The 128,489-nt window shown below is 41.1% G+C and overlaps 5 protein-coding genes and 1 long non-coding RNA gene across 12 annotated transcripts in view; 3 read left to right on the plus strand and 3 right to left on the minus strand.

Moving 5' to 3' along the window:
• ACOT9 (acyl-CoA thioesterase 9) overlaps nt 1-13,604 on the minus strand; it is a 23,396-nt gene extending 9,792 nt beyond the window's left edge. The window contains exons 1-7 of one of the 5 annotated variants that reach the window (XM_066545431.1): nt 13,218-13,604; nt 11,729-11,820; nt 7,132-7,177; nt 3,442-3,612; nt 3,316-3,353; nt 1,346-1,429; nt 664-767 (exon numbers count right to left, since the gene is read on the minus strand). In XM_066545431.1, the coding sequence (XP_066401528.1) occupies nt 664-767; nt 1,346-1,429; nt 3,316-3,353; nt 3,442-3,612; nt 7,132-7,177; nt 11,729-11,820; nt 13,218-13,231 (549 nt within the window). In that variant the 5' untranslated portion in view covers nt 13,232-13,604. Of the gene's footprint in view, nt 1-663; nt 768-1,345; nt 1,430-3,315; nt 3,354-3,441; nt 3,613-7,131; nt 7,178-11,728; nt 11,821-12,000; nt 12,070-12,489; nt 12,645-12,824; nt 12,898-13,217 lie in introns of those variants that run through there. The other 4 variants (XM_066545432.1, XM_066545433.1, XM_066545434.1 and 1 more) reach the window with 4 other exon arrangements.
• Nucleotides 13,605-18,862: 5,258 nt separating this feature from the next.
• SAT1 (spermidine/spermine N1-acetyltransferase 1) lies at nt 18,863-21,559 on the plus strand. Its single transcript, XM_066571654.1, has 6 exons — nt 18,863-19,107; nt 19,229-19,280; nt 19,369-19,452; nt 20,601-20,702; nt 20,790-20,830; nt 21,047-21,559. The coding sequence occupies exons 1-6, from the start codon at nt 19,042-19,044 to the stop codon at nt 21,215-21,217; spliced, it is 516 nt and encodes a 171-aa protein (XP_066427751.1). The 5' UTR covers nt 18,863-19,041; the 3' UTR covers nt 21,218-21,559.
• A 17,421-nt stretch (nt 21,560-38,980) lies between these two features.
• APOO (apolipoprotein O) lies at nt 38,981-67,827 on the minus strand. The gene is made up of 9 exons (XM_066545440.1): nt 67,753-67,827; nt 63,788-63,895; nt 61,397-61,516; nt 58,732-58,786; nt 57,553-57,648; nt 55,508-55,599; nt 50,433-50,540; nt 42,597-42,692; nt 38,981-39,810 (listed from the first exon to the last, which is right to left on the minus strand). The coding sequence occupies exons 1-8, from the start codon at nt 67,759-67,761 to the stop codon at nt 42,624-42,626; spliced, it is 657 nt and encodes a 218-aa protein (XP_066401537.1). The 5' UTR covers nt 67,762-67,827; the 3' UTR covers nt 38,981-39,810; nt 42,597-42,623.
• Nucleotides 67,828-83,038: 15,211 nt separating this feature from the next.
• Nucleotides 83,039-103,464, minus strand: KLHL15 (kelch like family member 15). Of its 3 annotated transcripts, none has more exons than XM_066545438.1 (3): nt 103,257-103,464; nt 92,886-93,597; nt 83,039-84,396 (listed from the first exon to the last, which is right to left on the minus strand). In XM_066545438.1, the coding sequence occupies exons 2-3, from the start codon at nt 93,588-93,590 to the stop codon at nt 83,287-83,289; spliced, it is 1,815 nt and encodes a 604-aa protein (XP_066401535.1). In that variant the 5' UTR covers nt 93,591-93,597; nt 103,257-103,464; the 3' UTR covers nt 83,039-83,286. The 3 variants fall into 3 exon arrangements, with proteins under 3 accessions (XP_066401535.1, XP_066401536.1, XP_066401534.1); XM_066545439.1 differs by lacking the exon at nt 103,257-103,464 and adding an exon at nt 101,827-101,875; XM_066545437.1 differs by lacking the exon at nt 103,257-103,464 and adding an exon at nt 101,514-101,767.
• Nucleotides 102,118-103,526, plus strand: LOC136553714 (uncharacterized). The gene is made up of 2 exons (XR_010783208.1): nt 102,118-102,382; nt 102,986-103,526. It is a non-coding gene; the product is annotated as an uncharacterized lncRNA (long non-coding RNA).
• A 2,723-nt stretch (nt 103,527-106,249) lies between these two features.
• On the plus strand, nt 106,250-120,250 carry EIF2S3 (eukaryotic translation initiation factor 2 subunit gamma). Its single transcript, XM_066545441.1, has 12 exons — nt 106,250-106,376; nt 108,643-108,706; nt 109,162-109,289; nt 109,408-109,529; nt 110,845-110,939; nt 112,153-112,311; nt 113,515-113,649; nt 114,536-114,630; nt 115,528-115,672; nt 116,096-116,265; nt 117,229-117,401; nt 119,505-120,250. Exons 1-12 carry the CDS (start codon nt 106,308-106,310, stop codon nt 119,566-119,568), a joined length of 1,419 nt encoding a protein of 472 aa, XP_066401538.1. The 5' UTR covers nt 106,250-106,307; the 3' UTR covers nt 119,569-120,250.
• Nucleotides 120,251-128,489: the final 8,239 nt, after the last annotated feature.

Consider the following 128,489-nt stretch of genomic DNA (forward strand, 5'->3'; position numbering starts at 1 on the left):
ACACCTCTCACAATCAGTCAAACATAAGGAAATAATAAAAACTTTCATTTCAGGAATTCTGCAATGTAAACATTTACCAGGGAATGCTTATTAAAAACTTTGAGCAGGGAGGAGAGGAAATCAACACTGTCATTGTATAAGGACCCACTTAACCTTTACTCTGAGAAATGCCATAGTTTTTTTTTTATATATACCACTAATTGCCACTAATGCCAGCACTGTAAGGAGTTCAGAACAAAAAGGTGTAACATTAGCTTCTACATCAGAGACTTTACTTAAGGAGAACAACTGAATTTAAAAAATGTACCTGTTTACCTGAATTATCATAGAATCACAGAATGATTTGGGTTTGAAGGAACCTTAAAGACATCCTGTTCCAATCCCCCTGCCATGGGCAGGGACACCTTCCAAGATCAGATGGCTCAAAGCCCCATCCAACCCAGCCTTGAACACTTCCAGGTATGGGGCATCTCTACTTCTCTGGGCAACCTGTTCCAGTACCTCACTGTCCTCACAGTAAATAATTTCTTCCCACTCTCTCATCTAAATCCATTCTCTCAGTCTGAAGCCATCCCCCCTTGTGCTGTCACTATATGCTCCTGCAAATTTCCCCTGAGGCACCTCATACCCGTCATAAGATGGAGAGAAGTCCCAGGAACCAACCTGCAGCATGTGCATCCTCACTTCCATGGAGGTCTTCCCAACCCAAGAAACATTGCCTGTGAATTTGATGTCACAGTCTGGATGTATAATCTTCTGGCACAAATCTACAAGACAAACATTAGGGGTTACTGGAGACAGATCACTCACAGCTAATACTAGACAGGTCAGATTTCCTAAGACCTTTATGTGATCAGAAAGTGGCAACACACACAAAGACAACCCAGAAAAGACAGTTGTTGCAAGGGACCACACTGCTTGTCTGCAGTTTCTGCCTCTGCAGACTTTTGAAACCAGGAGTAGGAAGGAGACACAGAGGTGGACAGCAGATCCAAGGGAGTGTTCAGCAGACCAGGCAACATAAGCAAGGTCCAACTCACCAGAACAAACTCTGTTCAAAAATGAAGCTAAGAATCTGCACACCAAAATTAAACTAAACACAAAAGCGCAGGAACCATTAAGTTGCATTTTGAAGGGAAATGACATGAAATGCTGAAAAGCATCTACAGAAGCCTCTTCCCACCTCTTGTCAACAAAAGCCAGAAAACTTCAAAGCTAAAACAAGATGAAGTGAACTAAACAGGAGTGAAAAAGGTATCCTCAATAACAACCATGAGAAGGCAGTAGCTGATGAAAGAGCAAGACAAGCAGATGAAACTATTGTATTTACTAAATTGCCACTTACTGATTTTATCCACCAGAGCTGTAACTATGGACAAAGGAGACCTTTGCTGCATTTCCTGCTTGGTGTGAGTGTAGCAGATAAGAACTGTGAAGAGATCAAAAATGGAGCCAGCTCTTTAGCAAAAACTTAAGTGGAGCAGATCAAAGTCATCTTTGCAAAGCATAAGAAAACACAAACTAAAGTATCCTACTATAGGAGAGCAGAGCTTCCACATCTTCATGTATGTAACACATGGGATTGCTATAAAGAAAACAGCAGCAGCTACCTCAGTTCTCTGCATATTTACTTACTACAAAGATAAATTTAACTAAGCATTTTAAACCAGCTCATCACTTGACTTCCAATCCCACACAATCTCTTCGCTCTACCTCAGCAGCTCCCTGTCTCAGACTCTCCTAGCTTCTGTTTTGATTTCATGAAGGCTGTCCAAGGATATATGCTATCTGAGGACTTTTTAAATACTGATTCCTTTTAAGAGGTGGAGATTAAATAAACTGTGCCTTACAGGCACAAAACCATAGTCAGAGGTATTTATCACACTGCAATTACTACTAGGCAAACCACTACTTAAACTAATTAGCTTTGTTCATAAGAGGACACCCAAGTAAACAGACTCCTTGGAGTAATTCAAGGCTGCAAAGATATGTTTTTTTCCTAGTGTTCATGTAATTTTCACTCAATACAGATCTTCATTATCAAAAGTATCTGTCTTGTACTTACTGAGATAAGAGAGAAGGAATCCCCATATGGACCATACACTTCAGAGTTGGACTTAATGATCCTTGTGGGGCCCTTCCAACCAGAATATTCTGTGATCTGTGATCTGGAAGATCTCCATCGTTCCCAGTAATCTAAGATTGTTTTTCCCTATGTTTACTGAAGTCACAATTCTAAAACCTGTTAAGCCTATCAACTTATTGTATCAATATGACCACCCTGAATATTGTTTAACTGGGACAGAATCTTGATGAACCCAAAACAATACATCCCCAGTGGGACTGACTGAAGCCCAGTATGACTGTAAACAAAGTAAAGGCATTCTGTGCTGTCACAGGAAAAAAATTAGATCTTCACAGATTTCTGAGGAAATTAAACAAGGCACAGAATGAAAAACAGGCTCATCTCATCTGACAATGTACATGCATTTGTTCACTCATTCATTTCTTTCTCTGCCTTCCTCAATTTCGTCCATCTGAACTCTCAGAAGGAACAGAAAAAAGATGTCCTATTCACAACTTCCCCTTATTAAGTACTTAATTCTTTGTCAAAAAACTCCATCAAAAAGTTCCCAACCAGTTATGGAACTAGGATGAAGGAGGAAGTCACGTGGTAATGTTTTAAGAAAAAAATATCTCCCAGTTCTATTAACAACCTCACACTTATTACACAAAAGAAAAAGATGGTAAACCTTTCAAGACCACAAATAAGTACTCATTAAATAACTGAGTTGGTTTTACCCTTAACAACAATTTGCAGAACCCAAGAACTTACCTCAATTGTTTTTAATTTGTTCCAATGGATACATGACATGCTTTCCAGATTATACTCTCTTATATATAATATAAAGATATTTGCATCTCATTAACTGTTGGTATTTGTGGCAATTTTGGTTGAGATTTTTTTTACAATTTAAAAAAATCATAAGTTTTCATTTTTAATATGCACTCTGCAAATTTTCTCTGAGTTCACACTGAAAATGCAAATTCATAATTTGGGATCCCCTTTCAGTAAATTATTTTTGTAGCTGGTCCTTTAAAAATCTGACAGAGGCAGGAAGCCAAACAATTTTGCATCCATCTATTCTTTATCATCCTTCCTTCTCTTTCAGTACCAGTGTCTTCTTTTTTTCCTTCCTTCTGAGATGGCAGAATTATGGGTTTCCTTCCAAGGCCCTACTGTGTCATACCAACCAGTGCTCAGCAGTAATCAAACTCACTTTGTGCAGCCTTTACAAAGACATAGGTACATACCTCCTAAACTGTCAAGATCTTCAAGTATCCTTCCAAACCTGCAATATAGGAGATTGACAATGAAATAATTACATATATGGCAAACAGAAGTTAACAGTTTCCTGTAGGTGTAACATGGTTTGTTACCTTACACTGTTGTATACATTCAGGTATTTTTCTCTTATTTCAGGCTGACTTCCTAGAGGCAGAATAACTTCCAAGTAGCTATCCTTCATTCTCCTAGGAGGGAGATCTTCCTGCTGTTTTGCCAGTAAAGTATGGAGAGCTTTTCTTTCTTGCATTGCTTGCACATGATCCCTGGTAAGAAAAAAACTTTTACTCCGAAGTACAGCAAGAGAACTGAAACCCTAACTAAAAGATGTCACATCAATGATGATCAAAGTTAAAACCAAATCGTAGATATAGCAAGGCACAGTGAGCGTGCCTTGAAAAGAAAGTGAAATGCACAAAATGAGAGATCTTAAGCAAGACTACTACAGAAATCTTTTAAATAGTTTGTGTACAAGTGGCAAGCACATACTCCACACTAATGAGATGAACAAATTCTGAATGCTACCAAAATCATTCCCCTTGAAAAGAACAGATCACACATAATTTAACCTATGAGATTCTGTGCATGTCTTCCAGAGCTACAGTACCACACATCTTCCACACTGCCAATTTTAAAGGACTGACCACCAATTTACAATCTCTCTCAAGAAGTAAAGTAGATGCACAGTGCTGGCTAGCACTAATGACAAGTGAACTAATCTGCTAGGACTTGCCATCATCCACAGGTGAATTCAGTTCTAAAAACTGATCCTTTGCAGCATCAGTTCTAAGAGTAAGCTAAAAGACAAAGAAAACTAACCTACTTTTGCTTCTCTCTTTCTACACAGACATCTTAAAATTATAGAAAATTACAGAAAGAAACAACACAGAAAAGGGAGAACAATTCCTTCAGAGTTGCTTTTCCACTTCTTTCCAATCCACCACATTGGCTCCTTGCACAGGTATCTATCTACAAGATGTAACAGTCTTGCCCAACATGCTCTCTTAACTGTTCCAAAGTTTCCTCCCCTTAGAAGTGCAACCTGACTGAATAAAGCAAGTATTTCATAACATCCCTAGAATCTATACCCATCTATTAAAAACCTAAGGGTTAAACATGCAACAGTTCTGGTTGCATAAAGCCAAGCAGTAAGCAAAAATATGGATCCATTTCATAGAGCAAGAGAATGCATAAAACACGAAGCAACCAAACTTAATGTAAATTTCTGGATGCGTGCCATTCCTTCAAGTTGTGCTTGCTGCATTGCTGAGATTTCAGTGACATTGTGTTTAACAAAACCAATTAAAAAAAGAAGAAGAAGAAATAAAGAAAACAACAGAAAAACCTTTTCACCAAAAAGAAATTTTGTCTTATGTTTTGACTTTGGATGAATTCTGGGTATTAGCCACTTAATATGAAGGTTTGCTTGGCTGAGTATTACTTCAGAAAGTCAAGCTTCAACATATGTATATTACCTCTTTTCTGTTTAATAAGCTTTGGGAAAATGCAAATAATCCATGATCAAAGAGAGTGAAAGTGAAGCAGAAAACTTCAGTTAGTTTCATTTGTTTGTTTGTTTTAAACATTAGATGTGGTTTACCTCATCTGGGAAATATGATTACCATGCAGTTTACAGGAAACAGAAAGATAACGGCCTCTGCAGAGGGTTAATGTTAAAAGTTATGCCACTAAACAGAAATGGAATATTACTGGATGACTAAAGAAAGATGCAAGGTTCAAGATGATGCATCTTAATGCTCTTTAAGAAAGTTTTTTCCAAGTTCTTTCAGTGAAAGGCTTAGAAGAAATTAATCAGAAAGTAAATCAGAAATTTGTCTACAAACATAAAGAAACCTAACAATAAAAATTTAACTATATTCTGTTTTCACCAGCTCCATCCTGGCTCCTCTGAGATCAGCAGCAGAATTCTTGACTTCCACTTCAGAATGTGTTCTTCAATATGCAGAAGTATCAGGCTCAAAGCAGTAACATTTTTCAACAGACAAATACTGTTACACACTGCAGTACTACTCATACAGTAACAATAATTCATCTAAATATTAACTAGCACCTCCCCTAAACATCCTGATAAATGTTTATATATTTCCAAAATAGCCACAACCCCATCTAGATTATATTTAACAATGAAGAGATTAATAGTTTTAACTAGAAGCACAAAAACAGAATAAACACGTAAGCAAGATACTTCTTTTTCATAACAAATACAAAATGCCACTGGCCATTACAAGAGAAATCACAAACCAAAGTCTCCTTTTAGCAAAATCAATGGTTAAAGATGTTCCTCCAACACACATTCCTTCTCTCTCCCAGCATTCCAGACATGTACATCAGTCCTTCCCCAGCTCCCTTTTCAGGACCCCTATCAAGCTGTTCCTCACTCTTGTCCTCTTTAGTCTTTCTGTGGCCTAACTCAGTTAAATCCCCAGCTGTTCAGTCTCCACATGTATCAACTCTTTGTCACTCTATTTTTAAAGTGGACTCTCTCAAGCTACACAATCCATGTCCACCAAACCTCTCTGTATTTAACCTGTCATTCTCAAGCATTCCCATCTGTGGTCTCCCTGGCTTTACTTCTTTGTTAGCGAAAGGATCCATTAATCTGCAAACCATTTCTGCTGTATTTTGTACAGCATGAGAGAAGTACCTGTCTAAGAAAAACACTGCTGTGGTGATCTGGCCTGTCTGCTCTCCCTCCAGGATGGGAAAAGTGGGGGAAACAAAATAGATGGAAGATCAAACTTGACCAGAGCCCTCTAAAATCTCGATTTTCGAATGGCATATGGCATCATTCCTCCTCAGCCATTCAGGGATGTGGGAAAGGCTTTTTCATAAACAATTTCTAGGGCCCTTTCTAGCTGACTTGATGAAAAGTTCAAGCCCCCTCATGCTTAGATACTACTCTTACTAATCAAAAATCAGGTTCCCAGATTCAGGCATTTTTGTTAGAATGACTGAAGCTGTGTTTAGATAAACTGAGTCAGAAGGCCTGGACACATCAGACACTTCATCCAGGCATACCTCTCTTCGTTTCTCTTTCACTGCACAAAGTGGGAAAAAAGAGCTCAGCAAACACAGTCAAAATTAACAAAACACATGGGACCAACCAAACTGCAATGTGTAATTCCTCCAGACTGCTAAATTGATTTTTCCAGACTGTAACAGCAGAGGGTTACAGTCAACTCTGGCTTATTCAATGTAATAGAGGAGGAGGAAAGTAACTTGAATAAAGCCAAACCAGCAATTATTTAAAGTATATGTAAATTAATCAAAAATTAAATTAGAGCAGACGAAGGAAATGCTCAAGATGCTCCTGATTAAGGACACCCAGATCCCAAGCTGACAATTTTCCAAAGAGACACAGGTGCCATTTAGAACCAGCCTGGTACACAGTGAACAAGCTCAGCTACCTCTGAATCCAGTGCAGGAGAAATCCACCAGGCAGGCAACCCACCTAGAGATAACTCAGGAGGTAACAGCAACACAGCATTGACAGCCAGACTCTACAGCTCCTAACTCCCACTGGACTCAAAGCTAGTAGGACAATCTGGTAAGCACCAGTATCAGATATTTTGTTTCTACCAGAGAAATCTTAGAAATTTGTGATCCACAAAGTATCAATGCAGAAGCTTTGTTTCAATTACCTTTTAGTGGGATCTTTTATTTCCCCTGACAACAAGCTAACTATTGTTAACTTTCACTACCACAACCCTGAACTCCACCTTGGTTTCACAAATGAAGTAAAATAGATGTAATGCACACTGTACCTCCAGTTGGTAGATGCTCCCACTATATCCCTCAATTTGCTCCGCACTGGAAAAAAAAGAAATCAAAGCAAATCAAGCTTAGTTCTGCAAGTGATAAACATGAGGTTGCCTGGTGTTAAAGGCAAAATCCTCATCCCAGAACAGGAAAATTAAGCAAATTCATGCAAATAGCAGCCCAGAAATGAAAGTGTGGCCAAATTGACTGCTGCTGTTAGTAGGCATATCACAGGAATGGGCTGAGTAACATGATGCCATAGCTTATTGCATATAGTCAACAAAGAGTGTTTGTTAGGGCAATCAGTCACCTCCAGTGCTAATTAACAGCTGAAAGACAGCATGCATCAAGATTAGATTGGGGAATTTTGATGTGAAAATATTAAGCCTAAACACAAACTGTGGAGATAACATAAATCAGAAAGTCATAGAAGAACATAAAAGGGAACAGTGCAGCTGGGAAATGGAATGAGGAGAATACCAATTAAATAATCCCACCCACGAAGGCAGGCAGTATCAGCAGACTGGTTCTTGCCAGCGAGGTTTCATAGCCCAAATTTTTAGCAGTCTGAAAGAATACAGTGTTAAGACACTGAAGACAGGCCTGTACAATTTATTCTGGCCCTGTTTGCACTCTCAGAGTTAACAGTAGTTCTGCACAAGTTTTTCCTAAACAATAATGTACATAAGCATCTTCTCTACTCTTTCTCAAATGAGATTATTAGGTGTGCTAAGGTCCCATCAAATTTACCAAACTACTTCATGGCTGGTGAATGTTGGCTATTTGGAAACATCTGAAAACAAGCAGCAACAATTCCCAAGCTCAGAAGAAAAGCTGAGAATTGTATAGAAGAGATCCCTTGCTTATATACAAAGATCTTTTATACCAGGAGGTTCAACTGTTGGGGACACATCAAGGAAGAGCAACCAAAAAATATCCAGAATTTCACTGATGGAATTTCATTGGTGAAATTGAAAGAGGCTGCTGGTGAGTCACAAGCTGATTCTTTATCAGGCTTGGCATTTTTCAAACTAAATGCCTGATCAGAGTATTCACAGTGATCAGCAAGCTGGCCTATAAACCCTGGAGGAGCCTAGCTGAATTCCTAGGATTTAAATCACATTCCACTCTCTCAGTCAGATCCACTCAGCTCTGCTGCCCTCCTCCTCAGTCACTTCAGCTTCTGCCCAAGTGCCCCCACACCACCACTAGTGCTGTACCCCAAAGCTCCCCTTCCCTGCTCCTTCCCTGCAGCACCCTCAACCCCTGTCCCTGCACTCCCAGCCTGTTTCTGCTCTGCCTGCCTGCCAGAGAAGCACCAGCCTGAGCCAGAGGCAGGCAAGGGAATGACTGCAGCCAGCACATGGATCCAGTGACTCACCAACAGCCAGCAAACACCAGTGTCCACGCCTGACTCCAGCACCAGCTCTGGCACCCTAACAAATCTCTCATTTGGAAGCCAATTCTCACAAAATTTGTGGAAATATGTTTCTCTTTGAGACTGGTGGCTCATCTATTTTGGTTGACATCAACAAAAGGTTCTGGAAGATGAGGAAGACAAGAAGATAGGCAGACAAAGACAAAGAAACAGATTGCTTAGACCTCATTTCTTTAGAAAATTAGGCTAAAAACATGTTTTGAAATTAGAAGACTTCTACTACTAATTCTAAGAACAAAAAAAATTTCAAGGAGAGAACCTGACTGAAAATCTTGAGAGTTGACTTCTTTTGAAAACAGGGAAGGTCTGATTCCTTTTTCCTTAAGCAGCAGCAGGCTTACAGAATAGGTATTACTGTCTTGTTACTCATACTCCACCTGTGAAGCTGCCATAGCATGCATTTGATCAACACAGTGTTAGCAGAAACACTGTTACAGCTTCTAGAACACAAAACATCAAGTTTTCAACAGTGTGCAGACTGTGCTGGGATGGACAGGGAATAAACAGCACTTTCTCTTTGTTTAAACTAAACTCATCTTCCTTTTCATCTCTAAAGAGGTAAAAAGCTCTGAAAAAAAAATCTCGGGTCCAAACCTGCAAGAATATCTACAAGCTGTTAGTCCCATTTAATACATCTGATTTCAGTTTTAGGCATAAAAATAAATATTTTCCAGGCTAAGAAAACATTAAAATGTTTATCTTGACAATAAAAGGGACAAAATGTAAAGTGTTTCTAAATGTTGTTTAGAAGATTACTAATACTAGATTTGGCTTAACAACAAAACTGTCCATTTTACAGTTCATAAGTACATGGCTTTTAACTTTTTCCTTTTTTTCCTTCTGGGAAGACTATCCTGCTCTTCTAGATATTAGAAATTTAAGTAAGTAACAACAGAAATTTAAGTAAGAAAATTAAGAACAAAAATCTATAAGCTTTTTTTTTCTTATCTGGAAAATGTCTCAAGTGTGTAAAACAGTTATAGCAAATGGGACCTCTCCATAGTGCTCACATAGCATATTGCACAGTATCTCCTAAACTGGCATCAGTGGATCACCAGTGCCACAGCAGCAGGGTCTGAGTTTATTTGCACTGTGCTGTGGAAAAGGACACAAGGAGAGCAGCTGGACAAGACACTGCATTCACCTCTACCAGTGAGATCCATGCCCCTCGTGCTGATGCCTCCCCAGCTGCATCCAGGTTCAGGAAGAACACCAGATTTGGTACAGAGCTTGCTCTGACTGAGGTGAAGGACACAGATTCAAATGTCTAAAATGAAGCCAAGTACTGCAGGAGCAGCTGCAGTGAGAGATTTTGTAACCCACAAGCCTCTTAGAAATGTTTTATCCAGCACCATAGACAGAGTGTGCTGACAGAGATTTAGTGCAACACTGCCACAATTAAGACCAGGACCATTCACCAAAGGCAAAGAGGCTTTAAGCAAGGCAACAGAGAAGAATAACAGCACCTCATTTTTCATCAATGCTAAAGTAAGGAAAAAAAGTAGCTGAGTAAGTTTAGTGTTATAGCAAATATTTTAATATGTACAAATTACCACAACACACCATTATTCACATGAATGGGTGACTGTCCTGTGGAGTACAAAACACAGGTTAGATTAACAGTGAAAAGAAACAATGCAATTTACACCTACTAAGGAGTTATCTGATTATTCTACCTGCTTCTGTTCTGCTTAGGCAGATGTTCCTTAATTTTAGTAACTGCAGGCAATCTATCCTTGCCTGATTTACAGTCAGTGTCCTTTTGTTTTCAACTCAGTTTGTGCTTTCCTTTCAAGCCAGCTTTCCAGTTCTCTGTCTGAGTCTGTGTGGCATCTGCTTGCAGTGTAACCCCAAACAGTTCTTCAAACTCAGGGCTACCATGTACTGTTGACAAACAGTGTTAACTTTGGAAAGACCACCTGTAGCATTTCTCAGGAAGTGGGATGAGAGTTTTTTCAGAGGAAAATTCCAAAGTCCTGCTTTGTGTAGCCTTTGGGAGAGCCATGGAAGAAGTGAGGGCATTCACAATGGGAACCCAAAATTGTGAGAAGGAAGCATGTGAAAAACAAGTAAGAAAAAGTATTTGGTGTTTTGTGAAAGCATGGATATCAAATTGAAGGTATAGTTTACACAACACTAGAATAGTTTACATATCAGCAAAACTTTGAATTTGAACAATTTTGAAACAGAATCTCAAATATTTACAGTTATTGTAGTCCACAAAATATTAGTACCCCTTGGATGTACCAGGATGACCTCACTGTTTCACTGTTTTTACTGGCCTTCTAGATGTCATCATTTCCAAATCTTCAAATAAACACTCAGGGCAAGCTGCAAGTATGCAACATCATGTATCTTTGCTTCACTCCTTTAACCTCCTAAATTGCCATTTATTAACAACAATGAAAATAAGTTCTCTAACAACAAATAACCCTCATTTTCTCTTTTATTGGATAACCAGTAACTGTTGGTGTCTTCTGTTTAGAAAACAAAGGAAAAAAGAAGATCTCAGAAATAAGCAGAACTCCATGAAGGAATTACTTGTAAGTGGCTCCAGCCTTTTTCCTCCTGCCCTTTTCAAAGTACAAGGGATTGGAATGCAAGAAATTTTTTTTAAAAGCTTCTGAAACAGGAGCATTATGGTTTATTACTATTGGAGCACTGAAACAACCTTTCAATACAAAGCTCTATTGACAAGAGCAATTTCATGAGGCAATGCTGCTGATCCGATTTAAGGATTTCTACAAGTTTGTGAAATTGACAGGATTGACGGATTAAAAGTTCTGTACAGCATTATTTCCTCTCAGTTCCCTATTTCTTGGTCATTCTCTCCAGTCTCATTGTAACTATCTGCACTACATGGGCTTTCTATCAAGACCCAAGCTGAGCAGCAGTTATGCTGCCAGAAAAGAACCAAGCTCTGCCAAGGCTGAAGAACCAGAGGAGCCTCTAAATCTGCAGTTTCAATGATTATGGATATTTGTGCCATCCACCTCCAAACATCCAGTGATTGTCTGCTGCTTCCTGAACACTACTACTATGAGCTAACAGACAAGGGCACATTCATTATCCAAACCATACTAATACATGGAGGGACATCACCTGGAAAAATAAACTCCTCAGTAACATCATGAAATCTTCCAGAGCACAGCCATCTACCTTACCTTCAGACATGTCAGGAAGCCCTGGGGAGGCACTGGTCCCAAAAGTGAGTGTCCTAGCCAGAACAGAAGGAAGCTTCCTCATGATGCACAACCTATAGGCAGAGCAGAAGAATTTTGTGTCATTAAAAATAATCCCACAAAAAGAATTTAGGATTTAATTTTGGAATTATTCTGGTGGTTTCAGAAACACCAGTCCTTATTTTCAGCTTGATTTTTAGAACTAGATACTATCAGTGCAACAGTTCCAAGACAGTTGAAATTCCAACTGATACCTTTTGTTATCTATAAACGAGAAAGAAGAATGCTTCACTGTCAGTAATTGCTTTCTTCACTGACTACTCAGATGCCCCAAGACAACCAACTTAGACTCAACAGCAGCTTCTACCCTGTAGCATCTTAACACAGATGGGGTCCATGTGCCTCCAGGAAATCATCCATGACCCTAAACATACACTTCTCCTGCACTTGGCTGGTATGCATAGCAGTGGAAGGAGGAATATACTAAAAAAGATTTCACAAGGTATCACAAGCAGTTCCATTCAGCTAAGCCTGGTTTTCTCCTCCATGGCTTAGTGCTGCAGCAATTCAAAAAAGCCTAAAGTGCAGGATATAAACCTCTTAGCCATTAAGCAAGAAGGAACAACCGTGAAACCCTTCAGAGAATGTAATCCACCCACAATTCACTAAGTGTTCTTTCTACAAGGTAACTAGCCAGCACTACTCCTCTAGGCAAGCATAACTGTGCTAACACAAAAACACACAGAGGGTGTGTAAATCCCCTTGTGACAGTTCACAGCATCATCCTGACAAGGAATATGGATTGCTGGTCCTTTAACTTTCTTCCTTTGGGACTAAGGTTCCACCTCAAAAAAGGAAAGGTGGCAGGTCCAACAGAAAAGCAAGGCCATTTACACATCTCTCTCTCTCCCCCCTTCATGCAAATCTACACTATCTACACATATGTATCATGTACACACAAGCCCTCACTGTCTGCAGATGTTAAGTCCTCATGGAGGACTTAAAAGAGTAAACGGGAACACAGACACACACACACACAAAAAAAAAAAAAAAAAAAAAAAAACAAAAAACAAAACACCTCCGAAGGCAGCGGAGTCCCGTATGCACAGGAATGACGTGGATGGCGATGTGAAACGCCTCTGTGAGTGCTGCAGCCCTTGGGCTCGGCGTGTCACGGCAGGGCCAGCAAACGCCCTCCCGGCACAGCCGCAGCCCGCAGGGCCCCTTCACGCCCGCCCGCTGCCCCAGCCCGGCCCAGGCGCCGCGCCCGAGGCCGCGCTGCCTGCGGCGCTGCTCAAGTTTCGGGGTGCCCCGCCCTGGCCGCGCCCCGAGCCCCTCATGGCGGAGCGTGTCTCGGCCGCGGAGCAAGGGTCGGGGCACGGCCTCCTTGCCCAGCCCCGGGCCTGGGTCCGCCGGGAGCACCATCTCCCCCGGCCGCCATTCCCCACCCGCGCCGGAGGACGCGCCTTACCGGGTGGGCAGCATGGTGCTCGCCGGGGCTGTCACCGCGGGGCCGCGCCTGCCGCAGCCACACGGTCCTCCCGCACCGGCCACTCCCGGCTCGCCGCGCACAGAAAGGGCTCAGGGCCGGCCGCAGCTGGAAGCGCTCGCTCCGCCGGGATCCCCGGGTGGCACCGCCGGCCCCGGCCTGCCCCGTGTCCCCGTGGCAGCGCGGCCGCTCCCCGGGGCGGAGGTTGGGGCAGGACACCGTTAGTCGTCGGGCGGGCCCGGCAGAGCGGGCGGGCCCTGCCGGGACTCGCTCTTAATAAACATCGTTATTTTTTCTTTTTAATGCTCCGTTTTTTCACTGTGCCGTGAGGAAGGCGGGCTGGCGGCGCTCAGCTGGGCGCGGTGCCCGGAGCCTGAGGCGCGCCCCAAGCCGTCACACGGCCGTGGGGAACACGGCCTCCTGCCCCGGCCCGTCACTTGGTGGCACTGCTAGGGAAGGTAACTGAGAGGCTCGGAATTTCCTAAGGAGAAGAGGTTTAAAATCTTGAAGAGTGACGTTATTAACTCTGTGCAATTCCCTGAAAGGAGGGTGTAGCCAGGTGGGGGTCAGCCTCTTCTCCCAGGCAACCAGCGACAGGGCGAGAGGACATAGTCTTATCCTGCACCAGGGGAGATTTAGGTTGGACATTAGGCAGAGCAATTTCTTCACGGAAAGGGTGTTTAGACTTTGGAATGAACTGCCCAGGGAGGTTGCTGGAGTCACCGTCCCTAGAAGTGTTTAAGAAAAAGACTGGGTGTGGCACTCAGTGCCGTGATCTGGTTGACACGTTCGTGTGCGGTCACAGGTTGGACTCGATAATCTCAGGTCTTTTCCAACATAATTGATTTTGTGAAACTAGAGCTGTGTTAAATAAACTGTGTGCTTTGCACTGGCAAATAATCAACAAATTCAATTAATCAGATTTATTTTTTTTTAAATTCCTGGGAGCTGGAGAAACTCAGAGCAGCGATGACACAGGGCCTGCACTGGGGTGTGTGAGAGGGGCAGCCCTGGCTCTGGGCCATGACACCCCAGAGCCCATAAGGACCAGAGCAGTTCCATAATCCTGGCTGCACCTCCCCAGGACTGGGATCTATACACGTGTCCGTGCAGCCCGTGGCTTCCACACCAGCCACAATGTTTGTGGTTCTCACTGGCCATTTCAGCTTGCCAGCAGAACAGTGTATGCAGCAATGAAGGTGCTAAGCACACCTTGCTGAAGACTTAGCAAATGACCAGCGAGATTGGAGGAGGATATGAGAAAACATGTTCTGGCAAACACAAAGGACATTAACCAGAGTATTCATTACATGTAAGGGTAACACCTGAAAACTAGATGGTCTTTAAAGTCCCTTCCGACGGAAACCATTCTGTGATTCCGTGAAAAAAGCTGAGGGCGCTGTTGCAAAGCTTCTCACTCATCTGGTCGTGGGAAAAAAAAATGTGGAAGCCTGGTATGCATGCATGCTGAAAGGTCAAAAATCAAGCTGCCATGAAAGAATCACCTCTAGGCAGTGCAGAAAACTGTGCCAAAGACAAAACTGTGACTGTGATACATAATAAAAACACCTTCTCATTGTGCAACCCCCCCCCTTAGTTATAAGGAAAAAAATAGATTTCATAGGTTTCTTTTTAAAGCCTAAGATATTTCCCCCTAATTTAAGTACACTGCAGAATCAGAGCCAAAGGGACTTCTACTGTATCCAGATACAATACTTCTACCCTCTCCAAAACTGAGGCCTGGCTGGATTCTTTCCCAACATTTATTTCTATAACTTTTATACCCCAAATCATTTGTACATGGCATAGATGATTTTTGGATTCAGGCAGATAATTAGTTATGTCTAAATCCCAAATTCATTAAATTCCATAATTACAAATGGCAGATAAGATGAATTAACTTACAGGAATAGGGTTCTAATGATCTAAGATATGTTTTCAAAGATAATGAAGAAAAATTATGGTACTTTTATTGCCAGCATATGAAAATTCATGTAGCTTTATCACATGAAACTGTTAATTTTGCATTTGCCCTGAATTCTGAGCATTGCTCATGCAGTATTTATTTAGTATCTGTACTATTCTGAAAGATTTTTTTTCCATGTACAGCTTAGTGCTGATAAACTTTAATTTTAAATGGCTTGAATAAAACATCAGAAGTAATTGTGAACTCATAAATATCAACACAAGGTCTAAGGATTAGGAAAAAAACGACCAGTGGAAAATGATGAGAGAATCCCAAATGTCCAAACTCATGAAAAATTATAGGTCAATACTGAATATTAATTGCACTTTCTATATGTTGCTCCAGAGATTTGACAGGACATACAACTTGGATTGAAATACTTGGAAAAAATTTATTAGCACAATCAAAAATCGTTAATTCACTACATTTTAATGTGGAACAAGGAGTTTTTCTCCTTCTCCTCTTATTTATTACAGAGAACCTCTGAGGCATGAGAGAGGCATCCATACAGGAATGCAGGGAATCTTCCTACCAAAGGAGGAAATCAAAAATTAGAACAGGGGAAGAGAGTTTGATTAGTTGAACAGTAAAGAAAGAAAGCTGGTGCCTACTTTGAGCTTTTCTGTCCCTCCTCCAAGGAAAGAGAACATTAGAAAATTTAGATGCAAATAAAAACATGCTTTTGATACAAGTGCAGATGGCGTCCCATAACTCTCTGAATAAAGTGTTCAGTTGCATTGCTGTGAAAGGATCTGGGGGGACTGGCTTGGCTGTTTCCTGTATCTTCAGACTAGAAAAGCCCTCCATCTCCAGGCAGGATGTGGGGAGAACTTGCCTCAGTCACCACATAACACTCCCCGTACTTTTATTAACAGCTGTTTATAAAAGTTCCTGTTGCATGCTAAAAAAGAAAGTGCCGCTTGCTATTTTGCGCACATTTTTCTGTTCCTCTTATGAGTAATATTTAGGGAAAAGACACAGTAAGAATAATAGGAATTATGCACATTTCAGATAGTTCTATTTTATCATCTCAAACACCAAAGTCCAACCCTCTTGGAAATGCAGATGGATTCACAGTCAGCAGGTTCTGCATGGAAGCAGCTGCTGGCTGGTACAGAAGAGCTAACCCAGACTTCAATGCATATTTCATTATAACAGATTATTTCAACATTGGTTTACCTTAAACACATTTGCTAGCCACCTGCCAGTACACATATTTGAACAATTTAAAAAAAATGTTGATCCTTTTCAGGAGACTTGCCACTACTCATTCCTTGGAGAGAAGGGCAGATAGCAGGCTGTGATCACTGAAGGATAAAATCCAAGCCCTGTGCAGGTCATTAAAGATTTCATCATTGGCCTCAGCTATGTCAAGATGACATGAAACCTGCTCAAAGATAAACAGACCAGAGACAAAAGGAAGAAGCTGTAAAACACATGCCCAATCAGTCTGATTAATTCACAAACTGAGTTCTTTGGGAACCTTTTTGTAAAATATTCTTACCATTCTTATTAAACTTACTTATTCTGGGAAAATTCCCCTAATAATAAATAACTAAGTAATTGTACTATAGTCTCTGAGATCTAGATACCTTAATTAGCTATTTTTATTTTTTTTTCACTAAATTCTATGCATTTCCTATTGTTTAATGAAACTTTTTGACACATCATGAATTTTTTTTAATATTTTTTCCTTCTGCCTTGTGAATTTGAAAGCTAAATCAAATTAACTGTATTATCTTGAGCAACACAATATCAGCATATTTCCGAGCACATTAAAGCAGGACTTTCAAAAACAGTCAAGGGAGAAAATGTTTGGGTCTTTTTTTGCTGAGACTTCAACTTCTAAATCATGTGACTTTTCTGACTTGAGAAGAAAGAAACCAGGCACTTTGTGTTCTTACACAGCAGTAGGTTTCCTGATAGTGTGACTTCCTCATTGTGAAATGCAAAACAAAGAGAGTTGAGACAACACAAAGGCTGTTGTCTCTCACAGAAACAGTATTTCCGATTTCTGATTCCAGTCTAATCATTTCTAGGGAATGAAAATATCTGTATTCGTTAAAGGTATGTTGTTAAGCTGAGTCTGTTCTTTGGTAGTTTATTCAGATTGAGTCTCCCTACTAAACACCCTGTCCTGAGGGATTTCCAGACTCACTCATGAAATAAATTTTAACTAGCCACTGGTGATTGCTTAGTGATATGGAAACACTTCTGTTCTTTGGGCATCTCTGTTCTTGCTCCAGTAGAGGGTAAAGCAAGCCAGTTAGGGTGTTTGCATAAATGCTAAATTACTCTCCCAGGCCTTCAGGCACTTTCCACTGTGTGCTAGCACCAGCCCCACGAATACACACTTTATACACACTTCTTTATACAATCCTCTTGCAGTATCGTGTTCCATGCTGGTCCCTCTGTCTAAGTGAGGGCCAACCTTGTAGCTTGTTGGATACATGAAAAAATGGGGGGGTGTTGTGAGAGTCACAGCATGATTTAACTTAATGTCTTCCCATATCCCAAACCACTCTTAAAACAAGTCAAATTAAGCTAAATTAAAGATAAAGAGCTCCTTTACAATATCTAAGAATAGCTAATAGTGGCACAGCTAATAGAAGAGGGTGAAAAGAAAACCACACATATTGCAAAGAGTTGCACTTCTCTGCATGGCCCAGCTGGAGGTCCGCGGACCCCACGGTCATTGATATCATGATCCAGCTCATTCCTCAGCATCCAGCAGTATCTCTAGGTAATATCCAGAGGTAGCACAGGGCTCAGGATAATTCCTCCATCCTCTCATACTCCAAAGTCATGTTGTTGAGTCTACTCAGATGGAATTTTCCTCATCACGCCCACCTTTCTCCTCAGTGACATCCATACCTCCATTGGGATGGCGTCGGAGCCTCCCTTACGGCAGACTCCTGGCAGATCCCCCTGCTTTGCGCTTCTCCTAGCCCAGCCCCTTCCCCTCCAGTCAGGCGGGTTACGGTGGGACGGTTTCCAGCCTGGGAAACATCCCAGTCCCAAGGTTAAACTTCAGTGGTTGGAACCTTTCTCCGTAAGGCCGCTCCTGCCCGGGGGCGTACCTGGGTGCTAGACACGCTCCCCCGCGCCCCGGCTTGGATGCGGATCGCTGCTCCGCGTCTCCCGCAAACACCGAGGCTCTTTTCCCTCTCTGCCCATAGCGGTGCACGAACTGCCCCAAACCCGCCCCGCGCTCTGCGGCCAGGGCGGCGCCACGGCCCTTAGACAGCGCCCGCGCAGGGAGAGCCCTGAGCTGAGGGCACTGTCGGGCTCAGTTCTCGGGGTCCCGCGGCAGCCGGTGCCGGGAGAAGCAGGGCCGGCGGTGCCGGGAGAAGCAGGGCCGGCGGTGCCGGGGGGCCCGAGGACCGGTCCCGCCGCCCACGGAGAGCCGCCGGGGTCTCGCCTGCGGCGCCGCCCAGCTTCGCCAGGGGGCGCCGCGCACGGAGCAGGGAGGGGGGGAGGGCGAGTCACAAGACGGCCGCAGCTGTTGCTGGCAGGCCCGGGCAGCATTCCGGGGAGGGGCGCGGCCATTGGCTGAGGGCGAGCACCGCGGGCGCTCCTATTGGCTGGTGGTGGGGAAGGCGGGGCGAGGACGTCTTTAAATGCGGCGGCCGAAACTCGAGCTTGCACTCTCCGAGCCGGGGAAGCAGCGGTAGCGAGCCGGGACCGCCAGCAGCCGAACGCCGCCGGGACATGCTCGCAGCCTGACTGACCGCAGGTGGCCGCCGCGCCCGGGACACGAATGAAGAAACAGCTGCTCCTCCTGTTCACACACCGGGGACTCGTCAGCCGAGGGGGCCGCAGGGGGAAGCGTCGCCGAAAATGGCCTCGTTCAGCATCCGCGCCGCGCGTCCCGAGGACTGTCCCGAGCTGCTGCGACTGATCAAGGTGCGGGCGGAATGCGCGGCGGGGGGGGCAGCGCTGCCCGGTGCCGGAACAAAACAAAACGAGCTGTTGCGGAAGGGACGGGGGGTGGGGAGAGGCCGCTCACATCCTCCTTCTCTTCCAGGAACTGGCGAAATACGAGGACATGGAGGACCAGGTGGTGCTAACTGAGAAAGGTAGGGAGGGTGCAGGAGTGAGGCCACCCGGCTGGCGGCCGAATGATAGCGCCTGTGGCTCAGGTGCCTGTGTATTCTGCTTTTCTAGAGCTGCTTGAGGATGGTTTTGGCGAGCACCCTTTCTACCACTGTCTGGTTGCAGAAGTGCCTAAAGACCAGTGGTCGTCTGAAGGTGAGGCTTCCTGATACTTACTTTTGGACGCTAAATACACAAGCATCATTTGCTTAATATTAATGATTGTAGATGATGTTCCACCAATGGACTGGGGTAGGAGGACTAGGTTAACTGCTAAAATTCAATAATGTATAGTGATACTCTGCTGAAGTGGTTGCTAATCCTGGAAGCATGGGAGATCAGGTATAACATAATGTGCTTGACTCCGATTATTAAATGGCTTTTCTTGTTTGACCCTGACTTACCTTTATGTAATTCTGTTGAATCACATTTTTTTCTTTAATTTGTCCCCAATCTTCAGGTTACAGTCTCTAGCTTCGCCATGTACATGGCCCTTCTGTGTACATGGATGGGCGGGGAGGTAACTAAAAGATCCGTTACACAATAAAGTAGATGATCATAATATGAGGTAAGGCCTACAGGGACAAGTGCTATTCCCAAACCTTTACCAAAGACACAGTAGATGGCAGAAACCTGTTTGCACGCTTCTCTTAGAGTATGTGCAGAGTGTTATGGCAGATGTAGTTAAAATACTCAGGGTTTATGTCCAAGTGGGCGCTTGTTGGAAGAGTTGGTTTCTCTTCTCTCTTGAGCCCACAGAGTTAAAATTGAAGCTGCAACTTTACTTATCTTGACTTCCTGGTGCTGAAGGTAAAGAAAACAGTGTGATGCTCAGTGGAAGCGCTTGAAATGCTGCTGTAAAGGTGGCCTGTAAATAGGCCTTCTGGAACAGTAGTTACTGAGGAATATACATGGAAGGATCAGGGTTTGACAAATGATTCCTAAGGGAGAAGAGCTGGGGCAATTATCTAGATTGTGAGGTGCTGTGTAAAATATTTACTTGTCTTCCAGACTGGAAATGAATCAGTAGAGTGTGCATTATTTTGTAGAAAAAGGCCATGTTTGCACTTACTATGACAGTGCTTTTGAGGATTTTGAGTAATCTTTTTTTTTATTAGGCTGATCCAAATTTGTCAGAACTTGTGTTTTCAATTGTGTGCTTATTTGCAAACTTTATTTTTAATTGTAACCTAGTATCAAATGTCTGCATGTCTCAGAGAATCTGTATGTTTAAACATGCATGTAAAACTTAGTATTTTTACCTTGTAAATTCTCTCTGGCTGAAGTTACACCCTTTGTTTCAGAAACATGCGTTGTGGGCTTTGCCATGTATTACTTCACTTATGATCCATGGATTGGAAAACTGCTGTACCTAGAAGATTTTTATGTGATGGCTGAGTACAGAGGTACCTATTGCAGAATTAGATGAGTTACTACCCATAGGGCTTCTGTAGATTTAAAACTTAAGCTTCTTGTTTTTTGGTTTTTTTTAGGACTTGGTATTGGGTCAGAAATTCTGAAGAACTTGAGTCAGGTATGTCTAAGTGCTAAGTCTAGACAAGAACTAAAGGAGGTGGCAGGACTCTAGACAGCTTAACACATTGCCTAGAGTCTGGTAAACTGTGAGAAATGCTGCAGTGGCTGCTGGCATGAACTCAGTGACTTGTGGTGGTGTGCAGTTGTGAGTAATGTGGCTGGTTGTCACTGGGGCTGTCCCTGGGCACTGTGACCGTGTGGCATTGGTTTGCAGGTGGCTGTGAAGTGCCGCTGCAGCAGCATGCACTTCCTCGTGGCCGAGTGGAATGAACCCTCCATCAGGTTCTACAAGAGAAGGGGCGCCTCGGATCTGTCCACCGAGGAGGGCTGGAGGCTCTTCAAGATTGACAAGAAGTATCTCTTGAAGATGGCAGCAGAAGAGTGAGAGATTATTCCAGCAAATAAATGTTTTCTGTGAATATATGTGCTCTCTGAATAAACTCCTTGCTTTCTGTCTATGTACAGTTTGTAGTGGAATAAAGTAGTGTGGATGCTAATAATGACAGTGCAGGTGTGATTATAGAGTAATGGTACTGTGTTCTGGAGCTGAGGCATCTGTGAAGTTCAGTATGTGCTTGTGTTGCATCCTTTACCAGTGTGGGCTTGTAATCCCTGTATATGGAGACTTCATTCTTGTAAGTGTCATTCAAATGTGTACAATGTACACACTGGTAGGGTTTGTTTTAATTATTGCCTTTTATAAAAATAAAATAGTGTTTTCACTTCATGGCAGTAGTTTTGACTTCAATTCTCATATAAAGTTTTCCATCAAAAAACACACAGATTAACAAAAGACTGGCTTGGTGTCAGCCTTCTCACAAGTTAAATGATTTACCATGGTCCCAGTGGGATAATAAAAGGGCACTTGTGTGCCTGTGGCAGCTGGTGGTGCAGGGCATCCTGCCTTGTGATCTATATTTTTAGGTACAATTGATTGGAGTCCCTAAATGAGGTTGCTGCTGTCTGGACAGCTGACCCAGAAAGTCCAGAGCTTGGGACTTCCACTTACCTGCAGAGCACCTCAGCTGGAAGGGCACAGCCTTGAAGGGAAAGATCCATCCGGGTGTGGTTTCAAGGCCTGAGTAACAAAAAATTGGTTCTGACTGGTCATGTGAAATGAAAGTATATCTACAGCTCAATTATATGATTCAGGTGCAATGTGTTTCTGATCATGATTTTAGATCAGGTTCAGCATTTCCTTTGAGCCTCAGTGCTGTGCTGAGCTCTAAGTGCTGTGTTAAGCAGTAGGAAACCAGCCCTCTTTTTTCAGCCTTTATACAGTAGAAAGTGAAAACAATGCTGCTCATCAATTTTTTAGTTGTCTTTGAAACAAATTAACAACTTTGCAGTACTGTGTTTGCACATCTCATAAGCTGATGACAAAAGTGGATGCTTGCAAACTTTGTGCTGCCCTCCTTTTGCTCTCTGGTAACCCTGCAATAAAAGGCTTTTTTTGGCCAGCATTGCTTTCACTTCAAAGAAGGGAAGAGACTTAGCTGCCTTGTAACATAAACTGGTTTAAATAAAACAAGGTTTTAAACCTGTTGCTCACTGCATAAATCATGTGTCACATGGAAGATGTTTCCTCATCCTGGAGAGTAGTGGGCAGTGGCTGCTTCAGCCGTGGGAAATGCTGCACTAATTTTAAGAATAAGGTATTGCTCTGCCCAGGCCCAACAGAGAGCTGTGCATGAAACTGTTCTTATTTTCTGTTTTGTTTTTGGTTTTAGCTGATGTGTAGCCAGCAGTGTGCCAGCTCTGCCTAGGTGTGAGGTTTGGCTGTCAGCTGTTGCTTCAAGAGTGAGAACACTAATAAAAAATAGAGGCGCTCTTGGAGGAGAGCAGAAGGTAGCTCTTCCTTGGGGGCATTGGTGGACAAGAAGCTCAACATTGTCTTGGCAATGTGCACTTGCAGCCCAGAAAACAATCCATGTCCTGGGCTTCATCCAAAGCCCTGTGGGCAGCTGGTCAGGGGAAGGGGCTCTGCTCCTCTGCTCCCCTCTGGTGAGACCCACCCAGAGTGCAGCATCCAGCCCTGGGGTCCCCAACGTCAGAAGGATGTGGACCTGCTGGAGTGAATCCAGAGGAGGCCATGAAGATGATCAGAGAGCTGGAGCACCTCTCCCATGAACACAGACTGAAAGAGCTGGAGCTGCTCAGCCTGGAAAAGAGAAGGCTCCAGGGAGACCCAGCAGCTTTCCAGTACCTAAAGGGGAAAGCTCGAGAGGGACCTTTCACAGGGGCAAGAGGGCTTTAAGCTGTAGGAGGGCAGGTTTAGGCTAGCTAGTAAGAAGAAATGTTTACTGTGAGGGTGGTGAGGCACTGGAATGGGTTGCTCAGAGTTATGGATGTCTCAGTCCTGGAAGCATTCAAGGCCAAGCTGGATTTGAGCAATGTGGTCTAGTGGGTGACATCCCTGACCATGGAGAAGCTTGGAAGGACATGCCCTGTGAGGTCCCTTCTAACCCAAACCATTCTATGGTCCTGTGATATGGTTCCAGGGCTTATCTGGACTAACTCCAGCTGGACTGAAAATGGAATCTGTCACAAAAATTACCTTGATTGAGCAGGTCAGGTTCTGCATAAGAAACATCCCTTTCCAGGACTACCCCAGTGTGCAGCACCTCAGCTGCTGTGGCAGCCTTCACACCACACACAGCAGCCCGAGGCTCAATCCCTCTCCTACCCAAAGGGAGTGGAAATCTGTTTCTCGCTTGGCCGAAGATTAAATGCCAGGTTACAAACCTCCCTACCCTTGCTGCTACTCTGTTCTCTACTGGAATTCAGTAGGTCAAAAGAAGGGAGAACAAGCATAGCCAAGGAACCAGCCCAAGAGCTGGTGATGGAGGCAGAATGGGAAAGAGGAGAGGGTCTCAAGCAGTTCTCACTGAGCATCAGGGTGTTGTGTCTTCTCCTTGGTGAAGAGGTAGTAACTTCACTGGTTACTCTGTGAGCTACATTAACCTCATCTCATCTCCTGCATCTCAGTCCTAGTGGAATCTGTTTTGAAGTTATTTTAAGCTTGTGCTTCTGGCTCCATTTATCAGACCAGAAGGTGATTGCTAGTAGAGTAGTTTAAGAGTGGTTTTATTTTGAAATTAACAGTTCATTAGATATCTAGGACAGGCCAGCTTAAATCTCAGGCCCCAGACTTCTGGAGCACAATAAAGCTATCAAAGCTGCATGACTGAATGGAACAAGCTAACTAATTAGGCATCATAATTAGAAAAGTAAGCAGCTTAGTCAAATTTTCAATCAATTTAAAATTGTTTATCATATCTTGTTCATCTTCTGCCAATGTGGCTTACTATTGCATTTTCTAAATGAATTCTGATGGAATGGAGTCTCAGGCAGTCACAGAAAACAAGTGCTAAATGAGAAGACGTTTTCTAGCCAGTGGGGATAATTTTAAACATTCACACCTGAAAGGAAATGCAAGGACCAACCTTTCAGATACGACTTTTGCTGAGATCCTAGTCAGAGGCAGGGTTTTTAAAACCAGCAGAAGAATTCTCACAGTTTTGGTAAGAGTCTCCAACAGTGATGTGGTAATGCCGTGGGTCAAGAACAGACCAATTTTAAATTCCCTCAGTAACTTTTCCTCAAGCTACAGGAGGACCAAATTGCCTCTGGAACTACAACTGAGACATGCAGCAGAGTGTTTTCTGTGGCTTTAGGTGCTGGAGAAACCTCACCTGCTGTGACTTTCCTCGGTTCCAGGACCACAAAGCCACACGGCGAAGCTGAGAGCCAGCCTGTGGTGGGGGCTGAGCCACACCAGCTGGTGTCCCACCTGTGGGAGCCATGGCAGCAGAGGCCCAGGGCTGGAGCGTGCTCTGCCAGCGCTGCGCCGTGCCCGGCTGCAGCGAGCCTGCCTCCGGGCAAGAGTCAGGCAGCGAGTGTTACAGCGCTGATAACATCTCCAGGCAGCCGAGGCACAAAGCTCCTCCTCGCTCTCCCTCTCAAACCCGTGCCCCGGGAAGATCTCCTCAGGCTGAGCCAGCCAGCGGGACGTTTCGCAATGGCAGAGTTTCCTCATTCCCATGGGGTGGGGACAGAAGGGTGGCCTTGGACAGACTGGCGGCCGGAGGATGCGTCAGGACCGTGCAGAGGAGCGCCGGGCTCGCCGCCCCCTCTCCGCTTGGCCTTTTCCTGTTCACAGGCTCCTGCACAATGATCCGAGCCGTAGCCATAGCGACGACATAGTGGAAGGAGGCTTTTTTTGACTACATAAGTTAAAACAAATTATATGTGAGAAAAACAACCCCTCCCCCTCCCCTCTTCTTGTCCAGAGCCTTCGATGTCGATGTAATTCAAAAAGCCAATGCAAACTTTTCTTGTGAAAAAGCACATGGGGGCTTTACTGCATTCCTGCTCGGTGTTTTGCCTTGGGAGAGTCGCCGTCCTGGAGCCCGGCCCGGGGAGCCGAGGTGTCAGCTCAGGGCAGACACCAGCTCCGTACGGAGCGGGACTCGGGAAAGCTCGGCCTGAATCCCCGCCAGGCAGCGCTGCCTCGGGCTGGAGGGCAGCCCAAGGGTGTGTGTCGTGCCTCCTTTCTTTGAGCTGACCAGGAGCTTTATTTCCTTCGGCTTGCTCAAGCTTCCTCTCCACAGCGCTCGCTCCCTGAGCTCTCCCTCCGCGGCCCTCACACGGGGAGCGGAAGCTGAGCTGAGCTCCGGGCCCTCACACGGACGGACGGGCCGAGGGACCAAACCTGCGCATTTAAATAATACACCTCACGCAACACACTCGGCTGTGCCCGGTTGTTTTGCTTGCCTGGGCAGGATTGCTTAATTTTATTTTATTTTTTTAACCTCAGGTGTCAGAGAAGTGGGTGCAATTTAAAGGAAGGTCTCAGCTGTTGTCTGAAACCAAGCAGCAAAGCAGCACCGAGCCTGCTGCTAATGTTTAATCTTGCTGGAAACTCAAAGCAGGCTCTAACTTCACCATCTTTCTCTCACCAAGACCTGGCTAACTTTTTTTGCTGTCCAGACGTTTTTGGGGAAATACAGCCTTGATGGAGGGCTTCAGTACCCATCAGGAGCTCAGGCTTGTCCCCACAGGGAGCTTGTGAGGAGAGGGTGTGAGGCTGAGGATGGTGGATGTGGCTCTGGGGCAGGAGCACAGCCCAACACAGTGCAGCCGTGGGAAATGCACCTCTCTCCACCCTCAGGCCTTGCCCTGCCGAGCTCTGACTTTTTCTGTGATCAGAAACTCTGTGTATGATAACAGAATAAAGCACAGGTACACACCTCAATTGAAAATAGTGACTGAGGGGGAAGAAATTCCATCTTCAAACCAGTTTCGGTTTCATTTCAGAGATTTGCTTCAGGCCAAAGCAAGAAACAAAACGCCCCAGGGGATAATTTGCTTGTGAGGATGGAAAACAAACACCCTGTTCAGAAACTGCTCTCAGGTAAATAGTTCTCTTTATTTTGTTCCAAACTTTGCGTATTTCAATTGTTGATATAGCAGGTGTCAGATGGTCACACCTACTCAAAGGAAAAAGGAACCTCCGTTTTCTTGAACTATTTCCTTTCACCACTAAAACAGACTAAAAATAACATGCTTTGGTAAGACAAAACCAGGCACCATCCTCTACTGAAAGTTTGCTGTACAGTATGATGAGGTGGGTTTACATCTTCACAATCACCTCCCAGGAACCCACTGTGCAGGGATAAGACATGAATCCCTGGAATTCCTACTAGAAACTTTCCTCCACACAGGGAAAAACGTGAGAGACACGGTAGCTTTCCACATGAAAGCCCATCAGTGTTTCCAAGTAACTGGATATTTGCAGTGTTATTTTCAAAACACACTGATAAAACTTCAGGGTGAGACTTTGGAAAGCTGGCTACTATAATTGGACACCCAGATACCACTGTGGAGGTACCTTTGAACAGAGTTTCTTTATTGCTCTCATGATGAGCAAACTCCAGTCTGGGCTCTCTGTGATCTCCCTGAACTTCCAGATTTGGCCCACTTGAGTCACCAACACAAAAACAGTACCACACACCTTGTGCAGGAGGAAACAAGACTCGTAGTTTTGGTCTGTAGTCTCGTGCCTTTTGCAATCAGTTCACATGACAGCATTTGGGTTTCTCCCCCAGCCAGCTTCCTGCCACGGCCTAGCACAATGTACCAGAACATTTCCAACCCCTGCCTCAGTGTGTTTCAGCTACAGTTGCAGGTACACAGATGGGTCTTTTTGAAAGTTAACAGAGAGAGATGGGTCTAACTCTGCCCTCACCACTCCTAGAGGTCATAACCTCCATACAGAGGTGTAGCTTTGCCACTGGGGCAGAAAATGTAAATTAAAAAGGAGGCAAGAGAAGAGATCTGCAACACTGAAGGAGGCCAGGTGCAGGGGCTGACCACAGCCTGCCACAGGAAGTCACACACTCAGCAGAGGAAGCAGCATCAAGGGAGACAGTTTCAGCTTTTTTCTTTACAGATAATGTAATCAGAACAAACTGTAAGACTTATTTCACAAAATCAGAAGCCTGAGAGGCATATTCTTGGGATACATTGATAATTTCTGGATTATTTTTACCTCCCATTGATGTCATTAGCCATGACTTAATGGATTAGCAAGTACTAATTTTGGATTTGGTGGTGTAGGAACAGGAATTATTTGTTGCTGAAGAGCAACAGCAGAACTGGCAGATGAAGGCAGAAACAAGTGCTGGGATCAAAGAAATAGCACCTTATTAATCCAGTTTTAAACAGAACCAAAACTAGCTGAAATTTTGAGGGACAGTGGCTATGCTTTAGCTAGGCAAGAAAGCACAGCCATTTTATGTAACTACATTTCTCTGAAAGCTGTAAAACTGCCAGACTGTAAAACATGGTGATAAACCAAAGTTCACTGCATTACAAAGTACAGCTGGTCCAAATGACAGTGAAGTCAGGACAAGGCTAAAGAATCCCAAAGGAAAACAAAAATAAATTACGTAAGCAAATACTCAGGATTTATAGGCATGAGTTGATGACCTTCTCAGCACAAAGTAATAAAATTATTCTGTATTTGCATGCTGGGTTTGCCATGACCACAATTTGAAATTTGATTACAGGAGTTCTGCAGGGACTCAGAACCCCAGAGCTCCTTTACTTGCCATTTGGGCTTGGTGTCAACAAGCTATTTTCTGCTGTTAAAAGCCAAAGCACTTTTCACCTCCACAGCTCAACATACTCAGACATCCCTCCTTCACTCCAAGGCAGGGCCAGGTTTGCTTCTAGGCACCCATAGCCATGTGCCTCTCCAGCAGTTTGGGCAGCTGGGGCTTCCCTTACACAGGCCTACATCTGGTTTCTCAGTTGGGGTATTTTCTGCAATAAGCACAGGATTGCAAAAATGAAAGGTCCTTTTACACAGGTCTAAAAGCAAGTAGAGGTGTAGAGAAGGATGTGACATTATCTCCTGTTTGTTCTTAAGGAAACTGTTGAGCCTTTTGGATCCAAGCAGTGGCAGTCCTTTCCTTTAAGTTATAAAGCATCAGGTGCCCCTGTTTACAGAAGTAAAGAATATAAATCAAATATAAATGCACCTCAGGCTCTTGCAGCTTGCAATAAAAGGTTTAGAAGCACCAGCATGCTGTGGGCTGTGCTGGGTCAGGCTTCACCCCTTGCCAGAGTGCAGACACAGCCCCTCATCTGGCTGGGCTGCCCTGCATGTGCAAAGCCCCAACACTATGGGGACAGGGGCACTTGCAGCTGGTCCTTCTCTTTCATTATCTTTTCCAGGCTCAACCATGGTGCCTTACACAGCTCTAAATAGCACTCATCACAGGTGCTGCAGGATGTTTCAGAGGAGTTTCTGTGGGAGCTGGCACAGAACAGAGGGGCACAGAGGTGTCCCTGAGCTGTTCCCAAACCCTTGGTACCCAAGCATTTGCTCTACACTGAAGGTCACACTGAGTGCTCCACAGGAGATGCCTGGGAAAACAACCACAGACAGCTCCAAGTGTCAAATCCTCCTAGTGCTGTTTCTGGTGAGACTGCAGCCAGCAAAACCTGCCTGGCTGCAGCATGGGGGACACCTGCAGGCTCAGCACCTGCCAACACACACACACACACACAGGCACACACCACGCCAGCCAATGCCAAGACTGCGCCCTTTTCCAGGAAGGCTGAGCCCCAGCAGTCTCATGACACGGCAAACAGTGTTTGAGGAGAGCCTGGCTTTGTCTGAGCCTGCTTCTCTGCGGCGAGGCTGAGCTGGGCAGTCAGGATTCAGTGCCTGCTGGGACACCACAGCCAGAGTCACAGCTGTGGCCTCACTGGCCACATGGTGGGAGCATGATGGAGGAGAAACCTGCTGAGGCAAACACTGGCAGCCATGGGGGCAAGCGTGGGTTCATCCTTCCCCAGGCCTTTGGGCATGCCAAGGGCAGAGCAGGGCTGGCAATGGCTCTGCTCTCTGCTGGCCCCCTCAGCAGCTACTCTGCATCACAGGGAAAGGAAGTTCAAACTTCTTCTTCAGACAGGGAAGTGCCTTGTCTGAAGAGACTTTCAGACTGGAGCATGAGGGCCAAGGGTGTGCTACAGCGCCGTGGACAGCAGCACACTTGGCTCCCTGTCTCACATGGGTAAAACATACACTGGGTTTTGTAAGTGAAGAAATACAGCACCCTGCAGTGAAGCAGCAAGTCTTCCCAAAACCAGCTTTCTGCAATGCAGCTGGCATGAAACATCAGTATTTTTTCCAGAGAGTCTCTTTTACCAAAACACTTCAAACTCAGCCACCACCCCAGGCCAGACATGTACAGCCAGGATGTCCAGGGCTGACTTCAAATCAGCCTTCCCTGTGACACCTGAGAACAACTTCCACGGGCATCCAGCAGAGCTGACACCATTAAGTAAATCCCCTTTTTTTCATAGTTTATTTAATCACATAGTCTCAGAGTTATGTGTGACTCACATCCGTGTGAGTGAGCGCATGTATGTGAGTTCCTCTTGTTCTGCCCCGTTAATGCCATAGTTAAAAGACTTTTCCCACAGACATTGAGTGGAGCTTGACTTCATTCACAGCAATTACAGTTAGTACCTGAGTGATAATGTGCATGAACAGTACATGAGTTGCACCTGATCATGATAAGTTTTTTGAGTAGTATCCATTAAAGGTGTAGCAGTGAATTTATAATGCTCATGTCCAGCTGTGGGATGAGTGGGATTACAGTGGGCTGGGTGAAATCTGGCTGAAGGGCAGGGCTCAGAGGGTTGTAGTGAATGGGTCTACATGTGTTTGGTCACCAGTGGTGCTCTTCAGGGCTCAGTTCTAGGGCCAGTTCTGTTCAATATTTGGATAAAAGGAGGCTGAAGGGCAATCTCGTTGCTCTCTACAGCTTCCTGGAGAGGGGAGTGATGATCCCTTCTCCCTGGGATCCAGTGATGGGATGTGTGGGAATGGTTCAAAGCTGCATCATCAGGGGAGGTTTAGACTGGACATTAGGAGCCTCTTTGGCAGGAGTGTGATCAAACCCTGGAACTGGCTTCCTAGAGAGGTGGCCAATGGCCCAAGACTGTCAGTGTTTAAGAGGCATTTGGACAATGCCCTTAGCAATCTGCTTTGGCTTTTGATCACCCTGAAGTGGTCAGGCTGTTGGACTAGATCACAAGGATGTGTTGTTGTATCACAAAGAACAGAGCAGAATAGAACAGTTTCACAGTTTCAGCAGAAAGTGTGTTGAAGACACTAAAAACTGCATTTTTATATAAAATAATTTATTGTAAGTGTCTTATTCTTGAGACAACTGTATGACTAGAGAATTAAATAGGAGACTGTTACAACCACCAATAAGAAGTATGTATTACACCCTCTGTTTTGGAAATTGCTGCCCATTGCAGTCAAGTGCCATGTTTCGTGTCCTTTGGCCAGCCAAAAAGGACATATTCCACCAGGAACCCCAGTGTGTCCCTGGGTGTGTCCCAGCAGGGTGAGGACCTGGTCCCCACAGCAAGGACTGGCTGGTACCTGCCTCCCTGGAGGTGTTACAGGGGTTTGGCATGGCAGGAGAGCCCACATCCCACAGAGTCCTGTGGTGGGGCTGACTAATGGCTGAGCCACAGCTCCAGTGCAATGAGCCCATCTCCTCTCTTTTCCTGGAGGGCAGTGCCTGGGTGCCATTTGGGCTTTTTCCTGTGCCTTTTATTTTGTGAAAAAGGCAGGAGGTCCTGTGGTGCTCTAGGCTGCCCATGTCACCTGATGTGTGGGTGGGGGGCTCAGCATCATCTTGAGACCCTTCCTTGGGCCATCTCCTTCCAAGACAGCTCAGTTCAGCCCAGCCTGACCCTGTGAGCTCACACCAGCACTGCTGCCAACGCCTCCTGCAAACGAGCCCTGAAAATTCTTTTCAGGCACCCAGCACCTGCCAGTTTCTTTTTAGTCACAGGCTCTGCAACACTCGATTTTGTCTGTCCTTCCCTGCCCTGTGACAACCCCTCATCCCATGTCTCATCTGAAGGTAAATAGTGCCCAGGGAACTTGGCACTTGGCAGGAAACCCTCACCTCTGCTGAGCCTGATCAAAAGGAACCTTCAAGAATGCCCCAGGAGAAACATTTGGTGCACTTCTCCAGCAAAGTGTTTAATGACATTTATCAATCCAAAAGCATCACTGCACTGGGATTATCATATGACATATTTGTTGTGTCTAGTTATGTTTTCAGTAAGATAACAATGGCTCAGGCCTGTTAATCTTAAAGAGAATTAGGACACTGTAATGGCACAGGCATGCTTGAAAAGGCCCAGATAACTTCTTTCTTATAAACACAATTTTGCTTGTCTCTTTCCTTCCTTTTTTTAGGACAAATGAAGTAGATCAAGTGAATAAATCAGTGCCTAAATCTCCATCCCAGAAGCAAGGACCCCTTTTGATTTCCTTGCTACAAGTAAGTTGGTCTCTATGAAATTTATTTAAAATCTCAAATTATTTTCCTTTTCCTGAAGTTTAAATGTTTAAACAATAAAATGTTTAAAGAATATATCACCTATAGCAGTCAAAATACAACTCATTATGAAATACAATAACAAGACTTTGGTGTTACTGTAGCAGCTTGAGTGAAATCGGGGTTTGGAGGGCTGTGCTACTGGGTGCCTTCCCATCTCCAGCTTTGTGCATCCTGGAGGAACAGGTTTTCCTCTCACACAGCTGCAAATCCCCCACAGAAATGTCCCTTAAGCTTTAACCTGGGGAGAAGTGAGTTGCCCCCTCCAACTGTACTGCTGAGCTGGGAGTAAGAAAGGGGAAAAAGGAGGAAGGGATTGGTAAGAAACCAATCCTTACTAGTGTGGGGAGAAAATCAACAATGGAGAGCAAGCATAAAAAAATCCACTGCAGGTTTTCACTGTGGCCTTTTGAAACCATAGTGCACATGTTTGCTCGCTCTTGTTTTGATGTTTCTTTTCCTTTTTTTTCTTGTCCCCATCCTGCACTCACTGTGGAGGGAAGGTCAGGTTTGAGGAGCTCACCTGGCCAAGGGCACCACAGTGTTCCCCCTGTCAGCACAGCTGTCTCCTGTAGCTGCCTTCACGTGAGCAGGAAACTGAATGTTAGAAAAACAAACACCATGCCAACCTCTTCATAAATAAACACTCATAACCTTGATTAAGTCCCTGTTATGCAAGGCACAACAACACCCTTTCAGGGTGCAGGGCACCAGAAGTGCTGCAAAGTTGCTGTTTCCAGGATTTTAGGGACAGCCACCCAGATCTGCTGCTGTTCCAGAGTGGGGAGGCAACCTGCAGGCACCTGTGCCAGCAGTGGCTGATGTGGGACATCACCCATGGCCCCACACACCATATGTGCAGGAATAAGGGCTCCAGGAGTGCTCCAGACATGCTGCTGCAGAGCTGTGGTCCCCTGCACTGGGTCAGATGAGGCCATGGGGTCAGCACAGCCATCATCACTAAGAATTGACCTGGCTCACAACCTTGATGTTTAAAATAAATTACATTTTTTAAAAGACTGAGCCTATTGTTTTCCAGCTCTCAAAATATTAATTGGCCAGGTTTTAAGGAAACATTGTTCCAAAATTCCAAAGTGATAAAAGCTGAAAGTGATAATCATATATGAGGAGCTTGAGCATCTGTATATGACAAACCTTGAAAGCAGGGATGATGAGGTGCCAGAATTCCTCAAGAAAATGACTGAGGTGAGAGAGGAAATGTAAAGAAGACCTCGGCAGGACCCCCAGGCCAGGGAGGTGCTTTGGGCAAAGCCAGGAAAGTCTACCGGAGAGAGGGATCACAAACACAGCAAGACAAAAAAGCTGAGACAAAACAAGTTGTTGCAGGGAATTAAGGCAACAATCAAGTACAAAAACATTACAGAATCTTCTGCCCAGGAATCCTGCCACTGAGACCCTGCACGGATCAAAAAGAGTCCCACTTTTCCAGTCAGGAAGGATGTTGCAGAATTCTCCTTTTTTTCCAGGAGCATCCCTCTGGAGCTGTCAGGTGAACCAGATGGGTCTCACAATGCTCCTCAGCCTTCCTGCAGGCAGAGCAGTCTTTCAGCTGCAGGCAGAGAGTGGAGAATTCTTGTGCAAATAAAACTGCTCCTCTTGTGCATTTCACTCCCCAAGGAAAATACAAACGTACAGGAAGTCCCACAGGACTACCAATTAAAATTAGCGCCTCACACCTCCTTTGTGGTTGTGATTTTATTTGTTGCAGTTTACTTACAAGTGGTGGCTATGGATTTACTCATGGTAGTAGCCTTCCAGGACAAAAATCAGGCTTTGATCACAGCACATCACAATCTTAGTTCAGAGCCTTGTGGCCTGAGGTATGTAGAGTTCTACCTGCACATCCATGTTGCACTTTACCTCACCCACTGGGAGCCTAAAATCATTTGGGTTTTTTGCTCCCATAGTTCTGTTACTTTTGGGTGTGAGTCACCCCGGGCTGACTAGCCCAGGGCAGAGTGCTTTTACACCACTGCTCCTCTAACATTCCTCAAACAAGAGACTCTCCATAGCAGGCTAACCTCATCTGGAAATAGGACAGTAGTGCAAAAGCAATAATGGTTAAAAGCAACTGGTGAATATCTGGCCTTTTTAAGAGTTCAAGAAGGGTTGTGGTAGTAAAAGAGGATGGACTCGCATTTATGTTACCTTTTTTTTACCACAAGCTAAGCCTCCTTCCCCTTTACTGTTTTCTTCTTGGTCAAAACACAGTTGCTGATTTTAGCATCTGTGTATTTTGCTCTCTTGAACAGGGAGAGATCATACTGATCTTACTTCATCAAGGCAGAAGTACAGCCAAAGTTTGTTTGACCCCAGGGACGTGTCCTTGTACAGTTGGATGCTGTGCAAAAGCTGCTAAATGGCAGAAGACTCCAATGTTATGTATGAATTGGCTGGCGCTCCCTCTTGGCAGGGATAGAGAGAGGCGAGTAGCGCACATTTCTTTCTTCTTTCAGCCAGAAACAGCTCATCCCTTTCATTGTCAGATGAACCCGGAGGCGAGTACAGGAGAGATAAACACAACAGACCGTGCCTCGCTGACCTGCCAGTGAACCTCAGGCAGGAGAGTGAGTCCTTCGCTCGTGGCAGAGCTGAGTTTTCCCCAGCCCCATCACCGAGCTCGGTGAGAGGCGCCGTGCTGAGCCCAGCCGGGGCCCGGCCTGACTCAGCGGCAGCTCCTGATGCCATTCCTCGTCTCTGGCAGGATATGAAAAATGTGTCAAGCCTGGCACACGACAGTAAACATAATCCTTTGGGCTGGCTTTGGTGCTTTCACCAGCCCGTTTTAGTGCAGCCAGTTTGTAAACGATGCCTTTTAGACAGAAGAGCAAAACCCCCCTGGCGCCGCTCCTCAGTAAATGCAAAGATGACTTCAACGCGCGCTGCGCTGAATTACAAAACTCTTTTTTTTTTCTCTCTCTCTCTCTTTTTTTTTTTCTTTTGGTCCCACGCCGAAGTATCAGCGCAGTGCTTTGAACTGAGGTTACCTTTATGATTCACGGCATGAATGAGCACTTAGTGTGCGCATACAAGAGCCCTGTACGAATCAGGAAATGGCTCTTTCAGGTCTCCTGACAAAAGGAAGTGAGTCTGAAGCTTGCTAAATTTACAAAGAGGACGTTGGTGAACTTAATCTGGGGCAGGGGGTGGGGGGAAGGGATGAATCTCTTTTCACTGAGGATTGATACACAAACTCCCCGTGTTTGTGTGTACCGTTTTTAACAATAACAAAAATAAATTAAATGGGCCAAAACTGTGGTGGTGAGAGCCGTCTCCAGCTGGCTGCCTGTGATCGCTAGCTGGTACGTGCATACAGCCACGGAGACATTTCTGGCTTCGTGCTTCAGCATTCCCCCCTTCCCTGGGGCAGTGAGAGCTCTCCTCCATCTCTGGGGTGAAGATGTGAGCTGGCAGGGAGAGAGCATCGCCCTGCTCGGGGCTCCTTCCCTCCTCTGCCCGCGGAGCGGGGGCACGGCAGGCTCCGGGGCTCCTCCAGGGCTCCTCAGCGCTCCCAGCCAAGCGTGTGGCTCACTTTCAGTTCAAAGAAACCGACTGAACTTCCCCAAAGGCACGGGTGCTGCGCCCTGGAGTTGAACGAAGGTACTCCAGATAAAGACATGGAAGGTTCAGATGCAGTGGGACACAGAACAGCGGATTTTGGAAGATTTTGGTACGGGACGTGGTGGGTCCTGTGGTTCCACTCTGTAGCGGCCGAAGCAGAGAGAATTAAGTTCTCCTTGTGAGGTTATTCTTTTATCCGGGCATGCAGGGGCTGAACTCACTACTCCCTTACAATGCACGTTGCACAAGCCCCTGGAAAAAGATGAGGTGCTCTCTGACAGCCCTCCAGTACTTGTCTACACAGCCCCCGTGGGTAAAGGACTGCACCAACAGCCTTCTGTCCCCCCAGCCAAAAAGGGTGGAGCAAATGACCCATGCTGCCACTTCTTTGCTGAGAAAGAGCTGGACACTCACTAAAGTGCACCCTTTAGCTTTACTCTCAATCAAATTTTTGAGTCTTGTGAATGTTTACAATCACACTATAAACAAAAAGAGAAGTTCCCTGACCAGGCTGTCCAATTGTCCCCACTGCTCCTTTCACAGTTGGGCACAAAGGCTCTGGGATCACGAGCACAGCTCAGGCTGTGCCATGACTATCTGCCAGGCACACTGCAAGCAAGTCAGCTGGGATCCTCCTCCCTTCAGAAGATCCAGCAAAGCTCATCCACTACAGGATCATGCCCCAGAAACTGAGGCTGGTGATGGAGCACTGCATCCAGCTCACCTGCCACAGCAGGACACAGCACACGTGACTGACTGGCGCTGTGGGCTGCTTGGTAGATTTAGACCTTTAAATGCACACACACACACACACACAAAGGGTAAGGAGGAGTCAAGGAGCTTAGTCTACTGCAGGCATTGTGGGCCCATTTCCAATGGAACAATGGGAGGGAGGAATCCTTTAGAGGGAGCAGACTTGTAACCAGCTGTGAGACATCCTCAGCCCACCTTTGATTTTGCCAGCTTTCAACATCAGTGCAATGGCTACCAGAACACCAGCTTGAAAATGTGGCTGTGAGAGCGGCACTGGGGGAATCCATGAACTTCAAGTCCACCTTAGAGTTTCATCTTTAGGCAGAGATAGCCAGTGATGTATTCACTGTCCTGAAATAGGAGAAAATACTCCAATTGCATCAATACACCAACATTTTCTCCAGAGGGACACTAAGGAAGCTGCCAGCTCCAGTCAACTTAAGAACCATATCCAGTCAAAAAATACCAGAATCAGCTAATGGTACCGACTTACGAGGACAGAGGGTTGTTGCACAATTAGAAACATACTTTTTTCTACTGAAACAACTTCTGCTTTGTAGTTTAGATATTGTTATCAAATGTCTTCCTTGTAAACAAGAAGCTTTTGTACCTGTCAAAACCTCTCTGGAAGGGGGTTAACCTAGGCAGCTGCCAGGCCACCCAGGTGCAACAGCCAACACTGCTGTGAAAGGCTGCATCCAGGAAGGTCCAGTGGGAAGCCAAAATGCTCTTTGTCAATAGCAGTTTGTTGTGATAAAACTTGGCTTTAGAAGTAGCTCAGAATTCATAGGAAGGTACAGAAATAATAATAACAAAACAAAACAAAAAAGGGGAAAAGAACCAAATGCAGCAGTTTCTATTTGTCCGGAAGCAAATGTGCTCACCCTGAGGTTTTTCTGCCAATAAACAGCAGTAACAAGTCCCTTCAACTCCCAGGGCACTGTTTTCTCACAGGGTAAAATGCAATTCCCTCCACATCAATCTTGGTCTTTACTGCTCTCCTTGAAGGTGACAGATGCAATGACAAAAGCTCCAAAACATTTTCAATATGGCTGCTGTGAAGCCTGTGTCAGGGGCCTCCTGCAATCAGAGGACTGAGTCTAAACCAGAGTTTTGCAATGAACATTTGTGGCAAAATCCTGTGTGTTTACTGAAGGCTGCAAGATTGTGCACATTTACCTGGGCTAACTGGATTATTCCAGGATGGTGATGCTCCTTCTAGCAGAGATGCTTCACTGTCACTTTTGACACGAGACATGCTGCCTACAAGAATCCTCATCCCAATGTAGGGCCATCCTGATGACCTCCAGTTCTACAACCTTCACATGCTGCAGTTCAAATACGGTGTTTTTAAGAGACAGGACTGCCCCACCTCTGCTGCAGCCAGTGTAGCCAAGGATGCTGAGATCAGAACACTGTTTCAGCTGCATGCAGTCCAGTTACCAAGCCAAAATGCTTCAAGTGGAAGGATGACCCAACATGACACTTGGGTGGGGAATATACCATTTTTAGCCTACACTGTAATACCCACAGGCACAGTCTGGCAGAAGATAACACATGCATGCACCATTTAGTTCCATGTGTGCACACACACACATATATAGATATCTATAGACACCAGCAGTGGTCAGCTCCTCTCCTGCTCCTCATTAGGAACGTCTGGGCCAAGAGAGTTGAATGTTTACAAACTCTTGGGCTCTTACCAGCATGACACTTTTTTATTTCCTGCAGTTATAAAAACCAGAAGACATAAGGAAAGGATTCCAGCTAAGGCTGTCTCTTGCTCACATTTTGGAACCATCTCCTTGTCATGTGTGTATGCAGGTGCTTGAAGGCAGTCATTTCCTGCTAGATAAAAGCATTCCTGTTTGATGTCAATCACTTGGGACATTTTTAAGCAGCAGTGTAAATATGCTGAATTAAGACCTGATCAAGTGAAAAGCATTTAAGTGATATTTATTTAACCCAGGCTATTAAACATGCACATGTGTATATGTAAACAAAGAACTGAATTACCAAGTAATCACGTCCTTAAATGCCAATGTGGCATATGCCAAATATTGAAATAATATTAAACTGAAAAAAAACAGGCATCTAAAGCTGTATTCCCAATTCTATGGGAGATATTCTCTATGTGATATGAGAACGCATAAGTGAAGAACTATCTTAAGGGCAGAAACAAATCTATGCTTGTACCACAGGAGTGGTGTAACAGAGCATTTACTGCTCTATTTCCCAAGTTTCCTTTCCACTACTGACAAAAACACTACTTTGATCCTCCCAAGCCTGCTTAAACTATCTTGGCAAGTTTCAAGTAAAAACAAAACCACACACACACACACCTCCCAAACCCCATGCAAGAACTCTGCTCCCTGTATCAACATACATCTTTACCAGCCTAAAACAATCATAAAAACATGCACTGAACATGTTGGGAGATACTGGTTTTCTGCCTAAGGCAACCACATGCCTTACTGCCCGTACTAAAAAAGAGCTGGCCTGTTTTACAATGCCCACACAGACTGGCATTCACACTGACAAGGTCTGTTTGTTTTTCTCTAGAAGCCTGTGGAATATGCTCAGCTGGAATACCTAACCATGCAATAACAGGAATACCTAATCATGGAATAACAAAGATGTTTACAAGCATTTTGAATCTGATTTACTTTGCATTTTCTTCCCTGCTCTTTTTAGAAAGTTAATGTATCACACAAACACGTATTTCATGTTATCCTTCCCCCATTCCTCATATTCACTGATTAATTAAGGAGTGTTTAAGGCTCACCCACACAGCTTTAAATGCTCTGAGCCACTTGGATTACAGTAACTTGTAATGCATCAAGCCCCAAAAGAGAGACTCATGGAAATGACAGCAAATGATGAAAGGGTTTTATTGTGCAAAGATTTCAAAATGCTGGAAATCCTTTTGTATTTCCCTCCACATTACTTTTTCCTCCCCTCCCCTGGCTGGGAATAAGGAAACAGCCAACTTATTCTATAGCTTGTTCCCACCATGGTAACATTCTGGCTCCCATTGTGCTGCTCATTCAAGCAAAAACAAGAACAAGCATTAACAGCTCCATTCCCATCCATCCACCAGACAGGAACTCACAGATGCTTCATTACACACCTCCTGCTGGCACTGATGAGGCAGAGGACGTGTATAGAAAGGAGGGGGGGACTCAGACAAAACACAAGAGTCATTGTAATTGTTCCCATTCCCAATTCTGTGAGCTCATGTTAGCCAAAACATCCTACAACTTCCAGCTTTCCTCGCTGGTAAAATGTACAGGCACTGTCAACAGCACCTAGAGAACATCTCAGATTATGCAAACATCACATCTGTGAGTTAAAAGAAGACAGGAGGAGGGGAAAAAATGGACCATTTTCTGTAACTGGAATTTTATTTTATATATAAATAATAAAGAGACCGAGGGATTTTGAGACTTGCTACTTGCAATGTTGATCCTGCAATGGGACAAGCATGGGCAGCCTTGAGTGCCACTGCAGAACAGAGGACAGAGTCTCAGCACTGACCCAAGCACGTGGTGCCCTTTCACAGCAGCCATCCCAGCAGCCTGAGCAGATCATCAGACTGTCCTGAGGCAGAAGGCAGATTAGTCACATTCAAAATGGATTCAGGTGGTTTTCATCTTTTTCTTGGGAAATTGTTGCTCATATCTATATTTTTGTTCACCTATAACCAAAGAAAGGGGACAGAGGTTAAGGGGGAGAGGAATGGAGGGAGAAAGCAGAATTAAATTTATCACAGGCCATTTCATTTTTACAGTGTAATCAAAACGTTTTTCTTTGCTGTGGCAAGTTGATCAAAATCTGTTTGAGGAACATTCTCAACACCAATTTGCTTGCAGTAGAGATATTTAACTCTTCATATTACTGACATTAGAGCACTAATCATCATGTCTGTTCTAGAGAACTCAATTCCCATAGTTGAACTAAATGGAAAGAGAAAAGAGAACACTTCAAACCAAACACCAACTGGAATCTTGTATAATCAACCAACTTTCTCAAAAATAATTCTTTTAAATTCCCATCAAATGCATGTTTTCTTAATCTTACTTACTCTGGAGTAAGACTAGGGCAATTTAACTAGAAGAAATGGAATTACATAAATATAGATCTGGAACAGAGTGAAAATGAGATATGCCATCTTCATGGAAAATCACAAAACCCTGTCACTTCTGTGCAACTCCCAGATACAACAGCTGGATAAAATTAAAGATTTTTTTCTTCCACAGTGAGATGTGGTTTGAACTGAAGTTTGCATATCATTTTTGATGGCAAACTATAATAAGGGAGGTGCAGTGCTGCTGGTTTTTGGAATAGAGAAATATGTTGTTGTTTTCAACCCAATAGGATTTTGTCCTTGGCTGACCATTGCACAGTTCAGAGACCCATGCTGTGGCAAATCATAGAGGAAATAAGATGGTCTTTATTTTAGTAACCACATTCTACTAGGAGTATTCCCAGCAGTTGAAAATGCAGTGAGACTTTCAGGACTGATCTCATCTAGAATAAAAAAATGTGTCTTTTTAAAGATCACAGCAATGTTCTCCAACCTTTGGGATCACCCAAATCCAACAAAACATCTGGACTTGGGTATGCAGTTAAATGACAGGATTCGATTTCAAGCACAAGTAACAAACTGCCACCCCCGCAGAGCAGCTGAACTTGATACTGAATTGAACTTTCACCATCTGGTTGCCCTAGGTCAAAAATCCAGCAGTTCCCTTCATGTGCCTCCTCCAGAAACAACATGAGGTGAAGCATGTAGGTTTCAAATCCAGGAGCACTCAGGTTCTTCAAGCTCCTGGGCAATTTATTTTCACTCTTTAAAACCTTCCCCAAAGAAAGAATATGTGCCTGAAGCAAAAGGCTGACATTTCAAAAAGTGAATAAAAAAATTCTATTCATAGCAAGAAATTCTAAAAGAAAATAAAACCTATTTATGGATTTCTGTTTGAACCTTGATATTTGTGCAGTGTCACAAACAAAAGTTCAGTTTTCTTGGGTTTTTATCATTTACTAGCTCTGTCCTAGTTGACAAGAAGCACAACAATATTTCAGTGAATTTTAGAGAGGCTTTTCTTCCTCTCAGTTCTCTTGGGATTCTTTACACAATAATATTCAAAAATCCTTCTATTATTTTTTTAGTTTTTATTTTAAATTACTATCTTACAAACTATTTGGAAAACATGTATTCTTAAAGACTTTATATTCATAGCTCTAAAGGGAAAGCTAAGGTACTCAGTACATCAGCCAGTCAACAAGCTCACATTGCTGTTGTGAGAATTAGCAATAGCAATTAAAACACTTTAACATTAAAAACCAGGTTTTCTTTTAGAGCTGCCCATGAAGCAGTGGAATGCTGCTGCTCAGCAGATGGGTGACTCCACCACATCTGCAAACATGTGTGACTGATGCTGGGGCATGGAAAAAATTGATGCAGTTTGCCAGATCTGGACTCAAGTTGGCAGCAAGGAAAAAAAATAAGATTTTTCTGGTAAATGCAATACTGCATACAAAAATGATGAGGAGTACCTATAATGGCAGGATCACTTTCTGATGAAAAGGAAGTTTTTAACATGATGCAAAAATAATACAGGGCAAAGAGAAGCAAGTAGAAAACATGTTCAGAAGAGACATTCTTTATCAACTGATAACAGAGCAGACATCTGACATTTTGTGCTAAATTACATCCAATTATGTTATAATTATTTGTAATAAGCCTCAAATACAGAGCAATTTTTATCCTGTGAAACCAAACCATCACAAAAAATCAAGAGGATGTTTCTGTTTTGCTTTTCTAGAAACTGTAACCATAGGACTTGCTTGAGTTCAGAACACAGCCCCGAGGCCAAGTCAGAACTGGTATCTCAACTTGAGTTTCTGCCTTGGAGAGCCTGGAAAATGCTGCCTTCATTTCCTCCATCTTTTGTCCCCAACAGGACTCATTTGGGAGCTGCTTTAACGTGAAAGGTCAGGCACATCATGAACTTTTACAGGCTGTAAGGCAGTGCTGTACCCTGGCACTCACAAATCTTTAGAGAAAACTTATCAGCAGGGAGGAGGTTTCTTTCCCAACCCTAATACTTGTGCAAGCATGACAAAAAAGGCAAAGAGATTTTTGGTAAGGAAGGCAGAAATGGGAAGACAAAAAGGAAAATAAAAGGCCAAAACCAACCAACACCACAATCACAAGGCTTTCCTCAATTAATTCAGAACTCTTCAAACAGACATGTATTTACTTGTTATGCTCTAAAGATGAATAATTTCGATTTCTTAATTTGAATAGTGTTAGGGAGCGCATATATTCTTGATAAATTTTCGGACAAATAAAATTATCTGTCTGCACTCTCCTAATCATTATGAAGAAAACTACAAGTCAAACTTGAAAATGTTCAGCTTTTCCCAGTTACTCTGCTGCTTAGCCACAAACTATTAGCAGTCTTTATCCTTTACCTGTCTGATGCCAGGTGATGTAGCATTCTACTTCTGGGTCTGCTCTTTATTTGAAGCAGCATGGACTTCCAGGGGCTTCTCACCCACTGCATCACCCTTGAGGAAGAAAAAAAATATGCACAACATCTCAATTGAGGCAATCCATAATTAATGTTTTTACCAGAACAGAAACCCTCTTCAAAAGCTGAAACAAAAATATCTCACAAAATCAAGTGCTTCATGAGACTAATTCAGTATAATACACTCAAATATGATCTTCTACCAAACACTTTCTAGACTTTAGTCTTCCTGTAGCTAGCCAAGCAATTAAAGGGTTTGAAAGAACAAGTATTTTCAACAGAAGTGCTTTAATTGAATCATTTTGCCTGTATTAATAACAGAGGATGAATACCCATAGAGTAGATGCTATTTTGCATTCTCTGAATTCTGTGTGGATTTATACAATAGATCTCTTTTAGCACATACCCTTTTAGAGGGTGTTCTCACACTTTCCCCAACATTAATGACAGAAATCAAAGAATGAAGAGAAGCTTGTTACAGGGTCTGGTCTATCTATTTGCCAAGATGCTATAACAAACATGCATTTGATTACAGCTTTAAATAGATATCCATTTAAAAATACTTAAAGGGCCACATACATGCCTTGGGGACTGAAGCACATGGAAGGACAAGCTGAGATGAGGATCTGTTCAGACTGGCGAGGACCAGACAAAGGGGAAACCTAATTCCTATCCACAAATTCTTAATGGGCATTTACATATTTGGAAGAGCCACATCCTTCTCAGAGGTCAACATCTAAAGGACAGGGAGAAAAGGACAGAGGAGCATGGCAGATTTCTCTTAGATCAAAGGGCAAAAAATTATAAATGTATCACACCACTGATCACTGGAGCAGGTTTTCCTGACAACTTTCTAAATGTCCACCCCAGGAAATATTCAGCACATGATTATATAAGGCCTGAACCACCCAATCTAATTTTGAAACTGTCTCTGCTTTGAACAGGGGTTTGGGTGAAATAATCAGAGGTGGCACCCACCCTCAATTGTTATTAAATTCTACACATGGAAATTAAATGGCATTTCCTCTTCATTCTAGAAGGCTATTTTTACCAACATGACTTAATTAAAGAGATGATTGGTGACAGCCAACATGGCTTCTCTAATGGCAAAGTGTGCCTGACAAATTTGGTGGCCTTTTATAACAGGGTTACAACAGCGAGGAAGAGTGACTGATGTCATTTGTGACTTGTGCAAAGTGCTTGACACTGTCCTGCAGGATATGCTTGTCTCTGAGCTGCAGAGACATGGACTTGATGGATGGAGCACTTGGCAGATAAGGAATTGGCTGGATGGTCACACTCAGAGCTGCAGACATCACTGTCTCCTTATTGCAAAAGTTTCACACCTTCTTGATATTTTCTCATGGGCAGCTCCTCACAGCACTGACTCTTTCTTCTTCACAAAGCAGCCACTGACTCCAGTTCCCTTCTCAGCCAGCCACCCCACTCTTTTATAGCTCTCTTCTTCTCATTGGTTACAGATGTGGCCTGTTAAAGTCAGGCCTGTTCCTAATCTTTGATAATTGGCCCAGCTGCAATAATTGACCCCTCCTTAGGGGTAAGATTACTTTCTACACTATCTTTATTTTCTTATATTCTGTCACCTTATAAGTGGTGCTCCTCAGGGGTCAGTGCTGGGACTGGCACTGACACCTCTGCCAGCAGCAAGGACCCTGGGATTGGGGGCACCCTCAGCAAGTCTGCCAACAATCCCCAGCTGTGGTGCTCAAGGTGCTGCAGGGAAGGGATGTCATCCAGAGGCATTTACAGGCTTTAAAGATGGGCCCCTGTGAACCTCAGGAAGTTCAGCAAGGCCAAGTGCAAGGTCCTGCACCTGGGTCAGGACAATCCCAAGCACAAACACAGGCAGGGCAGAGAATGGATTGAGAACAGCCCTGGGGAGGAGGATTTAGGGATGCTGATTGATGAAAAGCTCACCATGACCCAGCAATGTGCCCTTGCAGCCCAGAAACCAACCACATCCTGCTTCCAAAGTAGTGTGGGCAGCAGGTCTGCTTTGCTCCTGGAAGCAAACCACGAGTGCTGTGTCCAGCTCTGGGGCCTGGGACATAAGAAGGATGAGGACTTGTTGGAGCAAGTCCAGAGGAGGCCAAGGGATCATCAGAGAGTTGGAGCACCTCTTCTACAGAGACAGGCTGAGAGAGTTGGGGTTGTTCAGCCTGGAAAAGAGCAGCTTTGGGAAAACTTCTAGCAGCTCTCCAGTGCCTGAAGAGAGCTGGAGAGGGACTCTTCAGAACGGCCTCTAGTGACAGACAAGGGGGAATGGCTTCAAATTGGAAGAGGGCAGGTTTAGATTTGACATCAGGAAGAAATTCTTTGCTGTAGGGTGGTGAGGCCCTGGAACAGGTTGTCCAGAGAAGCTGTTGATGCCCCATCCCTGGAAGTGTTCAAGACCAGGATGGATGGGGCTCTGAGAAACCTGATCTAGTGGAAGCTGCTCCTGCAGGGGGTTGGAACTAGATTATCTTTAAGATCCCTTCCATCCCAAACTATTCTGTGATTCTATAATACTAAATGTGATGGAAAATGTAGCAAAGGAAGCTAGAAGAGACTGGGAAATATTTCAAAGAATGGGTCAAATTTATATATTACCAGTTAAACATGATAAGGGCACCAAGTCTGTGCAATCCTGCATATGCTGTGCTGGAGATATGGACTCAATATATCAAGATTCAATTATGAAGATATTTCTTAAATGTCTTACTCAAAAAATGCCTAGCAAGACCTTTAAAAGGTAATTCTTTCTTTGAAAAATCCATTTTGTTTTGATTACTACCCTGGATATTTCATAGTAGGGGAAATCACATCCACAAACCACACCCATTTCAAAATAATAATCTACTCTGTAATTTGCCTGTACAGGAACTTTTAAGTTATGACATTTTATTAAAATTTACAAAGAATAATCTGACTAACGATGCCTCATCTCAGAGTTTACTCAATCCTGAACAAATGAACTAAAAATAAGCTCCTCACAGAGAAGGCTGTGTTTTTCCAGTTTCTTGTTTTAACTTGTAAAAAGTAATTATTGTCTAGGTAAGCTTTTTTTTTTTAATGTCCTGAAAGAGGAAAACAATCTAAAGCAACACACACATGCACAAGGGAAGAGTTGTCTTGCTAAATCCTTTGTTTCTATGAGCTCAGGAGATCTCATCACAGGGCTTGCCTTCAGTATAACTGTTAAACCTGAGTTATTTAATTCAAGCCAATCCACTGATGACTGTCATTCCTCACACAAAGCCCTTTGCTGAATTACCAGTTAAGAAGTTTTTACCTCCAACCACTGTATATGCCCACAGTGTAAATAGTGAGCCTAAGTGAGACAGCTCGAGCAGTAATGTGAGTTAGCCAGAAAAGGACTCTGTGGCACAGGCACATCATTTTAGAAAAAGGTGCCAAAGTCTTCTAGCACACTCAAAACCAGGTCAGAAGCAAAAGATGTGTTTAGATCAATGACTCAGAAGACAGACTTCCTCTGTGCCACGGTATCCTCTCATAATCAGAAACAGGCACATATTCAAGACAGTCTTTCTGCTTTCTGGCTCAACACAACCACTCCATAACAAATCTGGGTGGCCAGAGGAGGTCACACATCAGAGCTCTATTCCACAGCAGAAGAGGAAATATTTTACATTCTTGTGTTTCTGACTGTTTCAAGTGAAAGGTGACTGGTAAGAAATCTCCATAATACATTTATTATCAAATGTTCAATAAATAGAGATTCCTTGGGATAAAAAAAAGAAAAAAAGAAATAATTTGAAACTAAAAATAACTCTGGCACTAAGGAGACTGTACGGTTTCAGTACATGAGTGATTCAAAACCACCTCAACTTAGCTCACACAGCATCTAACAGAGATACACTGAGACCTAAACTTAAACAACAAACTTGGCAAAAAACCCACCATGATTACTCTGAAAAGTTTCCTTCCATACAAAGAAAAAGCCCCCAAAGCAAACCAGCTAAATGTCAAACCCCCAAACATGAGGTGCCTCCTTCCCTTGCATTACAGTTGAACCAGGTGCAGAAGTTTCTGTTGCTACCTCAGAAGTCTTGCAGATGGTCAGACCCTGTTCACTAATCTTAGAAATTACAACTTCAAAAGCATGATGTAAGATAGGTCTGTATCTTTTGTGCTTATGGAAACTCTTGAAAGGGAAAGTCTGGCCACTAGAAAAAAAAACCAAAAAACAAAAACCAACACAGCTGCAAGCTGCAAAACAAAAACAAAGGCTCACCTGGGCTCACAGATTAATAATTTACCTTCTGTCCTCTTTGGTTTGCAATGTATTGCTTGGAATAAAGAGAACATCACTGCCTTACCTTATTCATTCTCCCCCAGTAAATCAGTAACTTCTTCTTTTACTTAAGTTGACCTTGAACTTAATTATCACAAAAATATGAAGTACATTCAAAAATGTTGCTCTAAGCTGCCCTTAGAGAGATTAACTTTTTGCAGAGTACATTCTTTCTGTCCATCCACTTCTAGCACATCTAAATTCCCCACTGCCCAGACTAAGAATCCACTCCAAAAGAAGTCTGTTTGTATTTCTTACAAGTTTCATATTGTTTTTATTCCTACTACCAAACAATAAAAGGAGGGCATGTGACAGGAAACAGCATTTTCTGCCAGAAGTATAAGTTTACCTTTTAATTGAGATGACCAAACTTTTGCCTGCCTATTCAGAACCCACCAAAGCCAAGCCTAACAAGCATTTTTTGTAGAAGAAGCTTCCTCAGCTGCTTATGTTATGTTTTAAAAGATGACCAAAATACACGTGACTTCAAAACTCTCTTAAAACACAATTTAAGGTTTGTTATGATCAAACTCTGTGATACTGATGGTGAGGCTCCCCAGTCAAAACACTGACACCGCAATTTTCAACAGAGCTTTCAAGTGAGGAAGGTTCTGGTCCACAATTTCCTTGACACTTGTTTTAAGCAAGTACAGGAAATCAGCCAAAGCTGAGCCCTCTTTGCACCTGGAGACATTTTGTAACCAGCCAGTGCTTAATAAAATACCCAGAGACTGCCATAGAGATACATTTTAAATATATGTATATATAAATATAAAATACATGTATATAGTTTACATGTGTAATAAAAACATATGGGTTTAAAAACTGTATGTATCATGTATTGCTAAGTCACTGGTGGTGTCCATCAGCACACCAGACAGGAATGCAAACCAAGTAATATGTCATAAAAGTTTCTCAGTCTCTGAAGCTGAGAGGGAAATTAGTTTTCTGTGAGATTACATTACTAGTTGGGCCAAGTGGGAAAGAGCAAACACAAGAAGAAAGGAACAAGGGCTGAAAGAAGGGTGTACTTAGAGCTGTAGTGCTCTTCTGCTTTTACACAATTTGGCCTCTTCACTAAAACAAGGGGTGCCCAATTCAGTGCTGCTGGAAGAGAGAGAATCCAAATTTGTTAAAAATACAGCAAAAGTCTTTGAATGGTATAGAGACAAGATAAAGTGAGAACTAAGAAAAGAAAATTATTTTTCTATGTGCTTCAGTTTTAGCAGAGAGATTTTATCCTGACATCCTGAAGAGCTCCATCATTCAACAGCATATTAAAAACATTTATCTGCCTGACTTGCTCTGTGGAGGGGCTGCAGCCACAATGTTTTGAAATGGAGGCACAGAAGGTCCCAGAATTCATCTTTCTTGGCAGAACTCAGAATTCAGTTGATATGACCTCAATTTGGCACAGGATTTTGTTTCATAAAACCTTCAGAAAATTAACATACCACATTTATTTTAATGACATATTGCTGCACAAACATGAAGTTATGCACAGCTGTGGTACCTATGACTATCAAACAAATTATGAGCAACATAATAAATTAACAGAAGCCAAGAAGAGCCACCCATATACTGCTTGACTATTTGCAAGAATCCTTTGTGTAGCAACAGGAAAATGCTGGAGTAAATGTCACAAAAACAAAAATAACATCTTTTGCTCTGGCATAGTTTCATTAAATGGGTTACATCTGCTGCAACAACAACTCAAGAGTCACATTTAAACCTGTCTTCACTAGTTCAGGAATCTAGCTGCCTAGAGTGACAGTAAGAAATACATATACAAAAGCAACCAAATTCTTCCACAAGGTTGTCAAATTAAAACAGAAGACACAGAATCTATCCTACAATGCTTTGCCAATTTTTTGTATATGATAGTTAAAAGCATTTTCTTCCATGATGCTTCTGTACGAGTAAAAGCCTCCAATAAAAAAATGGAATTTAAACAGAAATTCTTCTGCTTGAAAAATTGATACTGATTTGGTGGTGCTAATAATCTGTATGATTATTTCCATCTGGAACAAACCTAAACCAAACCCATCTCTACCCACCCAGATTCTCAACTGTGTGTTTTGTATGGTTTCCCTGGCCAAAGGAAGCTTCAGGGCAAACTTCTTCCATTAGAATCACTTCTCAGTCCCCATTCTAGACAAGAGCATGTGACTTCTTACAGCTGCTGCTCAGCCTCTCTGCAGAGCAGGGAGACAGGAGCCTCTCCTGAGGAACTCTGAGGACACAGCCCCAGTAGGGCTGTTTGCCTCAGTGGTAATGGGAAATGCAAGCAGTTTCATCAAGTGACCAAGTACTTCTTCTTCATTTGAGTCACAGGGGTTTTGGACCTTGTCTAATCCATCACAGCAGCAGCAGCTCACACAGACAGCACCTGAACAATGAGATGAACTTTTGCAGAACACCCATCCATGAGCACTTTGCTCCTTTGTGCAAGTAACATGTTTTGGCAACTAAAGGGTGTGATTTAAAGATTTTGCAAGGAGGAAGAGAAGGAAGTGTGTTTACTTAGTGGTCTCTGAAATGCTGCAGGCTGTTTGTTTTTCTGCTGAGGTAGCAAGTGCTTGAATAAGCCTTATAGCAAAATGAAAGTGCCAAAAGTTTTTGCTTTCCAATAACAACCACGTGTTCCCTTTTGAAAGCCTGGGACACAATAAAAGAAAAACTTCAGCTTTTTCTACTAATGCTGTCAGTTTGTCTTTCTGAAATATTTTAACATTGCCTCTTTTTTGAGGTTTTTTTTGAGAGCCTAGGTTTTAGGAAAGCTACAGGACAATTAACAAACCTTTGTTTATTCAAGTTCATTTACTGAAGTGCCTTGGGCCAATACAGGGTAAGTATCCACTGATGAAAGTCTTCACTCTCAGAAGACTCAGCAACTGCCAGGACCTGTGAACATTTCCCCAGCCCAGCTTGTTTTCAGTCCTACACCCAGCCTCAGCAAGGGAACTTGGTCCCATCCCCGTGGTCTATCCAAGTGCAATTTTGTCTCCAAAACACCTCTCTCCCAGTCACACTGAGTTTAGAAGTGAATTTAAAACAACAGAAGCTTTATATAACACACATTAACTTTTCTTTCTTTAAGCAGCAGCTAAAAAAAAATACACCTTAAAACCTTACAGGCTTTCTTAGGCATACATTTAATAAACTTGTTCAGTTCTCCAGTCTCTCACACTATGCTTCACTAAGCCATGTACATATATTTCCTAGAATTCTGTTTGCTTATCTGTATCAGATTATACTAAAGGAAGCTTCCAAACAGGATTTCCAAAAGTTTAGCTTGAAGTAAGCCTAATGTTTTTCTATAGCTTAGAAAGAGAGAATGAAAAATTTCTCTTCAGAAATAAAGGCCAAGTCACAGTGGAACAAAACCACTGTTGTTCCTAATTTCTTTTCTGAAAAGACAGTGGTAAGTTCAGAAATCAAGTTCCTCAAACTTCTTACCTTATCACCTTTTTCCCCTGATTTCTTCTTCTTAGGAGTATCCTTCCAAAGAGCTTCTACAGCAATATATCCTTGAAGACTCCAGTCATACAGCTGTGTGCCAGCAACCTTTGAAACAAAAGTTTTTAGAAAGCATGAACTTAATAATCTGGGGAATATTGCCTTGCTTCTTATTTAAGTGGAAAAAGTCTCATAACACAAGATGTTTAACTCCTCCCACCCAAGCTCACAATGTACAGAATTAATAAACATCTTGGAAAATAATGTCCCATGAGGAATAAGAAAAAATAATGTGCTAAAAACCTGTCTGAGGACTACCTGAATGTGCATCTGTACAAACAGGAGTGGAATGATTCGGTGTGGAAACAATCCCTGTTTTCTTAGTATTTGACATTCAACATAATTAACATATGCAAAGTATTTCTTATTTTGACCATACCCATTTCAAAGACCCTACTGAGGGTTGTCAGTAATTGCTTGCAATTTTAGATTTTCTTCTTATTTGTTTTTCAGAACTTGCTGATAGATGAATGTTATGAATAACCAGCTGTCAACTCCCAAAACAGTACACAGCTAGGAAAGACTGTGTTTGCTATATTACACCAACAAGTATTTTATGACAGGGAAAGGCCCAAAGTCTAATAAAACAGTATCCCTTGCCCCTTTTGTGACATGGAATTGTAACATTTATAGTACCCTTTAAAAGTAAAGAGTGTTAGCTTTTTATAGCCAGGCTCAGGTCTATACTGACTCTCATATCAATATCTGTTTCTGTAAGAGGAATAGCAAAAAGGACAATTTGTCCAACTAAACTGCTATTAAACTAAAAAAAGCTTATGAAATCAAGAACTAAGAAGGTATTTCCCTATCTCCTACAGCAGGCAAAGCCACAAAAAGCAAACTGAGAACAGGGCAAGTGTAAATATTTCTAAAACAATTTTCTGATATTTCTGAAAAAGTTTCTGAACTACATTTTTCAGTTTCTTCCAGTCTCCATCAATTCACTGTTCAGAGACTTCCTGAGCCAGAGGTGATTTTTATGCGTGTAAAGAGGCCCAAGGAATTTCCCTTCTCTGAACTTTTTGCATGGAGTTCAAGGGGAAGTGCAGATTTTTAGCATCCCTGTGCCAAGTGGTTCCACTGCTGGGTACACGTGGTGTGAGGAGCCACTTCCCCTTGTTTGTCTGATCTGTTATCAGCAAGGCTGGTTACAGCAGTCACTACACAATGGCACAAGGATGTGCTTCTGGGCAGACACCATGTGCTTGCTACCTTACAAAGGAGGCTATTGAATAACTAGAATTAAAAGAAAACAAACCCAAATCAGCAACTACACTTTCAAATCACAACTAAATCCAAAATGTAGGCTGTCTTAAATACAAAGTATCCTTTTTGTCACCATATCTGACCAATGATTTTGGTTTAAACAAGTCCATTGGATGCACTCAGTTTTCTCTACAGCTGAAAGTGATAAGAGTCATCAGAAAAAAGCACATCAAGTGAACCAGTTAAATCTCCAAAACTGCTCAATTTAAGTATTTCAGGTACAGAGAGCTATTTTATTTTTCAGTATCATAAGTGTTCATTCTCCAGCATCTAGCACTTCAACAAACTAGCTGGCTCATCTGGAAAGATGGTAGTCCCTAGTGCAAACAGTACAAACCTACCACTGAAAAAATCTGAAAAATAATCACAATAAACAAAGTGCTGGTTTTGTCTGCAATATCACTGAAGACACAGCTACCAACATAAAATGAGAAAAAACAACTGTCCTTAAGCTATATTTTTGTTTCTGCTTAAAAATACTCCATTGAAATATTTAAAACCACACAAAATGCCCAACAGTACAAACTTTAAAATATTCTTATAGTCATATAATGAGTCATATGACCAAGTGATTTATGAATTGCATTAGATGAGAAACTGGTCATTCATGTTGCTGGATTAAGTAGCTACATCACAAGGTACAGCAACCCAGACAGTTTAGTCTGCCAAAACCAACCAATGTTTCACCATGGCAAAAACCTTCCAAGAGCCAGGACCCACAAACACTTCCACAGCTGAAAAATGCAGTTCCAGGCAGACTGGAAGTGCAAGCTGCAACGTCAACATGCTAAAATACCATTGCTGCTGAATGCAGCACCGTAAGTGGGTTTGTATGCTAAAGTTTGAACAAACAAGTTCAAAAGTCAGATTGAGTGGCTCTCAACAGGGATTCTGAAAGTTTGAGGTGGCCATGGGCCACCAACACCCACACTGGGCACTCCGGGGGTGGCACCAGTGCTCTCCAAGGCCTAAGGTGGCACACAGCACCCTGAGCATGCATTACTGACCACACTGGATGTCACACAGAATCACACATGCAGAGCCTGGATTAGCAGTTCTTCATCTATATACTGAAACTACAAACTGAGAATGCACTGGTTTTCCTACACTTACAAAGTGCCATTTCAGGAACATTCAGCAGCAACCATGGATGAAGTGACCCCAGCTCACAGCTCCTGGAGCTGTGTCCTGCTCTCAGCTGTGCCAGCACAGCTGTTCATGCCTTATAGATGAACCCAGCAAGGGACAAGGTACAGGTTCAAAAGACACAGAAATAATGTGGTTTGCTGTCAAAAAACAAAGCTATACTGGGAAGCTTTTCTTTCTTTCAAGAAGAATGAAAGCATAACACACAATACTTTAGTAAATTTGAAAGGTTCTAATAACAAAGGACAAAGTTTAATTCCAATTATAGAGTTATTTAAATAACTGCATAATGGAAAGTTCTTTCCAGCTGGAATATAAGCCACAGTAAATACAAAGTATTTTGAGTATATTATGATTAGCTGGAAAGCAATACCATTTCAAAACAGGAAGGAAGGTTCCACCAGAATAAAATAAGCTTTAGTATTAAATTCAGTTCCCTACCACATATACAGTCTGACCTTTTGTTCAAAGTTATTAAAAGTATAGTAATACCAGGAGTGAGGAAATAAATCCCTTACAAATTTGTGATCTATTATTTATTAGATTATTTCCTAAAGCAGAGGAAAAATAATAGTCTATTAATTTCTTCCATCTTCAGTTAGATGATTAGTGTCTGAAAACTCCCTGCTACCAATGATGAACTCTGTTGTTGCTACAACTTCAATTAGGAATTCATACATCTTAATTAAAGAAAAATTTTTACCTTAGATGAATTAAGTGTTGAACCTCAATTACAAATACATTTTGCTGTGTTTATTTCCAACTCTCCACTAGAAAGTCTTAAATAAAAGCGGGACAGAAACAAAACCCCCACAAATTAAAAAAACCAAAAACAACACAATACCCAGTGAAGGGAATTATACAAGTGTAAAAGAAAAAGCAGTGATGAAGTACTGCTTGGAAGAAAAATAAAAAGAACATAACATAAAAAATAATTTAAATTTATGTTAAAGAATATTTTCTATATTGTTTCATTAACTTGGCAAGTGAGCTTTGTACTGCAGGCATTCCTTTCTAGGTTTACAGACATTTTTTGAAAAGCGTATGAAACATTTAAAAATAATTAATAGAGAGGAAAGTGTTTCCAATTTCAGATTAAAGCCTAAAAATTATGGATGGTAAGATATGATATGCTTAAAACTTTGCTTTTTTAAGAAAAGAAAGCAGAAGATAGATTAGAGGAACCAAAACAGTATCTAGGATATTACTCTCCCCATAGAAGTTTCCAAATTCAGGTCTACTGTCCTGACCAAGTCAACAAAGCTAAACCCATTCCAATCTCCTATCAGATTTTTCATTACAGTCCAACTAAGAACTGTGAATTAATCAAAGAGCAACCATGCACTTCAAAGTTCTCATAAAATAAACTAAGTATTGTGAAGCTGTTAGCACCAAATCCATAGTTAAGCCTGAACTGAGCTTCTTTAAAAACAGTAACATCAGTTTGAACAGCGTTCAATCACTTCCCACTTCACTGTTCAGAAGGCAAGCAGAATTTTAATACACAGTTTCCAACAGAAATGTCTAAGCTTCTTAAATTTTGATAGGTCTTTTTCCTGCCACTTGCATAATTTTCACTCTTTGAGAATAAGCCAAGAGAATTATCTGTATTTAGAGCATCTGAATCCTGGAAGCAGTAAAAAAAGATTCCATCAAAGATCAGAGTACCACCATGCTGGTGGAGCTCAAACTCAGCAGTTTTGATCTCCCTAAGTCAATGACCTTTCAGCTTTTAAAGAACATGCTATGTTCTTGAGAATATCATATACCATTCTGACATCTCAGGGTTATTCACAAGTGGCCAGTAACTAGATAGCAAATTTACCAAAGGCTGAAATATAAAGAATTTCTGAAGGATGCAAGTATGTGCACTGTGAGTGGTTAAAAGCTGGATATGAAACACAATGTGGTGGAGAACTGAGGAATGTGCCAGTACTAAGTGTGGACAGCAAGGCACGTGATCTAACATCAGTAAGGGCTGTGGAATTCTGTGGTCTCCTCAGTTCTTTCTCTCACAGGAAACTCATTTCAGCAACTGCAAGTTAACATGTTTCTTGTGTGCCTGAAACAACAAATCCATAAATAGGGAAGGCATCCAGTAAGTTAGCAGCAGAACTCTTACCCTCTTCCAGAATGTGCATGCTATCTTTCTTAAAGCCCCAACAAAAAAAAAGCAGAAAATGTCAATAACATTTCTCTCAAAATGTTATGATGACTTGTCTATAGAAACTCTTTTTCTTTCTTTCAAACACTGTTTTCATTTGCTCACAAGATACTTCACATTTCCTTGGTATTGTAAGTAAACACACAAACTGTACTCAGCATAATTATGTTAATTTAGTATTACATGAGGTTAGAGATTTTGAAAGGAAATAACATTCCTCTAACTGAAGACACTACTGCAGAGGTTAGAAAAAAAATTACTAAAAGGAACATGTCTGATTATCTTTCAGCCCAGACTGCATCTGCTTTGACAAAATAACAGTAATTTTGTTAATTGCCACTGACATGGCTTTTTAAACATGGATGACCAGTTAATCTGAAGCTAGGAGGCAACAATCAAAGTAAGAGACACTTCTGCAAAGAAAGGAATTATCACTGACCTTTGCAATAGCCACCGCTTGCTGAGGGTAATACATGGAGGTACCCATACCCATGAGAGCTGCAGGATACACCAACTTCTTTATTTTTGAGCCTGTTTTGTAACAACAAATCAAAACCCACAAACCATTGTTAGAGTATATGTTAGCCAAGTCAGCTGAATGCCCCTATTTTATTTATAAACAATTTTCTTAAATACATTTTAGTGTATTTTCTTTTCCATCCTACCAGTTCCTTAAGAAACATAATCACTCTGATCAGTAGGAGACTCCCTAATAGTTTACTAAACTTTGAAAGCTTCACTAAGATCATATCTTAGATTGGTTGTGCACATAAAATCCTTTGGACAGAAACTGCTGACCAGGTCTGGGACTAGGACTGGATATATCCAGTCTCCTCTGAGTAGAAGTCTATAAGGAAAGTCTCTAAATCCTGTGACCCAAGAGGAGGATCCCCCCCAGACAGGTCTGTCTGACCCTGTCCTCTATGCACAAACGGATCAAGTCACCATCAAATGCTTTCAAACCATTGCTTTATTTCAATAAACACATTGCTGCTGCTCTCTTACAAGTGAAGTGCATCACTCCATCTGCAACGTGAGTTAAAACTAATTATCTCTAATGGCATTTTAAACCAAGCTGGATGACTGCACAGTATTCACATGATTAAACTTTGAATACCATATTTTCTACTTAGTGAGCAGCTGTGCATATTCAAGTGTTATGATTAGATCTGGAGGATTTTATCTGTACCTTCCAAGAGGGCAATTTCTTCACAAAGACCAAGGGAAGGAAGAATATGAAGAAGAATATGAGGAAGAATATGAAGAATGCTACTTTCAGTAGCATCAAAATTAAGGGGCACTTCCTTCTATGGTTTGAATATGTATTTTTTTGGAAATAACAGTCATATTTTAAACTATTACCAGAAAAAAAGTTTTAAAATTATGGCTCTCATCCTAAAAGATTCACAAATTTAACATTTTTAGTATGAGGTATTTTCATTTTCATTAAACTTAGGATCCTCTAATCTTCCAATTCCAGTCCCAAGACTGCAGTCCGTCCTCTCCCCTCACTTTGCTACAGTCATAAATGATAGAAGCTGATCTCATTCATGATCACACTACTTGAGAAGCAGGAATACAAAGAAAAAGAACTTCAAACAGGGAAGTTACCTTGATTTCATTAGAAAAAATACACAAGAAAAAAAAGTGAAGTACTGCTTTCACCAGCTTCACTGGAAAATTAAATAGTTGGAGGTGCACTTCTAATTTCTACACAGCCAAGCACACACTTCCAGTGCAACACATTCAGGCCCCACAAAGATTTATTTTTGTCCAAACCATGTCCTCACTGGTATTTAAATTCTACAGTTTTAAAGTTCTGTTACCTACATTTCACTGCATTAAGAATATCTTAATGTAAGCACAAAATACTTCTTCATACTTAAGATTTCTTAGATTAATGCTTCTATTTATGAAGGCATGAGCATTTCTTCAGTAAGTGTGATGAAATTAACTGTATCATTTTTCTGTAGTGCAGGTATTTACAGCACACTCACAGTTCACCAATCTATTTGCTGAATCACCATCTGCAGCATCTCTGCACGTCAACACACAATACTTTGAAAAAACTTGAATATATCCCTAATTGGACACATACCATAGTTCAGGAACATCTGCATTTTACCATAATTCATTCCACAGTTGTTTTGTACAGTAACAGATGTGATGAAGAACTTCAATAATTAAAAATATTTTTAGGCTAAAAGATACCAAAACAGTCCTCTGCCATTTTTGTTATACTAAAATACTACTGGGAAAAATGGAAGACTAGATTTTAGTAACAAATACAGCAATGATAAAACAATAACTGTGGGTTATTAAACACCTTTTCCATGCAGTTTCTTTATAAGGAATAGTGGAGAAACATGCTTGTAACAGTTAATTCAGATCTCCTTGTCACAACTAAAAATTAGTACCCTAAAACCCACAAAAAATTACTTATCCAAAATTGTAACTTAACCAGTCCAAATGGTTCCCACTTACCTCTAGCAAGAAACAATCCAATAATTCCAGCAAAACTTATCACACCAAGCCTTGGATAAAATCCAGCAGGCGGTTTTTGGAGAAATTCATAGCCCTCTGAAAAGAAGCCAGAACAAAGTGCTTTAATGTAATGTGAAAGTGTTTTTGTGATAAGGAATCATCAATACACGCTGGCAATTGTTACAAAACACAAAGAGTTATCAAAACACATTTAACTATCATGCTCATTTTAGATATGCTGGCAAAAAATTCAAAGCCTTTGAGTTCTTCTCTAGTGACACATGAATGAAACTGAATATTGTATTGTATTCACCAATTTTCATAGGAGCTTTGCCTTTGCTCCTGGGCCATCTGTTTTGTTTTGCTCTTTGCATCTCAATCGTATCTTTTCCAAATTAGTGATAAAAACCTTGGCAAAATGGAATTTCACAGTTACACTTTAACAATAACTAGTTTCAGTAAAATACTGTACAAAAACCAAACCAGAGAACAATGGAAAGACACAGCAAAAACAAAGTGCACTCTAAGATGGGAGTCCGGTGGGGGAATGGAAAACTATAGAAAATCTTCCATGCTAACAAGTTCAGAAGACTGAAACTGCTAAGTTTAAAGAAAAGAGGTGCAGTATCTGAAATGAGCTCTACAAAGAATCCATGCTCAGTCCTGGTAAGCCCATGTGTGAAAGGATGCTCCCAAAAATAAAAACAAATTAAAATTATTTTGGATTAATTCAAAATTCTTAGGAGATCCATGGAAGCAAACCAAAACGAAAAGGCTAAACATTACAAACAAAAGACCTAATGCTTGCAACAAATAATAAACTCTACAGGAGGTTTCAGCTACTAAGCTGAGTCAAGCAAATACTGCTGGAGGCTGGGTCAAGCAAATACTGCTGGCTGGGAATAAATTGTGAGGGGTTTTCCCCTTCTCTTCCTTCATAATTAATTTTTAGTGACACTGATAAACATAAGTGCTGGTCTCAGATTTTAATTGCTTAGAAATTTAGTGTCATAAGTGACCCACAAAGGAAATTCAAACAGATACACAATGGAAATAAATTAGTCTTATATGCATTAGAGATTATACATACAATGATGCTTAATGGAATTCTCTGTAAACTGAAGATATAGTACAGTCCTGCATTTTAAATTGCTAGTTAAGAAAACTAAGCTGATTTACCTCTACCATGCTCAACAGCTTTTTCTAACTTGGGCACAGCTTTGGCATAAAGATCCTAAAAAAAAAAGAGAACAAGGGTAAATAGATACCAAGTAAGTAAAATATTAACTATAGACTGTAACCGAGCTGACAAAGAAAGGAGAAATAAAAACAACAAGAAAGAAAAAAGTGATGGGTCCCTAAAATAACTTTTATTCCCACTTCCACCCATCATTTATAGGGCTATGCTTGCTCAATGTTACATTTAGCATAACTTACAGATTTTTCTCAAAGGACTCTTTGGAGAGAGATAAAATACAGTACTTCAAAACACAGACATCAATCTCAGTATTTTATTGAGATCAGGCACCTGAAACTCAGAATTATCTTGGGTTTCTCAGTGTATACAGGTATTGCAAAAATACTCGAGGTGATGCAAAGAAAAGAAGAAAGGGGTATGTGACTCATTCTGCAAGGTGATAAATTCCACTTTCCAGGAGACTGTCTTACACTAACAACACTGCATTTGGAAGTGACTTGGAAAATTAGATGTTCATAGATGTCCAAAGCAAATCAAAGACACTGCATCAACCCCACAGACCAGTTCTACATTATTTTCAGACTGAGAATATTCAGGAAATAAAAGAAAGCACACTGCCTTTTATCCAAATAGAAAAAAAAATCTCAAAAAGAACCCTGCTAATTGTTATTTACACTAATAATGCTTCAGAGGAACAGTGTAAGGCTGTATACAAATTAGGGAACACATAATTAAACACATATGCCCAAAGCTAAAGCAGAGAATAGTCTTACAATTCTACCTGAACTGCACCTGTGCAGAAGTGAAAGCATTTGTTTAGGATATTGTATGGGGATATCTTTAGAACTTTCATCTCCTCACTGGCAAGAGTGATGTAGAAAAACCCACCCAGCATGAAAATGAAAAAGTGTTAGCATGTGACACACAACATAACTTTAAATGGATGTTAGTCTTATTAAAAGACAATTTAAGAAGAACTTGCTCTAAAGATCCCAAAGACAAAGTCTGATCTTCTGTCATAACTGAAATATAACTGGCTCATTTCTGCATCTGAGGTTTGAGCTGCATTTCCACTACAGTTAAGTAATTTTGGAAAAGTAAAATGGATATACAAACATAACCAATTTCATTCTGATTATCCTGGGTTATCTGTTTGATTTTAAAGACAACTGAGACACACCTAAATACTATTTTCTTCAACACAGCAGGGATGGGCAGGGGGTGTAAAATCAAAGCTACCTCTGACCAGAGTTAAGCAATATTACCCCAAACCCATAAAGTTTACATGCCCACTTCATAAAATGAGTCAGTAAACCACTGCCAGGAAATGGCTTCTTGTGTGTGAGCAGAAGAGCACATCTTATGTCAATGATCACCAGACAGACAAAAACAATAAAACTAACAGGATGACAACAGGTCAGCGAGACATCAGGCACGGTTAAAGGCCAACTTCCTCTCCAATTTCACTCTCAGTTAGGGATACCACAGGCAACCAAGCCAACCCATGTACTCAGGAGCCAGAGCTCTGACTATCCTGTGAAAACCCCTTCCCCTGCCAAACTGCAGCCAGGGCTCCTGCTGGGGGCACTTGAAACACCAGACTGAGGAACCCTGAAAAAATGTTTCAGTCCTGTTAAAGGCAGCACCACACAGAACTTCCAGGCAGAAAGGACACCCCAGTCTGAATCTGAACAGCTTGAACAGCTTTCAGTGGAGAGCTGGGCACACAGCTGGCAGCTCAAGCAGATTCACAACAGGCAGAGGGCAAAGCACAGAATCACCCACAGCTGCCCAGAGACAGCCACAGGGCAAGGATTCCCTCACTTCAAAATAAGCCTCAACATTTCCTGGGCAGGAAAGAGCAAGAAAGCTCTCCCGGGGCTTTGCAATCTAACACCAAGAATTTAGGCCTTGATCACAAAAATCTTGGTTTTCCTCTCCACTACAGAGCCTATTTTTGTATTTAATGACTATTTACTCTAAACATACTACCTAATAAAATATATATGAGAAAGTTTTGGGGCAAAGTCTGGGAATTAGGTTTACCAGTACTTAGTGGCCTGAGATTTTTCTCTCTTCCAGAGAGCTGAATTCCTTCCCTCAACATTCCAGTTCAGCAAATAGTGATTTATTTTTTGCTAAGTTGTGTTTTGTCACAGTTGCAGCGAGGGCAACTTGGTTTCGCTGCTCCAAAACATACAGCTTGATAATTTAAGGCCTCCTTGAGCATGAAAACTGCAAATACCACTCTCCTATCTTCCTCAGCCACAGAACCAGTGCCAAATCCAGACATCCCTAGATATATTTAAGCCTGAAGTTCACTTCAGAAAACAATTCTATGCTTTAGTTAATTTTAAGTCTTTTGGAAAGAGAACCCCTAAACCCAGGGTTTAGTTCAGCAAATTAGTATAAATCTCACACAGCTGGTTCTGTGTGAGAAGGGGGAAAGCATTATGACCTGAACTGTGGAAAATTTTATGCAATGCAGAAAACTTTCAGTGATGCCACATTTTTGAAAAATGCTGTTACAGCTATCAGCTTTTACTTTGCTGCTACCTGTTAATTCCAAGTCAGAAAAAACAAACCACAATCCCAGCTGGAACTTTACCCCTGAAGCATCAGCAGCTGCAATACAAACCATTGTACCTGACACCAGGCTGTATATGGCTCCAAAACATGCCGCAAACGGGAAACCCCCTCTTCCAATTCTGTTTTGGGATTCTCCACATATTTAGTCTCACGAGCTGGGGAGGAGTACAGTGACAGCTGTGAATATTAGCAAACAAGATGTTAAAAACAAAGGTGTAATTGTGTAAGTAGGTCTTCAGGGCATGAACAGTCTAAGCAGAGAACACCTAACACTGCGCTTACTACATAAACAATGCATAATAAAAATTCACACAGCTCTGAGACAACCATTATGAGCAAAGTTTAATTATACAGCACATAATTATGATGAAGATGACTTCTAACTGCTATACAATTCATTCATAGCTGCTATATGATCCAAGTCACAAGTTATAAATTAATATTAAACTAGTTTAATATGAACACACAACATACTTGTGAAAAATGTTTCCCACCTTAATCAGCACTTCTGGTTCCCAGTTAACATACTGAATGTACTAGAAATGACAATCAATCATTTTCTATATATGCACAAGGCATCATTAAAGAGCCTAAGCAGCTTCTAACAAAGGTAACATCCAATCCACATGTGCCTGTTTGTTACTGAGCAGGAAAAGGGTCCAACATCCCAACCTTTGGTCATTAACCACATCAGCAACCAACAGCATTAATGGCACCCTGGCTCTGAGCAAAGAGGAACTGTCATGAGCAATGGGCACCTTCACATAATAAAGGCTAAATCACCTTGTTTAGGGTTTAGAATCACCACAACATGTACTACAATTATCTAAGCATATTTGAAACTGTATTCCATTAAAAAAACCCTGAGTTTGTACTGTTGAACAGCAAAGCTCAGAACAAAACAAAACCTATTAAAATCTCTAGCAGTTTATATACTACACAGATGTTCAGTATAAAGAGCTTATATTTTACACCATATTTATACTCCATTTAGTAGTTTATTATAATCTGATGATTACAAGTATTGCTGCATTAAAATGTAGCTAGCTCTCTTTTCAAGATCAGCTATGTCATAATTTAAAAAGCTGCTAACCCTAACATAATACAAAATTACAACAAATTTATCCAATAATTTGGTAACTTGTGCAGCTGGATTTCCTGTAATACTTCGAAAGATGAGGATTTTCAGTCTCATTTCCCTAGGAAACCAGGTCACCCCTGGCAATCACAGCCACAAGCTGAACTTTGATCCTGTTGGACAACCTAACAGCAATGCCTGGCACGAGGACAGAAGCCTCAGAGATAAGGAAATTCCCATATATTTTATGAAACTAGACAGCTGACACAGTAGAGATCCAAACTAAGAGCCTATGAATGGCAAGAAAGGCAGCCAGAAGTCCACGGCTTGCACATTCTGCTGAGCTGGAGCTGATGGCAAGCCCATTACTCAGCTGACATGAGCTCCAGGCTGCTGCCTCAGGGCTGACTCAGGCCAGCAGAGGCTGGGCCCAGGCTGAGGCTCTCATGAGTGGGCACTGCAACTGCAGCTCCTCTCACTGCACAAGGGAACTGCCGGCCACAACACCTGAGTGTGCACAACACCAGTCTGGTTTAGTTCCAGTGCTTATAGTACAACACTCAGGGTTGGGTTGAAGTAGTCAAAACTTTTAAACAACTGCATGCTCTCATGCCTATAAAGCTGGATTTAGTCATGAACTACTTATTTTGATTTTTTTAGTGTTGGAGACTTTTAAAAGCCTGTGTAACAATGCTGCTGAGTCTAGAGTTTGACAGGGTATTTTAAGGCTTGACTTATAACCAAGACATTTGTAACATCTTAAAGAAATGAAAACATAACAGGTATTACCACTACTTATTGTATTTGCTATTGCTTAGGTCCGAATACTGTGAAGAAAGGAAAACTGATAAAATTCTGCAGGCTACTATGATGGATTCCAAATATTGCCAGACAAGAATTTCGATAATAAAAAAAGACAACATTTTTAGAAAGAAAACATTCTGATTCACTGTTTTAGTGGAGAACATAAATGAATTTTTATTAGAATTTACCAACACTACTAACAGTAAAAAGCAAGTGGTATTATCTGGATAAAAAAGAAAGAAAATATTCCTGTGAACTTGGAATATAACCATAAGTAAATCTACAAACATGAAAATGTAATTTCTGAATGAAGAATAACAGACTTTATTGTAGAAAAAATATTTTACACATAAACAAGCCTGGCCCTATCAAGTGAAGAACAGCAAATGCCATGCCCAGGTAAAAGCAAAACTGTACAGACATCTCTGTTGAGGAAAACTGAGAAGCAAATTTGAAGGCACGAATACAAAAGGTGACAAGATGTACCTAAATGCTTTCACACATCAAAACACAATGTTTCCAGAATTCTTTAGATAGGAGAGCACTAAGACTCTAACCACACTTACCTCCTCAATTTTCAGTAACTCCTTTTTGGAAGTCTTCTCTGAGGAAGCAGCATAAACCTGGACAGAGAGCAAGCTGAGGCTGACAGGGGCGGCCCCCAGCCGGATTACCTGGAAACATTACCGAGGACAAGAACATCATTATGTGCAAACAAAACTGCAACGTGGCTGAACACATCCAGGCAGACAATGTTTATGTCCCTCTACATGGTAAAAAGGGATCTCAACAGATGCTTGGAAATTAGGAGAAAGGAGGGTCAGCAGTACACAATCTAATGCTCTCAGGCACTGATATGGTAACACCTAAATCACTCAGGTGGTAATTGGAAAAGCCTAAGGCTAAAGGAGGCAGTAGAAATAAATGCTAATCTCATCAGTTTTCATCTCACAAAAAAGATCTTGTTTTTTCTAGTTTAAAGTAATTTTTGTATTAATTTTCTTAGCTTAAATAGCAAGATTATATTAATATTTTAAACAACTTTGTGTATGCCCATAATACCTCCATTTTTCCATAGCTAGTACCAAGAAGTTCAGTGTTTTACTTCTACTTAATATCTGCACATAGATTTAGGAAAACAATGAGACCTACAGCTATAAATACTAGAACAAGATCAATACTTTATAAGAATTTTAGGAGTGTCTCCTACTTTCTGTAAGAAACATGAATTACTTGACTGTTTTTTGAATACTTAAAATCAATCCAATCACACAACACAACCACCATGAGTAAGGTGGATGGATATAGTTCTTCCAATATTCAGGACCTATGCTAAACTGAATTTCTTAATGGGAAAGTCTGCTTTAACTTAAAAAAACCAGAAGAAATAAAAATCTTAGCTGCAGAGTAAATCAAGATGCCCAGAGAGCATTTTCCAGCAAATGCACATCTTTTTTGACAGCAAAGTACAACTCCAGAAACGTCAGTTGAAATGGGAAAGCTTTCAATGTCTGGTACTCCTGTTACTGCTCAGAGTTACAGTAGCCTGTGTTTTGCTGGATCAGGTTACAGCTCGAGTGGATCTAACACCAAACTGGAGGCGTCTGGCTCCTCTCCAGCACTGCTTCCCAGAAGTGCTGCTGCTCACCTTGCCCTAGCTTTGGTGGCCGGAGGCTCCCACCGTGAGGCAATTCACCTCGCCAATTTGGCAAAAGATTAATCCTGCAAGAGAAGGGAGAGCTTTGTGCAGGTCAGCAAATGGAGCCCTTCCATGAAACAGCCTGACAAGCACCACAGGAGCTGTGGGGACAGGGGCTGAGAAAGGAGAAGGCAGCAAGGCCTCTTCCTTCCACAAATAGCAGGGTCTGTGGCTTTGACCTAGCTGCTTGTGACCCCGAAGCCATGGTCAAACCACCCCTCCTCCATGCTGTGATGGTGGTAACTGGCCCAGCCACGGCACAATTGCTCTTTCTGGCTGTTGCAGAACTGTTAGAAAATAGCTTTAAAATTATCCACACCACATCAGCTTATGGTAGGCAGTCAAGCATTTGCAGCTTAAATTTCTTCCGCTGCCTTGCAGGTGGAATATTCATTAAATGTAACCAATAGACTCCTCAAACTAAAAATTGGACTATACAGTTGTCAAACTTCCTGAAAATGCTGGTTTGGGTGTAGAGAAACAGCACACAAGAACTAGGTCACAGGACTGCTCTTCTTGAAGACATAAGGGATCTGATGGGTCTAAAGGTATGGAAAAACTTGCTTAAAATGGAAGTTTTTCCTTGTCTGATTTTATGGACTCGTTACTAAATCACTATAAATGAAACACCACAATGACTGGATCAGCTGTTTCACAGCCAAGGAAAGACAAGGATAATCTTTGATAGTGTTTGCTTAAACACTTTTCACATACTTCCATTAGCCAGGACAAAAACAAATGCTACTAACCATTAATAGCTGTAGAGTTTATTTCCTCAATCTTTCCTTTTTTCACTGCAAAACTGTTCTGTCACTGAAAAGGCAAAAATCTAAATGCATTTTCTTTCAGAAATATGTTTTCAAACAGTGTAAATGGTGCTAAGTGTCACCAGTAGAAACAGTAAAACCAAATGTTTTGGATATTTGAGATTTTTATATAAAGACACAAACAGCAGAGCATAAGGCTGGAAGCACCTGGGTTTCACAAAACAGTATCAGTGATCACAAAATACTCAGACTGAAATGTTAACTGTTTATATTATCAAGATAATGAAGTGCAGACATTTTCCATTGGTTTTAATTTTTAACAAAATGAAACTAACCTCTGAAAGTGCAAGTTGAATCTCTTCTTAAATGTGCTGTTCAAGTCATACTGCAATGGTCTCCTACATCAGCTGCCTTATGGGACAGACAGAACTGCTGCTGAAATACTGCATATTTGCATACACAGAAGGATTTGGGAGTATGAAAGATCAACTGCTGTACTTTTTGTTTCCAAAACTCCCTTTAGGATCTCATTTTTGAATTCCATACTAATCACATATTACTAAATCAATTGCTTTAGTAAAACATTTGGACTGATTGAGCTGTGCCTTCAGCCTGCCAGTCTCACAGCCACTCAGTATCAGAAAAGCAGAGCCAACATTCTTTTCCATTGGCAATGCTCTGCAGTTATTTTAAGCAAAAAAGATACATTTACTCCTCTCTAGCTAAGAATTCAATTTTATCTTTAGACACCAGATAGGAAAAGCTTGAGCATACTTTTGAGAAGGCTGATACTGGTCCTAAAGTATGAAAACACTTCATTTTTCTCATCTTTTCAATTCTCCCTCCTATTTCTCCACACGAACTATAAAAACATGAAACCAAAATACAAATTCTTGAACACTCCTGTCCCTGAAGTACAAATATCCTGGACAAAAAGCCACCTTCCCTTTGACTCTTGGAGGCATAACATCAGGTTGGCCTGAAGCACCTAAATCCTCACTGACTGTATAAAAGTATTAATATACTAATATACATAGTGCCTAAATGCACAGGCCCACAGATAAACCTTCTAATGACAATTATGGAATTCTCAATGATTCCGAGCACAGAATTCCAACATTAAAGCACAAAAAGAACACGGAATTTGTGACATGAGCAGAGCAAGCAAGGGCTCAGCACATCAGTACCACAGACTCACAGAATTGTCAGGGGTGGAAGGGACCTCTGGAGATCTCCCAGTGCAAGCCCCCTGCCAAGGCAGGGTCACCTGGAGCAGGTGACACAGGAACATGTCCAGGTGGGTGGGCTTTGGATGCCTCCAGAGGCACTCCACGACCTGGGGACCTGTTCCAGTGCTCTGCCACCCTCAACGTAAAGAAGTTCTTCCTCATGTTGAGATGGAACTTCTTGTGCTTCAATTATATATTAGTATTTAGTATACTCAGTATATTGGTATCTAGAGATATTATCAGCACCTCACTCGGAAAATGGTACCAAGGAAAACGAATACCAAGAATCGAGCATCACCAGGTTTTGGTGGTTTGTTTTGGGTTTTTTAAGCAAGCAGCCGTAACAGCGACCTGACTGGCACAGAGCTCGCTTTTAGTCTGATCTGGGGCTGCTCTGATCAGAGGCAAAGACCTCTGAGACAGCGAGAGCCGGACCGTGCTTTCCGCAGGTCCCACAGACAACCTTCACGCACTAAAAGGGAGAATTTTCAAGATCGAATTGACACTTTGAAGCGACAACTGCCCGAACCCAAAGTCTGCAGTACCACAGCTCCACGCTGCTGGAAGCAATTTCAAAATAAGAAGCCACTGCAAAGAAGGTGCAGGCACCGATCCGCATTCTGCGGCAGCGCCGCTGCAGCCCAGAAGCAATTCTAACTCAGGAATGTGCCTCTTTCCATGCAACACGGAGGGCACGAGGTTCCGAAGCGCTAAAAGGAGCGGTTAAGCAGCTGCAAGGAGCGCGGCCCCAGGAGCGTGCGGAGAGTACGGAGGCAGAAGGGCGCGGGGGGCCCCGAGCGCCGCGGGCCCGGCCCGGCGCGGGGACCCTTCCTCACCTTGAACATGGCGGCGCCGGGCGCGCGGCGACGGGGCGATGGCGTCACCGCGGCGTGACGTCACGCGGCGGCCCCGCCCCGCTGCAGGCGTTGCCCGGGAAGCGGAGGGGTCCGAGCGCTTTCTCGGTAATGGCGCCTCAGGGCTCGTGTGGGATAAACGTAGTGCCGGAGGGCCGAAGGCGCTAACACACTAGCCCTCAGCCCCGCGGCATGGCTCCGTGTGTTACCCTGCAACCTTTACAGAGAAGGTTCGGCCGCTCAGAGATCACAGGATCAGTCATAGGATCACGGAATGAGTTAGGTTGGAAAAGACGTCTGAGGGCGTCGAATCCAACCTGTTACCGAACACCACCGTGTCAGCTAGACCATGGCACTGAGTGCCACGTCCAGCCTTTCCTTAAACCCCCAGGGACGGTGACTCCACAGCAGTCCATTCCCATGCCTACTCACCCTTTGTGTGAAGAAATTCTTCCTGATGTCCCACCCAACCCTTCCCTGGCACAGCTGTGTCCTCTCCTCCTGTCGCAGGCTGTCTGGCAGAAGAGACCGAGCCCCAGCCGGCCGCCCCCTCCTGCCGGGAGCCGGAGAGGGCGATGGACGCACCCGAGCCCCTCTCACACCCTGGACACCCGCAGCTCCTCCTCACAGCATTCCTGCCCCAGGCCCCCCGCCAGCTCCACTGCTCCTCTGTCTCTGCCAGAATAACGTGGATGGCTGCGCTGGTTCTGCTTGGGGTAGAGTTAATTCTCTTCACAGCAGCTATGTACTGGATTAGTGCTGAACACAGGCTTGATAACACAGAGATGTTTTTGTTACTCGTGTGTTGAAGACAGAATATCCCTTTTGTCCGTTGGAGTTACCTGTCCCAGATGTGTGTCCTCCCATGCACTCCCTGCCCCTCACCAGCCTGGCCTTATGAAAAGCAGAAAAAGCCTTGGCTCCATGCAAACCCTGCTCAGTAATAACAAAAACATCTCTGTATTATCAACCCTGTGTTCGGCACTAATCCAATACACAGCCCCATACCAGCCACTGTAAAGAGAATTAACTCTACCCCAGCCAAAAGCAGCACAATGGGGCTAGTGTATGGATAGTGTTCTGTGCCTTTCTATCTCATATTAAAAATTAAATAAATAAAAATCAAGCACTCTTTTCCCAGTATTTTTACACTTTTCATCTCTGCATCCCCTGGGGACATCTCCCAGCTCACTTGAAGGTGCAAGTTTTTAATGCTCACATCTGCAGCAAGGGAGGGTCTTGTGTACATCCCACAGTGACTGACTTGTAACTCAGTGGGAGATGAGTATCAGAAATGAGGAGTGCTAACTTTCTGTCAGAAAATGGACTTGGAACAGGCTGCCCAGGGAGGTGGTGGAGTCACCATCCCTGCAGATAGAAACATAGTTTCTTGAAAAAAAGCTAATATTGATTTTAGAATATGAATGTTAGTCCTAGAAAACGTTGTTAGAATTTTAATGCAAAAGGTGAATCACCTGAAGAATATGGTAGCAAACACTTCATCAGGAACAGTACTGTGGAAAGACAGACAAGGTAGGCACCCTTGCACGATTTTCTTTGTGATGATAATTTTTGTTGTTCCTTCTTAAAATTTCTTTACTGCAGATTCTTTATAGACCTAACAGAAGCAGCTACAGCAGGAAGAAGTTTAACCACTGCATTGCAGAACTGGGCAATGCTCCTTATCAGGCAAATTAATGGGACAGCAGAAATACCACGAACAAATGGTACACAGTGAGCCCCAGTACCCACAGACAATACTGGTATTTTATTATGGATTTGGTTATAGAGATTTTAGCATGGAAAAGTTAAACCTAAAAGGTACCTAAATGACCAATCAGCGAGGAACACTAATTGCCCTCTTTCTCCATTGCACCATGCTTTGCACAATCAGTTACATTTACAGAATATAAGCAGCCAGAGTGAAGCAAATGTATATGGAAACTGATTTTGCAGCATTTTGTGGAGGTTTTGTCAGGATGTGGAATGATGGTGTAGTTTGCAAAGCACTTGCATTTCTTGATGCATTTTAATAATAATTCTCAAGGAGTTTGAGAAAGAAAATGTTCAAAGTTCAAAATTACAGGTGATCCCACAAGAGGAGCGATAACATCAAGGTGAATAATGGCACCTGCCCTGGTTAGTTCTCAACCAAAGCTAATTCTCATGCCATGGGTAGGATCAACTGTTCCTCAATTTTTGCAGGGAGCAGTCATAAGAATATTTCAAATACACTTTTTAAGTTTGGTACATGAACAGTAAAGAACATTTCAATTCTTTCTGGACATAAAATGGTGTAAATGTTACAAATACGTATTTTTGTCGTCAATTTATATGTAGTGGCTATACAGCAACTATTAATACAATTATGTAACACATATAAATATCTGAAGAACAGATGGTTGTTTCAAAAAAAATTTAATCCAAATAGTTTTATTAGCTCAGGCATCTTCAGTGCACTTTTTTCATTAATGTGGATATTAATCTTTAAAACTACTGCTAGACTGATTAAAATAAATGGGATAACCTTTGTAGAGAACAATACAAATATATTTGCTTTCATGTAGCAGTAGTCTTTTCTTAAACTGGAGGAGGTTGTCCCTGCCAAATTTCCTTGGGACAAGAATAATACATGCCATAATGGATTATGCACAGTCCAAAACACTGTCAGACAGGCTTAAAAAGGAGCAGAAGTTTCTGCTGCTGAGGCCACAGAATAAAGAGGTTTGGCATGATTGACTCCTGGCTATTTCTAATATAAGGACCTCTAGCAAATTTCAGTTTGATTTTGCATGCCAGTATTTTTAGAAAATTGGCTTTTCTAATACTTGTGAAAGACACATTTCCCTCAGAAAACTGCAGCTCAGAGAAGCTTGAAAATGTCACCACAGTTCATAAACTATGTAATCACAGGCAGAAATACAATTTAAGAAACTTGATCTTAATCCATTGCCTTAGGCATTATGGTCTGAGCTTTCATAATGTTGTATTAGATTGCTTGTTTACAGTTTATTTTTTGGTCAGGAAAATAAGATCAGTCTTTTACTACTAATACACTTACAGTTCTTTGCCACACATGTATAACTGTAAGGAAAAAATTGATTTGTTGCACATTAATGTTAAAATATGAGTGTGTAACATCTGTCCATCAAATACCAATGAAGTTACCTACTCACACTGATTACTGGAAAACATTGTCATTCTGGAAGGCTGGTTTATTTTGATGTTCTCCTTCATGATAAATCTTCTTGTATATTAAAAAAACAAACAAACAACCCCAACATCCCCCATTTTTTTCCATGCACCTTTTCACACTAAAACAAATTCTTTTAAAAAAATACCATGACTCGTCACTACAGTTTTGCCAGCCTGTTCAGAATTGGGTTTTGATGTCTTTATAAAATAAACTGCTATTCCCCCTCTTAGAGCTTTTTGTTTGTGTTGTAAGTGGAAAGAATGTTGTTTGGCAGCTCTCTCTTCAAGGTCATTGAAAATATGTAGTTAATAGGAAATACACAACCACAAGGGCTCCAGTAAATTCAGTTTCAGCTGTTAAGCAGCTTCACCCAATGCTGTGAGCCTGGCGCTGGAAATGCCCACACAAGGCATAGGGGGAGGGCCATGGCAGGCACACAGCTTTGCTGGGCGGGTCTGCAAAGCCATGATCAATTCCTCAGGTTCCTGTCACTTTTAGCACATATTTGTTAGGCAGCTAACTGAACTGGCTTTTATTGGGTGCATGATGACACTTTTCACAATGCCTTTGTGAAGGGGGAGTAGTTTGCATATCCCTAAGAATACCCCTTCATCCTTTCTACTTCATTCACTTCCGAAATAAAAACAAAAACAAACCGAAATTGAACAGGCTTTTGTATTTAATGATACCATCTTATTTAGAGTGAAACTTACCCCGTGCTTTTTCTTTTCACAGCTAAGGTGGGTCGGTTTTCGACGTTTGTCAAAGGCACTTTATTGGAAGCTACAGGTCTGAATTCACACATTCAGAAGGTAAATTGGCTGTTGAGAACAGATGCCATTGCAGAGCTATTTGTGCGTTCCCACTGACCTACCTTTAATTGCAGCAAAGGCTTTACTGCATTCACATCTGAGGTAAACCAGGACGAATTTCAGCACCTGTTTTCTCACCAGCTTTGTCACATTTTGACAGCATCCATAATACACTCTGTGCTTTCCAAATAAAGATTCTATAAAATAAGACAAGAGGCAGGTAGAAGAGAGACATACATAATGCAAAAAACCCCAGTATAATCCAACTGCACCTATTTCACTTTTGATATATCATTGTTAAAAACCCAAACGTTCCTTCCCTAATTCAAATCCTTGGCTTCTTGCTGCAGCCACCAGGAGCTCTGGTTCCAAATTTTTCAGCTGCTCCTTCCAGCCACAATGAGTAATTCTTCTGTCATTCTGTTAACAGGTTGTTGATACCACCAACAGAGATGTGTGGATTGCCTAGTCAAGCACAGGTAACAGGCTACCAGTAGCAGTGAAAATACAAACGGCTTTTTGATGCCCTTAAATATTCATAAGAACAAAATTCCACTCCTTTCACAATTCAAGTGCACCTCAGATTTCAGTTGAACAGGACACATTCTGGAAATCAGCTGAGGCTAGAAGATGAGAGGTCCTGCATCTGTTGCCAGTCTATATATATTTTCTGCATGAATTTTTTTTTACCTTAAAAAATTATTTTCACAGTAATCCCTAATTTCTTAGCAAAGTTATTTTAATAGCTTTACCTCATTTGCCTGTAAATGTACTGATTTAAATATATTCATAAATATACATGCATAAATGTAGTACATTATTTACCTAAACAAGTTTCTAGGTCTACCAAATAATTTTCAATTAAAGGTACACATTCCTTCTGGAAGCAAAATGCCCTTTCTGGGACATAATCTGATTTCTGTGCAGAGCACTCCTTGGTCAGGAAGTCCTTCTGCAGTTCCTTGCTCTGTGGTACCAAAGCCTTTGTTCAGGCTGGGTTTGCACCTTTGCATTCCTTTGCCTCATATTTATAAAACCCCATCATATCTGGTGGCTCCACCTATTGCTTCCTTTCTAGGAGCATTTGCCACAGGGGAGCAACACCAACCTTACACAAGCTTAGTGCTGAAGTGCATTTAGGAAACTCTAGGACAGGTGTCTCACAATCACTAATGAAAGCAGTCATTTCAGTGCTTTCCCCTAATGATCCCTTATCTGTTTAACACACATTATCCACCATTTCTCCTCTGTGACACCATTGATGCCTACCTCCCACTCCCTCTGGAGAAGGGCCATGGCTGGCATGACTGCAGCTCATGGTGCAGGAACCGAGGGGGCACAGGGCGCTGGGCACAGCCTGACAGAGTCTTTACTTTAACTGCTTCTATCCAGCACAGCATTTGAAACTACTTCCTCAGACTCATAAATTAGTACAATATGATGCTGGCACACCAAAAAACAATGCCTTAGCTTGCTTTGGCTCTTGTATAGATGAGAAAAATGTCACATTTCTCAAGTGTGATCAAATAGGTTCTCCCTCTTCTCTGCATGTAGCAATGCAGGGTACCACACAGGCCCAGAAACTGGGTGTTACAAATAGGAGCAACTTGGCTGAACATCAAGAGTGGTAATTTTATGAACTGAAAAGCCTAAGGGATCAATCCATTGTTACAGAAAATGGGAATATGAAACAGGTAAATTGTATGTCTGGTTCCAGGCATTATCTTTGGAGGATATTGGATTATTTCCATCTGCAGCAGATGCATAAATCGTCAAAAGTTAAAGTACTGGAAAATTGCTAACCCATCCAGCCACTTTAATGTGTTCTGCCCTGCTTTGAACAAGGCTGCAGATCTGAGAGCGGATCTCTCTGTGGCTTTCTACTCTGGTTTAACAAGTTTAGCAAAAAATACATTCTTGTAATTGATTTTTACCATGGGAAAAATAAAAATCTCTGCACAGCAAAGCTAGGACAAAACTAAAATTGAGAAACTCTGATCACTTTTTAAGGAGCATAAGTTCTGCAGAGTACAGTTGGTTATTATTTGGGTGTTAACAATTTTGTACTGAGATTTCCTTGGCTAAGGTATTTAGTTTATTTAACTTACACAGAGGTCAATCTTACTCCCCTTGTTTTCAAAGAACAGCACTAAGCCAAAATCCACCTCTTTCAGAAAACAGCTAAAACACTTCCAAGAAGGCTGTTAATTGGATCAGTTCCCAACTTTAAGACCATGAAAAGTCATTCAACTAAAAGCTACAGTTCAGTTAATTATCATCACCTTTTTTTTCCTTCTGACTACATAATGCTTTGCAGTGCTTTGGATAATCTGTCAGGAGAATGATTAGGAAAAGTTATTATTTGACAGTAACTTCCTGATTGCAATTAAATGAACTCCAAATCCCCAGGAGAAGAAATATATAGATTTTAAATAAAGCTTTTGCCCTCTGAAACATCTTCTTCTGAAACTTTGGTATTTTGGATTTCATTATATTAAGTTAAAATTCAGTTCTTGGTATCAAGTTGCCACCTGTGTTAGATGAATAACTCCTTGCAGAACTACCTGTAAGAGCCAGAGGAAGAAGTGAGAGCATGTGTGGCACAAGGCAAATCCTATGAAACATCCTCAGCTGACCAAGGACACCTAAGGATCTTGGACTCTTCCTGGGAATAAATTTGCCAGGAGGGCTTTCTGAGAGGTGGAGAATGATAGCAGAGCAACTCCTTGCTTTGCAGGAGTGAAAATAAAGGTCACCTCTACACCAACATAGGGGAAGCACTAAAGGCATGCCTTCCATCGACACCACAAGCACAATCCCATGCATTTTGTATGACTTGGGCAATCTGGGAAGGTAAACACAAGAGGAACCCACTGACCACATTAGAATTCTTACCCTGAAGTTACAGAACTCAAACACAGAGGAAGTACTTGGTTTCTGTTGGCATGATGTAATTCCTTTGACAAAGAAAGATGGTAAAGTCAGAAAGTCTCATCAATAGCACTCAAGTACTATTGATGTAAACAAATAGACCCATAAACAGACCCATACCATGCACAATTCACCACAGGAAAGAAAAGATTCTCACACATAAAAAACCAAAAATGACATGGTGTAACTCCAACTTGTGAGATGAAACACATGACAAAGTCCAAACAATGTTTAGAACATGCCAGAGGACATAGGGAAAAGGCTGTGGGAAAGGAGGCTGCTACTTTAAGCCAAAGACAGACTTAGCTGTCTGGTAAAATTAAATACTGCAATAAAAGGGTTAACCAGTAAAGCCTTCTATCTCATTAGAAAACAGATATTTTATTCAGCATCACTTATTGAACAACATTTATTTGTAATACAGGAGAAATGCTACCAAGGGGGGCACCACCAGGACACATCTGAAGACATCAGATACACAGCAAAGAGTATTTTTTGAGTTCCTTTACATACCACATACCATCAATCTAGAATGTTTGGTGTCAGCTTATGATGTTAATGCTGGCATTCATTCCAGTGGGTAAATGACTGACCATTCACTGCAGGCTTAACCAGACATCCTGATGAGGTTTATTTTTACCTGTAAACATTGCCCACAGCAGCTGTCAGCACAACTATAGAATTGAATATAGAAGTGGAAAGTGTTCGTGAAAACAAGAAATTGAACCTGCCTTTACACATATTCCCTACCCTCTTCCTTGAATGAAGGTTTTGCACATGCCAAGAAAGTTGCCTTGGTCCAGGTGGTCCTTCAGTTAAAGGATGTCACTGAACCATCAGGAAGATTTGACAGGCTAGAGGTGGGTAAGGGATCACGTTTCCACAAGAGTATTATGGACTCAAAAGGTACAGAACTGATACAGAATCTGTGCAACACCCAAAACAACACTCTGCCTTTCTGTATTATATAGGGAATTGATTAAAAAAAAGAAACAAATAAACAAACAAAAAAAACCCAACACAAAAAGCGGAACCCCAAAACCCCAACCCATAACAAAGGGGGAACACAGCTGTTGGAATTAAGATTTTCGTGTCAACAAGAATAATTTATAGCAAAGAATATAGAAAGCATTCACCAAATAAGCCCTTTGCCAAAATAACATTAATTTCATACCATACAAAACAAATGAACACAGATTACTAACTACCGTCAAAATTAAGGCCACATATTAAAAAAAAACCACAAAGTGAAGAATTTGGTATGAACCAGTCAAAATCTGACAGTTCTTAGTGAAATAATGGGAAGTTTGTTGGAGATGCCTGATGAACGACAGAAGTGCTAATAAGTCAGGCATTGTGACATCTTGGAAATAAGGTATTGCCAAAAATTCAACCTGGCTCACTGAGAAGGGAAATTAAAAAGGCAAATAAAACCAAATGTAAGTAATATTTACAGTGTGAAGAGATTGTCATCTTCCACTGTGTCAGTCTAATGCATTTAGTCTCCTTTTGAACTCAAAATAGGTACATATTACAATTAAAAGTGGCCCTTCCTCCCTTTAATTCATCCACAGCATTCTCCCATTAAACAGTACACTGTGTAGGATGAAGAAAAGTTACTAAAAAAGGAGAGGAAGGAGGAGGGGGTAGGGAAAGTTACTTTATGCAAATGAAGTTTAAAGTAATTTGAATTATTAAAATAAAATTAAAATGCTATTTTAGAACTCAATATTGAAAAAAAATAAAGACACCACAGCTATTTTCAAATATTCTTGACAGCAGACTTTTAAACCAGGGGCTTTGATCTGAGAGAGACTTGACAAAACAGTGAGAGAGAAAGTAAAAGTGTGGCAGTGGACTGACAAGGAAGGCTTTCATCAGACTGCTTGAGAAAATAGGATTATAACCTGTTTTACCTGCCCTCCCACCCTGCTCCTCCTCCCTGGCACTGAATGCTGATCTGACACTTTAATCCTGAAATGAATCTTCCCCCTCCTGTTACAGGAAATGTTAGGAAATATAACCTGGCCTTGTAGCACTCTGAGCTCCAGGGGTGAGATGAACACCTGGTCTGGGAGCCCAGAGCAGGGAACCTCTCTCCTGACTGCTGACCAGCACCAAGGCTGCCCTGGCTGTTCAGCCTCGGCAGTTTGAATTCAGAACTCCACACCAGGGGACAAATGTTACAACCAAGTCAACTCCAAACATTCGTTCAAGCCTGAAATGCAGAGTGAACAGATAATTAAGATTGGGGAGAACAGTGATTAGGATTGGGGAGACTGAAATACAGCTAAAGAGAAGAGCCTGAAATTGCTTATATAAGCACATCCAACTTGATGGGACAACTTTAACAAAATCTTACATAGACATTGCAGCAAGACGGTTTTGAAGAGCTGTTTAACTGAGTAATCTCTGAAGTCCTGGAGAAGATAATCCAGGTGTTGCAGACATCTTTTCACTAAAAATCCTTTCTTTAGGATTTTTCCTTCTGAGAAGCTGAGAGGCCTCAGAGACAGAATGTAAACAATGGTTATCTGCTGCTGTGGAATGCAACAGGTCCACCTGTGACTGGCCCATCTGGGATGTTTATAATTAATGGCCAATCAAGGACCGAGCTATCTCGGACAGAGTCTGAGAGAGCTGCCTTTGTTATCATTCTTTTCTTAACTATTCTTAGCTTAGCTAGCTTCTGAGGAAACCTTGTCCTTCTTTTTCTTTTTAGTATAGTTATAATGTAATATATATATATATATAAAATAAAATAATAAATCAAGCCTTTTGAACGTGGAGTCAACATTCTCGTCTCTTCCCTCATCCAAGAACCCCTGTGAACACAGTCACATCCAGGTCCACTACATTTTTGAGTACTACAAAGTTTACACAAGAGTGTTTAAAGATTAAAAATATTTTATTTACACTTTTCTTTATACACATTTTATACATTTTTTTCAGTTTGAAACCCAAACAGAGCACATATGCAAGTCTGAGCATACTGTATCCATAGCAAGGGAAAATTACTTTCTGCCAAAAAAAAAAAAAAAAAAGGACAAGAAAAAATGCTTTAAAACAGTTAAAAAGAGGCAATTCTTAAATTATTTAGATAAGTTTATAGCAGTCCTAGGGTAATCATTAGACAGGTAATCCAAATGTATATATGAGGACATATACATATAATTTTGATTTTCTATAGGAAAAGTATTTCCAATAGCTAGACACAAACACAGTACAATTTGAAAATAACTTTTCCTGTTAACTTATCAAATACATTCTTTTCAATACAAACAATCTGATATTGTACACTGGAATTGTGGGATATTATAGTGGAATTGCAATCTCCAGCATATAGTAATTTATTTTAGAAAGATCTACAAAAATAACAATATGTAGGGAAAAATATTTAACATAAAAACATAATTCACTCTTCCCTTCACCTGCTCCAACACTGACATAAAAGTTAGGTGGGTCCCTCTGAGGTAATAAAAGCCCCCCCTAAATATAGCTAACTTTACAGTCCTACAGAGCACTTCATTTCCTAGACTTACAGTAAGATTTTTCTACCAGAGCCATAAATAAACACTATCTGCAAATAGAAATTATTTCCCCCTAGCTACCAACATAATATTAATCCAATAAGTATTTAAAATTGATTTTTGAAAGCTATTTTTAAAAGATTACATAAATTGAACTTAGAGAAGTGTAAAAAAATTAGTAGAGGGACACACAGGAAAGCTGTGCTCAAAACAAATTAGTTTTTCCGCCACATGCCACACACAACTGTTTTATGAAGTTTACCCACACAAAATGGAAATTTTCAAGTTACTCACCAACTTTCAAAAATAGAATATAGATGCAAAAGTAGTCATTAGCATTTATTTTAAGCAGCTTTTAGTTGTTTAACAAACATGAAAATCTCAGAATGTTAGCTACAGGACACCAGCAAGCTCTGTTTAAACAGATGATGTGTTTTCCAGTTATGTTCTTTCCTACTCTCCTTCGGTAAACCCTGCCACGTGTGACAGATGCTTATTCAAGTAACTTCACCACCTATATATATATATATATTTATTAGCAGGAGGGCTGTTTTCTTTGATGGCCCCGACCCTATAAACTCTTAAGCACAGGCTGAGTAACACATGTGCTTACATGTTTTCCTTTAACTATCTTAGAGTTTTCTGTTTCTTTGTATTGGACTATTCACATATGTGAAGTCCACATCTGAAGTGTTAGAAGAATCTGAGGCCCAATTCACTATTATTTTTTTTAAGAAAAAGTGTATTAAAAAGGCAAAATATCTCTACAAATGCAACTACTTCTAAATAGACTTTGACAAATGCAGGCTGGCACAAACTACAAGTTTATTTTAAAGAACTGTTAGTGTCTCCCCACAATGCTTACCCTCCCTTTGCTAAAGAATGGACATCATGAGTTAAGCAATGGGGTTTTTTACATCAGTTTCAATTTGCACCTGCTGAATTTTATCTTTGTTTCCTGAGTGTCAAGTGAAGCTTCATCCCTGACACAAGTAGGTACCATATTCTCAGCATGAGGAAATGCAGCACTTGGGATTCTAAAGCTAGAGGGCCTCAAGAATCAATAGCTGCAAATCTCAGGAACCAGGGAAGTGCTGCAGTCAAACCCTCAGAGCTCGTTCTAACAGGACTGCTATCACACTGCAGAAGTAGGGCATCCACATTTTTCAGAAGTAACATAAAAGCAGGTTGCCAGGTAGCTCATATGCTGCCACTTGCTAGCAGTGCTTTCTCAAACAGCAGGACCTCTGCAAAACCAAGGTCTTCTTCCAGCTGAATTCATGGGGAAAAAAATACCTAAAGTTTCTTTTTGCCAGCTGATGCCTCCCCACAATGAAACTACCAACGCTTTGTGGTAGAAAGCAAGCTATTTTTTTCTTTATGCAGTACTTATTAAAAAAAAAAATCTGTCCCCTAAAACCAGACCTAGGAGCATGTGAAATGGGAACTGGCAGTATCCAGTCCCTTTTCAGGAACACTGTGCTTTTTGTCCATTGTCTTGTTTGAAAAGAAAATTTCTTCCTGAAGTTGGTTGCTAAATTAAGAAATTAAGCTGATATATTTTTTCTATAGATGTGAAAAAAAACCCCTAGATTGTAACTCATTATGTCCACTTTTCTAAAAAAAGACAAGTACATTTGCTTTTCAAAGCAAGTCATATGTTGCATTTTAAATATGTGGGTGACATTAGATTTGCTGGTATTCCATTATGGGATGGGAATAGGAGTACCTCCCCTAATCTAATAACCAAAGATCATAACTTAGCTATTCCTTGACAAATGAGAGGCATTAAAATGTTTTTTAAAACCCATCTTAATCTGACCATAATGCTCCAAATTTGATAGTAACAGACAATTCTTATTAACCATCTTAGGTTTGTTCCTATTAAGGTACTAAATCATCTGGAGTGAAATACTAAGAGCAAACATAAAAAAAAAATCAATTAAAAATATCCCTCCAAGTAACCAAAGTAACTGCAAAGTAACTGTTTCAAAAGTTTACAGTATAAAGGAGAAGTGAAGGTAATTTTTATATTTCAGGTCTGAAACAATGAAAGCACAGTAGATATGTAAACTGACAAAACATTCTCACATATCCCCACCATTCTAATCCCAAGCAAATTCCAAGCATCCCTAATGCTGGAAAGCTTACAGCCAACCTCTCAATGGAGACACAGCTTCAGGGAAGCTGAAACCAACAGTTCAATTATAATTTCACTGAACTACAACTACAATCCTGAACAAGATCTTTCAGAACTGGGCATCTGAAGATAAACATGAGCTTAAAAGCAGAGCACCAAAACCCATCTGGTTCTTCATTTTTCAAGTGTCAGCACTCACCAATGACTTTAGTGGCAGCTGCTGAGTGCAGAGCTTCAGAGGGTGCTTAAATGCAGTCTCAAAAATGTAACTTGAGACACCCCTATCCTTACCACTACTTTTAATAAAGTCTTGGCCATGTCTCTTAGATATCTGACTCCTGAACACCAGATATCCAGAGCCAGGGCTGCTCCCCACACTGGCACTGGCCCCACATAAAGTGAAGTGCTCTACTCTATGTAACGGGCCCTTGACAGCTGCCTCACATAGGATCAGCTTGCTGCCCCATTAAGAAATGAGCTGGTGACAAAAAAAATAATAACAAAAGCACCAAAACAAACGAACAAAAAAACCCCAACCCCAACAAACAAACAAAAATCCCTCAACCTATGTTTTTTTTCCTCTTGTGCTCCAATATTCCATGAACTATGTACAGTCAGCACACAGCCAGCACCTACCAGAGTCAGTTTATCTCTCCCCATGTAAGGTGATGTACACACGTCTCACAGTGAAACTGAGGTTTTAGTGTAAGCCACATTTTTTAAGTTAGGCTATCAAGAAAGTAAATTAGATTTCTAATTCAGTAAACTGAATTCTTATTAAAAAAGACAAATTTAGCTGCAAACTAGTCTGCATCAGAAGGCTGAATATCAATATTTGGTCCAGTCCCTTCTGGTGTAAATAACTTATCACTACAGCTATGATGGCAAACATTCCCTCCTCCTTTTAAAACATATGAATATACTCGATTAATAAATAATTTCTAACAATAAACAAACCCTAAAAAATCTGCTGACTTGCCATATAGCTCCAAATACTCACATTTCAACCCAAAACATAATTCCTACAAAGATACAGGAACACAATATGAGAAGTTTTACACATTGTTTTAACTTCTATTATTTGAAATTTCATTTACACAAGCAGATGTTATTTTTATATAGAAAATTTAGGGTGATTTTGGTCCCTTTGTAAGTGCATTCTTTTGAACTCCCTGAGTACTGTACATTCCTTTTCTACAGTGAATTCTGACTGGAAGATGCTGAATAAAGTGGTTTTGCATTGCTGCATATAAAGTAAAGTCTATTGCTTAAAATGAAACACAGCAGCATAAGATTTTACAAAATATGCAGCTCATGTTTCAGCATCTGAACTACATGTGAGCCTTCAGCTTCACCAGATCTCTCCTGTGGTTCTAGAAGTGGCTAATTTACATCCACAAAGACAGTCCAAATGCAGTTACTGTTATTATTTATGTCTTGGCAGATAATTCTTATCAATTTACTGTCATTTATACCTGCAAGTTAGCACAATGGAATAGTCAAAGCCCTCTTGGACCAGCCATCTCTATTCAGGCACTCCAAGGTCAGTAGCCATAGTTGTGTAGGTTTTTATAAAAGAAGCAGAAATTATACTAACAAACCAATCACCTAACTCCACAATTTCCAAACACAGTAGTTCTTACCAGTTATTAATTAAATAATAATAATAATAATATTACACCACTTCAATATGAGTACTCATATTGAAGTGTCAGTATAATAAAGTATTGACAATAAACTGTACCATATCCAGTATCCAGTTCCAAAAATAACTGTGGGTTACAGCAGTGCTGAGCATTTGCTTATTGACGTTTTCAATTTCAACAAAAAAAGATAACTGGGCAGCACATTGAAACCACAAAGAAACTCAGGTAAAATGAGTTTACTTTTTAAAAAATAATTTATAAAATAACAAATAACCAACAGTTCATTATGTAGCAACAATATAAAGACTTTAAGGTTACTGGATCAATCAGTATATACTAAAGATACTTTGATACCAAATGAGGCTTCCAGTTTCACTTAAGAACTTTGAACTATTTAGCTCATGAAAGAATACCCTAAATTCAACAGATATGGCTGAATCTGTGCACTAGTTAAAATATAATATTGTAACTGCACATAAAAAGATGCATTTATATACAGTTTTTACAGTGTATGCACATGTGTGTATACATTTTTTTACTCACCAACAAACACAACACAGACAATAGAAGGCAGCATAGAAATAGTGTTTTGAATATAAAAATGCTTTGTTTTCAATTTAGTAGAAAATGTGTAATTTGCATTTTGGCAGACTTACTGGTACAGCCATACAAAACCAGGAAAAGGGTCATGCAAAAGGGTTAAAATTATTTTCCAAAGTAAATAAGGGGAAACAAAAACACCTAGTAGATTTGGGAGTACTTTGCAGTTAATAGGAAAAGCATCTAAAAGACAACATAAAATACAGAAATGGTTGGCTTGTTACTTTATACCTGGCTGTACCCAAGTACAGGTGATGAGCTGTATTTTGATGCTCAATAAAAAATGAAAGTAACATCTTTCTTGTCTTCCTTTCACAAATATTTTTGTCAAACTGAACTTATTTCAAAAGCATAGTGGTATAATGGCCATTAAAAAAATAAAATGTTACCAAAAAAAAGCAGACTCAAAAATATATATTTTTCTCATACTTACAATTACATTTATTAAAAAAAAACAACAAAGTTTTCACAAGGTCAGACCAACTATCACCTTTTCTAATAAACTTGGTAAGTACACTGCCTGTACATCCTGTTTCTCTTGAGCATTTGGCCATTGTTCTTATACAGAAGGAAATGTCTCTGCAGGAATTCAATTGGTTTGTAATTTTTTTCAACAAATTAGTATAGCTCTTTTGTATTTGACTGGGTTGTTCATTCTGTTTTAGCTGCAACGTCTAACATGCTCCAAAACATACTCAGGGAAGTGCAGGCTGCAGACCTGTAAGCCATCCAGCTTGCACGGCATCCTTGGATATTCATCTTCTTTCCATTTGTTTTCCTCTGGATCAAAAGTGAGAATTGAATCACTGTAATGACCATTGTAACAAAGGCCTCCAAGAACCATTATCTGCTTGTCCAGAACAGCTACACCATGACCACTCCTACCTATTGGCATAGAAGCCAGTATAGTCCATTGATCGGTATCGGGGTCATAAACCTCTGTGGATGGACATCCCTGAGATTCAAAGGAAGCTCTCAGGATCACACAGACACCACCAAAGACATAAAGCTTACCATTATAAGAAATCATTTTGTGAAAGCATCTCGCATAATTCATTTTGCATTTGTTCTCCCAACAGTTAGTGACCACTTGAGTTCTCCGTGTTCGCTGCTCTACCGTCCCTTCTTTACTGGGATCAAACACACACACTTGCTTAGAAGTTGAAGATGATGTAATTCCACCAGTGATATACAACTTGTTACCAAGCACAGTCCCTTCATGTCCGTACTTATTGACTGGATAGGGATCCACAAATTCCCATTTATCTTCAGTAATGTCATAGCGTTCAGTGGAGTAAAACGTTTCATCCCTGGTTCTGCCAGCCACTGCATAAACGTACCTGCCAATCACTCCGACAGCGAACTCAGAGCGTGGCACAGACATGTCTGCCATTCGTAACCAAGTGTTCTGCCTTGGGTCATACCTAAACACTTTGGATGAAGCATGGAACTCGCCATCTGGCCCCAGCTCTTCCCCACCTAACAAGAACACGAAGTTATTGACAATGGCGAGGCAGTCTGGTCGTAAAGGTACTTGAGGACCCTCTAGTTCCCACCAGACCCTCGGTTTGTGCAAGAGAAGAATTTTACTGTTTACCATACTGTGTCCTATCATTCCTCTAAATACTGCAGTCTGGGGTTTGGCAGAACGAATTTTGTTCGATTTCATTTCCATCAAAGGCTGTTGGTGAACGCTATGAAAGTAATTCATGGCTTGGTCAACCTCATGTCGCAGCTGCCGGGAGTATCGGTAAAACTCTGATGTTTTTACCTATGAATACATTTAAAAGATATTAAAATTCTGACCAAGAGAAACAATCCAGAAAACCTAAATCACTATGTGTCATTAGAAGATTATTTTACTTTGTTTCATTCAGGCAATCTTGGGAGCAATTGCATTTATGCATGAAGGTTTAAACTGATGTATTGTTATCCAAAATCCAGAAGGCAATTTAGTGATTAAGAGCAGTGACTAACATTTTCCCCAGAATAATCACATGCAGAATTTATGCTGGAATTAGGCACAACTGAAATCCCCAAGTCTAAGAATCATTATTCCTTCTCCTGAAAACAGCTTCTGTTAATCTTCTGCTTAATTCGATAAAGTACCCAAATTAAAAATTCCAACATTTCCTGGGTTTCAACGACACTCTACACACCCATTCTGTGGTTACCAAGGTCTACTCTAGTCTGTTTTTTTTCTGAATTCTCATAAATTAAGCCTGAGCTCTCAATGCTAGGCTCTGCTCACAGGGCTATTTAATTGCCATGGGGTGGGAAGGGAAGCTACCCAACCACCTTCCTTCAGAATATGTGCTTGCACCAACATGGTTTATGGCTTCCCCTCTGTGAGTCTCCACGTTAACACATGCCTTTAACACAAGAAGGAAACATCTCCACCTATAATCCTTCGGTTGCGCATTTCTTTGGCAAATTGCAGAGGCAGGTTTGAACTTCCATTTCCCAGGTGAGGTTACAACCTAAAAGCCATCCCTGCTCAGTTTTATTGGAATTGCAGGCACAGGGAAAAATAAGAATTCCTTCTGGGACCCTTCCTACTATCTAAGCCAATTCAAGTGCCTGAGGCTGGTCCTGAGACCATTCCAAAACACATTCCAGTCTTCAACATTTTAATTAATCTAGCTCAAGGCAGTCCTCAGCTCACTGTGGGAATCTCTTCAGAGGCCTCACTCTGCTTGTACAGTCTGGTGTAACACAGCATTCTGAATCACACTTCTAAAGCAAATCAAAACCTGCTAGATGTTGCCAAATCCAAAAACCCTCAACCAGATTTGATCTGAAATCCCAGTTTCTTCCACATAAAATTGGATTGCTTTCAAACAGTCTAAAAGCCTTTAGCATTCACCAGCTCCAAATAAGAAGCAATGCTCTGAAAAAAAAAAAATCAGAGGCCACTCTGAAATTTCAAGTGATCACAAGGTAACACCAGGAGCTACTATTTTTAAGTATCTTTTACCCCACCTCCTCCTATCCTCTATCCCAAAGAACAAATACCTCAGGGGTGGTGGTATCAATTTTGACATATATGGAAAGCAATTTGGAAATGATTGTTCTTTATATCTTGTGAATAAAGTAGCTGCTTGTTCCACAAACACATACCATTAAAATTTTGTTAGCCATCTGGTAATCATATCTTCCTTGCGTATTAATTAAGACATTCTGCTGTCAAAGAGTGATTGTTTAAAAAAATCTTTTGAACTGCTATTATTGAACACAATTTGCACAAGTTTTGGGACAGTTTGAAACACAAGATTTCAAAAAGAAAACCAAATATTAACCTACTATTGTAAAGCAATGTATTGCTCAAGAGTTACAGTGACTTGGATGTTTTCATTTATACTTTTTCTTTCCTCCCCTTTAATTTTGACAAGTTCAACTTATCTTTGTTTGAAAAAAAGGAGGATGGTCATATGCAGATCATATATATTATTCTTGAAGCATTGTCCAGCCTCTTTCTAGTTTTTACTAGAATTTCTTGTTTTCTTTCTTGTTTTTACTAGAAGTGATTTTGGAGCAAAAAGGTCTACTCAGGTATGGTACTCACAGAAAACCCACAGCAAGCTCAACTCTTCTGGGAATAACAGCTCTATTTTCTTGTTGCAAATAAAAAATATATCATACAAAGACAGATTTGCTCATATGATATTTGTTAGAATAAACCATATACCTTGCCTGACTGAAAAGACTGAACATAAATTACAGAAAATATGCTGGCAGGGAGAACCACAGCACAGAAAAATGGTGACATATAAAGGTTAAAAAAAATTAAAAAGGAAGTTAAAATAACAAAGAATTGTGGCTGGGCTACTTTATCCTTAAAAGAAACTTTCAAATTCTAAACCAGCAGGACCACTTCAGGTATTCCCAAACTGGAGCTATCCTCTTTGGTGTTAAATAAAAATATAAATTCTCTTTTTTCCACCTATATGCAGTTCAGGTTTTCTTGGACAACTATGGAAGACAACAGGATCAACATGCTTACAATGTGAAGCATTTCAGTAAAGCATGGCAGAGATGGAATTTTTTTTTCTTTCTCCCTCAGCATTTACAACTCTGTTATTAGATCTGGAAACTGGAATGCCAGCCAGAAACTGGAATTAAAATAAGCCTACAACCTCATCACTGTACTCCTCCACATAGCCTAAATCTCACCCCATGAGAGCATGCCAAAGGAGTGCCTCTAATTCCAGAGAGGGACCCTCGAGACCAGGGAATCTATCTATTAGTTTACTACTGCTTATCTTGACAAAGGCACTCATGTCAAAGCAAAGCCTCAAGCTCTTACCTTAAATGAAAAAGACATGATGGAGCAAATGCAACTCCCAGTTATTAACACCCCTCTGTGACTGCAGTTCACGGGGAAGCTTCGACAAGCACAAGTTGGAAGAGCTGAACATGAAAATACACAAGCACTAGCAATTCTTACAATATGCAGAAAAAAAAATCCCACAAAACAAGAGTGATCAACGGGTAAGAAAAGGTAACTGGAGCATTCCTAGACTTGGCTGTCATGGAAAAATATCCCTGGTTTTAGGCATCCACCTTCCAGCAGCATAACCTCTGCCATTCAGGAGCAGTACCTCTCCTTAGGCTCAAATCATGAATGTTAGGATATGCCTATAGGAAAGCAGAGACTGCTCACACTTGCTCAATGCAAATGAAAACAAAGCAAATGTGGTCATTTGACCCACTTTCAGTCACACATTATGAAATGTTCTAGAAATATTTGAAAGCCCTGTTCAGCCCCTAGTAAGAAAAACCCTCTGCCTACACTTTCAAGTAATTTTACAGTAATTTTCATTACTTGTGTATATAATCAAAAAAGAGAAGCATTAAAATTTAGGTGGTTTGGTATTGAAAACAACTGTAAGTTGTGAATGTCAGCAGATGAATGTCCATGGCCTTTTGCAGGAACTTCTATCTGGCACCCAAAACATGCAGAAGGAAAGCCCTCAGCTTTCAAAAGCAGGCTCTGCCACTACCTGTAAGTAGCAACAAGGAGCTGATCAGCAAATATCAAAGTGCTTATCAACAGACTAATTTTCCTGTAAAGTTCCAATGGAGAAGCTCTGGAAGGAATGTGTCCACAATAAACAACACTCAAACAGAACACACAGATTTCAGCAGAACAGATGGAAATGTACAGCAATTGTCAGGAACCCTAAAGTAAAACAAATGTGCATTCCTAAAGAGTACATCATCAACTCTGAATTTTTAAAAAAATACAAATGCTTCAAAGCATTTTCAAAGTTTTTCTTTAAACTGTTCTGTTATCTTGCTGAAGGGTCTCAGAGGCATTTAAAGTTGGACTTGCTTATCAACCCCAGTCATACTTGCTAAAAAAGGAATTTAATCCAAGTCTAAAGCTTGGCTTATGTGATTTTCTTTACATTCTTTACAATTCTTTCTTTAATTTTCTGGAGAAAACCCTCTTAAAGAGGTTATGCTGGGACAAAACCTATGTAAGAGTTTCCACAAGATCTCCAGAGATGGAGAATAGGAACTATCTCAGTGTATGAACTACCAGTGGTTCACAGTCAGTCTTTCTGCTACACAGACTGAGAACAGCATAAACAAAATCAAATGTGTTATTCCATAATAAAAGATGTAAAAATAATTAAAAACATCCATCCCTTTACTTGCCCCCTGGGGCATCCCTCCAATGCATTTGAGCTTTAATGCATTTCCTCTCTTTATTTTAAACCAGTGAAACACTCCATAAAAAGTGCTGGCTTTCCAAGTTAATGCAGTGATTAATCATTGCCTATTTTTCTGCTGTATTGAATGCATGCTTTTCTAGTTGTAGCAGCTCTGGAAGTCTCAGAATCTTCCATTTATATTATATGAAAAAGTAAAACAAAAAATTAAGCTATTACTTTCTAATTTGAAAAGTTATCTCCACAAAAGATCAGCTGTGTCCCACATTATGTTCATCAGCTTTCCCCCATCCCAAAACCAATTATGCTAATTAATAAGCTGCAGGAAGAGCAATGAAATGCAAGGTACGTGTTCTGTAACACATCTGATTTCAGTATACAGACTTAAAAAAAAAATTCCTCATACAACCAGTTACAGCTACTGCTCTATTTGTATTCTTGTTACTTAGGTATATAAGAAAAAGCTTTAAAAATCAGAAAAAAAAGACTTCTTTTGAACTGCCCAAACTAAACAGCTATTATTTGTGCACCTGGTAACTAAATTTTAGTATGTTATTTTATGGGGTGGCTATTAACTTGCTTCCTTCTGTAGAACTGGTAAAAAAACTGCAAACAAAAACAAAAGCACAGAAAAATCTCAATGGCTCATAATGTCACTTTATCATCTCTAGTCATGTAAACAGAGAATTGTTTTAAAGATTCCAACTTATTGAGCTTATGTTTTCTAAGCCTGCCAATTCTGAATGTGTTGTGCAGCTCAAACTCAGCTACCAGGAGTACAGAAGCAATGCTCCACCTTTCCAATGAACAATGATGGCATCTGTATCACATTTCTAATAACCAAATTCTTACTCAAAACAAAACCCTAACTTATTTTACTAGAGATTAACCTGAACCAAAACTAAAGATCTATCAACTCCACTAACAAGGATCCTTATTATTTTCACATCTATTTATCTCTGGCCATATTCTAACCACAATTATAAGCTGGTATGAGAACTGCTCAGTACGAGTGAAGGGCTTTGAAGGGCTATTCTGTAAGAATAGAAATAACTTAAGTGTTTTCAGCCTAACCATAGAAAGGCACAGCCTCTGTGCAGCAAGGACAATGCCCTCAAATTGATTACTCAGCTGTTCCTTTTTAGAAGCTGGAAAGAGAAATTGTCAAAATCAAGCTGGAGTCTAACTCAATCTTACCTCTCAAATGAGAGTGGAATCAAAAATCTATATGCCACAATTAAGAAGCTCTGCATGTAATAAATACTGATAGCAAATCTATTCACATCAACAGTAATCTTAACACCCAAAAATACTGAACACAGCACCTATTTACAATAAGAGGGGCCCCTAACTTCATCCACACTTCTTATTCTACGCTTCAGCAAACAAAGTTGTGTAAGTAGATACACATGTATTACTAGAAATGCAGGTAAACGGGAAAAAAAAAAATCAACATGCTTATGAAAGGTAAAATCACAGTAACATAAAATTACAATGACATCTTCTCAAAAATTGCTATTTTCTAGGAACAGGACAGCAGATATTCAAAGATAATGTGCTATTTATCCTACCTCTACAACAGAAGCTGATGAACCTAGTGATTAGTAAATTTTTGATTTAAGCTAGCAATAAATAAGCATGAGCTAGTCATAATAAACCTTACAGACTGGACATAAAAAAATCTCTGGGTTTTAAGGACAGAGATTTTGAAACAACATTTCAATCTGAGTAGTACACTGAGTAGTAGAAACTAAATGGAGCTTAAACAGTGTATTTCAGGGAAATCATGACATGGTTGCCTCCAGTAACACAGAGATTAACTCAGTGATCCAGGTGAAAGGCACTCCAACTCCTATCTCCAAACTTCCTCAAGACTTACAGAGCCATGGAAATGTTTAGTAAAAAAGGAAAGCACATGGATATATCACACGGATAGTGAAACTTGTGCTTTTCCCCAAATACTTTGCCTTTACTTTCTAACTATTCCCTAAATCCTTACTTGATTTATATTCCCATTTTTTCCCATACATCTGCATGTACCTTAAGGGCTGAGGAACAAAAGGAGTACCTACTCATGGTTCAGAAGCCATTCTTCCAGGACATTCTGTAGTAAGCAAACAGGCTGTACCTCCACTTGTGCACTTGAAATGCACTTCAGCCTCCAGGTATTAATCTAGACTCACTGATTTAATTTTTAAATTGTACATCTCTCCAAAAAAGTGATGTAAGGAACAGAATGGCTTAAGAGGACAAAAGTATCCTTACCACGACTTTCAAAGTTAAGTTATATAAGCTATTTATATCCTACAGTGACAGGCATCTGAGAAATAGGTATTAGAAAGATTACACAAAAGTACATAACAAGTCAGCCAGTGTACAGCAAATACAGAGTTTGGTGAAATGGAAGAGTCCACCTCAGACTGTATTTGGTACATTCATGCATATACTATGTCCTGGCTTCAGGAAAAGGGGGGATTCTGTTTGTGGATCTCCAAAAAAGGGAGTTTTACCACTATTTCCCCATTCTACACAGAGAAGAAAGAGGCTCTCCCTGAGTTACTGCCAGAACAGTGAACAGACATGCTCTTTTATTAAAAAAATAAAGTGTTCTATATTCTGATGTTGGCTCCAACTGCAGTTGTCCTTTGTCGCTTGTCCTGCTGGATGGATAACTTAATACTCTCCAGCCAGGGTAGAACACAAATGCATTCCTAGCTGCAGTAACAAATGACATAATTAGCTCTGCTTCCCTCTGCTGAGCTGTCTCACTCCATAATCTGCACTGGCTTTTCTCTGCTCCCACATACAATTAACAGAGAGGGTATTAGCAGATAAAGCTTTTACATGTAGTATATAACCTGGCATGCTCAAAACAACTGCTCTCCTGAAGTTGTACCTATTGGGCCATTTGGAAGCTGTCAAGATAAAACATGAGGAGCACTGTATGCAGGATTTATACCAATGATCCCCAAACCAACTCCAGAAGTTATACCCAAATATAATGCTGAACATACACTTTCACTTGCACTTACAGAAATTTAACTGAAGACAGCCTGATGCTTGAGCTTGCATCCCCAAAACTCATACTGCTGAAGCAGACTCACATAAATCCTGCCTTATCAGATTAACCTCAAAAAATATGTTGTGAATTCTGTAGATTTTATTACTGAAGGGCTTAAATGATGTAATAATATGGTAGAAGTGCTATTTAAAACAAGACACTACACAGTATCCTGCAGAGTTCAGCTCCTACTAGTTAAAAATGTTTTAACCCAATATAAACATTGCATTAGCGTTCTAAAATATGTTTAGGTATTTATTTTCTGTCTATAATCCAATATAGCATCATAAATATATTTTATGTATTATTACTTCCTATACTCAGTTCACACACACAGAAAAAAAATCCAAAATATAAAAATTCACTAGTCTGAAGTAATTAATAGCTCTTATAATCTGAAATACAAATAAGAATTACTGCTTAGATGATCCAGTGGCCCTTAAAACCATTAAACCTGCTTAGATGATCCAGTGGCTCTTAAAACCAATACAACCGTGTCTGTAGATTCACTAGATACTAAAGTAAAAACATATGGAAGATTAATTTGTAAGAAGCACAACAAAAACATGGGTTCTGAATTCCTATTATTTGCTGAGAGGTGAAAAATACAGAAGTTGAAGTTGTATCTTATAACACAAAATTCACATTGTTAAAACAGCACAGATCAAGTAATTCCTAACTTGAACATTGTTACTGGCCTGTAAGAGAACTGCTTACAAAGTATTGTAATCCTGTACTGTTAATTAATATTCAGAGATTCTGAAGAACTAGAAAACAAATTTTGTCTGTTCTTCAACAGAAGAGTAGAAAAGGCAAGTTCTCGTTTAACTCTTACTACATACAATGGAAGTTAACTATAAATCACCTGTTACAAAGAGTCTCTGATATTTAAAATAAATCATTACATTTGACACCATCAATAATTTTTGATTGTATTATGTCTTGTGTACAACCAAGTGTATGTGTAACTTTGCAGGATCAGGGCTTACTTCTAACTGCTGTGTAATAGCACAAGCACTGAAGATACAACAACAACAACACTCTGCAGGTTTAAGAGCAGATGTTACTTTTCATTTGTAAATAACTCTCCCCTGTACTTAAGCCACATAAGATCTGCAGTCACTGTTTTTGATTATATTGGTAACAATCATCACAACATACACCCTACATATTATGTGCAGGTCTAGAGCCTCTGGAAAGCAAGAAACAACTTGTGGAAAACAGTTAAGAATGTTTGAAAATCAAATTAGATACAAGTGACCTTATTTCAAAAGGTCTTTTCCATATTAAGTCACATATAAACATGTACTGCAAACATACCTGTTCTCCAGCCACTGTAGTATTATTGTCTAATAACCAAAGACAACACTTCTAGATGTTTGCCTTCTCTGCTTTTCTTTATTAGAAAAATAAATGCTATCATTTTATTCCTTTGCATAGCTTCTGGAATCTTACCTATTTAATGGCATGCTGCCCTAGCTAAATGATGAATCCTGCCTACTGCTTTTCAAATGCACCAACCTTCTCAAAAACACTGGATGGTGTCATCAAACAAAACCTGATGTTCTGAATGATGGTGTCCGTATGTCTCCAGCGTCTTCTATCATGGCGTAGCCAGGCCTGAACAGCTTCATACAGCTCTATCTCTGGAAACCTGCTCAGATGATCATTATCCAAGTAAGACATGAGCTTCTCAAAGCTCAGATATGAAAGAAAGTCAGGTCTGGACATGAGTGGCACAAAATTCTCTAGCAGAAAGGAATCCAATTTTTCCCTGACTCCTTCGATGTTTACACCAAAATCATCCAGAAGTCTCATAATTTCTGCACAGTTTTCTAAGCAGATTTTAGCTAAGAGGAAAGAGCAGCAAAACTTTACCACCTCTATAAGCTGGACATACATGGCAGCCTGAAGGATTTCATGAACAGTGTTCATACTCAGTTCAATAGTTCCATAGTACATGAATTGGAGGACATGACTGAAGCCTGTAGCTGTCAGACCTTTCAAATGGATTTTGTCCTGATCTCGTTCTCGCATGTCTGCTGTGAACATAATCCTGAAGTAATCACTCTGGGTGGCAAGCAGTGCTTTATGGGCCTGAAATTGGTGGTCTTCAATGACAAGTGTGACATCAAGAAGCAATCCCTCCTCATACAGTGCTCTGAATCCTGCAGAGACACTGGTGTCATGGATGGAGGAGCTAAACCCTTCCACGTCCCCTGCCATGAATCACCTGGGGGGAAGAAAGAAAATAAATAAAAATAAAAATAAATCATAATTTCTAATAACATATTACAAGCTCTTCCTGACCAGATAAATCCTAACTGAGATTGCTTTGATTAGGACTTAAAAGTCTTCACCATTCTTTCTGTTCTGTCTACAGCTGAAAAACCAACTTAGGAAATAACTTAAAACACAAACTTTAAATATTTCTCCCCAAACCAAATATTCTCATTTTAAAGACAGGGTAATGAACAAAAATAACTATGCAGTACTGCCAAAATGATTCCTTACTCCAAGTTAATTCATGGTCATATAATGAACTAAAAAGGTTGTCATGGTTTTTTTCCTCTCCCCCTTTCAGTCTTTCTAAAGAATTTATCTCAGGGGAGCAATAAAACACCCACTCTTGGATATCAAAGGTCTCAAAAAAAGGAAGCCAAATTTCCTTAACTTCAGAAACAAGCTTCAGTAGATCTCTACATGGTATGATCTTAAAAAAACCCCAACATTTATTATGCTTTAAGACCTATGTCAATTTACTCAAGTTATTTGTAGGGAAATGAACATTTTCACAGATACTATTTGAAATTGTGTATTTCACTTCTCCTGTAAAAACAGTCCCATCATGTTACCCCCCCATTTCTTACTATAGTGATTAATATTAAGTTATGAGATCTATGAAGTGCAAAATACTAAGGCAACAAGAAGCACTGACAAGAATAGGTCACAAAAAATAATATTCTCTATAGTGGGCTTAGTGAAGCTTGATTGCTCATTAAGCATTTGCAGATATAACATTACTATATGCAAGCTAAAATTAAACTGCAAATAAATGAAAAAAAAAAAATAAGAGGTGCAGGATCCTACCCTGTTGAAGTCAATTCAATAATCAAAATAAAAACGTATTCAAAATCCAGAAACTTCTCAAAATGTTGCTCAAATTCTTTGGGTTTAGGTAGGGTGAAGTTGCCCAATGCAGCTTGAACCAATTCACAATTCACCAAAGGACCACAGCTGCATTCTCCTTCTCTGTCACATTCCAGGACCTGAGCTCCTGCTGCCTACTTTGAGCCATTTCTGGGGTTCACTGGGCCACTCCAGAAAGTCAATTCAACTCATAAACATGACTAAAAATTTAACTAAGAGCAGGGAGGGACAGATGGGAAAATGACACGACACAAACATGACCACCCCACTCCCCAGCACACACAAACCCTCAAAACTAGAAATCTTTCTGCTTCCCAATGAGCTGACTGCTGACTTGACACTGTGGGGTTTGGCACAAGAACCAACCTGATGCAGAGGGCAGGACACATACTTGTGCAGGAAGAGAGAGAAAGAGCAACAACTTCCCTACTTGGCATTCATTTACTATTAGAATTGGTTCAGCTACTTTCGTTCCACTTCATCCCACCTTAAATTACACTTCAACTTTCCCTCAGATATTTGTTGCATTTAACTCTGAATTTTCTATAACAAATGAAGCTAATAATGTTTTGCTACTAGTAAAAATCTAAATAATACCAACACATTAGAAAAACCTGCAGATTCTCAAGGTCATAAAACTTCACACAAGTCTATGGACCCAGAAGTGACTCCAGGCTGGCCTGTGTTTCACAGCCTCAGAGAGCAGTTTCCATTTACCCCCACTTCCTCAAGCACCACATTCTGGCTGCTGCCATTGTAACAGGAATGCATTTTATTAGACTCATCAATGGTTAATCATCTCTCCTTCACTCCTCAGCACACATCCAGGAAAACCAAACTGGAGATACCCTTTGTCTGTGCGAAACTAAACTGGTGAATGTGTGTTTGTAGCCACACCTTGTGGAATTAGCAGCACTCCCACACTGCTGAAGCCTGATGATGGGTTCTGTGCACAATAAAGCCAATGCTGGGAGTGTTCTTTACAATTAAGACCTTCTCACAGAACTCAAATTCCTGGAAGTAAGAGCAGGAGCAAAGAACAAAGATGACAATCCAATCACTTTCTCACCAATATCCAAGATAGCACTTTCCCTTCAATGTCATTGAAGACAAAGAGAAACATGCAAACTGCTCTGCAATCTCATGTTGTGAGTCTCTTATTCCTCAACATCAAATGCCTACCAGAAAGAAAAATTACCATCAGATATTTTTCTTTGTTGTTGCCAACTCTTACACAAAAGCAGATGAGGAAAGAACCACTTCTCTAATTTTTATCACCTCAAAAAGAAGCACCTAACTGAGGAGGAAGCATAAAGCCTGACTTTACAGGATTTTGCTTTCTAACTGGATTTCTGATATCAAATAAAAAGGTAAGAACCAATATCAGCTTACTTCCCTCTTTCATCAGAGCACTTGTAACTCCCCACCTCCCATGCCCAGTTCTCTGATGTTTAATAATAGCTGAGCTCATCCTTCCTGTTCAGAGATTTAATGATCACTTGCCTTTAAATGGGCCACTCATTTTCATAAAACATACAGTGACTTAAACCAACTCTCACTCCTGTCTGAAATCAGCCAAGAGCCTCAGTGGTTACAAGAACTCTCAGACAGTAAACTGTGGAAGTTACAGAGCTTCAGGAGACCAACTAAGACTTGGCTCAGCATCTGTTCCATGATCAGGGTTTAAAATGGGAAAGGACAGTTGGAATTTGCAAATGTGAAAACGAGAACAGAATGACACAACAATGTATCAGGGGAGAAAAAGTAAAAAATGAAGCAACATTCCCCAAGTGACAGAAGCAATTGTATATTCATCTGGAAATAATGGGATCCCCCATCACACAGGTAATCCCTCTGAAGGGATTTCTTCAAAAGAGTATGTGCATATCTGTGTACCTGAACAGCACTGAAAATCCACAGCAGCAAGCTCCAAACACACAGGGGGATCTTTGCCCTCACTTTGACAAAGGTAATTACATTATGGGTACTCCTCAAAAAAAAGGAGACAAATTAACTTGTACACGGGATGGCCCTAAAAGAAAGGCCTCTTTCACCACCCTCAAGAAGCAAAATGGAAAAGTTTGAAGTGAAGTTAAGCAGAGAAACATGGTAGATGCACCACCAGTGCTGCTTTTAAGGAGCAAAACAAGTAAATAATCCTCAACAGAATCAAACCAAAACTCCAATTCCAAAACAAACAACCCCCAAACAAACAAACAAAACACAAACAAAAAATCCCAACCAAACCAGCACCAGAGTCCTGGGCAACTGGCTCTAGGTGGCCCTGCAGGTGGCACAGATGACCTCCAGAGGTCCCTCTGGACCTCAACTAGTCTGAGAATCCGTGATCCTGTTGCTTTTACACAGACACTGCAACGATGTGGGGATTTTTCTGCCACCTTCTTTTTAATTCTGATTAAATAAACATAAGAAAATATACGCACACAAAAAAAAATCACGTATATGTTATTGTCCTTTGAATTTTAAATCTAACAAGGCAGCAATCACTGAAATATAGAGAAATAAAATCCACCTGTATTCAGGGAACACCCTTTAGGGTTGCAATTTTTACATCTCCCTACAACTGGCTAGTCCATAAAAAATATTTAAAACACTGAATCAGCCACAAATCTCCATAACAGTAACAAAGGGGTCAACACTTGGAAACTATTATTTCTGAATGTTTTAAAAATGTGGGTGTTTAAATCACTTAATCCTTCTTTTCACATTCCTGCTGATATTACTTTTAGTAAATCTACAGTTTTCAACATTAACATATTTTTCCTCCTAAACAGCATTGAGCATTTAATGGATTACTTAGGAAGACACAAAAGCAGTAAGACTTCTCCTTACACCATCTAAAGAAGCTTCAGAATTCTAGGAGTGAAAAGCAAAAGGACTACTTGTCTCCCTGCATTAAATAAAATGAGTAAATATCCTTTTCTTGGCATAAAGCCATACACATTATCAGCAGATAAATTCTTCTTTAAATCAAAAAAATGCATTGCCAGTGCAAATACACAAACGGGTTAAAATAGTACAAAAACTGGGAAAGTAGATAATTAAATGCATATTATGCTTAATTGGTAAAAATCTTCATTTCTAAAGCTAACATCCTCCATCAAAAGCAAACAGCAATGTGGTAGTTCAAACATTTAAAAAAGCAATACAAAATACTCTCAAACCAAGTAATTTTTCTAAAGCATAGCTATGCCATTCCTCCCACACACACACTTGCAATCTTTGATGTAATTCTAAGCACTATTCAAATGCTGCAGTTATTTCCCAGAGGACAATACATAACAATTTTTTTTCCATATTTTCAATAAAAATGGAAAATTCAGTTAGATTTTCTTCATGCATGCAAATCACAGCTGCACACTTAATCCAATGGAAGACATGGAGCCTGCAGTGGTCTATAGGAAAACTGGAACAAAAAAATTCCAATGTATAAACAATGACGGGGAGGTGGGGGGCAATGTACATTGACATTTGTTATTGTTCTGCACATATTAGAGCTGATCAGGATAATGCAGCACAGGAAGTAAGACTCAGCTGAAAAGCCAAAAGAGAAATACATTTAACTTTATTAGCTGTTGCTTACATTTTTTCCTCTTTAAGCACATAATGCATTAGATTCTACAGTGCTCTAACTGCAAAACCACTTACTTGGAACACCGATTCCTCATCTTTATTCTGCAGCTGTAATAAAAGTCTGACAACCCTCCTCTAGACTGCTTTTTCTTGCTAAACAAGGAGAACCTTCTTTCCTCAGGGTGTCTGAGGCTCTTAGTCACAAGCAGAAGAAACAGAGTCTAAATGCACTGGCTATTGAGAAGCCAGCTATACAATATCTGCTTTTCACTCATGCCCTCCTGGATTTAAAACCTCTCCAAAAGCAGTACTACCTGAAAAAGGGCCCTTTGAATATGCATCTTTATGTTATAAGTAAGCTTATATGCATTTTCTAGAGACAGAAATTTATTGTCCTTTACCAAGTCTAGCACACTAGCTCAAAGGAAAATTTCAGCTTTCCTTTACTGTTGTTCCTTAGTAACTCATTTGGGATGCTGAGACAGAACGATCAAGATTTGTTTTGTTTACGAATTATGCACTACTTGTTCATTTTACCTATCCCATAGATATTCTAAGAAATCATCTTTGTGGATGAGCTGAACCACAAATTTTCACATACTAAAACACTATTATCTATGAGTTCAACCATAAGGATATTTCACCAGACACACAGAACCACACTTTGGTTACACAAAGTACTAAAATAGAACTTAAAATGCAATAATCTCTTCCATCTACCAAATGCAAGCATTTAAATGTAAATTTTAAAGCCATTATGCGTGCTTTATTTGGTGGAGTGCACAGCAAAGGCTGCCTAGAGCAGAATTCTATGACCCTGGTTTTGTTAACACGCTTTTCTGCAGGAAGAGGACATTTCTCCATAGTCAAATGTTATAGACACATAAGAAATACAACACAACAAGTATTTGAACACGCTAGCAAACATTCACAACTGCAGACATGGCTGAAGGCTGGGCCTTTGAATGCAGTGTACTGTACTGAGTAGGAATGCAATTATAATGTACAGGGTATAAGTAATTTATCCCCCAAATTAAACCTTTGTTTACATGGTTCAAAACTAAAACCATTACATTTTGTCCACCATTTTTCATCATAATCCCTCATTAACAGCAACAGAAGGAGTGATGTCATGTGGGATAGATCAATAACCAGTGGCTATCAAAGTTTTCCATTGCTACAACAATTGCAAATGTAGGGAACAAAGCAATACATCCAGTTTCCATGTGTTTTATCTGAAATCTTTTGTCATTAGTACACTAAATTTGGGAAACAATTCATCTTCAACACATTGGTATGTTCATGTTTAACACTTCATCCAATCCATCTTGAGAATTCCAAAAGCACTGGATTACTTGAGAATGGAGAAGTTAGGAGCTTACCAATCACTGCCAGGCAGAGGAACCAGACTGCCAGAACTGCAAGCTGCCCACCCCCCATTTCTCAGGGACACAGAGCTGACCAGCACAGCTGCCCTGACAATCTGCCTGTGCTGCTATCTGGGAGCAATCTGAATCAGCACACAGCAACAGTGGCACTTGGTGTCACTGGGGTCATCACGGCTGTGTCACAAGCATCAGAACCAGTTACAACCAAAGCTACTGAAACTCAGCCTGGATTGTGCCTCAGCTCAGCATGGTTATTCTTCACTCTGTGCGTGCCAGAACCTGTAACTGCACTTCACAGACACTAAGATAGCTTGAACCATCTGTGTAAAAGGTCACTGCATCCCAACACCTGCACAGAAAAACCTGCTCCCAAACACAGAGCAAGCTCAGCTCAAGGCTCTTTGCAATTGCATTTACTGGTACCAGAACAAGTGCCCTGTATAAAATAGTTGATACATCCACCAAAATGAGAATTATCTTTAACTGGAAATACTTGCATTACTAATACCTAAAAGGTAAATGATTAGTAGTGTTGAAAAGTATAGATCTGCCATTGCTCTCAAAGTGGACAGGAGTGCTCTATCCTGAATGATATCAGTCCTTCTTTTACATATATATGTGTCTTATAGAAAGATTAATCTTTTCAAATGTAAGAAAAAGGTATGAATAAAGCCTGATTCTCTCACTGTGACGATTTTTATGAAGAAAATTGTAGTGTATTTTATACAGAAAAGTAGCAAGTATCTGTTAGCAACCAAAAAAATCCTATCTTTTCTGACTTATAATTTTTTAGTATAAGATGGACAACAGCAACAAGTAATATTCAAACTACATTACTAAAAAATATTTAAAATTTAAATTAGGATTGCTAAACTACCCCCTCCATTTGTCTTTTTATCTGTATCTTATTGCTAACTTAGTAAGTACTCTGAGCATCTTCTGAGAAATGACATTAATTGTGCCCTTTGTTCAAGACACACAAGGTTTTAACCTCACTGCCAAATGTCAAACTCACTTGTCAGAAACACAGAAATCTCAAACATATTTCATTTCTACACATATCCCCCAAACTGGCAGCTAGATGAATGAAAAAGGTCTGATGTCTCCAGTGGGAGCTCAATGGTTATCTGCTGTGCTCTGCTTGCTGAAAGGTAAATCAACACATGTGCACATCCAAACCAGCCACAGGGTATAATTATGGAAAGTGAAAGGAGATGAGTGTCACTGGGAAAGTTTATAGGACATGTAGTAGAAATTAAACATGTTTTCTAGGTGATGGAAGGGAAAATACAGGAAGTCTGTTGGTGCATGGTGGTATGCTCAGGGGGTCTGAATGTGAACTGGGGCAATGGTGGTGCAAGAGCTGGGTTATTCTACAGGTAAGTTTATATAACAAATCCACAGGAAGCCAAAGAAGTCAGTAGTTCTGTCCTTTTATCCAGTAATAGCTTTATGATTCTCCTATTCCTCTTCTAAAGGGGAAGAAAAAAACCCAAACCCCTAACAATAAAAAGGCAAGAACTTTAAATTTCTAAGTGACGTTCCAGCACTCACCAAACGGCTCCAAGCTCTAGTACCAACCCTGGCTAGCTCTACTCGTACAGATCACGGATACTTTTTTCACGATCAGGTACGATCTGGGGGGGAGGGGGGGGGGGGCAGGTAAAAATGGCCATTTTCGGGGCAGGAACTTGGCTGACCTACTTCAGCTGTCTGCCGGCCCCGCTCAGCTGGGAGCAGAGCTCGCAGGCCGAGCTCCCCGGCAAGCGGGGCTGCCAGGCCCGGGGTCCGCGACGAGCGGCCGCAGGAACCCGAGGGGCCCGGCGGGGCTGCGGCCGCCCCGGAGCCGCCAGGCATTCGCCGTGCCCGCCCGATCCCCGCTGCAGCCCGCCCGCGGGCACTCGGCCCGCCGTCCCCAGCCCGAGGAGGAGGGTCCCTGAGGGCCAGGAGGGCTCCCGGGCCGCCCTCGATGGGGCGGGCGACGGCGGCGGGAGGGCCCGGGGGATCCTTCACCCACCTCTCGGCAGCAGCGGCGCTGAGGACGCGGCTCCTCCCGCTGGAGCGGCGGAGAGGGGCCCTGGCTCCGTGTACCATACAGCCGGGGGCGGCGGAGGGAGGCGCCGGGGGGCTGCGGAGAGGGGCAATGGCTGAGGCGAAGCCGGGAGGAGGAGGAGAAGGAGGCGGAGGAAGAAGGGGGGATCCTGGGCTCCCTCCTCCCCGCCGTCCGCGCTCGGGGGGGAGGCGGGAGCCGCCCCCGCCGCGCCGCCCGGGCACCGGCGCTCCCGGCCCGGCCTCGCCCCGGGGTCCCCGCCGCCCTCACGCTTGTTTACCTTCCGCGCTGCCCCGCGCGGCCGCGGGCGCCATGTTCCCCCGGCAGCACCGCGCCGGCCGTCACTTCCGCCGCACCTGAGCCGCGCGGGCGGGCCCGGGCCGAGGAGCGGCACCGCGGCAGCGGCACCGGGCCGGACCCGCCCCGCGCGGGCTCAGCCAGAGGCCGGAGCCCCGGCACGCCCCGAGGAGCACGGCTGGAGACGGCGACACCGAGAAGCATCATCTGCGTTCGGCCCGCGAGGACGCGCATCCACGCGGGTCCGCGTTGCGCTGCTCTCTCCCACCCGCTGCCTCCGGGCTGCGGCCAGTTCCTCCGAGGCTACGGCAGCTGCCCGTGAAGCGCTGCATCCCTCCCCGGGCTGCAGCAATCCCCGCTCGGCGCCGGCTGAGCTCCTCTCCGGACACCGGCCAGCCCAGGTGCTTGCGGGCTGATCCCAGCTCCGCTCTCCGCAGTGCCAGCCCGCGTGGGAACCGGGGCACCCGAGCCGCAGGGTCAGGACCGGCAGCCCTTGAGCAGCGAACAAACTGCACACAGGGAGCACTGCTCTGAATGGGGTGAGCAGGGCTCTGCCTTAGCACAAACATCACCCCTTAGCTTTCGCTATTTTGCCTTTGCCTAGCAAACTCAGATTTTATTGTAAGAGATGAATTAACCTACGTGAACCTTTGGTTTGCCACTACCACCCCCAAACCATTTGCTACCCTTCCATGCCACTCACTGCTTTAATAGTAGGCCACAGGCTGCCATCCTCTCCCTGTTTATTGCTGTTCCCATCTCTTTCACAGCCTATTTTCAGTCTCTCATTACCACCCCCTTCCCATTCTTGATTTATAAACCAAGTGTACCTTCTCTATACCTGCCACCCCCAAGCTGAATGTCTTCCTCACCTTTCAGGGCTTCACACAATGAACCAGCTATTCCAAGTGGTGCCTCTCAAAGACTTCCCAATGCTATTCCCACTCTGCTCACCTGCCCACCTACTGCTCCCTCTGCTACAATCAGCTTCCCATTCTCTCCTTCATCCCAATGGCCAGACCTCTGCAACTCCTTACTATTCCATCTCTTTCACTCATGCAGTAAATCTGCCCCATCTCCCCAGTCACTGTTTTAAAACCTGTTACTTGTGCACTTATGGTGAAAAAAACTGGCCTTTACAGAGTGACCCTGCCAAGACAGAAGGTGTTCCTGCCACCTGTGTCTCAAAGGAGAGACATTCCCTCCCTTTTCCATAAGGGACATCTCCTGCTGCAGCAAGCATGTGCCCACCCATATCAAATACTTCAACAAAGAAAAATTAGTAGAAACCAAGTCTATCAGATACAGAAATGATACAACCAAAACTTCATGCACCCTTCTGCACCCCTCAGGCTTTTGACCTTCATAGGTCAGCAAGGGTGGAAAAAGCTAAGCAAGACTTTCATGTTTTACCTGACTGTCATTTTGCTGTCTGCAATTTTGTGTCAAGCTGAGGTGTGAGATGATCTTCAGGTCTCTCCCACACACTGTCACAGAAGAGGACCTCAAACCTAGCCACAAAACAAAACCACAACAGCTTTGACATTTAAAACAGCACAGCATTTCAAAGCACAAAAAACCCCTCCCATCCCCTTCTCATTGAACAATTTGCTTCTATCAAAAAATCAAAATATGTTAATAATGTCTCAGTTCTAGTCTCCTAAATAAAATTAAATAATTACATTTAGGCCTCTGACAATGTCCACTGGTATCAAGATTACCTTACTGAATATTAATTTAAATTGGGATTTGGGTTGACCCCTCTGATTTAGGCATCTCTACAAAGTCAGTGGCTAAACAGTTACCACTGGCTTAAATGAGACTTTTGCAATTAATAAAATTCTGGATACAGTTTTTTTTAGCTGTATTAATACACCAGTTACTATTTAATTCTAATATTTTTAAACTTTATTTAATTCATACATATTCATGTCCAATATGCATATATTGATATATGACATAATGTCAATTCCTAGAAATGTTCTTACCTATTTTAGTTGGGGTTGTTCAGCCTGGACAAGAGAAGGCTCTGAGGAAACTTTATAGAAGCTTCCAGTGCTTAAAGAGGGCCCAAAATAAGGCTGGAAAATGGACTTTTCCCAAGGGCATGTAGTAACAGAACAAGGGAGAATGGCTTTAAACTGAAAGAGGGCAGGTTGAGATTAGGTGCTAGGAAGAAATTCTTTACTGTGAGGGTGGTGAAGCACTGGTACAGGTTTCTCAGAGAAGCTGTGGATGCCCCTTCCCTGCAAGTGTTCAAGGCCAGGCTGGATGGGGCTCTGAGCAACCTGGGATGGTGAAAGGTGTTTCTGCCCATGGCAGGAAGATTTTAACTCAATATCTTTGATGTCTCTTAGAACCTAAATCATTCTGTGATCCTACAATAATTAGATATTTGCAGACTTTAGACTTTTCTGGGTTTTCTTTATACTACAAACATTTAGAAATAAGTGAATCAAAATAGCAAGAGTACTTCAGTATATGTAAAACGTACAATCTCATTATTAAAATAGAAGCAACAGTTTGTATTTTTTTTTTTATATTTCTGACAGGGTGTTTGGCAAGGATTAAGTCCTTTTTAAAGGCTGTTTCAAATGTGACAAAAACTATTTCCATAATTTTACACACACTGCACTGCATTTATTGCATAATTTAAACAGCTAAGTAACTACAGAGTCCAGTATTTTCAGTTCATTTTCATAAAAGAGGGATTATACATGTGTGAACATTGAGGCAACTACAACCAAGTATTGCATCATATTCCCACTACACCTCGTGTATCTCAGTTGTTTTTCCCAGAAGTGAGGTATTAAATACAAAATTGAAAACACCATGTGGCCTGATAAAAGATTAAATATGAAAATTTATTTTCCAGACCAATATATGACATGGTTGAGTTGCAAGACAAAATACATTTTGTCACTGGCAACACCATCATAGATGGTGTTGTTCTTGATTTATAAACCAAGGTTTCTTACAATGTGTTTCTGTTAATTTCTTCAGGTCAATAACAGTGGCAATGCGTTTGCTCTAGGTATATCCAGCAGAACTCACTCCTATCTCTTGGCTCAGGAAAGCATGGAAATAGTAGCATTGGTGAAAGTGGGAGGTCACAACCATGGTTAAACCAGGCACACCAGTTTCACAGGATTTCCATCATCACATTTCAGTCACGTGGTTGTCTGCCCCAAACCTGCTTTTTTTGACCTGCAAAGCCAGGCTAAGTCTGAGAACAAACGCGTTTTTAAACAGACAAAGCTACTGCTGTTGGCACAACACACAGGAATTTGAGATAACTCGTTACCTGCATTGAAACCTGCTTCCCTGACCGCGGAGGAAATACTATCAGCAACATTTCTATGCCTGTAAGAGGCTCCCATGAAGAGGTCTGCTTGATTTCCCACAGGGAAGGGTCGGGAATTTGACCTTTACTCTCTGGTGAACCTCTAACCTGGCTCTCATCATTGGATTAGGGATTTTATTCAATTTATAAAGCATTTATGTCATAACCAACTCTGGAAACAGCAAGTGCTTGGTGGGATTTTTTCCTGTTTCATTACAAAACATTCAGGTTGTTCGTTTGTTGGGGCAGCTCTCACATCCACATGCTTTCCCTAACAATAAGCACCCAGTCTCTAAAGACAGTAACAAGAAAAACGCTGAAATTAGAAAGATCTCCGCATGCCGATGGCCAGCAGAGATTATAACATAGGTTGTAACACAGGTATAACAGATGCTATAACACAGGTTAAAACACAGGTTATAATACACGTATAACACAGGTTATAACACGTGACTCCGCGATCGATGTGCTCCTTTCGGTACATACACGGACACCGTGCTTCAGTCCTCCCCCCGGGTGCCTTTCTGCACCTCACCCCCGGGACACCCCAAATAAACCCGCACAGCCACAAACCCTGAGCCCGGCCCCCTGAGCCTCCTGCCGCCGGTGTGCCTTTCACCGGGCCCGCTCCCCTTCCAGCAGCCACGGCGTTGTTCTACACCCGCACTGCACGGCACCGGCGCGGCCTGTGCCGCCTCCCGGCGCTCCTGGCGGGTTGTTCGGGCCGTCCGTCCCGGCGGGTTCCGGCTGGGCCGAGCTGCGCGCTCCCGCAGGCGCGCCGTGGCCGCGCTCCCAGTACCCGCCGGCCGCGCTCCCGCCCGTGCACGCTCCCGCGCGCCGCGCGGCCCCGCCGCAGGCCCCGGTTGCATCACCCGGCGTGAGGGCGACCGGGGGTCCTTAACAGGGCTGCCCGGTGGCGCGCCTGACTCGTGGCCGCTCCGCGACGGAGCCAGTGGAGGCTCGCTGGCGCTGATCGCTGTTTGTCCTTGAGCTCGGCGTCCGCTCCCGGGCCGGCCGGTGCCGCGCTGTGGACCGGAGGCTGCGGGCCGGCAGCGGCTTTGCCGAGAGGAGCCGGCGGTCAGGCGGCCGCGTGGGACTCCTCACTTCCTACTCGGGCCAAGATGGCGGGGGATGAGGCGGGAGTGACTCTGGGGCAGCCGCACCTCAGCCGGCAGGATCTCGGTACCTTGGTGAGCGCCGCCCGCGGGGCGACCCGGAGCCGCATCGGGCTCCCGGGGCTCGGCGGGGGCGGCCGGGTGGGCGAGGGCTGCGGCACGAGGGGCTCCGAGCCTTCTGCTGGGCCCCACCGTGGCCGATGCGCTCCGAGGGGCGCGGGAGGCGATGGCGCCTCGGGGAGCCGCGTTCAGCACGCCGGGTGGCGGGGGACGCGGGCCGAGAGCAGGGGACGAGGGCAGGGAGCAGGGAACGGGCACCGAGGGCAGGGGGACGGGGACCGAGGGTAGGGGACGCGAGCAGGGAGCTGGTCCTGCTGGCCCTGATGGGTGTGGGGCGCCGGGCGAGGCGCTTCTCCTGCCCGTGAGTGCGAGGCTCAGCGGCTCCGTGTCCCGCCAGCGCGGCTGAAGCTTTTGTGGCTCACTGGTGGGTGCAGTTTTCCTCGTGTAAGGTTTGACCTGTTCTATGGTATTAAAGACTTCTCTTTTTCCGAAGTAGAACCATGAATTTGAGGTGTTTCTCTACAGAAGCCCGAGGAGTTCGCTACCAGCCCTTTCTTGGTTGGTTTGCCAAGAAAATTTTCTCAACTATTAACAACTACCGAGAATTACCAGTTCTATTTACCACTGCAGCCAGTTGCAGTGGTCTCCTGCTATGGCAGCCTTCCCGATTAAATATCTCACCTGGGCTGCCTCACTTATTACACTTGCATGCTAGTCTAAGTGTATATGTGATGTATATTTCAAATTCCAGTGTATTATAATGTACATAGTCAAAAATCCTGCTGCTGTGTCCCCGGTGTTTGAACTGGAGCAGCTAATTTGTCTTTACAGTAATAATATTCACTGTTTTTTGGGCTTGAGCACAGGAATTCCCTATGGCGAGCATGTTAGTTATTTCAGATAGTTTCTTTTCTTCCTGTCATTGTTGACCATGGCATTTCCTAGTTGGAAAAGTCACAGATAGAGACTGGCTGGAACATCAGCAGGAATTCTCTTTAAGGCCTGTTCTGCCGGCCCTTGAGAGCTTGTGTCTGAGTGAAGCTTCTTGCTGAGCAATAGCTTTATACCTGTCTTATACCAGAGGCAAAACCTCCATGCGTGCATGATTTCGTGCACCAGGAAGAATTCTCCTGGTGGCAGGAATTGCATCACGCTGAAATTCTGGTCGCCCGGCCACATGGTGCCATCTGCAGGTCGCGTTCCCATCGCTGGGAAGTCATTTTAAGTTCTATATATGAGAAATATAAATTTAATTATGTGTCTTAGGTGTTCAAAATTTGCTTTGTATTGAAGATGAATATTTTGTTCATGTCATACTTGAGAGCAGAATGACTGAGCTTACATTTTTACACAGGTGTGTTTGATCACTTTGCACAGAGCCTTCATGTAACAGTGTAAACAATATGTGATTTAATGTTTGTATTATTTGTATCTTAAATTTTGTCCTGCACCGAGGACTCTTCTGGCATCATGAATCTTTGCTTGAACTGAGTGGCTCATCCCTATGAATTCAATGCAGGATGGATATTAGCTTTACAGAGGAGCATTTCAGTGGATTTCAACACTTGTCCATTATTTGGTCAAACAGCTTTAAAAAAACCTAATCTCTTTCAGAATTGTTTCTTTATCTATACAGAGTGTATTTGTGAGGTTTTTGTTTTGCCAGTGGCTACCAATAAGTTCACACAACAGACTATTTAGGACAGCAGAATTTTTATCTGGTACCTTAAGCAGCAATAACAATATCCGAGGAAAAAAATAGCCATTACAAAGAATAAAAAACCATGGTGTTAAAGAAACCTCTGGACCCACTGATCCAAAGTGTTAGCTGTAATTACATATTGGCCATATGAAACCTTACACCAATTAAACAACTGTGTATTGACAAAGCTTTGTTTATGAAATATTAGTGCAGTTTGTCAGGTAGACTGTTGAAAATGAATTTGCCTGTTATGTGTAATTTAGGTTCAGGGGTAGGTAGGGGTTTGGGGTGTTTTGTTAAAAGTTTCTTTTGAGGTTTCTTGTTTTGTTTACTCCTATCTTTAACACTTTGCAGCCAAGACTGATTTACAGTCAGGGTTTTGAATTGAAGCCTGTACTGATTCACAAGCAGGACTTGGTTCACTTTTCACACATATTTCACACACTTGCAAGACTGGAATGCACATAATATAACTGGATTTTGCTGAATAGAACTATCAGTTAATTTTCAAGTTCCTAATTTTTATCTTTCTAAACATTTAATACAAGATGAATAAATTCTAAAATCTCCCTTGTACAGGATGTTACCAAGTTGACGCCTCTTTCACCAGAAGTCATCAGCAGACAAGCAACAATTAATATAGGTAAAATAACCTTATAAAAAAGAGGGGTGCATTAAGGTGACTCTCTTTGATGCTCATGCAGTAGCAGATGGTTCCTGTGTGGTAACACTTTCAAGAAATTTGTACAGAAACAGTTACATAGTAGTTTTAGGGACTTGTCCAGCCCTTTTGACTTGAAAAGCACCAATTTTACTTCAGGAGCATAGTTGAATGGCCTGGGGAATAGTTGCTAAAGCAAAATTTGTTTTACCTTGAAATAAAGGATTGAAATGAGTTTCATTAAAATGCAAAGATCTGTCCATTGGGAGCACAATTTCAGGTCTTGTTTGTTTAAACAAAAAATTGTTACAAATTCCATATGTATACCACATGGACTTACTGTCTGAGAATTTGGGGTAATTGTGTATTGATTGTTGTGGAGCATTGCACAAAATTAAACTGTGTTTTATTGACAAACATTTCCTTTTAAAACACAGGTACAATTGGTCATGTAGCCCATGGAAAGTCGACAGTAGTCAAAGCTATATCTGGAGTTCATACTGTCAGATTTAAAAATGAACTGGAAAGAAACATCACAATCAAGCTGGGTTATGCTAATGCAAAGGTGAGTCATTGCTGTAAGTGTAGCAGCTCTGTTGCTAATATATTTCATGGGGGATGTAAGATTGCAGGTAACTAACCCTTGAGGAATTAAACCTTTTTTCAATTTTAAAAAATCACAGATTTACAAGCTGGATGATCCAAGCTGCTCTCGACCAGAGTGCTACCGATCCTGTGGAAGCAGCACCCCAGATGAGTTCCCTACAGATATTCCTGGCACCAAAGGGAACTTTAAACTAGTCAGGTAACTGCTTTAAATTACTGGAATAAATGGTGTTTACTTGCCTTTGTATGAAAACAGGATTGAGCTGTGAGCTGAACGGGTTCTGGCAGACTGTACATTCTTAGATGGGGCACCCTGGGCTGAGGCATTGTCTAAACTGAATTCATTGTGGTGGTGAGCACTCCATGGTACAGCACAGCTGTGTCTGCTGGCCTCAGCTACTTGCAGGACTTTGAAGTTAAATATTTCTGCTATTAATACAAGTACATTTTAAACCAGGCAGATTGAGAACTAATGTGGACCTCACAAACACATCTTTAAAATCTCTTTTGGAAGGTGATCTTTGTTGAACTTTTTCTTCCTAAGGGCAGAGTTTCCAAAGTTTTTAAAATGAATATATGAAAGTCTGATGCCTAATGTGAGATCAGGCCTCTCACTGGAGGCCAGATGTTCTTTATTTACTTGATTTCTGGTAAAGTGTAGCACAGTTTTTATGCAGTGCTTATGTGGTTCTGCACAATGATTGCTCAAATGAGAGTAGTCATGAAGAATGTTGTACAAGATTCTTAATTTATGTTTATGATACAGTACATGTGGGGCTGTAACCATATGTCTTTCCTTTTGTCAGACTCCAGCAGAGCACTTGTACTAAGATTAATTTCTGTTGGAGTGTGGCAGGCAGGCAGTCATTGTGAAACAACTGGTTAAAAGCTTTGCATTCTTTATTCTAGTGGTTACTTGCTTGTAGGAGATTCCTAACATCATCAGCAAAGCACCACATTAGTCCCTTGCTTTTTGATGGCCTGCCACTAAGAACAAGGATTCTTCACTAGATAGGTTCAGGAAAGAATATAGTGAATCAACTGTCTTAGTCTGCACAGTAAAACCATAAGGTTGGAAATGTAACATCATGTCTGTAGGCAAATATTTGAAGTGCAGTTATAACTATATAATTAAAGATGCATAGTTTCCTAAAAATGAGGAATGGGAGGTGCCTTTTAAAAGAGTTAAGAGAAATCCCATGTGGTATGTTGGGGTTTGGGTTAGTGGTGGTGGGTTGGTTTGATTTTGGGCTTTTATCCTGGTGCATTTAATCTAGTTTAGAGTAAATTGGTGAAATATTAAAGAGGTACTTAATGTGGACATGTGGAATTAAATCTGAAAACTCAGAAAAAGTATCCAGTAGCTGTTTAGTAGCATTTGTGTTCTTTCCGAACTTTTTTGAAAATACTATTTTAAGGATACTTCTGTGTCTGGCTAATCACTGATATAAATCAGTCAGAGGAATTGTTGGTAATGGGCTTTTGGATCTCTCTTTCACCTTCTCCTGCAACAGGCATGTCTCTTTTGTGGATTGCCCTGGCCACGATATTTTGATGGCTACCATGCTGAACGGTGCAGCAGTAATGGATGCAGCTTTGCTGTTGATAGGTAATGATTGCTACCCAAAAGCAGAGCTCTGTTTTTTAGTATCATGAGGCAGCTTTATATGGGCTTTAAAATCTCCTGGGATGTGGTGAGCAATTTAAACAAGTGAATGCTTTTAAGATGTGTTAAAGTGGTGCTACAGTGGTAATGTACTGTAACAAGCTGGTTTGTTTTAAACACAGCTATCCATACACACTAGTCTGGTAGCTGGCCCCATTGATAGAAGATAGGTAATATAAAACCCTCTAGTGATATAGTACTGTAAAATTTTTATCACTTTATGGAAACAGATTAGCTGCATTTTGAGTTTCTCTGAAGGTTCAGTTTCCTTTAAATATGCATGTAGTCTTTGCCATACAGTAGAGTTCACAAACAACAATACAAACAGTAGCCCAGATAAATATAAGCAAAATTTAAGTACAGAAGATTTAATATAATCCAGACAACTTTTGCTCTGATTTGCAAGCAACAGAAAGTGAGTAGAATGAATTTTTCTATGAAGAACATTCTAGTGTTCTGTAGTGATACATACCAATTTTCTTACCTTGATAGGATATGTCAACAAAAGAAACAGCTTCAGATAGTGTAATTTAAAGTCTGAGACAGATGATGAGCTATCATTTCTTCTGCCTGTTTATCTCCAGAAAGTGTGATAGACCAAACTTCGGGCAAGATTAACCACCATAATCACACATCAGCCAATGATGGCTTCTTAGCTGAAGTCTAAACCATGCTGATAGCAGCCCTATTCACATACTTGATTGAATTATAGCAGAGTTTGGGGATCTTGGTATTTTTCTTGGTATTTTTACGACTTTACTAAGAAAAAATTAAGGTATTTCTTGAAAGGTAATTTGTGTATTACACTACAGTCAACTCAGATATCTGAAGAGCTAAAGGATGGAGTAAGCCAAGCTAGGTGTTGGTATCTTTGGATATTTTGGGTGGGTGTTCCTAGTGGGAGCAGGTAGGATGGGGGAACCTCTCTAGCAGCCTCTTATCTGTCCTGCATTGTGTGGAGGCTACAGCCAGGAGCTACAGGGGAGAAGAGGTGCTTACTGACTTGGTGATTCATATGTAGATTCCTGAGAGACAACTGACTTTTCTTTTTTAAATTTTTTTTACATAGTGATAGTAGATGGAAGTAGCTATCCTACCTGTAGGAGTTTTATCTATCTTTATAGTTTCTATATTCCACTCACTTTTCTTCTTTCAGCTGGTAATGAGTCATGCCCTCAGCCTCAGACCTCAGAACATCTAGCTGCTATAGAAATCATGAAACTGAAGCACATTTTGATTCTACAAAATAAGATTGACTTGGTGAAAGAGAGCCAAGCTAAAGAACAGTATGAACAGATTCTTGCATTTGTACAAGGTGAGTTTTCAGGAGCAGAAATCCAATAAGTGGTGGAGATTCAGTGTTGACACATGGACATAGTGATTTTCTGTATGTTCATAGGAAAGCTTATCTTGGGCAATGCAGGTGTACATGGTCTGTTAATGTGAAAATTAGACCATGGCAGTTGTGCTTCTTGCCTGTTTCAGCCTGCTTGCATACAACAGTGTTATGGCTCTGGGTCAGAGCTCTAGATGTAAAACTAACATCAGTCACCCTTACATAGTAGCTTTCAGTGGATTTGTGATTTCTTCCTGGAGTGCTTCTTTGGTAGAGATTTCACTGTGATTTTACGGCAGTGCAGGAGAGAAGGAAGGTGTACTTGTTAGGGGCACCTTGTAGGTTTAAGTATATTAAATTTTTTAACTAATGACAAAAAATTGCTCTTTCATCTGTCTGTGCAAATCCAGTTTGGGCAGTGTTATCTTACTCTCTAAAGGTCTGCCCACCTTTAGAGTGATTTGAGTTTTATCTTTCCCTGGAGCTTCCACTGTTTTCCCTGTTTATCTGCAGTAGGTGGGGTATGTGACAAGCTGCAGAGCTAGATTGTCACCATCAGAAGTTGCCAGTGGGTCTTTCTTTTCCTTTTTTTCCGTTTTGTTCTTTTTTTTTTTCCCTGTAATTCATAATTGTTGCCTTGCAGAAGCTGTACATAACTCTGTCAGAGTGGCTTGATGTGTAAATTTGGAGTTTGAAAACTGGAGTTATCACAAGGAACATAGACATAATTAAAACTAATGATGTCTAACAAACGTGGGTTACTAAATGCACTCTTCTGTAAAATAAGGGTTTTTCTAAAATGTGTATTTGTATTGCAAAATTTGAAAAAACATAAATCATTAAATTAACAAGAAATTTAGTTTGTCATAATGAAACCTGACTCTAAAATTAACTCTGCTGTATCCCATACTGAGAAATGACCTCTCTTAGGAAATCTTAAAAATATTTCTGATCACAGTGTAGGAAGTGAATTCTCCCTTTGAGTGGAAGATTATGTTCCACACTTTCAGAATGCCTCAAAAAGTAGATGTGGCTATATGAGCTAAAATGTTGAAGGGAGGGATAGATGCTCTCTGATGTTGCTTTGGAAAATACACATAGAACATGCCATGAAAGCGATTTTGACAAGGACAGAACACTTGGTCATATTAAAGCTGAATGTTGAACTTGATTTTGTTTTAGGCACAGTTGCAGAGGGAGCTCCAATAATTCCAATCTCAGCACAGCTGAAATACAACATAGAGGTGGTTTGTGAGTACATAGTGAAGAAAATCCCAGTCCCTTTGCGAGACTTCACATCCGAACCGAGGCTCATTGGTATGTAAATGTCAGGCCTGGGTGTTTGTGGCCAGACATTTTCTGAATGTTTCTACACTTAGAATAGCACATGCTGAGTGCCCTAAACACAGGTGGGTTTAAAAGGAGTATTTAGGATGCTCTTCTTTAAAACTTGCATGTCTTCTGAGAGCTGTATTGATTGTTCACTGTTAGTTGGTTTTGTGTATATTCTGTGCATATGACAGCACTAAAATGCAATAAAACTGAGAAATTTGTCTGTATCTTAAAAACATCCCTTTAGTTATGAATTTAGTTTTGATTGAAGAAAATATTGGCAAGCTGATGAATTTGATAATTTGATTATTTCCATGGAAAATTTTTGGGTAGCTTGGTTAAATCTTTTGTATTAATCTCCTGTTTCCTGGTTGTAATTGTCAAAGTTTCAGTTCTTGTCCAGCATGAAATGCAGTTCCTACAAGGAATTCATTTGCTTGCCTTTCTTTTCCAATAATCCAGGGGAGTCTTATATTGCATAAATGTATAAAAATTGACCATAAAAATTACATCAAGGTTATGGTGTTCAGCTATGAGTACATTAAAACAGTTCTGGTATTCACAATTAACATTGTGAATACTAAAGGGTTTTTTTAAAATGGCTGATCATTGCTTTCTTTTTAGATCTTTAAGTTACTTTCTGCTATGCAAAAAAAGTCTTATGAAACATATATATGAGTAGTTAAAATGGTTTTGAGAATAAAATTAACTGTCTGCCTAAAAATTGGAGGAAATTATTGATCTGTTTTTGTAACATTTATAAATATATGTATCCTTTCATAAAAACAGACACAGTCAAAGTTGCTAAAGAAAGACATTGTTTAAAAACCCGATAATAAATATAAACCTGGTCATGATCTCTTCTTTTCAGTAATTAGATCTTTTGATGTCAACAAGCCTGGCTGTGAAGTTGATGACCTTAAGGGAGGTGTTGCTGGTGGCAGTATTCTAAAGGGTGTTTTAAAGGTAAACTTTTCTCTTTCCTGACTGAAATTTGTAATGACAATGTGTAGAGTTTTTCCACGCTTGCTACAAAATGTATCTATATCATTGATTTTTTAAAAACTTGAATAAAGTCACATGGCACTTATCCTTTCTATCTGTACTTCATTTTCACTTTACGGTTTTAAAATACCAGAACAAGAAGCACTGGTTTTATTTTTTAAAATATACTATTGTAGTCTTAATGTTTGCTAATAATGCTAACAGATTTCATCCCTCACAAAAATTGAAGGAGCTATTTTTTTTCCTGTCTTACCACTTCCACTTGCTGAATTGTTGTCAGGAAGAGGAGAGCAAAAGAACTTTAAAAGCACCTTAGAAGTGTGTATGGGTTCTCACAGGTCCCACTTTCCCATTTAAGTGTTCTGTATATTTTGATTTTTTATTTTGCTTGCTTGCTAGTAATAGACAGAAACTTTTAAACAACTGCTTTTTTAGGCTGTTGTTTTAGAGCAAACATTTATACAGCTTGTACTTTCTCTGGTTTGCAGTATATTGATGTCAGTCAGTTACACAGATTGAATTAACTCAATTTTTCTCAAAGCTGAAATATTTCTAAACAAAATACAGTGTTTAAAAATTAAACTGAAATTTAATTGTTGGAATTATTGCTGATAAGGATCCTTTGCTAAAGCAGTTTTACAAATTGTATTGAAAAGAAAATCAGATGTTATATTTGCTGTAAGTATTGCTCAATTTGCATAAAACAGTTCAACAGAAATCCTGCAAGTTCTACAGTAGCCCAGAACCAAGGACTCGTATAAAAAGTAGATTTTGGGATATGTAAGTCTTATCTGTGACTAGTCAGCTTTGTGTTCCTGTGAAATAACCAGTTAAACACTTTTTCACTTTTGTCATTAGGTGGGCCAGGAAATTGAGGTGAGGCCTGGTATTGTGTCCAAGGACAGTGAAGGCAAACTCATGTGCAAGCCAATCTTTTCCAAAATTGTGTCACTCTTTGCTGAACACAATGATCTACAATATGCTGCTCCAGGAGGCCTTATAGGTAAGAATATTGTCTTATGGAAAGATTCATTTCTTCATGCTTATTGAAAACACTTGGTTTCATTGAACAATAAATTTCAGTGTAATTAACAAAAATACCATGAGCATTTTTAGATAATTCATATGTGTAGAGAGAGACAGAGTTGGTGTGAAAAATGGATATTTAAGAATGAAATAATTTTCTTGAATGTCACTGGCCAGTGCAGACCAGCTTGCACTGTAAACTGTACCAGCTTTAACAGCAGAATATTTCTCCATCTATTTAGACAGAGCTCAGTCTTGCTGACATTCTGAAAGTGTTGTCCAGGCAGTAGGGAATTCTCAGTACATTCTCTGTTTTTTTTTAAGATCATCTTCAAATATTTTAGCCCATAGAAATGACAGCTACCTTTCAGTTGCTCCTGACTCCCTTGTTGTGCTGTAGGTGTTGGCACTAAGATTGACCCCACGTTGTGCCGGGCTGACCGCATGGTGGGCCAAGTTCTTGGTGCAGTTGGGGCCCTGCCAGAAATATTTACAGAGCTGGAAATCTCCTACTTCCTGCTGAGGCGACTCCTGGGCGTGCGCACTGAAGGAGACAAGAAAGCTGCAAAGGTCTGTGCCCCTTCTTTTGTTTGCACTGATTTTGTTTGCTGTGCTAATTTTCATTAATGAATATATTGCTTTGATCATATGTAGACGTTTTGTCTCAGTGTTGATATAAGCTTGTCACAAAACTTATCTGCTTGTTTAATACTGTAGAATGGTTTTCAGAGGAGTAGAAATTCATATCAGTAGTTTAAAGTAGCATAAAGTATTTATGTATCATGTTATGTATTTTCCTAAGCATGCTGGTAGTTGTTTTCTTTTGCTATCATCCCATTCAATTGTGCAATAATTAGTTTGACGGTGGTACTGATCTACTTCCTCCTGACATGCTTTTTGTAGGTTTTTTCACTGAAGAATTTTTAAAAGTTTAAATATTTTTGAAATACTCTGGTTGAAAAAAACTGACCTTGAGGCACAGGACAAACTTGTGTAACGCTATCTGTTTTACACAAATGAACTAAAAGATCATAATTTCCCCTGTTAGCATTTAAAATTATAAACTGCTTCATGCAACAGTGAGTAAAGTGCTTCAGTGCTCTCTTATCCTGTGAAATTAATTATTTAATTTTTTTTTAATGTAGGCATAAGCGAAATAAAAATACACCATCCTGGTAAATAATCTGTATAACATCACAGGTTGTAATAATATCTCTTACGGTTTGTGTTTTTAATATGTTATATGAAATCATCAGCATAGTTTATAGAAAATATAGATCAATCCCAAGAAAGTACATCATACCAAGAACTTCAGAACTACATGTACAACACCTTTATGTATTTGTCCTTTTGCATATAAAACTTGTATCTACTGACACTGCTGCCCATAATTTGTGTGTGTATATTTATAATATTTCTCAGCTGTACCTTTTTTTGTGGCAAGAAGGTAACAGAAGATGACTTGGTACTGTCTGTGCTGTTTGTTTTTAGTACCAAAACTTAGGTTTCAGAGTGTTGTATGTCTGTCTTCAGGTGCAAAAATTATCGAAGAATGAAGTTCTAATGGTAAACATAGGATCCTTATCTACTGGAGGGAGAGTCAGTGCTGTAAAGGCTGATTTGGGGAAGATTGTGCTAACTAACCCTGTATGCACAGAAGTGGGAGAAAAAATTGCTCTGAGTCGAAGAGTTGAGAAGCATTGGCGGTAAGTTGGTGCAAAGTTGGTAGGGAACCTTGCTTGATACGTTGTTAACAAGAAAATACATGGTTTTGTACTAGAATAGGTAAGTGTGGGTCTGTTTTAAAAATTCTGGATTCTCCTGACACATTGGCACCATGGTTGTGGAATGCTTAATTTCATTGCTAATTCTTTTTTGAACAAACACCACGACTGGGAGGGTATCTATTAGTTAACAGCCAAGGAAACACCTGAGGTTTGTGTTTGTTGCCCAAACTGCCGAGCTGTAAATTGAGCTCAGTAGGGAATCTTGGCAGAGGGGTTGGGAAATTCTCACCATGTTAAGCCAAATAGCCATCTTTATGCACACCTCAGTGGTTTTCTAGCTGTGGAGCTGCATGTGATTTCTTGTGCAACCTAGAAATTACAACAGGGGAACAGAGGAAGGATGTTTGAATGTTTTATGTACTACGAGCACAGAGGAAAGAATAAAGTATCAACTGGATTGAGCCATTCAAATTACAAATATGAAATGTGAGGCTGAAAATGATGAACAGAATTGCTTTATTGCAGTGCCAGACTCTCTTTACATCATTACACATACTGTACCTGTCACAGGTTTCATTAGACTGGATTGATAAGAACATCAGAGGTTTTGATTTGTTGGCTCTGCACAGCCCTTGTAGTAGGAAAGCACAGCCATTTTTACAAATCTATACTGTATGGAAAGGGACCAAGCTTTAAATATCCATGGATGCATGTTTCTTTTTCAGATGACAAGAAAATGTAGACAGGAATTTAGTCCTTGCTGTCTCAGAGCAAGATGACAAATTAGGAAAGAGATTATTCTCTGAAAAAAAACCCAAGGCAAAAGATAACATGTCTTGAACAGGAGGGAAAAAAAAAGGCAGGACCCAAATTAAGCCAGGTAAAGCAGAAGGAAGAGGAGAAATTATGGGTTTTTTTCCCTTTTTTTAAGCTGTAGACTGATAGCCTGTGCAAATAATGTGTCTTTTGTTGCTTCTGTAGATTCTTTCCCAGTTAAAAAACTTGACCAAATTTTGCCCAAAAGCCCACCTGTCTCTGGATTATGTGGTGGGCAAATAGTGGCAGCCTGCTGTAAAGATTAGTTATTGAAAAGTTGATTCCTATGCTGTATTAAAAAGATAAAGACAATATAAGGAAACTGAAAGTTAAGAAAGGGAAAGAAGCCAAACTGGGAAAACCTGCATAATAAGACCTAATTGTAGTAAAGATAATATACAGTTGGTACTGTGAAAAGGAACTTGCAGCCTGAGTTCATAAGTTCATAAAGTTCATAAACCAAGACTAAAAAGAGGTATAAAATAAAAAGGAAATATACAGAGGAATAGAGAGGGGTTAAACAGCAAATGGGATACACCAGTGATTCCAAGGACTACTGAATTCAAAGATGGTCAAGTTATGACCTATGGTTATGGTAATAAAAAGTGGGAGGTGCTGCTCTGATAAACATCAGTTTCTTTTCTGGTGTCCCAAGACAGGCTCTACTGCAAGGTAAATTGAGATGTGGTTTCTCACCAGAAATTGGAAAGGTTTCAACACAGTTTTACTAATAATATGAAATACCTACTGACTGTGGAAATGGATGTATTCTGAATTCTTTTTGCAAGTGTATTTTTCTGAGGCAATAGTGGCCTATAAAAAAGGCCTTCATTTTCCTGAATATCAATAGCACTCACCCAAGAGCTGAGTTACCATCACAGGCTACCATTGAGAGTTACAGCTGTTTGAATCTTACAGAATTGTCATTTCTCTTTGAAAGTAATGCAGCACCTCAGACACAGATGAAAGAGATCAAGCTGTGCATAGATTTACCATCCAACAGTACAACATAAGCTACAATACTTTCAGATTTTCAGCTTCTGTTCAGGAGTACACCCTCAGCTGGTCACAAATGTCCTCTGTCCTTCACCCTTTTCTATTCTGTATTTCCACTAAGCAGGTTTGTTCTCGTAGAATGTTTTGGGTGGGAGACAAGTGTAGAAAATTCAAAATGTAAGAACTGAAGGCATAAGAAGGACAGAAGGATGTTGACTTATACAGGATATTTCTGACTACTGGTAAAAATAAGCCTTTTTTTTTTTTCAGTTTAATTGGTTGGGGTCAGATCAGAAGAGGAGTGACAATCAAGCCAACTGTTGATGATGACTGAAGAACAAAAGAGTGCTTCATTTTTAAAGATGAAGTGCCTATTTCTATTTTGGAGGGGGTGTATTTTCACAGTGGAATTGGAAGCTGTGCAAACAGTATCTTTGAGTTGTATGGCTGTCCTCGTACCTTTTATTGAATTTTACCCTCTTACTAAAATACTAGTCACTATCACCATTAAAAGTGTAAAAGAATTGGCATAGAAGTGGGTTTCATTATCCACTTTTTAGTAGAAATTAATTGTACATGTCTCATGGCATGTCTAATTTATGTTACTTTGTGTTTCAGACATATCTGTTTAATATCAGTCAAACCAGCCCCAGTGTAACACACAAACCATAAATCTGGTATTGAAATAAAATATTGCTTATTTTCATTAATTCATACAGTTTTTCTGAGTAACAAAAGACTGCAATGATTGTTCAAGTACAAGAATTAAAAGCAAACAAACTCTTCTTGGAAGACTTAGTACCTTTTCTGCACAATTTGTTTTGTTTAGACAACTGTTACCAACAAAAAATTTTATTTCTTTGTTTCTATGGTTCTGGATTTTAGGATTCTAAAGTATTACACTTTGTAATTAGGATGGCAATATTGACTGACTTGAATTTGTCATTTCTGATATTACTACATGTTTTCTTACACCCCCCCAGAAAAACCACAAGTAAACTGGATCTGAACTGTCAGTACTGGTTTTGGCCTATTTTAGTATGGATTTATGAAAAGAATGTGATTAATTGGAACATAACTGTGTCATCATGAAACTCTGTGGGAATGACCTGGGAGTTATTTATACAGTAGGGGTAAATGACTTTAAAATTTTGTTGAGCAAATATAAAATATTAGGAAGAGGGTGTAGAAAGGGATGATTTGGGGTGGGGGCAGAGTAACGATGGTGGAATTGTGAATAGGATGAGGAAAAAAGGTATAAAACCACTTTTGTTAGCTATACTGAATCACATGCCTCAGGATAAAACATAATGTAATAAACTTACTGTAGGGTGCTAATACTTTAATCCATTTAGATTTCACTTCTTCATTTGTACTAATATACATAGTTCTAGCTGTTTTATATACTATTTAGCAAGTTATGCTACTTAACATATTTTGGTACAAAGTACTGCGTGTTTTCAAAGCTTGGTTTTGTTTTTTTCAATATCTTCAAGGGCTTTCTAAAGGTAAACATGATTTCACTCATCAAACTGGAATTTGATGAAACAGCTTGCATTTTGTTATTGATTTTGCACTATACTGTGTTCCCTTACTCTGTCTACATTCCTGTACTCAGTTTTTCCATTTGTAAAGTACTACCTCACACGGTGTTGAGAGTAAATACATTAATTTTTGAATAGTGCTTTTCCATTTTAAAAGCAGGAGTCAGCTGTAGTTCTCTCTGACTCTCCAGGTACTTGACTAATCTACAATCTTAAATGTGTCTGTTTCAAGGATTGCATCTTCCATGCTTTGGCCACTCCTTTCTGTAACTGTGAATTCTAGAAACTTGGATAAACCTGAGCCTTGCCTAGTCTGGTGGCAGGAGGATGAGCATGAAAGAGAATGTAAGCTACAGCAGAGTGCTTGGATGGCAGCAGCTCCAGGGAGAAATTCAGTGCAGAGTCCTTTCTCAGTGCACTGCACCTGTGGCTCTAATGAAACACATGCAAAAAGCTTCTGAGAAACTGGTTAAGCATCCACAGACATTTTTAGACATTCAGATATTTTGGAGATTGTGTCTCTCTTGATCTGCAATTTAAAGAACACCAGTGCCATAATCTTGCAGAAGTTGTGCATTGACCTGCTTTCCCCCTGGCTTTTCCAGGCAGGGTGAGGCTCTCACAAGGATCACCTCTTTCTACCCTGCTGTATATCCTGTCACACCAGGATGAGGGCCTGGGGGGCAGATCACATACAGAGTTCTTCTGCCACCAAAATGTTAGATTTCCTCTAATGGGAAGCTCTGACTGCTGACATGAGTGCCAAGTAATGGGATCTTGAGACTCCTGACTATATGGAACATGTCTCTGCAGCATTGGGGAGACAAGTGTGAACAGTGTAAGTACAAATACATTGTGTGCTGATGGGTGTACCACCCCCTCAGTCACTGAGCTGTGATGCTTGCTGAGATGTTGAAGGCAATATGAGAAGGCAATATCATGTACAGCTAAGGAAGTTGAAAATTATTTTTATTTTCTTGGCCGGGATGAAAATAGTGACAGATGCCTTGTGAGCTTTCTCACTTTACCAAGGATTTACTTCAGAGTGATTTTATTTTTTTACCCTCCTAAGGTCATATTCAGCTACCTGAACAGAGGTGTGCATTTGCATTTCTAATGGGTTGGGTACACAAATGTAGATATCTTGTGCAGTGGTACAAAGTTGAAGTGTGTCAGTAGTTATTCTGAGACTTCACTGTGTATTTGGGAAATGCCATTTCCAGCCAAATACCGGATTTTATTCTGAAAGGTATTTCAGTAAACACTTTTGCTGATTTGGTCCTAGTATACAGGAAATCCAGAAAAATTTTAAAATTATATTTTTATTGCATTCGTTTTGTAGCACTTTGAAAAGTGCTTCCTTCTAGCTCACTGCTGCAGAAAGGGTTCCTGTTGTTTTTCTATGCTGGGTCATGTGGACGAGCCTCCAGCCTGCCCGAAGGAAAGGTTTAAACTTCTGTCCCCGCCCCCTTTCCCATCAGTGCTTCTGCCGGTGTAAAGTCCCAGCTCCGCCGCCCCTGCCGTTCTGGGTCACTTCTTGCTGCCAGGCTGGGGCTAAACATTGATAAAGTTCCCAAGGCCCTCCCTTAACCAGCACCGCAAAGCACCGCCTGCCCGTCCCAGCTCCTCCTGCCGTGGCACGGCCCGTGAGCATCCACAACGTCCAGCTGCCTTTTCCTGACATCCCCAGCCCCTGTGAGCACCGCTCCTTCTTCATCAGCTCTTCCACTGCCACAGTTCTTCTGGCACAGCTGCCTTAGTGGCTGATGTTCACTTACCACGGTGCTAAAATTACTAATGTGCTCTGGCTTCGTGTTGCTGCTTTTGTTTCTGTAAAGCTCCATCTGTACGTGCTCATCCAATGCTCCATTCATCTCCAGTCCACCCCAGTGGTGTAGTAAAAGTGCATGTTTCATATTTTCCAGACTAAAAACCCATCTAGAATAACCAATTCTACAGAAATTTTGGTTTATGGTGAATAACATAGAAGCTGTAATAGTCAAAAACTGTGTAAATGATACAAGAATGCAAATAAATTCTCCTTTCTTACCCTGAAAGGATTAAAAACCAACCAAACAAGAACTCCTAACATGGGCACTATATATGCAACGAAGAAACCAAATTAGCTAGAGAGTTTTGTTACCAAGGAACAGACATCTCGTTCTAGGAATTACCTCAAATATTTAAATAAATACATATTCTTCAACGTCTTTTATAAAACAAGGCACTAGAACACTGTACTCAAACACAGATGAAAACTGTTGAAATATTTTAGTTGAAGTAATGTTAATGTATGTGTTATTTACTTGTGTTGAGGAAGGCTTCATTAAGAAATTTCACACTATACATTTATAAAACACAAACTTTTCTGTTCAAACAGTTTCTTTCTAAAGCCTAGTATAGTGTTTTGACTATTTCAGTAGAGTTGGGGGAAAAAAAATCAAGATTCACTTAATTAAGTTTCATGTTACACAACCCTAAGGATTCACATGAATCAGGGCAGCAGCTCTCCCTTTTTGCCTCTGTGTGGGCATTTGTAAAGAAATCCAATATACTAGACTGGATTCATTATGTTATTTAGAAAACCCCTTCCCCTGCCAAACATTATTCTTTTCTATATTTAGTTATTTTCATTTATTTGTTGTTCAATGAAGACCTGAAAAGTGTTTTCTCCTGCAAATGCACCTTAGGGTTGTCTGAACTCATTTCTCTTCCTGGTTTTGCTTAATCATCTATTTGATTAGGTAATCTATTATGTATCTCAAAATACCTCATTTGCAACATCATCCCAACTACCACACAACAGAGTTAAGTCTCAGCTTTTGCAAGTTTTTATTAAAGCACTTTTCTTTAACCTTGGTGACTAGCACTGGGCATACAGAAATAGAATAATCTTTTGTACTTTTTCTTGGCTACAGACAAAATGCTGTTGATAACAAAGTTTAGCAACAATTTTTATTTCTTTAAATTGTCTCCCATTTATTGTGGTGGCAGTAATTGTATACAACTTAATCCTTTAAAAATCTAACATGGAGTCATACTTCACACCAGAAAGACATATGGGGGTATAATTAGTCCTTCCACAGCAATCACAAGCATTCACGTATTCTCCATATGGTTTTGGCTCCTTGCCTCCTACCTCATTTTCTGTTAGCATGCCTTAAAAACACTGGTACAGCCCTGTGAACCATCCACTTGTGTGCTTCAGGCACACAAATTGTCCTGTCAACACTGCTGGGACACTTGTGCACTTGAAGGTGAGCTTGTGCTTTAAGTGTTCGGAAACTGGGATCTTAAATTACTTCCATTTTTCTGAAAGCTTAATTCCTTCTTTACATTCATTGCTACTTCACACTGTTGCTGTTCTACAACCTGTGTGTTCATGCTGGGAATTTATTTTTGCAGTTAAAACCAGACATTTTGTCTTTGAAAGCATTTTGAGCCTTATGGGAAGGTGTCTGTTTAGACACATAACATCACAGGAAGGTGGACTCTTGGTACACTCCAGAGCAACCTGGCTGCTCTATGGACTGGTGAAAGCTGCTCCAGGTGGAAGCTGATCACCAGCTCCCATCCACTCAAGGGGAGTACAGTTAATTGAACTTTGTCAGCTTTGAACTGACAAACACTAAAACTCAGTGTTGTCCTGCTGAAGTCTCCCCAAGAAGAAGGTTGGTCCCTCAGTGAAATGGTTTGGTTTGTAATGTCCTCCTCTCTTGTTAAAGGATTTACTAGAGAAACAGGGAGGGGCTGTTTCTGTTTCAAAACACAATGTTCATGCAGTCACCAAAGCAGATAACCCTCAGCGCCATCAACAGCTCTACCAGCTGAGGAAAGGAACTCTTAACACTCCCAATCTTCTCTACCCTTTCTTTTGCAAGATCCATCAGTGCTGACTTCTAACACTGTGTCAGTTGAACATTTACCAGTCCCTTTACCTTTGTTACATGTACTCACCAACAACTCCAGGCTGTATCTTTGATTCATGGGCAAAAAAGGTAAATGAAATGTGAGTTTACAGAATTATGGAGGGAATCATGGATTTTTTAATGTCCGCCCCCCTCCCTGCCCCACAACCAATGAGAGTTCAAACGAAGAGCTGTTATGTGAAATTGTAGTATAAATAATTAACCGTCCTACCTAATTAAGAATGCCTTTAACCTTGCACAACACTTAATCAGGATGACTAGAAATAAAATTGCCTGTGAAAGTCTTCCTCTAACAACTAAGTACAACTAAGGATTAAGAAGCCTGCTGAATATTTGTAAGCCAAGACATGTCAGAGATTTTAATGCAAACAAAAAACTTACCAGTTCTCCACAGGCTGCAAGGGACTCCTGCTCAACACAAGGACCACTCTGCTGTTTAAATGTAAGATCTGTTTTCAAGGTTTTTTATATAGCTTTTCAATTTAAAAAACATTCTTCTCTTACTTTTTTTCCTTTTCTTTCCTTTTATCTTTTCTTTCCTTTTATTTATTTTTCTCCTTCTTCTTTTTCTCCCCTTTTCTTCTTTTCCTTTCTTTTCTTTATCTTTCTTCTTTCCTTTTTTCTTATCCTTCCTTTTTTCTCTTTCTTCTTTTTCTTTCTTCTTTTTCACTCTCTTCTTCCTTTTCTTTTCTCTACAAGGGCAAATAATCTGCATTTTGATCTGAGGCAGCTGAAAAAACCGTGTCTGGAGTCTTCACAAAAAAATTCAGTTTGAGGCCAACACCCCTTAGGGGAAATTTCAGACTTGTGAAAGCTGGCAAAGTTTTACAAGCAACTGAAAACCTGTGCAATGCAAAATGTCCGCTTCAAAGTAAGTGACATTACACTGCACATTGCTGGTGTTTTTAAGTAAAGAGGTTATCTGAGATATAGGCAGCTGTAGAGATACTGGCCTTACATTTTCACTGATTTAAACCTATTAGGTCAGTTCCAACCTACTGACCCTGTATAACTGAAAGAGAAAAGACATAGACTGAGTATCTGGACCCTCTTCTGATCTTTCTCTACAACTACCCTGTGTAGCACATTATAGTCAGACCAAACACAAGAGCCTTGCATTCCTCTTCTGGTCCCAACACCATGGGATTTTTTACACTGGACACAGTTCTCTAAGATACATGTTAATATTGGAATAAAAAGCATGTCAGTTGGTCATCAGCCTGGTATATCTGAACACATTTTTTAAATACTCTTTTTTTATAAGTAGGAACCATTAGAAAGTTTAAGTTTAAATACAGTTTTCAGACCCCATGCAACAAATAAGATTCTTGGATCATGTTTCACTGTTCAATTTGTGTATTTCCCACTCCTTTGCTATCCAATATTCCAGCCTTATAATGAAGAAATTTCTCCAAATGAACATTGCCATACTTGTTTCACAGATATTCCTCCAATACCTTGTTCTTCAGGGTTACACAGATACCAGCAATGTCTATGCTGAGGCTTGGTAAAATTGTCTTATAATGCCATAAAGACCTTATTTGAAAGATATTTTGCTTTATTTAATGAGCATTTTTAATGTAAATTTCTTCAAAAGAATTTTGTGTACTAACACACAATTGTAAAGGTCAACCTTTGTTTCATTACTTCATTTGTTGCAACCAGTTTTGTCATCAAAGAAAGTATTTCTTACAGCTACATTCATCTTTCTTTGCCCTCAAGCGTTTGGTTCCCAAGCATTGTGGCTGCCTGTGTGCATGGGCAGTTCAGTGCACATCCCAGCTCTGGTTGTCCAAATTCAGCCTAGAATTGGAGACAAGTGCATGTGGCACTTTTGTCCCCAAGCATCCTGGGCTGAAGCGAGTTGGTGGCTTTGCATGTGCAGTGTTGGCTGTAATGTGCCTGTCTCAGAGGCCAGCCATTTGTTCTGACAGACATCAGGCCAGATGCTACCCCAAACACAGGCACTGTGACAGCCTGGGCCCCTCTCCAAGCCTTGCTTCCCACAAACTGTAGGAAGCTTCCTGCCAACACCAAGCCAGTTCTGTCTTCAGCTCCCTCAGGGAGCACCCTGAGCACCAGCAGTAACTGGAGAAGTGCAGATGGATGGGTCAGAGCCCCTTCACAGGCTCCCAGGGGATGGTGATGGGCAGCACACCAGGCTGCAGCAGGCTCATGCTCGGGCTCCGTGGTGAGGACACTGCCTGCTGGGAGCAGGTCTGGGAGCAAACCCAGGACTGGCTCCATGGTGAGGACACTGCCTGCTGGGAGCAGATCCTGCAGCAAACCCAGGACTGGCTCCATGGTGAGGACACTGCCTGCTGGGAGCAGGTCCTGCAGCAAACCCAGGACTGGCTCCATGGTGAGGACACTCCCTGCTGGGAGCAGGTCTGGGAGCAAACCCAGGACTGGCTCCATGGTGAGGACACTCCCTGCTGGGAGCAGGTCTGGGAGCAAACCCAGGACTGGCTCTGTGGTGAGGACACTGCCTGCTGGCAGCAGGGCTTGCAGCAAACCCAGGACTGGCAGTTGCAGCAGCCAGGGGACACGGCATGTGGCTGTCCTGGAGTTGTGTGCCTTCAATGAGGCAGATATAAATAACAGAGAAGGCTGGGGAGCAGGGAAGCCTCTACTTGTGAGCAGCTTGCCACCAATAATGACAAACAACCTGGTGCAGTGAAAGGTTCCCTGCCCGTAGCAGGGGGTTGCATCTAGATGATCTTTAACAGCTCTTCCAACCCAAACCATTCTGTGACTCTGTGAACCGTGCCTTTAGAGAGGAATGCAAGGTTATTAGCACTTGCCTAGGGATCACATCCACTGATTGAGACCTGGGCAGTTTCATAGACTTGGCAACTCTTACCCACCAGAAAGATCAATCACATTGGCCTCTCATTCCCTTGTCCAGCATGAATGCCAAGCCTGACTCCTCATAACATTCCTTCACAGCTTGGAGCACCTCATGTTCTTTTGGTCTGATGGTGCCTCTCCTATGCTGTGATTTTGCTTAATTCCGTAATTTTGGTTCCTTGGACATAACATGGCGCAACACTTCACACCGTGGATAAAACACCCTGTGAATTCCAGATAATTTGGCCTGACTTCACTTTTCTGTAGGGAATTTCAAGGGGTTCTGCTTCATCCACTGAGATTTTGTGCATGGCCACATGCCTCTGGACAGCAACAACCAGAGCTGCTTTGGAGGTTCCAGCAACTCTTTTCCACCATGAATTTTGTCCCAGGTGAGAGGAGTTAAGGAATCTTCTTTTCAGAGCCATTTTTAGGCACAGAGGCTGGGATTCAGTAATTCCTGCTGCATTTCCTTCTGTAGGTCACAGCCCATTCTTCAATGGTCTTGCATGGAAACTCTTGAGACCATGTAACCTGGGATATTTTTTGTGAAAGACCAAATGGTTGCTAAGAGATAATGAAGGACCAGTGATGGCAATATGTGCTTGTGGTGGCCATAGAAAGACCCCTTCCTAAGCTAGCAGCAAAAAAACCCAGGAATGGGGTGTCAGTCAGCCATTAAAGGCTTGGCAATACCTGCAATATCAATTCTGTAATGTCTGAGAATGAAAAAGAGAGGGGACAAACAGGCATTGCTGTCTGAGAGCAAGCACCTCAGCATGTACACTAGAGGACGCTACAGAACTCACTGTCCTCAGAGGTTTGTATTGGATAATTACAGTAATTCAACTTACAAACACAAATTAATGTCTGGACAATTCTTGAGAAATTCTTAACAGTGCTACAAAGACTACAAAATGGACAAGAAAATC

This window comes from Molothrus aeneus, chromosome 2 (genome assembly GCF_037042795.1).
Source record: "Molothrus aeneus isolate 106 chromosome 2, BPBGC_Maene_1.0, whole genome shotgun sequence".
Lineage (NCBI taxonomy): Eukaryota > Metazoa > Chordata > Aves > Passeriformes > Icteridae > Molothrus > Molothrus aeneus.

What these genes read in the sequence shown, in the direction of transcription:
- KLHL15 (XM_066545438.1), bottom strand. Translation starts at nt 93,590, where the DNA reads ATGGCAGGGGACGTGGAAGGGTTTAGCTCCTCCATCCATGACACCAGT. An exon ending in CATCCAGTGTTTTTGAGAAG is followed by an intron (nt 84,397 to 92,885) that starts GTTGGTGCATTT and finishes ATGTATTCATAG; the next exon opens with GTAAAAACATCAGAGTTTTA.
- SAT1 (XM_066571654.1), top strand. Translation starts at nt 19,042, where the DNA reads ATGGCCTCGTTCAGCATCCGCGCCGCGCGTCCCGAGGACTGTCCCGAG. An exon ending in AGCTGCTGCGACTGATCAAG is followed by an intron (nt 19,108 to 19,228) that starts GTGCGGGCGGAA and finishes CTTCTCTTCCAG; the next exon opens with GAACTGGCGAAATACGAGGA. An exon ending in TTCTGAAGAACTTGAGTCAG is followed by an intron (nt 20,831 to 21,046) that starts GTATGTCTAAGT and finishes ATTGGTTTGCAG; the next exon opens with GTGGCTGTGAAGTGCCGCTG.
- APOO (XM_066545440.1), bottom strand. An exon ending in AGTTACTGAAAATTGAGGAG is followed by an intron (nt 61,517 to 63,787) that starts GTAAGTGTGGTT and finishes TAATATTCACAG; the next exon opens with CTGTCACTGTACTCCTCCCC. An exon ending in CATATACAGCCTGGTGTCAG is followed by an intron (nt 58,787 to 61,396) that starts GTACAATGGTTT and finishes TTTTTTTTTTAG; the next exon opens with GATCTTTATGCCAAAGCTGT.
- EIF2S3 (XM_066545441.1), top strand. Translation starts at nt 106,308, where the DNA reads ATGGCGGGGGATGAGGCGGGAGTGACTCTGGGGCAGCCGCACCTCAGC. An exon ending in GGCAGGATCTCGGTACCTTG is followed by an intron (nt 106,377 to 108,642) that starts GTGAGCGCCGCC and finishes TCCCTTGTACAG; the next exon opens with GATGTTACCAAGTTGACGCC. An exon ending in GATTCTTGCATTTGTACAAG is followed by an intron (nt 112,312 to 113,514) that starts GTGAGTTTTCAG and finishes ATTTTGTTTTAG; the next exon opens with GCACAGTTGCAGAGGGAGCT.